Raw genomic sequence first — 144,179 nt, 5'->3', positions numbered from 1 at the left:
AAGAACGGTTAAATCAGAAGGTTCAGGGATGGTGGGAGAGGAATACTCATCTTTGTCAATGAAGAAGTCCATTCATCCCTCAAGATCCAAATGAAGAGCGCAATTTTGACATTTTTGAAGAGGCAGGATAATTGCCTTTAAAGACTGAAGGGGGGATAAGAGAGAAAAGATGAAAGATTAAAGGTTAGAACTTAATAAGAGAACATTAGGGTGGTGAGCTGGAAAGCAAAGTGTGCAGAACAGACACAGAAAATAGACACCAAATGAGAACTTTTTGCTTTATGTTGAAGTAAAGACAGAGGAATTAAGACAGGGGCAAGCAGGCCAGACTAAATAATCCTTGACTGAGCCTTGCATTCTGAATCCCATATTAACTCCAGGACTTTAATGTAAATATGCCATTACACTGTCATTACAGTGATCAGACTGAATGGCTTACAGGTCGACTCGGCTGCTGTTAATTTTAAGCAAAAGCTTTTTTTTTGTCTTTTGAAATGTTAATAACTTTCTATTAGTTAATGTACTGTGTCTAAAATTCAAATTAGACGTAATTTATTTTAATATCTGTGACTAGCTCGTCTGACCGTTTAGCAATGGTTTTCTGGCTGAATATAACATTCCGAACTGCTGTAATTTGCATTGTCTGGTGCAGGCACGCCTTGCTTCAATGTTGCAGGCGTGTGAAGTCAAGGATGATTCATTATTTGCTCTTTGAGGTACAAAAATGTGGAATTAAATAATGCCATGACACTTGTGAAATTAAAAGGGCCATTTAAGAAATTACAATACAGTTTGTTTTAGGTTTTGACGCCACTGACCATCAAATGTACCATGAATACTTGATCTGTTTTTGTTATGTGTGTTTGGTTGAATTAACCGGCGAGGCAATGAGATTCTTACACCCAACTTAACAAGAGCAATCAAAATTAAACTCTCCTAATGGCTGCTTTGTACTTTCCCATATTTAACTAACACCTTGCAACCAGGAGAGTATTTGGTGATGTACATCCTAATTATCTGTCATTAGAACGCAGAAGGATTTCTCTCTGAGACAAAAGGCAAAGGATTTCAAAATAAAAGGGGTGGGAAAAAGCCATCGTCTTACTCTATCTGTGCTCCAAAAACGTCACATCTTCATACCACGTGTAACTGTCACAAAGGTAATATTACACAACTGAAACATGTTCAAAATTGCTTCTCAGAAGGTCAGACTGGGTGAAGGGTTATATTGCACAGCTGAGTGTCATGGCAAAGAGCTGAGCTTGAGCCCCAACCCTTTGTTGTCAAAGGACTTATCTTTTTGGGGGGGATTCATGGTCATTCCAAGGTGGTCCAGCTGAAACACAAGAAATGCATGGTTACTGAAATGTATTCACAGGTAAAAGGCAACATTTTGGCCTTACCTGTCCTTTAGAAATGTGGTACTTTCTTCTAACTCTGTCTGGGATGTGTTGATGCTGTTTTTTGGGGGGGTTTTTTGTTTTGTTTTTTGTTAACATTACACACGCAAACAAGCAATGATGGATTATATAAACCCAAAGATATAAGATTTGTTTCACAGAAAGCCAATTTTTAGATTTTTTATTTAATGTTTGTCTCACATCATTGGTCAAAAGATGTAAAAAAAAGGAAGGATTTGGCAGAACAAGGTACATTTTGTCTCAATCGTAGCTGTTCCAATTGTAGCTGTTCCAATGACCACAAATCATCACACTTCCACCTCCATGCCTGTAAGCTTTTTTTTTAGGTTAGTTTGCTCATGAGCAGGGCTTTGCTTATCTTTCTGTGGTTTTGATTTCCTTTTAACCCTTTGTTAAATGTTCTAAGTATTCGTCAGAGAACATTTAGAAAAGTTTGATGAATGCTATGTTCCTCTTTGCCGTTTAATTTAATAGACACTTACCAGAAGACTTTTGACTTACAGTCCCAATGCTGAAATGGGTGCATTTAGTTTTTCCACACAATATTTCAGTGATTTTTGCATTGTTCTCTCCAACAAACAACAGCCTCATATATACTGTGTAATGTAATGTTTTTTATATTTATATTTTTACTTTTGGAAGTCGCGAACAACACAGTCTTTTTGTTGTATTCCAACCTGTTTTTAAATTTATATCTCTGGTCTTGTTTGTTTTTTTTCATTCACTCAATTAAAAAAAAATCTATTTGGTAAGTTCTCTCTTTTATACTTGATACAAATGTATATATTTTTTGTTAATTTATAATGTAGGTAAATATGCAAGGTTACATATTGTATTGTTTCCTATATAGAAACCCACTGTGGGTTATTAGACTATCATTCAGACCAGGGTTTAAGATTAAAAAAAATTGAGACAACTTGACAAAAACATGCTTAGCTGCACAGAATTAGCATGGTGTGTGCCGTTTATTATCCTGTTCACTAAAACAGTCAAAAGTCCACTTCAGACTCAGCATATAAAGTGAGTGTGGAAGGCAGAAGAAGTCCAGCTGATTGGAAACATCTGGATGATTGTGGGGAGCACTCCCACATCATCCTGCTTTGGCTGAGATTTGACAGTGCCCTCTGAAGTGACAGCTTTGACCTCGGCCAGTGTGCATGCGTGCAGCTGCCAGAAACACAGTCTGGTTGAAAAAAAGAGTACAGAGCCAGACGCTCTAGGCGCTGGATGGTACCGCTGCTTTTGATGGGAGCTCTGTTGACAGCCAATGTTTCAGCGGGGGTAAAATACAACCAGCTTGTTGATGCATTTGGTACTAAAATAAGCGTGAGAGCTTCAGAACATTTGAGGCACGCTGATCAGATTAATTACATTTCCTCCATAATTGCTTTCTCTTTGTTTTTATCTCACAGAAAAAAAATCATTGAATTATCAGATGATACTATTATTATCCCAAGCAACACATAGTGCGTCTGTTTTGTTTTTTTCTTCAACAAATGTCATCTCATTTTTAACGTGTGTTGTTCTTAGTGATTTTTCTGCAGATGCAGATCGAAATAAGTACAACTAAATACAATTCAGACCTTCGCTACACAGAGTTTAGTCTGCAGTTGACACTCATATGCCCAAAAGATTCCACTTTTCAGAAATTACTGTTTATTTTAAGAAACAATTAGACTTGTTTTGGCATTCTTGTTTCTGCAACATTGAGACATGTCACCAAATGTTTAAGCTCAACAACACCACATAATGACATTAATATTAATGTTTATGATAATTACCTTTCCTGAAGAGGAACACTTATTCATATTAGATTCATTAATGTAATGAATGCAAAGAATGATCAGATAATATGTTCTTGTGTCCTTGATATGCAACGCATGTATTAGCTTGTCTTAAATTCCAGATAGGTGTGCCTAAGCTGCATTAATCGGTCCGAGAATATAGACGCTATGAACTTGGAGGAAAAAAGGCTGCAGAAAATCTACGACGTTATAGATTAAACAAAACAGAGTAAAGTGGAGTTCATTTGGTTTTTCCTGATCTTTCAGAGGAGGGCAAAACAGCTTACCATTATTCAGAAGATATCTTTTAAATAAGGCCCAAATATACGGGTGAAACCAATTTAACGAGTGGCCGCCAAAGACGTTTGTCAAATGATCTATATTGAGATTTTGACTGTGTAAGCCTCTTATCATAACTTCTGTAAAACACACATCACTCTGTTTCAGGACTGAATTTCTGAGATATGAAAATACAATAAACGGGACATTTTAAAACTCGGCTTACTTGTTAATTACAGAAACCATTTAAATGTGAACTTGGGGGAAACTGGATGTATATGTATTTGTGTTGAGAAATCAGATGGGCTCAGACTTTCCACAAAAGATCATCAGAGAGTCTGGCATATCATGGAACTTGTTTTAAGCACTTCTTAATTTTTTTTTAATTCTTTTTTTATACTTGAGGTTTTGTCTTTTGCTTTCTATATCCTTTTGAAACTGTGTGCATTTGTTAAGAAATTGAACCAACTCCTACAAAGATTCAGAGTGAAATGAAATTTGCATGAAGTAGGGCACAGTAAGGACATCACCAGTCATGTGGAAGAGCTTAATTACCTCAAAGAAAAACAAATTAATTAGCTGTCAATATACAACACAAAAAAAGAAATCACTACATACTTTTTTTTTCAACAACAGCTGCACACATGAGGACATTACCCCGATACTCAACCTCAAAGCATTGCAAGCACTGACACTCAAGAATTTTTCTATACCTTCATTACAAATTTGTCATTGTCACAGATTAGTCAGACAAAACAAAACCAGTAGCAGTAAGCCATCTCTATCAGTGGAAAAGCGATAATCTGCATGTGCTTTACAGTGATTTCTGAAGGGATTAACATAAAATCAGTTGCTGACACAATGAAGGAAACGGCTTTCTTTGTATTCTGAACAAACACTCACTCTAAGGAGATCACAACACATTCTGCACTTTGTGTCTTTGCTCTTACAGTACTGTGTGGCTTATTAGACTCTATGTCTCCCTCAGTAAACACTGCACATGCCGCGCAGTAAGATGGATGAGCAACACCACTCGCTTACTACAGCCACATTTATTTAAAAGCAGTGGGGAGAGTTTTTGGAGGTGAGGAATAATTCCAGCCAGCGGTTGGTGCCCAGTTTGAGAAAAAGGAGGAGGACCACCATGGGGCACCTGACAGTGATGAAGAGCACAGGCACATGCTGGCAGATCCATCTTGCGCCACAGTGAGGGAAAGAGAAGAGAGATGGAGCTCAGAAATGAGGGCAGACAATGGCAGAACACGGGTTTAACAATAAAAGCAGCACACCGTAGTGTTTTCTTTGAGGTTCCCTCTTCAACGGCGAGTGCTGTAACTCTCTGCAACCTGCAGGTAAGAGAGGAGTAGAGAGGCGGAGGGGAGGAGACACAAAGAACTCAAGATTTGATGTGATTCACAAATTGACACTGGGCTTTCAAAACATTACCTGCTTCTTGGTCTGTGCTGGTCAATCACCTGTCACTTTGCAGTTCTTTTATTCCCCACTTCCTCCCCAGTGTGCAGCTGTGATAGGGTTGTTGCTGATCACAGTCCCCCCAGCTAGCTGTCAAAAAGGAGATGAGCTGTGTGTTGCAAACTAAGCGATGTAAACCAGTGCATGTCTTTGATGACCAAGAGATTCACACCTCTAGTATGTATTTATGTATTCAAGCTGCCCTCTGCTGTTCGCATTTCCAATGACAGGAATTTGGAACAAAAGAAAAGTACAAAACCAGGGCCCTTCTGTCTTATCTTCTGACAAATTAAGCCTTTGCCTGTCGTTCTTTGGAGGAGTAGCCACTTTAAGGTCACATGTAAAGTATGTTCTGTGTTGCATCCCATCAGGAAGGTTGATTTTCACAATATTTCAGAAATAAAGGATTCTCTGTTTCTTTTGTCTATGATTAGTACTTGTTACCAACAGGTAAAAGATGCAACATACTTCTACAAGGACTCTGCATAATTTCTAAACTTGATTTCTGTCTTTTAATTATCTCTTCAACAATAACCAGTTTAGCAACCTCATTTACATACATTTGATTAACAAAGAAACGTATCTCTCCTTTTTCAAGCACATTTATCTTTGACCTCACTGCCTTTAAAATGAAACACTTTTTTCCTACTTGACAATTTGATTATTACAGTTATTCTAAGAATAATGCAGGCAGAATGATAATAAGTTTCTAAAATGCAAGTGGCCCATATGCTAACGAGGGCAGCATATTTCCCTTTCCCATTAACATATCATCTGAATTCAGTTACCTAACACAATTGCAGAGATCAACAGTGTTGATGTGTCAGCTCCATGTATGTGTTGGCTTGTAAAATTGCCTGCACCGGGAGTCAAGTGGATGTTAATGCCCCGCAGACCCGTCAGTTTGATTTCCTTCATAAAGCAGTAGTGCATTTGTGCAAAAGCTCTCCTTACATCTTTTAAAAGAAAATTGTAGAGTTTAACCTCCCAATATTATCTCTCCCTCCTTCTTTGTGCGGGGAACTGGCACATATCCACAAGGAATTTGGCACATTCCACACAGTCAAAAAGCTGATAATCCAAAGTCTTTTTCTGCTGATAAGAAGGCCAATTTAACATAATTATAAACGAGTAGAACGAATAGTAATGATGCATTAATTTAGTGCATAATGGAAGATGATAATTCAGATCTTGCATTCAACCTCCGTGATCGGTGGCGATAATGATTTCATTATAAACTGCTCAGTTTTTGATCTTCTATAGATAATTCTTGTTGTATAAAAACAGTTTTGCGTTGTACAGTTCAAAACTCTTTTAAAAATATATTAAAAAGGTGGTGCTGATAAATCCTAGTGCCGTAAATCCATTTTAAGAAAATCTCTACATATTTAGTCTTATGTAAATGAACTAATGAATAAAAGAGAATTTTATAATTTTATGTGTTCACCCTGAATGTACAGGCTACCTTGGCCGCACATTAATATTTCCAATAAATTTTATAGTTGACAAAACCACATGCGGTTCTTATTTTTTTTCTTGTCAAGCTACCACTAAAGAATTAGGAAAAGAAAATAGAAGTGAAGTTAGTGAATTCTTCACACATTGCACTTTTTTAAAATTTTCTTGTGTTTTTAAATTAAGTTTTAAGCAATTAAGTCCTTCGAAGCAGGTGAAGCAGTTCAGTAAAGGGTTGTTTATGAGCAGCTGTCACACAGAAAATGATGATATTTTGCTCTGTTTTTTTTACTTTAACCCATCATTGTTATGTATATTTTTCTTATGGACTTTTGTGTAAGTGCTAATTATTAACCATAGAACATGGAAAACACTTTGTTTTAATTAGTTACTCAGAGCTGCAATTATTTGACTCTTGGTTCTTATTTGTGATTTATAGATTCTGTTTAGGAAACAACAAGTATCATAAATAGTTTAAAAAATAGCCCATTGTATGTTTGGGTATAAAAAAAATCAGAGTATAAATGTGTGTATGTTCCTAGCTGGGTCTGTACACATTCATTGGCTTCCCTTCCCCCCACTGGTTGACTACAGGCTGCCCCTTCTTTTGTATGGGTGGCCTTGTCAGCCCTCATCCAGTTCCCAACAGCGACAGACTCCATAATTCCTCCAGCTCTTACCATCGGGTTAACAGCAGACACAGACTAGAAAACATTCCTTCCAAGAAATAACACACACAAAAAACAGACATACTGTGACAAAGATACACTATTATGTTTTTAAACTAGATGTATACAGATATGCTGCAGTGATCTGTTAACCCAAAGCATGCAGGCACATGTACAGCAATTACAGGATAAATGAATTCACACTTATATCCAAACTGCTTTGTTTTATTACAAAGATAATAGTGTTCTGATCGGTGACTTTATGCTTTAAAAATGAGAAAAAATGTTGCAATAAAACATGAACTAATTGCAAACACTGTTTAAAAACATGTTCAAAGCCAACTTTAAAAGCCATCTGAAGCTGAAATGTAAAGCCTCAAAGCAGACACTGTATCACCCCCTGAATCTGTGAGTGGGGAGCAGTGGGAAAGCCTTGGGACAGAGGGCCTTCTTCAGGCTGCCTTGCCAGAGAGCTGCCCAAAGCATGGACAATTAGAGGGGTCCCTGGTGCCTCTTTGCTCTCTGTGCGCCTGGTGGGCTGCTCTGGAAGGCACCGAGGGGGCTCGGGGAACTGACTGGGTTGGCTCGACCGGCTGGGCCAAAGGCATGGAGCAGGGGGGGAGGCCTGATCTCAATAATCCCTTTACCTCAAGAGGCTGTCACACCACTCACACTGCTGGAAGCTAGAATGGAAATGGGCCGAGGGCTTTCTGAAGCTTTTACCTGCTTGAAGAGCTCATCATTGAGAGACAGAGACACAGTGAGAACTCAGCATGCTTCAAACACAGACAAGCTGTTTTTATTTAAGCTGAACCAGAGCCACTGGTTTGACATACAGAAATGAAATATCATTTTTTTATTAAAGAAATTGCTTATTAAATGACTATGTTTTAGTAGCTTGAAACTTTGTTGACTTGGAAAAACACACAAAAAAAATCACAACATTGTGTGGCTCTCTGGAGATGTTCGACTTCTTTACTTAAAGGATGGGAAGTAAAAGAGCAATAACCTGTCTCCATTTTTCACCGCAGCCATTCTCTGCTTTCATTAATGGACAATTTCTTCTTGAAATTCCCTAGACCATGTCATAATCTACTGGCCTGGCGGAGTATACGTGCTGTGGAAATACCTTGTTGTACAACTTAAAGTGAGCTGTCCCATATGAATATGGCCACAGTCAAAACCATTGGCTTAATTAGACCGACATGCCTCTGAATGTGAGCAGAAACTTAGCGCAAATGGATAAAGGTCTTTCAGCACTGTGCCACTGGCTGTCTCAGTCCCTTAATGTATTACCACCTGCACCCACAATCAGCACAGGAACATTTAAATGACGGCGATTCAGAGGAGACAGAGCTTCAAACTGCTGGGTAGTGCATGAGAGGTGATTTAAGATATTGGCTGTAATGAAGCTGACCGTTGGCAGGTCTGCTCTGAATGTGATGGGGAAAATTAGGGGCAGGAACAGGTCAAAGACATACATATACCGAGGGCATGGCGGCAAATGAAATGCAGAGTCCAAGTCTGCGCTCCAATATACTGTTTATTTTGTGTCATGTAAACATCAGCCACAGTGAGCTTCGGGTGTCTGTACAGATGATAAAAATCAATGTTTTCTGTTTGTTTTCCAATAGTCTGAGTATATTGTGTCGTTCCCTTCTTATCACCTTTGACTGCTCTCTCAGCCCTCCCCCTTATGGACTCCCGCAAACAGAAGCAAACACCCTCCCTTGAGTTTCAACATAAAACTTCTATTCTGAGAAATGACCAGTAGGAAAAAAAGAAGACGCGTGATTTATAAAAGCAGAAAGATCAAACATCAAATAATGAAAAGAAGGGTCCGTTTGTGGAGGGGAGGTAAAGAAGATGGAAGACAGGCAAACACCTGGGCACGGCTTCTCAGACTGATGGCTGCTAACTGATCCTTGTGATTGTGATTGACGGACACTGACCATCCCTCTGCTGGCCCCGGCTTCTCCACACTGCTGAGCACAGCAGGCAGTGTGAAGGCTCGGTGAGATTCCCAATAAAATGGACATTACTGGGATAAACAACAGTCCAGCCTCACAGAGGTGAATGCTGGGCATGTGGCTCTCCTCCATCACATATTGTAGCAGGGTTCACTGACTCTGCTCTGTTTCAGGACTGCAGAATATGGAGCTGCACTCAGACAAACATCTTTTTGAGAAACCTTCAAATGACTTTGTTTTGTTCTTTGTTTGAAAAGTAACTCCCCCAGACAAAAGGATGGGGTTCGGATACTCTCTTATGGTTAAGATCGGGGGGAAATACTGAAGGGAGTGCAGATAAAATGATTGGATAGATACTGTTGTTAAAAATGTGCTTTGAATGAGTGTTAGGTGTTTGTCCTCGAAAACCGAAGGCTACCATTTGTGTCTGGGAAAATGAAAGCGTAAGTACAACGTGGGCTGCAAGTGTTGTCTTTATTGGGTAAATATTCCCAAGAGAAATAAAAATTGAGGCTCAAAGCCATTTATATCCCTAATTTTCACATCTATTAAATAGATTAATGCTTTGATTCTATTGTTGTGTTTATCCAAGATCCCAGGGGATCCATTAAAGTGAACGACTCTTTCAAAATATTATCTATTGCTTAATTAAACTTCCCAAACATAAAATGGGAACTGAAATACTAGGAGATGAGCTGCTTCTCTGTCATTGGAACATTTAAGTTGGCTTTTAACGGCCGATCAGCTGAGATAAATCTCCATTTATCTGTAAACAAAGCTCCACCTCCAGCTCTTAGCAGCTTTGATTTGTGCTCTTTTTGTTTCTAAGCTTCTGCTCCTGAAGCACGTCGTTACAATGTGTGAAATTCTAATCAGAGATGTTGTGAAGAATCAGAGATCAGCCAGTGAACATAATTAATGTCCTCTGTCATACAGATTATGATGGTAAATTTGAATGTGCGAGTATTCTTAAAGAGCAAGGGGAAACGCATGATGGCTCATTTGCATAGCATGACACGAATGAGCCATCATGCTTTTCTGTCAGTTTTCGTTCGCACCGATATCCCCCATTATATAGAATGCCATTACTTCCCTTTTAATTGAACAGTGTTTTGTTTGGCACAAGCCTACTGAACTTTGCCTCAGTCATGCATAAATTTTATGCATGGCTTCCTTGTGCATGTCTCCATCAAAGCAAATTTGCAAAAAGCAAGTGGCAACACATTCCTTTGATAACAAACAGTAAATAAGATCAAAACAAATATGAACTAATTGTGAATTCACTTGAAATGTGCTCAAAAAAACCTCAGCACCTGCTTTGGCAATGTATGAATTCTCTCTTATTAAATAATTGTTATTACAAGCCTAAGTGTTACTGTAGGAGTTGCCTTTGCCTGGACAATTTGCTGTATGACACTCACCTGCTCATTAAAATGCAAATTGTGCATATGCTTTCATTTTGGTTTGTTCAAAGTGTTTGTTCAGTAATCAACCTCACCATCAAGAAAAGATGAAGGTTTTGCAGCTAAAAACAGATACATGTATAAACCCATTTATAGTCTTATGCATAATTTTAAAGCTATAACTTGCTTGAATATTTAAATTCATGAATAGGCAGGGGCGGGGCTACGCCCCCCTCAGCAATTTTTGAATCAATATTAGTACTATTATTGACAAAATTAAAAGAAAATCAATTCAAGCTTCTTTAAGGATTGGAAAAATTACAAAAGCAATATTTTAAATGAAAAATGTTGTATTTTACTTTTTTAAACATATTTTTTATCTTTTTATTTGTGATGGCCTTCCACTCTGCTGTTCTCATTTGCCACCCTTCCAAAGTGTTCTGCCCCCCCCACTTTCTCCACTACTTTGAATGGTTAAAAATAGAGGGAAAGAATTGGAATAGTTTTGATTACTCTGTAATTCTGGAGTAATCTGTGAAAATACTCCCCGAGTGAAGGACATGGAGGTTATGGTGGTAAATAATCCAGCGGTCACAGTGCTGCTGTTGTGTACTCGAGAGAGATGGAGTGAGTGTGTGATAATGCACAGGGAGAGCAGGCACCTGGCATCCTGCCCAACAGTTGCCAGGCCATACTCTTGTTTCTGTCACCAGGGTTTGTTTCACAAGCCGCCTAATCATTCGGAATGCAGGCTCTGAAATAGAACTTGGCACCAGACTCGGCTCCTCTGCTGCGCCTGCTGGTCAGCGCTCAAGGAAAGCCACCAGTCAGTCATGTCACTTTCCAATTTCCCTCTTTAACGTGGCAAAGGCATTAAACAAATTTTACATTATTGGCTTGCCAGCTTGTATAAAGAATCTTGTACTGCGACGATTTACTCGTGTGCTGTCAACTTGAGTGTTATGGCAGCTGTGTGTCCTTTGTGTGTTCAATTATCAAGCAGTGAAAACCGAGCCAACTGCAGGGAGAATAAAGAGAACTGGCTAGGCTGGGTATAGCAAATAAGTGGATGTGAATTCATTCCAGGTTATTTAGGAGTAAATAGAATTAACAACATCCTTTAGACATTTAAATTGCCTTTTGTCACACAAAGACAAAACAGCGGATAAACAATCCTCTGCGGGGAAACTTGAAGACTGATGGGTCATTGCCTCTGTGACATGCCACTGCATCAGCCTCTGCATGTCGCCACGTGTTCCCCAACTAATCAAGGGCAACCCGCTTCCCATCGCTTCATTCTTGGAGTGCCAACAAATTCATCACAGGCTGGGTTAAACAGGAATAAAAACACATTAGTGTCATGTCAGACAGACAGATAGAGCAGAGCGAGTAGATTGGCACGGCACAATGGTTAAAGTCTGAATGAGTACGGATTTGCACAACATAAATCTTGTTTTCTGTCTGTGCGAGTGAATCGGCGGTGACCCTAAGGGTTAGCAAACATTTCTGGGGCTTTTAGCCAGCATGCAAGCCAACAACACCCATGCATCGCAATAACTACTTCCTATTTGCCTGGCTTTACTAATTGCTGGCAATCAGGAGACAATATGATGGGAAAGAAAGAGGTGGTGGGGTTCTTGCGGTTTTTGGCTCTAACAAGGAGGACTGAGGCTCCTGCAGCCAAAAACCATCAACAATAGATGTAAATTGGTCAGCAGGAGTCTGTGAGTTACAACCTGGATTAATTGGCATAAGGGGATCCAGCATGGCAAGTGCCAGATCATATTAGGCCGTTGAGATTTGACTCAGTAAACTTTCACAAAGGCAAACCCTGGGTTAAACTGACTAATGACACCATACCATAGAAATTCATATATTTCTTTTACTCTGCTGCTGTTGAGCCCTTCATCTGCCGCGGTGAATGCAGCACAGCTTCAAATTATATTGGAAAATAGGGCATAACAATTATGTTATAGTGGGCTATAACAACAGTGTGCTGAGCTGGAAGCAAAGAATATGTAGGTTGAACAATATGAGTGAGGACTGTTGAATTTTACCACCATGGCTCCCCTATGGCCCTTTTTTTACCTTTTGTTTGTTTGTTTCAATAAATCATAGAGACATCAGGTGTTAAATTGTTTAATATTTCAGTAGTATATGAAATCCATTTGTTTGTGGGTCTGGAAGATTACCATTGAAAAAGTAATTATGTTATCACAGGTGCTATCATCATCATTTATCTTTCTGACATTTAAAGACTTGCTAAATGCCAAACTGCTCCTCGGAGATGGGAGCTTGATCCTTTATGATCTCTGAACACTTTTAATTACAGATTCTTAAAACTCAAATGAGATAAATCTGCAAACTTCCGAAAATTAGCAGAGGCTTATGACAAAACACGGGAATAACTTCAGGAGTTATGCAGACGAGAGAAGTCATATGCTGCGTGTCTGGAATAATTTTGCCATTTATTGGTTTTATCTGCCGGTGCAGGTGCAACAGCTTTTTCCACAGGTCCGGCTACAAGTGCTCCAGAAGCCACAAATATTCATGTACTGACAAACATTAATTAGTTCTCCTCCTGAGGACGATACCTGTCTGTGTGCTGTGCAGGGATGTGGAACAGAGGATGTTTAAAGAAAGGAGGAACAGAATTCAATGACCAGACTTTTAAAAAGGGGGATGACTCTTCTTTAGAGGGCTTCCCCACCAGTGCTCACCCTGCTGCCAGGCACACTGCACACACCAGAGACCTTATTTACCCATCAGCTCTGAAAGGCCTGGGCCCCCACATCATATTTACTCAAAGTCTGGGTAGCCATCAGGTGCTGAGGGGATCTGGCCAGCAGCAAAAGCAAATACCCAAGATCAAAACCAACTATGGAGGGAAAAGAGGCAGTTCAACCAAAGCCTTGGTCAAGTGCTTATGTTTACTCTTTGGTTTGAAGGGCTGTGAATGGACTCCATTTGAAAAACTTTGAACCGACACCCTTAGTCCAACTTCCCAACCCCCAACCTGACAAAAAAACAACAAAACAGAAAAAGAAAAAAATCTTCCACCGTCTTATATCACCCCTAGAGCACCTGCGGTAAAATGGACTTTTTGTCTTTAAAAGCAGCCCTGCCACCAGTCTTCCGGATCCGACATGGTGTCGGGGGGAAAAGAGATGAAGACGGAAAAAAAGCCTAGCTAATGACTAGCTCTTATGCATCAATGCACTTACTAATGAGCTTCCAGGGAGAGGTTGGCAAAGCCGGAGCGAAGGCTGAGCCGGGATGTGAGAGGCCTGGGCCTTCACTTCCCTGCTGTGATCCCTGCCTTTCCACTCACATGGAGCCCCAGCTTCCAGCCACTAATGAGTGTTAGAGGGAGAATCCAAGCTCGCGTCCACCTGCCAGCCTTCAGAGCCCAGCCTGCTGCAAGACAGTAGGGGTCAGACGCATTCCTGAGCTCTTAATAATTTACATCATATTGATTTCCTCACTGTTCGACACTCTCACCTGCTTGGGCTCTAATTCCCTCTTTCTCTGTCTTCCTCTTTCCTGAAAGAAGCTCAGTCCACCACAGAGAGAGGTTTAAATGACACAACGGTGTGTAACTTTGCCCCGGCTCAACTACCTAAATAAAATATTCCCATCAATAGACGTCTGTGTCTCTAAAGGGGGTCTAGGAACACTGACTGGCAAAGAGTTATTATTTAAATACACAGAAACAACAGTAAAGTAAATTTGAAATGCTACATATAGGTGCAAATCTGCACTTTTTGCTTTTCCTTATGTTACCATAGCCTCCACCTTGTTCAAAGATGAAGAAAAAAGTTATCAGGGCTACTTAAATGAGTGCAAAAATGAGACAATGAAAATAAATGACACCGTTTGAGCTCTACTGACATTCTAATCAGACTTGGAAAAGAGGATATTAGTATTCCTCCTATGTCAATATGATGATCTGTGAAGTCAAAGCTTTAAATATTCAGCAGCTTAGAACACAGAGTTTTCCTTACTGTGATTCATAATTCAAATCATATAAATGTTGGATAGGTATGGGGCCAGCCCCGCCCCCCTCGCAAGACAACTTTTAGTCTTCAGAGGTGCAACTTAATGACTTTTAATACTCACCACCTTCTTATTTGAAGGGTCTCATAATCCATTTATTTTGCTCATTCTTCCCATAAATACATATATGTTCATGAAAATTTCTTCCTGTTTGTCTATCTATGCCACTGGCAGCCAAGCATAGTTGAGAATATCCAAACCAAAGAACCAAGGGTTTGGCTGCTCCAGGGAGCCTTCCCCTAACTATCCAGGATAATATCCTCAAGCTTTACATCAGTCTCTTGCTACCTTAAGATGCTTGTTTGCATACATGAGTCATAATCCACTGCGTCTTTCAAAATATTAGGGTTCACTTGTTCTGAACTCTGCACACAAGGGGGAAAACAAAGGTGAGCTCTGAAAGCGAAATACCTTTTGTTTTTCCCAGAAAAATGCTTCAAAACTTTCTGGATTCATGAACTTTGCAATCTATACTTTGTTGTATAGACAAGCACGCTTTCTTCCCTTTAAAGTTGTTTACAATAAACTTTTGCCCAGAGAGGACATACTGTAGTGGTGAAGGTTTATGACCACCAGCAGCTCATCTGGCGCGTCTTCAGGCTGCTGTGAATTCAGAATGTCTGGATGTATTTTCAGAGGATGTTTAGAGGATGGATGAGGTTTGTCACTTTTTTTTTTTCCTCACAGGGCGTTTTACTGTTAGCGTAATAAGTGTGTTCACTAAAAAATGCAATAATAATCTGATATTAAAACATTACTTTACACAATTTGCCAAAGTGACTGCTTTTGAAAAGCTGTCTACTATAAATGCCCACTAAATTAATTCCAACAGATAACAGATTTTTTGCATGAATAAAACTATAAATTCACGTTGAAGCACATTTTATATAAAAATAACACAAAAAAAATTCCTGCTGTTTGCTTGCTTTCTTAATCAATACTGCCCTCTGCTGGTAGATCATGTTATTCCAATCTACCACATTTCAGGTCACAAATGTGACTCTTCTAAAAATGTTCAAGTAGATATTAAACCAGAGGGCAAATGAAGAAACTTATTTTTCTTGGTAAAATGTCACAGTTAAACTGTGGATTAAACATGGTGATGACATGTTAATAAAATGGCTAATTTGTCTTCTTAGAGAAATTAACCTCATTTTGCACTCAAACGTCAGAAATAAGTTCATCGTGTTTATTGTTCTTATTGTGAATTGTCTGAGGATTAAAAAAAATAGATTTCCAGGTGAAAGATGATGACTAAAAAAAACACATTTATATGGATGTCTGTGATTAAGGCATAAAAAAAGTCAAAAAGCATAATAAAGAGCACGTTTTATGATTCATTGAAAGTTTAGTGACAGAAGATGAGAGGAACATCAAGTTTCAGAGCCCATGAATAAAATAACCCCAATGACGACACGCAATTTTGTAAATAGAGAGATGGTTTGAGAGATCAACTGGTTGAAGATGTTTTTAGAATCAGGTTTTGGTGTCATTGACCCCTGATGGGTCCCGCTCAACTTTGAGTTCATAGAGGAGCAAATACATCCACTCATATTTTCTATTATGTAAAGTTATTTGCGACATAGCAGCAGCAATTTTTCAAGTCCTTAATAGTTCTTTCTTACATTCAGTAAACCTATTACATCATCAACACCTCTTACATTTAAGATAAACAAACTGCAACTCCAAGAGGTGACCACATGATGACAGCACAGTCATACCTGAGTGCAGAAAACCACAGCTTCAAATGTGTTGTCTTTTGCTTTTTTACAACCACAGCAAGATGGACCACAAACTGGCTGGACTGGACACGGTAGTTCAGCTACATTCTAAAGTAGACTAATAGGTTTTAAATAATCAAACAAATGATATAATTTGTAGCTTTAAATACATTTGTATAAATAGATAAATCAAAAAACATCTGCTTGGCAAATCAAATGTAAACCCAGATGAAAAAGTTGTTTATAAATTACATTCTCTAAAAGTTTCATAAAATACTCCCCCTTGTACTTTTTTTGTACTTAAAGGGCTTTGATTTCCAAACTATAAGTAAAAAAATGCGCGATTTTTATTCAAACTTAAACACTCTGTAATACCATATTGTGTGTTTTTAGGCGAGATGCATCAGATTATAATTATTTGGTGTTTAAAACCTTTTGTTTATGCAGTCAGGCACTATTAAAAAAATACGAAAATAAAATTAAAAAAAGCAATGTCATATAAGTTGGATGGTTAGGTTTTCAAAATTACACACACACAAAAAACCACACCACGGCAATATCTACTCCAGAATACCTGACTTAACCCTTGTGCTATCCTAGGCACTTTAACATTGGGAGTTGGGTCATCTAGCCTCCTGAGACCCGGCCCAGTCATTTATGTCCTCTATAATGGACATTTTGTTTACCTGTAAATTTTTAAGGAATTAAGAGATACCTACTCTACTCTGTAGAGAACATCCTGGGCTTTCCAGTGATGTGTCATGTGATGAGTTTGCATGCTGGGAACTTTAAGTTTTACCTCCACCAAGATAGCTACCAGACCATTTACCTATTTTTATGGAAAGGTGAAAGCCAAGTCAAATATTCTGTATCTATTCCTTTTTTTACCATGATAATTACATATATTCTTGGTCATAAACACATTAGGAACAATTTTTTTAGATCTGAAAACAGTTTCATGGTTTCTGTTTTAAAAAAGCAGGCATTTAATGAATGTCCACTGTAGAGGACACCGAGACCATTTTAATGTATTTAATGACTGCACATTATGTTTGTAGAAAGAAGTGAAGCAGGGAGGATTCTATGCCAGATAGTTGAGAGAGATTCAGATTTGGAGCTTTCGGATGATGTAAAGGATGAGGAAGATGAGATTCAGGATTGTTTTTATAATTAACTTGATTTTTTTGTGTTTTTAAATGTCCATCCAAACAGGTTTACACCTGTGCTAGCAGGGTGTCCTGCCTATCAAGATGACGCCAAAGTTTGTGAATACCGGAGTCCAATCTCGTACTTTTCACAGTACATTGATAACAACATTTTCAAGGATGTGTTTTTGATCTAGTTGTGTTCCAACTACCGGGGAATCACACTCCTCAGCCTCCCTGGGAAAGTCTATGCCAGGGTACTGGAGAAGAGAGTCCGTCCTATAGTCGAAACTCAGATCCAGGAACAACAGTTAGGTTTCCGTCCTGGTCATGGAACAATGGACCAGCTCTATACCCTATCTAGGGTGCTGGAGGGATTGCGGGAGTTCGCTCATCCAGTCCATATGTGTTTTGTGGATTTGGAGAAGGTGTTCGACCATGTCCCCCATATCCTGTGGAGGGTGCTATGGGATTATGAGGTCCGGGGAGCCTTACTGAGGGCTGTCCGGTCTCTGCATGACCGAAACAAGAGCTTGGTTCGCATAGCCGGCAGTAAGTCAAACCTGTTCCCGGTGCATGTTGGACTCTGGCAGGGATGCTCTTTATCATAGTTCTCTTCATAGTTTTTATGGACAGAATTTCTAGGGCACAGGCAGGTGCCGTAGGGGGTCTGGTTTGGGGACCACAGGATTTCATCTCTGCTTTTTGCAGATGATGTTGTCCTGTTGGCTTCGTTAAGCCGGGACCTCCAGCGTGCATTGGGGTGGTTTGTGGTAGAGTGTGAAGCAGCTGGGATGAGGGTCAGCACCGCTGAATCTGAGCCCATGGTTCTCAACCGAAGAAAGGTAGTTTGCCATCTCTCGGTGGGTAGATTGTCCCTGCCCCAGGTGGAGAAGTTTAAATATCTTGGGGTATTGTCCATTATTGGGGGAAGACAGGAGCAAGAGATTGACAGGCTGATCAGAGCAGTGCTCGTAGTTATGTGGTTGCTGTTCCGGTCCGTTGTGGTGAGGAGAGAGCTGAGCCAATAAGCAAAGCTCTCAATTTACTGGTCAATCTTCCTCTGTAGCAGATGGTCCAACAAGTGACAATAGAGTGATATAGAGTTTTATTGTTTTAGAACAAAATGTAATGTTTTTTGGGTGAATATCACTCTAAAGATTTAATCTGCTCCCTTTTTCTGATTTTCCTAATTGAGTTCTATTTTCACAGAAATATGGTCCTGTTGTCCTCTACAGTGGACATGTTGGGAAATTCAAATAAAAATATTTAAAAAAAATATAAAATTGTAAGGTGTTTTTTTAGGCCCACATAGATAGGAAATCACACAAAAACAAAAATTGGAAGACACTTTTTTTCCTCGGTTCTCAGGAGGCTCGACCCACTAGACAGTGCCCTGAACTTTTTTCTTAAATAATTTGTGATCTTCACTGGTGTCCATGGATTACATGAAATCATCTCCACCTTTATCCACCTTTTGTCATGGTATAGATAATACGTCAATGGTCATGTTGACCCCATAGGATAGCACTAGGGTTAAACCAGCAGAAAATGAAAAAGCCTCTTATGTGCTGAGCAGGTGCTCCTTTCAACTTCAACTTTCAACTTTAAAACAGGATCACCTAAAAAAAGAGAATCCTTATCTTCTGCGTGAGGAAAATGGTCAACTGGGGTCTTGGTGATCGTTACCTCTTTACTTTTGACAGGAACTTTTTTCTAACATGCTAAAAAAAATATCTGTAACCTGCACAATATTTTTTATTATTTAAGAGATTGTTTTTTTCATATGCTGTCCTCCAAAAATGTGAGACAGAAAAAGTTTCTTTGTGCTGTGTGCCAACCAGCAAGCCTATGACATTTGATTTCCTTGAGATCTACAGTGTTGGAGGTGAAAAGCTCAACGGCCTGTCAATTTTTCTTGTACCTATTAGAAAAGCAGATTCATAATTAACATCCTAAATTATCAATACACAACAATCACGACGAGTTTATTTCTTACAGTGCATCATATTGTTGCAGAACTATTATTAATAGTATTTTTTTTCTTTCTTTCTTTTATTTGGTATCATAGTTAACAACCTCCAAACTGTTTTTGCTCTTTAAGCTCTTTAAGACAACAAATATAACAAAAAAATGGAAGTATAAACTCAAAAAAAGCATTTTAGTAGCCAAAATTCCTGTAGTCTAATTATATAATAATCTTAAAGTAAACGTCAAAGCCTGTCAGCCAGCCTTAACGAAAAAGAAAAAAGTCTTAGATAAGTTTTCAAACATCATCATTATGGAACAGAAGCACAAAGAGTGGCCAGCATTGCAGGGGAAGCAGGGCAGTGACTTATCTACAGGGGCACACCAGTTTCCATGGCAACTTTTGATGGGAGAGGGGATAACAGAATGAGGTAATCACTCCATTGAGCTTTGCCAGCGATTTCAAAACATGGTAATAAATTGCTTCATTTAAAACTTGGTTGGAAAAAAAGTCACATGGACAACCTTATTGAATTTGATGATACTTGGATATGTCTAATGTTTGAAGTTCCACATTACATTTTTTGTCCTCAGGGGAATAGACTAGACTTGAAAAAAAACGTGTTTTGTGTCACCTGTCAAGCATCAGTGTCTCAGTATTATCTGGCTAAACATTACAATTCAAGTGTTTATGTTATTTCTCTAAAAATAAAGGATTTTAAAATGGATTTTGATCCCATTCTTGGTAATATTTAAATATGATTTTACAGCATTTTTTTCTAGTTTGAATTTAAACCAATGCATGGAAAAACAGTCGATTAGTATGCTTATATTTAGGTATTTTCTTTTTAAAAGAACAAGTAAGTTACTCTTTGTATTGATTGCTTTTGATGTTATCATCAATGTCAGGGTAAATGATGTTTATATTTCCTGTTTGGTCCCAGAGAACCAGTTCCACCGGCATGCTGCTGATGCTGGTGACCTTCGCTGAAAAACCTCATCATTAGGAGGCGATGAAAGGCTTTTATGTCACTTTATGTTTTTTCATCTTCCTCATTATTTTAAACTATGAATGATGACATATACTGTCATGGATATACACATGCCCTCCTCTTTATTTGAATATTATTACCACAAAATCAATTAAAACATGCCCATGGATGACTGAAGTGAACACAAAATCTATGTGTTCAATTCAATTCAAAACAACCAAACAGTGCTGCCCTGTTTGCTTCTTAATTATCAGTGAATTAGAATTTTAAAGAGTTTCTTTGTTTGTTTATTTTACCATTTTAAGTATGATTAATGTCAAAATTTGTAAATCAAGACATCACTTACTTTTAGTTAAATCAAATTCCCAATCAAAAAAACGTAACTAAAAGATTTACAGTAGGCATTGTGTTACATGACCATCTGAAATTTGGAGGCACAAAACATTGATGTGTGTCAGTTTGAAAACGGTAACAACACCATTTCTAAAGTTTTGGGAGAAATGCATGCAAGTTAGGACAGTGGCCTCAGACTTGCCAGCACTGAACCTTATTCGAGATTCAAGATTTAAGATTTGTTTTATTGTTATTCCACACGTAGTATTTGCAGGGAAATACACAGGTGAGACGAGATGTTGTTTCTCACTACCATGACAGTGCAAAGAAGCAAGCGATAAAATAACAATCAAAGAATAAAATTAGCATTTAAATAAGATAAAGATAAAATAAAATAAAAATAAAATTGAGACCAGTGTTCAGTGTGACTAAAATGTGCGTTGAGCAGCAGTCTTGTTTATTGGGGGGGTTGTGTTGATGGGGTTGGGGGGTAATCCTTTGGGTCTTATTTCAGTGTGGAGTTTGTGAGTGCATGAATGGATGAGGAGGACAGTCCGTTCAGCTTATCCCAACTTCTTTATTCTTGGCTTCGAACCACCCAAGCGCTCGCTGGAAGTCCTGGCTTGATGAAGCCAACAGGACAACCTTGTCTGCAAAAAGCAGAGATGAAATCCTGAGGTCCCAAGACCAAACCCCCTCTGGCCCCTGACTGTGTCTAGAAATTCTGTTCATTCAGATTATGAACAGAACTAGTAAGAGAGGGCATCCCTGCTAAAGTCCAGCATGCATCCAGATCAGGTCCGATTTGCTGCCAGCTACAAGGATCAAGCTCCTGATGGATGGCTGCGAATTGCCCCCAGGGAGGCTCCTTGAACCCCATACTCAAAGAGCACTCTCCACAGGATGCCACGGGGGACGCGGTTGCACATCTTCTTCAATCCACAAAACACATATGGACTGGATGAATGAATTCCCTCACCCCCTCTCCATGGAGAAGGTAGCTGGTCCACAGTTCCACGCACGACCAGGATGGAAACCACATTGTTGTTTCTGAATCTGATTAACTACTGGATCAAGTGTCCTCTCCCGTACTCAGAAATAAACTGACCTGTGGAGGTTGAGTGAGGACTGTGACTCCCCGGAATTTCAAACACCTTCTCCATATTCTCCATAATTATAAGGGTAACAACCACCCCAGTCCACTAATTCTGTGGTACTTTCACCTACTGCCATGCAATGCTGCAAAGACATGACAGTCCTCCCGTAATCAGAGAATTGAGGTACTTGGAGCAGAGTTTCTCCACCACAATAAATACTACTAAGCAAAGCCTGCATTTGAATATAATACAGATGTGGCATGACCTTAAATGTGCAAATAACATTTAAAAAATTATCCACTCAACGTCTTTTCAAATAAAGAGTGGGTAAAAGACTAAACAGTCTACTTTTGTTTCAAACAAAATCTTGGTGCTTCTAGTTCACAGTCTTATTTGTGTTTTATTGCTTTTAACATGTTCTTGTGACCTTTTTTTTCATGATGGAGGACATATATAAAGAAAATCAAGTTAAAAATTGTGAGTATCAAATCGTTATGAATCAGGACAAAAGAGGACGTTGGAAAAAGCTTGTAGGTGGGATGTGGAAGCTACTACGGCAAGCTGCGAGCTCCCTGCTCTGCTCTATTCTGATGCATTCACTTGCAAACAAATTGATCTTCTTTTTCCTCACCTGGGGTGCAGTCTGGCCCAAAACTACACTACTGGATAGCTTCAATATTGCTCTCTGTTTTGTTGCACCAGTAATGTTAGGTTGGGCTTGTTGGGCTGTAAGCTAGCGAGAGTGCATGTAAATAGATAGATGACAGGAAATGAGGCAGGCTTACTCAATGAAAACAATTCCACCCACAACTCAGAAGCGGATTTTGTAATGAACTCCTGACACTTTGTAGTTACTGTGTCACAGAAAATTAGAGGTTTTTCTGATTTTGGCCAAAAACAGCATATTGGTAATTCAAAGACCACTGGGAATGCTTTTAAAATAGGTTAAAAGATGACTGGAGTGGGATTTTGACATCATACCTCGACCGATACATTTTTATTACATAGCCGGTAATTCAAGAATAATTTTAAACTTCTTGGAAAGAACCTTTCTGCATTTTTTGAGCCATGATGCCCCACTGGATACTTATTGAGTTTGTTTATTTGAACTTTTTTTTTTAATCCTGTTTCATTATGATAACAAAAAATTGATTGGGAAAATGTCAAACAGCAGTTTGGTGTCCGATGATGTCTGTGGGAACATATGGTGCATGTGCCTCGAGACATGCAGGGCCAAGCAGCAATGACACTGGGGACAAATGCTGCAGTATCTCTGACCCTGCAAAGTAATGACATCATGTGATGCAGAACACTTTAGAGCAACCCCAGTGTGCAAAACCACTGTTCACAGCTGGGTTTACAACCCTCAGTTTCGTTGTGTTTTGGCAGAAAAATATTTATGAACACAATTTCTTTCTGACCATGTGACTGGTCTAACATATGCAGGCCAAAGGGAGAGAGAGTGCTGACCTCTAGCAGATTAAATGATATTGTGAAGTCTCACACTAAGCCACAAGTTGGGTGGCCTTTTTTTTTTTTTTTCATTGGGAGCAGATGGTGAGAGCGCATGCAACAGTACATGGGCTAAGGCACAGCGGCAGTGTTTTGCAGTGGTGGATTATTCTGAGAGACAGGGCTGTAATGGTTCATACAAATGATGAGTAAGCCTTGTGACTTGTTCTCTGGGTGTAAGCATATGGGCGGCAGTGCCAGAGAGAGTGAAGGAGAGAAAGACGAACTGAGAGAGCACTTCTGTCGTGAGACCTGGATTAGGCTCTTGGACACTGCATGCTGCTGTAGCGGCTGCTGTTTTGCAGATTGCTCTAGATTCTCAGAGATTATGGGCCATGAATGAATGTCACACTGAATGAATGAATGGCGGTGTGATGTTCAAAACAACACAGCATGATATCCACACGCCGCTGTCCTTTGAAAAGGGAAAAAGGGTCAGGGAGATGGTTCATGATTTATTCAATCCAAGTGGCTGACATTGCGGAAATCATATTTTATTATTACTGAAATGAACTCGTCTGTGAAAGAGTGATCTCTGCTTGAGCAGATTGACATTCACTTTATCAGTCAAATGATGCATGCAAAGGTCAAGTGAAAGTACCCTTTATCAACATTTTCTTCCACCTTGACAAAAATATATATTTAAATAGAGTACAAAGATAAAATATAGCTCATAATTACATACAGGACGCTCTTTTCTGGTTAACCTCAAATAGCGCATGTATGTTTTCACCCAAGGCGTCCAGCTTTGCATGGGAACACTGTTTCCCATGTGTGCAGCCCTGAGACATACCCCCCACCCCCAACCCACGCACACAAGCACACAGACATCTGCATCACTAGCCTTTGTTTTCACCAGTCAGCACATATGCCAGCCCAGATCAAGAGTGTTTGTGAAAGTGACATGAATAGAACAATGATATTTCTCACGTGTGAGTTTCTGAACTGAATAAAAATAACTTTTAAACAAAAAATAATCAATTAATCCACAAAAGGAAAAAGAAAGGAAACTTTTTCATCCTGATTAAGGCAATATAATCAAAGCTCCATCTGTAGCAGTGTTAAAAGGACTATGAGCCACAGGCTTCTCTAATGGAACTGTGATTTGATAAAACAACAAGCACTGCAGCCGGAGGAGGCTACAGCTTTTACTGGAGGAAATGCACATCACGATTATCTTTCCATGATATTTGCTGAGCAGAACCATTGCTCCCCAAACTCAAACTTAATGTTATTTAGTTTACTTATTTTTCAAAGTGAGCTCATGTCAAAGAGAAGTCCAATAGAAGAAGACTCAACTAATGTCAAACTGTGCATTAACAGTATAATGCAAATACTCCCAATAGGTACAGAGTAAAAATGTGAAAAATTAATTAGGGGATATCCCCAATTAATTCAATTAATAAGAAAAGTTATTCTATTTCTGCTCCTATTTTCAAAATTTGTTATACATTTTTAATACTTTTGCATTTATTACAAGCAAACAGTGTTGGCAAGAAAAAAAATTAAAGAAATACTTCTAACACACTTTTGTAAATAATGTTAATGTAACTACAATTTCTGCTAAAATAGTTATAAGCTAAAAGTTACATCATTTTACTGATACTTTTTATTGTTGTTAGCCTAATTTTTTTATCATTTTCATTCTTTGTTGGAATTTTAACCACTTCATGCCTGAATTTCTTTTGTAATTACATTAAGACTTTTTTAATGTTTTTTTTTTTCTCATTCAGGGTTAGGTTAGATTAAGGGGAATCCTGGATTATATGGTACGTTGCAAATTGGTGATACACGGCATGAAGGGGTTAATTCTTCTTTCTCTTTCGGCTTTTCCCATCAGGGGTCGCCACAGCGAATCATCCTTTTCCACCTCACTCTATCATAGACTTCTTCTACCCTAACATTAGCCAACTTCATGTCCTCTGTTAAGACATCCATGTATCTCCTCTTTGGCCGTCCTCTTGCCCTCCTGCCAGGCAGCTCCATCTCCAACATCCTTCTACCAATATATCCACTATCCCTCCTCTGAACATGTCCAAACCATCTCAGTCTGGCTTCTCTGACTTTGTCGCTAACACAGGCAACATGAGCCGTCCCTCTGATGTACTCGTTCCTTATCCTGTCTAACCTGGTCACTCCTAAGGAGAACCTCAACATCTTCATCTCCGCTACCTCCATCTCAGCCTCTTGTCTCTGTCTCACTGCTACCGTCTCTAACCCATAGAGCAGAGCTGGTCTCACCACTGTCTTGTACACCTTTCCTTTGAGTCTTGCTGGCACTCTTCTGTCACACAACACTCCTGACACTTTCCTCCACCCGCTCCAACCTGCCTGCACTCGCCTCTTCACCTCTTTTCCACACTCCCCATCACACTGAACTGTTGACCCCAAGTACTTAAACTCCTGCACCTTCTTCACCTCAGCCCCCTGTAACCTAACGCTTCTACCTTGATCCCTCTCGTTCAGACACATGTATTCTGTCTTACTACGACTGACCTTCATGCCTCTTCTTTCCAGAGCAAACCTCCACCTCTCTAGCTGTTCCTCCACCTGCTCTCTACTCTCACTGCAAATTACAATGTCATCCGCAAACATCATTGTCCAGGGAGATTCCTGTCTTACCTCGTCTGTCAGCCTGTCCATCAGCATAGCAAACAAAAAAGGACTCAAAGCTGATCCTTGGTGTAGTCCCACCTCCACCTTGAACTCCTCTGTCTGACCTACAGCACATCTCACCACCGTCATACTTCTCTCATACATGTCCTGAACTACTCTGACATACTTCTCTGCCACTCCAGACGACCTCATACAGTACCACAGCTCCTCCCTCGGCACCCTGTCATACGCCTTCTCTAAATCTACGAACACACAATGCAGCTCCTTCTGATCTTCTCTGTACTTTTCCATCAACATTCTCAAAGCAAAAATGGCATCAGTGGTGCTCTTACGGGGCATGAAACCATACTGCTGCTCACAGATCTCCACCTTCTTCCTAAGCCTGGCTTCCACTACTCTTTCCCACAGCTTCATTGTGTGGCTCATCAACTTTATTCCTCTATAGTTGCTGCAGTACTGCGTGTCACCCTTGTTCTTAAAGATCGGAACCAGAACGCTTCTCCTCCATTCCTCAGGCATCTTCTCACTCTCTAAAATCCTATTGAACAACCTCGTTAGAAATTCCACTGCTGTCTCTCCTAAGCACTTCCATACCTCCACAGGTAGGTCATCAGGACCAACGGCCTTTCCGCTTTTCATCCTTTTCAGAGCCTTCCTAACCTCATCCTTTCCAATCTCTGCTACTTCCTGCTCCACAACAACCACATCTTCCTCCCTTCTTTCCCTGTCATTTTCCACGTTCATCAGCTCCTCAAAATACTCCTTCCATCTTTTCTGTACACTCTCCTGAGTTGTTAGCACCTTTCCATCTCTGTCCTTAATCACCCTTATCTGTTGCACGTCCTTCCCATCTCTGTCTCTCTGTCTGGCTAGCCTGTACAAGTCCTTTTCTCCTTCCTTTGTGTCTAACCTGTCATATAGCTCATCGTAAGCTTTCTGTTTGGCCTTTGCCACCTCTCTTTTCACTCTACGCTGCGCTTCCTTGTACTCCTGTCTACCTTCCTCAGTCCTTTCTACATCCCACTTCCTTTTAGCCAACCTCTTCCTCTGGACGCAGTCCTGTACTTCCTCATTCCACCACCAAGTGTCTTTACCGTCTTTCCTCTTTCCAGATGACACACCTAGCACCTTCCTACCTGTTTCCCTGATAATTTCTGCTGTAGTTTCCCAGTCATCTGGAAGCTCATCCTGACCACTCAGGACCTGTCTCAACTTCTGCCTAAATTCCTCACAAGTTTCTTCATTCTGTAGCTTCCACCACCTGGTCTTCTTTTCTGTTTTCCCTCTCTTCTTCTTCCTGACCTCCAGAGTCATCTTACACACCACCATGCGGTGCTGTCTGGCTACACTCTCTCCTACCACCACTTTGCAGTCAATAACCTCTCTCAAATGACCTCGTCTGCATAGGATGTAGTCCACCTGAGTACTCCTACCTCCACTTCTGTATGTCACTCTATGTTCCTCTCTCTTCTGGAAGTAAGTGTTGACTACAGCCATTTCCATCCTTTTCGCAAAGTCCACCACCATCTGTCCCTCCAGATTCCTTTCCTTCACACCAAACCTGCCCATCACCTCCTCATCACCTCTGTTGCCCTCACCAACATGTCCATTAAAGTCTGCTCCAATAACAACTCTCTCTCCTCTGGGAAAACTCTCTATGACCTCATCCAACTCACTCCAGAATCTCTCCTTCACTTCAAACTCACAGCCAACCTGTGGCGCATACCCACTGACTACATTCACCATCACCCCTTCAATTTCTAACTTTAGGCTCATCATCCTGTCTGAGACTCTTTTCACCTCTAGAACACTGTTTACAAACTCCCCCTTCAGAATCACACCTACCCCGTTTCTCTTCCTATCAACACCATGATAGAACAGTTTGTATCCTCCTCCAATACTACGTGCCTTGCTGCCCTTCCACCTTGTCTCCTGCACACACAGTACATCTACCTTCCTTCTCTCCATCATGTCTGCCAGCTCTCTGCCTTTCCCTGTCATTGTGCCAACGTTAAGAGTCCCTATTCTCAAACCTATGTTCCTGCCTTTTCCCTTCTCTCTCTGGCCACGGACCCTTCTGCCTCCCCTCTTTCTTCGACCAACAGTAGTCAAATTTCCACCGACACCCTGTAGGTTAACAGCATCGGTGGCGGTCGTTGTTAACCCGGGCCTCGACCGATCCGGTATGTCTAAAGTGTTGTGGATGATTCGCATGGTTATTTTGGCAATTTTTACGCCGGATGCCTTTCCTGACGCAACCCTCTCTATTTATCCGGGCTTGGGACCGGCACAGAGGCAACTGGCTTGCAACCCCTGTGGCTAGATTCTTTTCGCGCAGTGTAATGTGTCCAATGTTGGTTCTACTTCAGGTTGTCCACCCAGACAGTCGTTTGAGGGAGCCAGAACAGCGAAGCTTTAATCCTTTCCTAAACCACTTCCAGAACCTGAGTAGGGAGCTTATTTGTTAGGGATTGGCAGTGGGATTTGGTCAGGGACTTCCATTTATTCAGTAGAAGTACTAAGTGACCCACTTACCTGACATATTCCCAACAACCGAAAAGTCCATCACGACATCCCTAAAACTGCAAATGCATTCTACAGAGGCAGTTAAATGACCCTCGACTTGTATTTTAAATGCATATATTTTCTAGTAAATTTGCTTGCTTTTATTTACTGAAGAGACAGGGATTGGAGAACCAAAAATACAAACAGATGAATGTTATTTATGAAATATGTATGATCTTTGTATTAGATTTTGATTTATGTGCATTAATTGTTCACACTCTTGGTTGGCCAGATGCTGCTCGATAAGTTTAGGCTAAAGCACTGGAGCTGTTTCAAAACTGTTAGTGCGGTTTTACACTCTGCATACACTTTTATTTGTTCACCACATGGCTGCAGTCTGCATAGATTAGATGCACTTGAGCTGGTTTGTGCAACCATTCTTGAAAATCAGGAAGAATTTGTGTGTGTGTGTGTGTGTGTATGTGCACATATGTGTGCATAAGTGTGAAAAAGGCTGCAGGGATTCAACTGCACATTATTAAGGTGGATGTCTCTTCTCCAACAGCCAAAGAATAAAAAAGTGGTGCTGAAACTGCAGCACCATGGACAGTTTCTTTGTCAAAGTAACCTCTGGCTTGACAAAAAGCTTGCTTCCCTCAGCACTAAGACCACACAACAATTTTTTGTGCAGCCTTTTTGATGGTCAAAACGTAAAACACAAAGGTTATAAATATGAGTTGAAATGACGGCAGAGCTGACATGTTGTATCAGATTAAAAGAAAAGTTGGTTGATTTAAAATCTTTATAGGTGACTATTAGCTCAGGGATGCAACCAAGTCATGTTAGTGCAAAGCTTAAAAGATAGCCCAAATTATCACTCCTCCCACTCTGTGCTTGACAATAAACAACGTAGTGGTGGATGTTACTGGCAGAATCACCCTACACTTCATTGGATTTTGTGTCAATTAGGCCTTCTTCCAAAGTTCTTCAGTTCACATACAAAGTTGTAAACAGTGGGTTTGCCCTCATGGTTTCATTTAGATAGATAATGTTTCTTCGTATTTTTTCTGTCAGGGAAGTCAAGATTTACCACACACAGCTGTGACATTTGTTTAATGCTTGACCTCCTTTAATATAGTTTTTCAATTATGTTGTCCTTGTCAGTAAAGCTAGTTAGAATTAGTGATGTCATGTCCTGTGACAACATCCTGCTACTGTTACTGGTCAACAGTAGCCACATGTGAAATGTTTCCTTGTGAAAAGATAATATAAAATCAATCCTTATTTATATAACCCTTTTCATATTGAATAGCAGTATGTTTTATGTTGCTGTATTGTTGCCTATTTCATGGAAGTTGTTTGTACGTTAACTTTGGGTTTTTTGGAATGTAGCTTTCACTCCATGTCTGGTGAAAAAGTCTCACTTAAAAAAAAACAGAAACTATTTTGTTGACTCATCTCATTGATATAAAGTCGTGGAACTTTGGTTAAGTTCATTCGTTTTTTTACGCCCCAATGAGCACCATATAGTGAAGCCTGTGTGGTTTATTGTTGTTGTTGTTACGTGTCTGAGCTTTGAATTAGTTAAAGATTATTCTGTAAATTCCAATTACAAGAAAAATGGCAATGGTTCTAAACGCTTTCATCATTAATGCAAACACCATAAAATCTTTTCAGATGTTTTTTGACTAAAAATGTTACGTTTTACTAAGTCAAAACTTTAAACCATCTTTCTTAGAACCCATGCAAATATGTATTTGGTTAGTAGTAAGATGCTATAACTTACCTCCGTAAGTCCTTCTGAGTTTTTACAACTTTGTTTTGTTTTACTTGTTACAATGGTAAATTATTTAAACCTTTCTTTATTAGAGATCCAGCAGTGAAAAAACAAGATACACTCAATTTCACTAAGACAACCTCCAGCTAACCTGAAAAAGAAAGTTACATCAGAAAATTGGCATATAAATAGAATTTACAAATTGAACATTCACAGAAGTATGTCTCAAAAATAAGGTCCAGCACATAACCCTGGGTTAAACAAGGATGTTTGACAGCTGTTTTGAAATGTTGGTCCACTGATGTATGTTAATTAGTGAAGTACTCAACAAAGCAGAAAGCCTTTTGCACATTCTACATACCGTAGATAAATGCACAGCTCCTCCAAATGGGCTGTTTTACTTACAATAAAGTTTCTAAGTCTGTAGAAAAGCACTTAAATTAGCACCAATAAACCAATTTTAAACAAAGTTTTTTTCATCTTAGCATACATATTGGTGATCACTCACGACTAGGCAAACAACATTGGGACATTAAGGACCATCCTTTGTCATCTGGGCAGAATAAATGGCAGAACTTAAATGCAAAATGAATCAAAAGTGGTTTGGATACCTTTCCCTACAAAATAACACATGTTTATGACTTTGTGATTTAAAAAACTGTTTCTGTCAAAAAAATGAAAAGCGATCCAACTCATTACATTCCCAGAATGTGATACTGGCCATCAATAGTTAATGCTGTGTTTTTAATCTTTAAAAACTGCTTACATATCCAATGAAGTGCTTCAAAATCCTTGAAAAAAAAAATTGATGGAGAAAAGAAAAAATTCTGAGAGCTGAAACAAGAAAAAAAAAAACTTCCCACGGAAAGACTAAACCAAGAGACTGCACCTTACTCTTCGACAAATCTACTACTAACACTAATTTCCGTTGATTAAAATGTAGAACCTCTTTGGACATTTGAAAAATAACTTTTCTTTTACATTTTCACACCAATAAAGGTAAGGTCAGGGGGTTGACAAATCAGGTATTGAAAGTATTTACATACTAATTTCAGTATAAACAGTTTCAGTAGTTATATCTCAATCTGTTCTAGCATCATTTAGATTTAGATCAATTACCTTCCTCAAAGAAATAAAGTTTACACTTTGTGAACATGGGGATTCTTGGACAAAAAGTCATCAGCTGCATGAAAACTGCATTTAGTCCTACTCCAATCATTTTTGATATATTAGTCTTTTAACTGTGATCATGCTAAGGCAAAATTTTAAAAACCTGTGTTGTGTTCTGGGACATAGTATCTGCAAAGCAGCAGGAGTTTATCGGAAATATGCCTCTGAGATGGAGTGTTAAAAACACCAAAGAAAAAACACAAATTTAATTGGAGTGGGTCTTGGTCCAATAAAGTTTACAGTCTATGTATTTTTACTGTTTTAGCAATTCCATAAATTTAAAACAAAATTGAGAAGACAGGAAACACAGTTTGTCAGATTTTGACAGAAGCTAAATTAAATTAATTAAATAAATAAAAACACTTCAGTAAATATCATCCTTTGGTCCCTAAAATGAATATTTGAATCATACATTTTTGTTGTTTTGTTTCACAGCAGCTTCAGGCATGGAGGCAGTGCACTGATGATATGGGCTTCTTTTGAGGCCACTGGACCAGTCCAACTTGGATTTTATTGAGCAAACGGTGAACTCATCTGTACACCAAAGCCCTGTTGACTCTGACATGAAGCCATCTGTCTGTCAGCTAAAGCTCGACTGAAATTGGGTCATATCACAAGACAATGATCCCAGCACACCATATCTACAGGAGAAAGCCGAATAAAGAAGAACCCAAATGTTCCAATGATCCTGACTAACTTCCAGCCCATCCCTGTTTGTGTTTTAGAGGGAAACCCATGAAGAGCTTACAGATGACAACGGAGTGAAGCAGTGTTGACTATGAGTAAAACTACATAAATCCACTCCAAAGTCAAAAAGATGACGCTTTAATGTACCTTTTTCGGTTGTGATAATCTGCTTTGGCTCTCCAGTTAAAGAAGTCTGTCTCCCTGGAGGAGGAGAAGGAGGAGGGGTGTTTTCACACGGGGGCATTGGAAGAGCTGCAGCAGCAGTGACACAGGAGGGGGGTACCCGAGGTAGAGCGCGCATAAGCCCGCTGGGAGCAACGTCACTCCCCTTGACATATTAACCGCTGCCCACTGCGAGCGCACAGCACAGCACAACCGCGCGCGTCTGGATCCCATCCATCCTCGACACGAAATGCGTTGCGAACTGAGCCACACAAACCTCCCCGGTTCCGTGCTACTCGGCGAGGAGGCATTTAAACGCACGGGCACCCAAGCGGGCTGAAGAAGTCCGCGACCAAGTGCGCAGGTTAGTCTGAGGAGGGAAAGTGCGCTGCGCGTCGAGCATGGTCAAGGAAACGGCACAAAGAGACAACATTGGCAACTTCGGGATTTACTTGTAAAGGCGCTTTTACTGGAGATCTGGAAATAATCTTTAAATAATCATGCCTGTAAGAAGAGGTCACGTTGCGCCACAAAACACGTTCCTTGGATTAATTATTCGGAAATTCGAGGGTCAAAGTAAGTATCTTGGGATTTATTTATTTAATTGTGCGCATGTGAATAAATATTACATTTTTTCATAATTCATCCAACTACATCAACTTATTTCAATATCAAATTAAAATCAGTTTTGTGTGATTTTGGTAGATATTTACTTTTTTTTAAAAAATAGTTTAAGAATGATTAGCGCCATAACCATCTTAATTTTTCATTTAAGAAACCTTCTCATATTTCTTCTTCTCCTGCAGACCGAAAATTTATAATAGCCAATGCCAGGGTGGAAAATTGTGCTATAATCTACTGCAACGATGGCTTCTGTGAGATGACAGGCTTCTCCAGGCCAGATATCATGCAGAGGCCCTGCACCTGTGACTTCCTTCATGGAGACCTGACAGACAAGGATGCCATCAAGCAGGTGACTCAGGCTGTGCTTGGGTCTGAGGAGCGCAAAGTGGAGATCACCTACCACCGGAAGGATGGTGAGTAACTGACATGGCACAATGGTGACTTTCACTCCAAGCCTCGACGGTGAGAGGAGTCTTTTGTTGACGACTGAGCTGCAAAGAGAGAGGATAGCCTTACCAGGCTGCTGCAGCTACTCTCACTCTCCGCTTCATGATGCGGCCTGTCACTTGCACACTAACGACCCAGAGTCAGTTACAAGCTGCAAACCCCACCTTTCCTACCCCAGGGTAGGAAAACATCTTGGGTAAAGAAATCCATTCCGTGGTTTTTGTTAGTTTTCTGAGGCATTATACTGATACACGTGATAATATTTTGCATCCTTACACCTGCAAAAGAGTTTGCACAGGATTTAAATTATTGGACTAAAATTAGTACAGGTAAACTCACAATTATAGTCTTTTAAATCTGTTTCTATTATTGTGACAGTACCTGTTAATGGAACCCAATGTGTTCATAAATGCCATAATGTGATTTACAGTCAACATCTTAATAAAAATAATTATTTTTTTGTCTTTAAACTATTATCATTTCAGGTCTTAAGCCCACTAAATAAGCATGCCTTTATTTACCCATGCAAGGGAAAATCCATTTGCATAAACTGTGCTTCTTGGTTTTTCTTTTTTACATATAAATGCATAATTTAGTGGAATGGAGAGAAAAAAAGCAATAAAAGCTGGGTCGGGTCATTCATTATGAACGGGGTTCTAAAGTTCGATTGGGTGTAGGAAGCGATGATCACAGTAAGAGACCATAAAAAAGACAGATGTTGAAATTGTGACATCAGCCGCTGGTTGATGTGCTCAGATTTTGAAGTCTTTTCTTCTTTGAATGAACAACAATCATGCTCATCTTTAAACCACTGATGCAAACAGTGAACATGAGAGAGCTGTGGAAATCACAATTTTGGGTTTAACCGTTAGGTCAATGAAATGATAAATATTTAATAGAGATATGAATTATTAGCGGAATTTTGCAAAAAATGAATTTTTATCAGTTAAATTACTTTAAAATAGAAATTTGCTATGTTTAGACCTACCAGTTTTCCTAGATTGTTTTGAGGTGCATTTACTTTTCTGTAATTATTTCGATTAGTTATTTCTAGTAAAGGTTCACATCTGCTGTACACAGTGATCACTTACTATTATCATTTCTATAAATGTGGTTTTTGAAAGCTTTGAAAAATGTACTGGGGTTTGTGGTTTAAAGGGTATGAATGTCTGGCCATGAATGATGCACAGCAGAGAAAGCAATCCGGAGTCAGAGAAATTTAATATAATGTTTCCACTCAGTGGCTTAAATCCCCGGATTGACCACCTCCTGCTGTGGTCTCACAGGAGCACGGCTCTGCACAGAGAAAAGCTGAAATCACACCTTACACCCCTGGATCACTTTTCCTCTTCACTCATTGGGACTTATTGGTACAATAGCACCAGTTTGAGGGGATTTAGATCAAATCTGACGCGTGCAAATAAAGTATTATTATAATTACCACGCCCATAACATGCTAAAGTTATCTGAAGTGACACATACGTGTATTTACAATGGCATGATTAATTGTGTTGGTTTAAAAAGTCATAGACTGATATTTTTGCTTCTTTTTTGGTCTGCCCCCGTGTAAAACCAACAATTTTGGGTGCTGTAATTGAAGCCAGCTCTTTATAATTGGTTTGTTTAAAAAATAAAAAGCTGCAACCTAATCTTTTACTAAGTGGCTATGAAGTGGAAGCCATTGTCCTGTACCGAAAACAGAAAATGGTACAGGGAGATGTCTTAACAAAAACTGGAGATTTGAATTGTTCTGCAGCTTCATGCTAAACTGTTTCACTAGCTCTTCTAACACATTACATGTAAAATTGTCCTCATTATCTAAGGCTTACCTTTAGTTTAACCCTTGTGCTATCTTAGATGACCCCACCCTTACTTTGACGTGTTCTCCCTACCATGACAAAGGTGGATAAAGGTGGAAAGATTTCATGTAATCCATGGACACCAGTGAAGATCACAAATCATTGAAGAAAAAAGGTTTAGAGCACTGTCTAGTGGGTCTAGATGACCCAAATCCCAACGTTAAAGTGCCTAGGATAGCACAAGGGTTAAAGGTACACCAACTGTGAAACGAAGCACATTTATCATCCCTACAGAAATGTGCACGCACAGATTATTCAAAAACAAACAGAACACTACTTTTTCAGGAGACTCCAGTTTAAACACTCCTTAACCCTTTACACTACTCATCCAAGATAAAATCAATTTAAATATGTTTCCTTGGGCTGCCTATCGTCTTAGGGGAGTTACTCACAGAATCAATGTTTAAAAATATTTTTTTGTAAATCTGGGCTGCACAGTTATTGCTCTCGCTTCACAGTGAAAAGGCCCTGCTTTGAATCTAGGCCTGGACCTTTGTGTGTGGAGTTTGCATTTTCTCCCCGTGCGTTCATTGGTTTCCTCTGGGCACTCCTGCTCCCACCAGCAATTCAAAAACATGCTTCATAGGTTAATTTGTTACTCTGTTAAAGTGTCCCATGTGCATGTGTGAGTGGGAGTGATTGTGTGACTTTCAATGGACTGGCGACCTGTCCAGGGTGAACTCTGACTTTGCCCAACAGTAGCAGGGACAGGATATAGTGGGTTAGGAAAATGGATGGATGTTTTCTAAATGTGGTCTACTGTTTGGTTAAGCTGGCAGTTAAAGGGTTAAAAAAAAGTTTACATAGCTGCTCTTCATAAAGTAGCATTAACAAACTAAATATCTATAGTTGCATCGCTATACAGGTAAAATGCTCAACGTCCATTGAAGCCTGATCTAAATATCCTTAAGTTTCTGTGTTTTAAAGACCCACTTCAATGAAAATCATGTTTTTGGTGTTTTAAAATGTTCTTTTAACATTTTCCCAAAATTTATATCTGTGTATTTCTTTATTCAAATCACTGTGAATCGTTAGAAAACCCTTTTTTATTTTGGCTTAAAGGGGCATAATTATTATTAAAACCCAGGGAACGCTTTTACAATAGATTAATATATGATTGGAGTGGGACCTAAAACAGACACGTATGCGAGTTTTACTTGCTGGTTGCAAAGATAACTTTTCTTGAGCCATTTTTGGCATGAACTGCTTGACTTCTCATAGTTCCAGACTTCTTGATATTGAATCTGGAATGTCCTTTAGAAGACATGGATCCAACTGAAACATGTGCATTTTGAAATGGTGGGGAGGGAGAATAAGTTGCAAAATTCTTTTCCAAATCATGGTGAACTTTTATTTTGACCCCAAAACCGTGTTTATTGGTAATGCAACACTAAGGCAAAATACAAGCACAAAAGTCCTTTAAGGAGTGAAAGCAGAAGGCAGGAAGTAATATTTTATTCAAAAATTCTGAGCCGAGGTCTTAATTTTTAATTGTGAGTTTGGTGAAAATCCAAGCAATGGATACAAGTTTAATCTATTATTAGCATTCAGGTCACTTTCCTCTTATACTTTTTTATTTATTTATTGTTTGCTTTGCTAATGGCACACAAGCCAGGAGCCAACTGCTTAACAGGGATTTTTTGCAAAAACCTGCAAAAATAAAAAATAAAATTGAGAGCAGAACAGCTTAGTTTATGATAAAAGGATATTTTTAAGCAGCTTCCTTTCATTCCCCATCCTTCCATGATGTTTGCATCTCCCTTACTGCAAATCTACGCTGTCACGTGCCTGTAATGTTTGAGGAGTTGTGAATGAGAGACCATCTTACATTATCTCTGCCTACAGTCTCAACAATCCTCCCTGGGGTGCATCACAGCTTTGAGACACAACTCTTAATACTTCTCAGATGTATTTGCAGCGAGTGTGTGTGCTCATGAATAAAGATGTCAGGGCTGACAGTGCAGCGATTGGGAATGAGCAGCTTACAGAGTAAATGCATTTAACTGGTATGGAGGACACAATTCATGCTTTCCAAGTGCTGTAGGGGAATGAAAAATTCATGCCATCCTTGTGAGCAATGAACCTATTGATTCTAGTCGGCCAACAAATTGAAGTTGATGGCTGGAAATTGAAAGTATTCAATGTATATCCTCCTCACACCATTTAAGTGACCATTTAAAAAAAAAATCAAACAATCCTTTGCATAAAACGCTCCTTTGTTGTGTGAGCCAAAAATAATCAAATAAACCGATTACTTGTGTCCTTTTACTATCTTTATTGAATCCAAAACAACTGAAGGCCTTGTTTGAAGAAAAAAAAAACTAGGATTTTATGAAAACCTTAATCTGCTGACTAAAACCTTTTAACTTCTCTATCCTTGAGAGCGTAAAGCGTATGCTTTTGCTGTATGTTACTATCTCCTCATCTTCATCAATATTTTCAGGTGTAAACTAAATCAATAATTTCTTGTGTTCTGGGGGTAATGTTTTTTATCAGTATTTTAGTAAGTACATGGAAGTTTTGATGGTAGAATTTGTATTTTTATATAATCTGAGACTCAAAAGTCTTGCTTTTGTTCCCCCATTCACAACGACCATGAGAAGATTTTTAAAAAGTAAGATTTGGATTTGATGACGGCACGTGGCATCAAAAGCAACAAAGCTTTGGCCTTTTTTTTTCACTGAAAAGGCAAAAAAAAGTTAAGCAGCTTATGTGTATTCTTAGAAATTAAAAGTATTGGAACAACGTGAGAGCACACCAAAGTCTTCTGCTATTCGAGGACTGCAACTATTTATTCCCCCTCATTTCTTCATCTCAACGTGCAGAACCAAAGGCAGTTTTGGAGAAGATGCCACTTATACAATTGTCTTCCAACAGGGATGCATTATCAATGAGATAAATGCTTTCAGTCAGTAGTTTTCTAAAGCTATCTCATTCCACAGGGTGTAATAATACTTTGTACCTCAATGAGTCTTGACAAAAGGAAGCTGAAACCATGAAGCAGGCAGAAGCTAAATGGATAATAGCTACATAACAGTGAGAGCCTAGCTGACTGTTCTGGAACATTTGGTGCGCGTGGGTGCAGGGTTTCATAGGTGCCTCCCCACCAAGGGGACCGAAGGGCCAAGTGCTCCAGCTGAGGGTCCAGTGACAGAAGAGTGAGTCCTTGCAGTACACAAGGTGTGTGGCAGAACACTTGGATGACTAAAGTCTAAAAGAGCATATTCATTTTTAATCATGGTAAACCGTCTTTGGTGTCTTGCACTTCAATTTTCCTCATCTAGTGTCATATCAATTCATCCATGCATCCATGCTTCATTATGTTCAGGGTTGTGGAGAGGCTAGCATGAATCCCAGCTGTCACTGGGCAAGAGGCAGGGTACCAGTCCAGCAAAGCCTTCAATCCCCAGGCAGCCTCCTGTCTAAACACTAACAGCTTAGCTCCTGAGATCAGGTGTGCCACTCTATCATTGGGCCTCTCAGGGGCAAATCAGACAAATAGCCCTTTTCCACTTGGACCTACTCTGCATTGCTCTACCTAGTTTTTTTATGTCATGGATTGGGCCTACTACTTCTTTGTGTGGTCAAACTGTGCCAAGCTCTTTATCTGTGCAATTTCATGAATCACCAATTAGTTAAGACTTATACTTTGTACTTGTGCTACTACTTGTACTGGTGCATTTGCAATTTTAAACACTTGGCACTTCTGTTTTAAAAAAGACGCTACAAAAGCAGAGTCCCTGATTGGTCGAAGTTTAACTGGTTTAACTTTTGTCATGTGTTTAATGGCAATGCGTTTTGTATGTAGAGCCCGAAAACAGACTTATAACTATGAGAGTTTTGAATGTGGTAGCCCGCACAAGCATACATAGGGTTTTTAATTGGGAGTGGTCGCTCGAATGTGTGTTTCTGAGCCCGGTCTGAACATAGCAATGGATATAAACTCAACTTATCCCTTCTGGATGACTCTTTTAGTGAAATGGGATTTCCAGCAGCCTAAATAAAGCAGAGAACGCAAAAATTCAGAGAGCACAAATTTGCACAAAAAAACCCCCTCAATTTCCACCTCTCTCTTAAGTGAGGGGTTGTAAAGTTTAATGGAGTCTCTCCCATGCACATAAAATACACATTTAAACACAAAATATTAATTTGCAGTTATAGGGTTTTTGTAAAACATTTATATTTTGGTCTCCATCAAATCATTTTTTTCTGAGCAGGAGTGTGAGCAAAAGGTGCTGAGCATTCAGAGCACACACACAAAAAAGGAAAAGAATGAAAATAAATGCAGAGCAGATCTAAAGTGCACATAATGAAAAAGTCATCTTTCTTCTTCTTAATTCTGCTGCATGAATCTCCTGTAATTTTCAAGAGTGTTTCAGTTCTGCTCTCAGGATTAAATGTGATCAAAAAATACTCAGGCAGAGATGTGTGGTCAGGAAAGGCAGGTGAAGCTGTGCCTCACCTAAATCCTCCTCACCTGCCATCATAGGATGAATTAGAGAGATGCAATCATATTTCCCCACCAATCTGAGCTACAAATGCAATTTCTGTGTGATTTAAATAATTTTAATAATTTTTATGATCAAAATCATTGTATTTTGGGTACTTCCTGTTCAATTACAGCGTGGGCTGTGAGACTACACAATTGAGCTCTGCCTCACAATGGATGGCGCAATCCCAGGCAAACTGAGTTAAGCCCTTTTGTTGTTTCAGTGTGTGATACCATACAAGATTTCCATACAACAGTTAATGTATTTCACTATCACTTATTTAATGTTAGGATCAGATGTAAAGTTGCACTGAAAAGACATGAGATGAGGCAGGCGGGAGCTCTCTAAAGACCCAAATAACTCAATTTAAAATACCTTTTTGGCTAAAAAAGCATGCAAGATGAACTCAATTACCCAGAGATTGCTAACCACCAAACCATGCTGCTCATATGAGTTCTTTCACTAAGCAGTTGTAGAAAGCTAAGCAGAATTTAAGATTATGAAGCAGAGAATGATTGGATGAATTTAAACAGAAGTGAAGCAATGTCTGAGCTGCAGGAGCTGCTAGTTATTCCTAATGGCTCTGAGGATGATGATTGAAGATGAAATTAGGCCAGGCTATCTAGCTTCAAGAAGATATTAAGATATGGCCACAAGCCTCAAGGGTTCCAACAAAGGGTTAGATTGCATGGTTTCTCCCTGAGTATCCAAGTCCTGATAGGTTATGCCCCAGTTATGTTATGCACTGGCTTAAACAGAATAGCCTGCAAGCAGAAAAACGTCAGATAACATTAGGAAAGCTTTTTTGTACCAGACAGTTGTTCAATGCCTGTGTTTAATGGCTGCAGTGATGGAGAGTGCACTGAAAGACGGATACAAATCCTAAAATCACCCTTTCCTAGTTTTACTTAAAGCAGATACGGTTTTACTGAATATTGTAAACTCCAAATAAACCACAAAATGTTTTAGCCTTTTGTACAGAAATGATCAGATAATGAAAAAAATATTTCTTATTTCCTACAACCATATGTGTGTATGAATCTTTAATACATAATCAGCACATTTCTGCTTGGCCTTTGAGAGGTCATTGTAATTGAGTCCAGAGAATCACTTGATAAAGCAGCAATGTTTTAATAATTGATTATGGAAATGGGATAATGTAGTATAATTTCCATTATGAAAAAAGGATCTTGCCCTCACATGCTGATTATTTATTCAGACATCTGTAAAAACATTTCTTGGCTGTCAGGAAAACAGAAGACACATTTTTAAGAAAATAATAGACATTCCTACCCCCATAACCAGTAGGAACTGCAGAAATTCTCAGAGATGTTCATTTTAAATAGTGTTGGTTAAAATACTTCAAAAAAGTAATTAATTACTTTACTTAGTTACTGGATCAAAATTGTAATTAATTTACTTGACTCTAACTATTCTAAAAAATAATTCACTACTCGTTACTTTACTATTTTTCCTCTTGTATACAAACTCTCGAGGGCAAAACAGTTTGCTCAAACTTGACCCCTTGTCTTTAACTTAACTTTTTTTTAAAGCAATGACCTTGTGAAAAATATGAATCCGGTTCAAGACATAACCCTACTTTTATTAGAATTCAGACAACAGTGTGAAAAATGACACAAAAACACATGTAGTCTATGCCACTGTTCAAAGTAAAATGTGGGGGGAAAACCTGTGATGCCTATATTCATATCTATCAAATTTAAAATAAAGCCACTCTTTTGAGAACACAAAGAACTATTTAATGCCTCCATGTTCATTTTCACTGACTCTAGGTATTCCATAACAATGAGTTTCACCTGTTTCTCTCTCCACGTCTGCCTTTTGTGCAGAGTTCTTAGCTGCGCTAACTCATATTGACCAGAGACGCAGTCACAGGCAACTTAGATAGAAAAATAAAATAAGAAAAGATGAAATATTATAGAAAAAAATGTCTTTTTCCTGGGAGTCCGCTCTTGTCCTTCATACCAAAGAGCCGGTTTAGAGTTGTTTCATTCGCAACCAACTGATCACTACACTGGGCGGGTCTTTGCTCTGCTGCTCACCTGCTGTTCCTCTGGGAGGAGAAGACTCCTTGCAGCATCTCTTTTGTCTCATCTTTGAGCCAGGTTGGAAAGCAATGTGACTGCAGCAATGAGGGCATATCTGTACTTTGACCGATCCCATCTTTGTTTTTCTTTTTTAATTTACCTCCGTCTCGTTTCATTTGACCAAGAGAAAATGTCAGAACCTATAAAACCTAAGTAGTGAAGGAAGTCGGGTTTCTGTAGTCCAGTAATTGTAATTAATTACCGAAATATGAAGTGTAATTTGGTACGTTCCTCTGTTACTGACAAAAGTAATTAAATTGCTTTGTAATCCGTAACCCCAACACTGATTATAAATGGCAGCTGTAACAATGGCTGGTCTTAGCATGAGGTTTTGAGGTTAAGAAAGAGATAAAGATGATGAATTAGATTTAAACTCTAAATGGACACTAACCCACACTTCTGCAGTTCATTTATAAAAGCCAAGGTTAATGGGGGGAATATAAAAATGGAAATATGAAGAAGCAAAAAATGCAAACGCAAGGTACTTCAATGTAATTTAACATAACACACAGACTTAAAATTAAATTTACAATATAAAAGTCTTAAAAAAAGGGAATTGAACTTACCTTAGAATATAAATATACACACAATGCATATTACTTTCACATTTTAACAATTTAAAACTTTTTTTAATTTTTGAGACAAAAATGACAAACTTGATACGCTTTCTGAGGTAAAGGGACAAAAAAAAAAGAGTGTTAACCACGACAAAGTTTTCAAAAGTAATAATAAGGGTAGCGTTCCTTTGAATAACACGGCTCCTTCATTTCCTATCATTAGAGAAGTAACTCATTTTCCTTGTCTTTATTGGTTTTGTGATGATTGTTCAACATTCAGCTACAGTACACGGCAATGTAAAGCAATCATTAAATACATTTTTGCATTGAGTAAGGAAGACGAAAAACTCGTATATAATTTGATTTTGCATATTGAGCTGTGTTTGCACAGCTGGGTTTGTTTTCACCAAACTGATGTCCTGCAGTGTGTTACAACAGTTCAACAGTACCTGCAGTGTTGTTTCACCTCAGAAAATGTTGCATGTATAAATACTACGCACACAAATAACTGCACAAACGTCTTTGCAGAGCCACACATACATAAATACATATGCACACTGATTTACATGCACATATGTACACATACACACGCCAAACATGTATCCAAATTGCACAAATACAAATATCTGTGTTGGTCCAATGGTGAGGCACCTGTGCTCAAATGAGTGTGTTTTTTTGAAAAGGTACAACAATGTCACGGAATATGTTTAAAAGTCCAGAACGCCCTGCACAGAATCCACAGCAGATAGCACAGTACCAGTGACAGCCGAGGGTCCTCAGATACCTCCCCCTCAAAGGGACATTCAACCCCAGAAAACTCAACAACAGCTACCTAAAATCAGGACCAAAGGAGTCCCAGCTCCCAGAGAGCAGGAGAGCCCAGGGAGTGCAAGCCCCAGCCTAAACAGAAACTGGTCCCTGTGCTCCACCAATCCTAGATGAGGGGCCTGCCATTGCCCAGGAGTCTTGAGCAACATGCCCACAAACCCCATAGAATAATTAGCCTCTCAAAAGATTCCCGCATGAATCTCCAGATGGGTCATTAACTGGACCTCAATTAAATCCAGCACAGGGCAGCGAGAAGGACCACCCTTCCCCGACCACGTGGCGACGAGGGCCAGAGGTGTTCTACAGGACAGAAAATAAAAATAGGAAGATAGGTCTGACCAAGCTCCAAGACATGGCCAGAAATTCCAGGGATCTCCCACTCCATGAGGACATGGGGCCACCAGGGAAACAACCATTGTATGAGCTGCTGGTCTTTGAGTAATGTGTGAGTGGGTTATGTTTTTAACAAAGCGTGTTAGTATTAAAAAGGATAGTTACAATTTAGTGAATGGGGTGGATGGTGTCCAATCACCCTGCAATCAAAAATCAAGAATGGATCAAATTGTACTGTCGGCGTTAACAACTTAACGCAGCAAACCAAAGGTAGGCGGTAAAACAACACTAAACTGAAGTTTGTCTATGCAGGACAAGCAGAAAAGGGGAAGTAATCATATCAGGGCGGTTTAGTATCTAGCAAACTGAAAGCCACCAGACCACATGAACTGATGCAGAAATTCAATTAAAAATACTTCATTAGTTCCCAATGGAAATTAAGAAATGTCAAAAGAGCAATTACAATTTCCAACAGGAAAATAACTTTATTAATGAAACCTTGAAAATGGTACCACGGACATGATTTAACCACTTTTCCTCTATGCTGACAGAGAACAAAATGGTCTTTTTCGATAAAGAATATCGGCTTTAAGTAGTAATCCATTCCATTCTTTACTACTCTCTGACTTTCTTCTTCTAAGATGCATCTAGTGAGCATTTGAACTGTAAATATTCCAGCAGCCATTAATTCTGTCCTGTCTTGCATGTCAGTAGTATTTTTAAGTGAGAACAGGCTTAGACCTTTGATTTGATAACCCCCCATGTGACGTTGATGGTTTGTGTCAGTGATGCTTGATATATTCAAGCCTACAAATGTTTCTAATGGAAGAGTATGATGCAGTGAGATAAGGAAGACTACTGAGTTTACCGTGATGCCAATTACTTAGCCTGGTTTAGATAACAGTTTAGACAACAGCAATAGAGTCAATTGAAAGCAGTTTTGTTCCATCATATAATGAGGATCATGTAAGGTTCTAGCTGTTGTGGTTTTGACAAAATTGATACCAATGCTAATTTCTTAACATCCAAATCCAAAAATACACTGAGTTTTCATGTGAAGATTGTTGCTAAAGGTCCAACAAAAGATCGATAGGATAGTAACAGGAACACCTTCATAAATAAGTTAAAAACATCTCTTGAAAATGAAGGATAAAGGCTAATTGCCACTAAACCCTAAACAATAAGGACACAAAAGGCTACAAGACAGAGGATCTGATCAACAGCAACTGTAAACCATAGACTTAAGTACTGAATGGAAGTAATTAACCCAAACGGAAACAGTTGAGATGATTGGAAACTCAAACAGGTGTAATTGTGACACACTGAAGAAGAGCAAAAGAAAACGTCACAGACCATCTAAACATCACATGACTCAAATAACATAAAAGGGGGGAAAAACAGGAAGAGCTAAGAGGAACAAGTTTCACACTAAAGAAACACAAATTTTGGCTTTGAGAGATAGATTACATACAGTAATATATATGTATATATATAATATTTATATATATTTTTATACATTTATATATTTAAATATTTATATATTCATATATTTATATATTGATACAACCCGGTATATACCGTACGCAAAAATAAATAAACACAAGCAACACATTACATCAAAGCAAAGACCCAAATAGCACCTGAACCAAATTTATAAACTATTTACTGATGCATGACTTAGCATGTTACTTTTTCAGTAAGTGCAGTAGCAAATTACTATTCTGATCTGTTCATTGCAATGTTCCAGTAAAGTCAAGATAAGGCCAATTAGGGGGGGCTGTTTAATTACCATAATACTAATTCCTGGGAGATTGCTCGACATGTTATGCCTGGTTTTCGTCTTGAAACGCACATTTCAACTGATGATCTAATTTGCTCAGATGTGTGTAACCACCCAAGTCAATGACAAGACATCACATCCAATATTACAACTACTGACTGTTCTGGTTGGGTTCATCTGGTTGATCAGTAATCTCTGTTTTACCCTGACTTGATTATTTGACCTTTTTCTGAAGACAAACACCAAATGTGTAACCTTTTGAAAACACGTAAAGGCCTAATTTTATGTGTAAATAGAAAAGAAGTGCCTTTAACCCAGTGATTTTACATATTGCTCCTAGGCTTTTGGTCCATTGCACCTTATGCATGTCTCCTCAGCCTCCAAAACTCCAAGATGACAGTGTGTAAAGGCCAAATGCATGTTTAAAACATTACTTCTTGCACTAATAGGTGATGTCAAGTTCAATTTGTTATTTCATTGTACTGAAAATAATGGTGGTTTTTATTGCAGACTGTGAATGTCCTTTTTAATCAGTCTTGATGATATGTTCTGCATTTATATGTTTAAGCTTTTAGGATGTTTTTAAAAATACTAATGAATACCTGGAATAACTAAAAATGTAGCAGTATACCTCATAAGCAACTGTTTTTCTTTAAGTTTTGTATGCAATAGAGTGAGATATTTAAAACAAATCCAGTGTTAATAGATATCAAATGACTTCATTATCAAAAGGTATATTAACCACTAAAAGCCTCATCCTCTTTAGGGTCGGGGTATTGTGGCCTATACCAGCTGTCATTTAGCAGGAGGCTTGGCACACCTTGACTAAATCAAGATAATAAACTCAGCAGAAACATTTCTGGACCAAGGTTTACCTTAACAGATTGGGAAACAACGATCATGCCTAAAGGCTAAGCTATGGGGGTCCTTCTCATCTGCCCCCCTGCTGAATGTCACCTCTACCAAAACAGATCAAGAAAAGCTTCCTGGAAGTGTGACGCCACAGGAACACAACTGTGCAGTCTTTACTTTGAGCTCCAAATACAGCTTTTTCACCACTTATCTAAACTAGCATGTGATCTTGTATTCTGGCCAACTTGTTATCTGAGAGAAGATCAGGGAGGTTTTTTCTGCCCCTCACGCTTGAAATGTGCCATGTGATCAGCAAAGTTATTAACAGTTTATAGAAAGGTGGCTAATCACACATAAATGTGTTAAATGTGTCTTTTTTGTGACTTTCAGTTTCCACTTTGAACAATATCTCTTATATAATAACATTTCAAATTTACCCGCACTTAATATTCTTTTAGGAAAACAAATATAAAGCCTTCAATTAAATAATCTTAATAAAGTCAATCCTCAAAGGAAAGTTTAATTTTATGAACAGTGACAACACAGAAGACACGCAGTCAGATTGGGGCATTATTTCACTTTTTATGGTTAAAATACAAAAGTCATCACTAAATTTGGATTTTTTAAAGTGATTTTCATTCCATGAAAGACACTTTATCATGGTAATGATTTTGACAATAGATTCTGTTATAGAAATACAGGAGGTTTTTTGCAGCAGAAATCTGTCCAACAACTCTGGCATGTTAAGACAGACCAAGCTTGTTATATTTAGTCAGACAGCAAGTCCGCTGCTAATGAATGCTGCTGGCAGGGTGTCTGTGAGCCCGGAGGACATTACAGGGAACACTGGTAATAATTGTCCTCTGTGAATATGAATAACACAACAACTCTTGAGTGAATGTCAGACAAAGGGCCAGTTCTGCCACTGGATAGAATTTTCACGTGGTGGAAATTATTATGTTTGATAGAAGTAAAAAAGACAGAACACTAAGGGAGTCTCTGATATGGGTTTCAGTGGTACATTGTGGGGTGAAAATACTATTTTCAAAAATAAGAGTATTATGTTTGGAGTTTACTAACTCAACTAAAACTAAAGCTGTAATTTGCTATTTACCACAGTTTTCTTTTTAATTGTTTGTTGTTTTATATTTATTTTAGTTTACTGTTATCATTGTATTATGGCTCTGATGTTTTATTGACTTAACCAAACTTTTGTTTGCTCATCAACAAATACACACAAAGTACATTTCTAATTATTGTGCATTGACACTGTGTCATTACTTTAAAGTCCCACTCCAATCATCTTATGATACTGTAAAAGTGTTCCCAGTGGTCTTTTAATTATGATTATACTGCTTTTAGGCAAAATCAAAAAGCCAGCATCGTTTTCTAGGACATAGTTTCTGCAAAGCGGCAGTAGTTTCTTAAATTCACCTCTGAGTTGGGGGTGGGACTGTCAGCATGAAGTAAGCTCCCCAGTTTTTAATCATCCCTTTGTTTACATTCTCTCCAGCTAGTTTACAGCCCCACACAACCCCAACTTGAGATTACCAGTGCAATAAAAATGGCGAGCAAAATTGGAGCTATTCAGCCATAACCTATAGTTTTGAGCGAGTTCAGACGAGGAAAACGAAGACGTACATGGATGCATCAGAAAGAAGCGGAGCAAGGAACTTGCCGACTGTATCACATTCATCACCGCTATAGACTTTTTGCAACAGCATTTTTTCGGCTGCTCCTGATTCACAATGATTTGAACTCAATTTTCTTTAAATATGTTTGGGAAAAAACACCAAAAACACATTTCATTGGAGTGGGTCTTTATTAATTTCCTTCACAAAGACCACAAACCCTTCCACAGATGGAAGCATAAAGTGACTCTGCGTGTCTTTCAGGGTCTGATTTTCAGTGCAGCACTCACATAATCCCAGTGAAGAACGAAGAAGGCGTGGTGATGATGTTTATCATGAATTTTGAACATGTCGTGGACGAGGGAAGTGACAACTCAACCGAGAATATAAGCCCCACATCCCCTACAAGGTCAGATCTACGTAAGTATTAGTTGTACCGGTTCATTGATTCATGCTTTTGTCGTTTTGCAAGTATCTTGACATAAAATACCGTCATAACCATTTTCCTTCTTGTTGTTCCACTTAAAGTTTGTAATCCCTTACTGAAATTGTATCACTTTAAGGAGTGACTATTTTACTCTTGTCTGTGTCATGCATATTTTAGTTAACCAGCACGTTTCAGTTTACACACATTAAAGGAACAAGCATCGTGTCAAGAGAGGGTAACATGCTTATCTGGTCATGTCATTTATGAAGGATCTGTCTTTCTCAAGAAAACAGTGATTCTTTGTGATTCTTCATATTAAAGTCTGTCTTATTATTTCTTGCTAAAACTACAAAAAAATAGTCAATGGCCTCTCATAACTTAAAATATTAGTATTCTGTGAAGTGTCAGTTATTTGTATTCATAAAGCACCAATTTACACTCAAGCTGGTCTCGAGAAGCTTCATAAAGAAAAACTAGACTGATCAGAAAGTTTACATATTTATAAATTCAAATAATTTCAAACTGTCATAATACAACTCAATCTAGATCATACTAATACGGCAAATATTTAAAAAATCTCAACTGTATTAAATGCCAATTTAAATAACCAACAAATTACAGTGAGAGATTTCACAAAAAATAAAAACAACTGATTGGTTAATGCCTGTTTTAAAAAATTTGGGTTCACAAATATTTCAGCATTAAATGGGACAAAACTGTGAGGATTCTGCCCTTGGATGTTTGGTAAATTGTAGTTTTAGTCATGTTCTGTTTTCCTTGTCACTCTCACCAGGTTTGTGTTGATGATCATTCACAGTTGTCTTCATTTAGTTATTTACCCCCAGTGTATGGAAATGTCTGCATTGTCAGGTTTGCTTTGACACTTTTGGTTTCTCAATGGTTTTTTTTCATGTTTATGTTTATTTCTTAAATGTTTCTGCCACTAAGCACTAACCCTTACCGTGGATTGGGAGGGGCTTGTGCTCAGACTGCAGGTTTTTAGGGGAATACTCAGAAACTTGTGAATGAATCAAAATATCCCTTTGAGGTTGTTTATAGTGAGGACTTTACATTGTACTACACTAAAAAGCTCAAAAAGTGGATTTTGCATGATATAGGCAAAATCAACTTTAACTCAATTGTGACTTCTGTGGAGAACAATATTGACTTCCTCTGTGACCAGGATTGAGCAGAATTTGCAAACAGACCAGTGTCTGGATTATAGTGGTTTACAGACAACTTCTAATGTTCACCACTGAAGAAAACGTCTCCACTGATCTGTGCTCCTTTTTATATCATTGCTCTAAATATTGTTAAAAATCTTTCTTACTAATGTAATGGGAATCTAACTTATCCAAATTCCACCACATCTCAACATAGTATATTTTAATTAAATATTATTTTTTAAAAGTTTTTTCCTAAATGTTACAGCTGTTAGTGCTGTGGCATCATTTTAACTTTTTAGAGGAAAAGAAATATTTATGAAAAAAAAATCACTTCTCAATTATAGCTAAAATGTTGCCTCATTAAAACTGTAAAAACTAAGACATATAAACTTGAAACAGACTTTTCAACCAATGACTCTGTGAAATACTACGACTGAAACTGATGTTTTTATAACTTAGAGACCAATTTTTTTTTGAAGTCAGTTATGACTGGGATTGTGGCTAATATTAAAACAACGGTGCTGCCTCTGTTTTGTCTTATTTTGCCTGTATGGGCTTGGAGTAGATACTTCCTGCAGATGACATTACAAAAAAAACATTACATTACATTACAAAAACATCTGCAAACATCTGAAGGCTTTAAAAAAGATCCAACAGTTGTGTGACATTTCCACTTCCGCAACTACATTGCCGGAGAAGTGGTAGATTTACAGTGCGGCAAAAAATGAAGTTCAAACTTGCTGCATTATTTAAAAAAAATTTACCTTTTAACAGCGAAGATGATACTTTAATTAACACACGCTCCTTAACATTCCATAACTCTTATGCTTTGCACAGATGTGCATGACTTTACTTTACTGTATCTTTAATTGTGAAACCCTTTGAAATAAAATCATCAAATAGAAAGATGGACAACAAGATAAAATTTGCTACCCAAGTAACTTTTTATTTGTTAGTGTTAAATAAGAAAAAAAAGAGTAAAATCAAGACAATGCAATTTTTCATATAATGTAATATATCGCAGTAAGGAATTATCTGAATGCAAGTGTTTGTGCCGTCTTGTACAAGTTACCTTTTTTTTTTCAGGAAGAAGTAGATTCTTCCGCTTCCGTCAGGCTGCTTTGAGCTTAATGAATACCAACAAGCAGTCTCTTCCGCAAGAAGACCCAGATGCTGTGATGGTGGACTCTCCCAAAGAAGATGAGGACTCAGTGGCTTTGGACAGCTTTCCTTCACCCACAAAGAGCGTTTGCAGTCCTACTGAGGTCAATGACACGCATGCCCTCATAAGCTCAAGTCACCACTGCTCCCAGACCAGCATCGGCCCAGAACCACTCGATCATTCGTCTCTCAAACTCCCCTGGGAAAAGCTGTACCAGACAGAGTCACACCAGTCCTCCACATCGCTTTCAAACACCTTTCCCAGAGGAAGCACCAGCAGCATGAGGAGAGCCTCATCCATCCATGAAATTGAAGGTTATAGCTCCAACTCCAAAAGCGTATTTGGAGATCGGCAAACAGGTGAAGGTACGTTGAGAGAGTAGCAATTTCGAATCAATGATAGAAGCACCGCTGAGATTGACGCGTTTGATAACTCTAAAGTGCCCGTTTAACTAATTAGACTTGATTAGACTAAAGACATTTTGGCTGAACAGTTTATTAAAGATGTGAAAAAGAATACATTAAGTAGTGGTGCAATCTTTTAATTCATATAAAATTAAGAATAAGGCTTCATGATTTGGGGATTTTTGTTGGGATTTTCATATTTGGGATGTTTAGGATTTCCAAACAACTTAGAATAAACTATTATTTAAGTGTCAAGGCTTCCATTTTATTTTATGCATTGCATCCAGAGGTCATTATAGATTTTTCTGCACGATTTTATGGCGTTGTTACATTTTACAGCAAGACTTTCAAAGAACACAATAAGGAATAACACCCTTCAGACTTTCTCTTTTAATCGGTGGGATTATTGTGTTGGAAATATTTGGGGGGGCGTCAGATGACTTGCCGAGGCAGAGGATGGTCTGAGATTTCCTCTGTGCTTCACACTCAAACTGGCACAAAATGGAAATTTTGACAGCAAATGTCATTGTGGAGTGTTTGCATGTAAACACCTCACAAAATCCTTGTCAGGTACCTGAAGGAAGAAGGACAGGATGAGTGAGCATTCAATACTTTAGAGCAACCACTTGCTTTTATTTATGCATGCTGTAAGATTCATTTTAATCTTTAACTTCATACTAGGATTTTTAGGAACAGACTGCCTCATTTGGGCAGGTGGAAAGCCATGTCTGAACTCTGGAATAGATTAAGAAATAACTCTGGTCCACTTTAATATACAGTAAACCCTTTTTTTTCGCGGGGGTTACGTTCCATAAAGAACCCGTGATAGGCAAAATCCGTGAAGTAGAAACATTTATTTTACAAATAAAGGTACTTTAGAAGCTTTTTTTCAACAAATAACTTCTGTTCTGTACTGTCAAATAAGAATTTTAATCATCGATGTGAACAGAAGGCTTCAAAGTGCGGAGATTAGCACCGCCCACCGCGACCCGTGTAATTGGATTAAACTGGAGAAAATTTAAAAGGATTATGAAAAAAACACAAAGTACAGTCGGACAAATAGTTACTCAGGTGTATTTCACTGCTCTTCAGTCTGAGCTGCTGCATCCTGACTCCGCTCTGCAGTGTTTTCTTCTTTTGAAGCCCGCGGTGCAGGTGTGTTTGTTCGGGAGAAGAACATAGTGATAGGCAGTTGTTGTCGCTGTTTTTTCTTCTTTGCAAAAAGATCCTTATACACCAACATGCCACCATCGATTATGTTGGAGAACTGTAATGAACGGCTCATCAAAGGGTCCCATTCTTGAGCTACTCGCTGAAGTTCAGTGGCCATTCTCACCATGGTTGCTAAGCAACCAAGTGTTAGTCCTTCTTCGTCATCTTTAGCCACACTTGTGTCCTCTTCTTCCTCTTCTCTTTCATCGTCGCTTTGTGGCTTTGTCATTTCTGCCAGGTCTGCATCGGTCAGCGGATGTGCGTCTGCATCAATCAGGGCATTTACGTCATCCGGACTCATGTCATCCTCCTCCGGGATGAAGCAGTTTTTGAACCAATCCAGATTGAGTGCTTTTGTCATCCAAGCCTTTGCATTGTACATCCAGTAAACGGGTTGTTTAAATTTAAATTTGGCAAGCTGTTTTACGTCCGTGTAAAATATTAAACTGCAACGTTATTGACGCACAGGTAGAGAAGAAGCGGAGTGACTTTTTAGCCCATCAGAATGCAGAACACAATGCACAATGCAAATCCATGAAGTAGCGAAACTGTGAAAAGTAAACCGCGTTATAGCGAGGGATCACTGTAGTTCATTTAATTTGATTTTCATTTATTTATTTGTTCCTTTCATGAAAATGATTGAATGTCCAATATTTTTACATGTTTGTCGTACCTTATTGAAAATTTTCATGATTGGAAAGGAGCAGAATTGAAGAATACAAATCTTATAATTGTCTGCTTCCTTTTAAACATTGCATCATATTTACATTTCTCACACCATCACCTGTGCTCAGATTTCACCATATACAGTTCAAATAAACACAGTAAATACATTCAACTCATTTAGTATATACATTCCAAACATTCCATTCAACAGTCAATTTTGTACAGTCTACCGGTAATTTGTTTAGCTTTATACATCTGTTTAAATTGAATAATGATAATGACAACTTTTTTTAACTGATTCTCCTGGGAATTCCACATTTTTACCCCTGCTATAAACCTACACTTTTGCTTTAGTTCGACCAAAATGTTGTTTGAAATCAAATCTTTTCCTATGATTTTCATCTCCTCTGGTAAAAATAAAAAAGCTTTTTCTGAGCTGTTTCTGGCTTTAAACATAACTAATAAGGTCTGCAATTCGATTACATTTTTAAGTTTTAATGAACCTGACTTAATGAAAAGTTCATTTGTATGATCTCTAAATTTAGCTTTGTGAATAATTCGAATAGCTCTTTTTTGTAATAAAATTAAGGGCATTATATTAGTTTCATATGTATTTACCCACACTTCAATACAATATGTAAAATAAGGTAAAACCAAAGAGCAATATAACATGTGCATAATGTGACATTGCAAAATATATTTAGATTTGGTCAGAACAAAGGGCTCTTGGCTACTTTATTTTTTAAATAAAATATATGAGATTTCCATGTTAATTTGTCATCCAACATAACCCCTAAAAATTTAAATGCAGACATCTGTTTTATGTTTTGGTTGTCAATAGACAAAATAACTTCTGTGTTATCTTTATTACCAAACACCATAGAATATTGGTGACAGTTTGCTTGCCAGGGAACCCTGGAGTTTGATACATGCTCTTGGGGGGTTTGGGCAAAAAATTAATGCCATATACAGTGTGAATGTAGATGTATAAGCCATTAAAACCAAGGAGCAGCAGGAAAGTTGGATTAAGTTGTTTCTGAAAAAGTGCAGAAGCCCTTTAACATGTCGTTCTTCTTCTTTTTTACACTTTATCATCGTCAAAGAGAATTTCATGTAATACTGCCACCCAATTCAGCCTCCCTTCAAAAGTACAAAATGAAACCAAATCAAATCATTTGAAGGTCCAACTTTGTTGACATTCTTTGTTCAATCATCTTAAGTAGGATTATCCTGGTCAAAATTATTCTTATTGTTTGTGTACCTTTAGCCTACAGAGTTACCTTTTTTTGTAGTAAAATATGCTAAAGTTAAGAATTATAATATTTTTTGATAATAGATATTTATAAGATGGTCAAAAAATTTACTTTTTTGCAAAACAAAATGTAGTTGAAGATCATGAATGCAGACTTTTAGAAAGAAATCATTTTGCAATGATTTATCTATGAAATGTTAAAACGAGCTGTTAGATTGTGGTATTTGTTGCCAAATTGAAATGAACTGTGTTTGGTTTCTCAGTGGTTGTGCTCTTGAGTTTAATTTGCACTTGGTTGTGTTTCAGTTTGTTATTTTTGCTTTGGAAAGACTCTTTTCAATTTAAAGCCTTATACCTTAGTCACAACTGCCCTTCAGGTGAGATTTTATGATTGCGGAGCACTCTGTGAGTCCGCGGGAGCGAACGTTTTCACACTTACTACACGTACAAGTAAGTAAGGGTGAGACGCAGGTGTGTCGTACATATTTTTTATTATTTCAACCCCCCTTAGCCTGCGCTCTGTGAAAGGTTCCTGTTAGTGCTGTTCAAGTGATAAGTGTGAGACCCGTGCTTGCAGCCTGACTGTTAGAAATAAGAAAATTAGACAATCAGGGTAGTTTGTGTGGGCATCTTACAGACACTTACCTACTAGAGTGGAGATGGGCAAACTACAGCCTGCCAAACTGGAATAAATTATATTAATAATCCTTATTAGTGTTTTGTTTTCCCTATAATTCTGGTGTCTCCCCATACATGGTGCACTAAAACTCAAATTAACCTTTGTTTAGATGCAAAAAGTTATTCTGCATTCATGTGGTGTTGAAAGATTTGTTGCAGTTCTTACTTTAATGTATGTTTTGCAAGTCGTGTATTCATTTTTCCAATAATTCCAACACCACATGTTTGTGTTTTTCCCCATTGGCACTAAAATGAGCACAAAAATCACAGTTAAAAAAACAATATTATTTTTCTCTGAAATATTGTATTTTCAATCAAAATTAAATCATCTTTTCGTCCAGATTCTATGTTTTTTCTTTCTTTTATGAGGAGGATTACCAAAACACTCCAAGCATCTGCTTCTGGTCCACCACTTCTTTCAAAATTTGGAACCCATTGTGGCCCACGAGTCAAAAAGTTTGCCCACCACCTGGACTAGAATGTGGCATATGGACATAGTGTGATAGCATCACACGTGCATCATAAGTTCGTGTAACTTACATTGTCCTTACAAATACTCCACATTACACTTACCACATACACAACACTGGTGTCTTCTATTTCATGACGTTCCTTGGGGTGGGCGCAAAAGCCTCAAGGGAACTGCAAGACACACTTGCCCACCCTTTAAGATGTCGTCCACGATTCTCCATGGGTCCAAACAACCATGTGACTAAGCCATGTGTTTTCAGTCTACAACATATAAGCACAACAAATTAAATGAGAACACATTTTAATCTAAATTTTGTTTTAATTTTTTGTTTTTGTAGAATTTGAAAGTGGTAAAAATAAATATTTTTTTCTTTATTCATTGATATGAACATACTTTACTTCAGTGTTTCTGTGTAGATTAAGATGACTGCTTCCATAACTTGCTATAAATAAATCTACAGTTTATAGATTTATCTTTATCACTGTTATATCATGCTAATACTTTTCATGTGGAGGTTGAAACTCATCAGTTCCATTAATCTTAGATAAATCCTTGCTAAAAGTAACTTATTCAGATAAATAGATAACATAGACTCTCTGCCTACTTTCAGGTCTAAACTCAAAACCCATCTGTTCATTTCTGCCTTCCCATCCTGATTCACTTTTTATTTTTTCTACTATTTTTATTGTGCTTTTAATGTCTATTTTTAACCTCTGTTTTGTAAAGTGTCCTTGGGTTTCTTGAAAGGCGCTTTAAATAAAATGGATTATTATTATTTATTATTATAAAAATAATGCAGCATCTTTTAATCTTTTCTCGCAGTTTGCAAACTGAGATAAGTTTACCAGGGAAATTAATGAGTTTTTTTTCCCTCTAACTCTTCAGGCCCGTTTAACCATGTGAAGTCCAGTTTGCTTGGCTCTACCTCCGATTCGAACATCAACAAATATAGCACTATCAGTAAGATTCCACTGATTGCACTCAACTTCTCCGAGGTGACTGATAAAAAGACTCATTCTCCTCAGACATCTGAGAAGACCATTATAGCCCCAAAGGTCAAAGACAGAACGCACAATGTCACAGAAAAGGTCACACAGGTGAGTCCAAAAGTTTCTTTTGTTGATAACGGAGGATTGTGTGGAATTTATTGTGCGAAAATGTCACATTTTTTCCCCAGGTCATGTTTAAAACTATCTGTTTCTGCATTTTAAGGTGTGCAGGTTACAGTGGTGGATTCAGTGTAACCAGAGGGACAATGTTATTCTGACCACATTGTTTAGATTTAGGAATGTGTTGCAATATCTGTCATGTGACATAACATCAAGTCTGGCAAACGCCTCCATTTATGTCAAACAATATCTAAAGCCTTTCAAGAGACTTGGAAAAGCATTTCTCACATTTGTTTTTACTTTAAAACACTACCCTTATGTGAGACATTGCTAGGACGGGTGCAAGTTGTAACCATAGCAACCACCAAGAAAGGAAATTGTCAACCTGTAGTAAACTCTAAAATATGACCGTGAGGTGTGACTTCATGTAGCATTCCCAGACTCACATGTGCTCACAGTATCTGTTATGAAAGCTTTCATACCCACATAGAAATAATGCCATGTCAATAAAAAGAATGGAAAATCAATAGAAAAATTTGATCAACTGCTTGTTTGTACAGGATTTTTTTTCTTTTAATCCGATAAAAATATGCCACTTTTTATTCTGTCTGAAACAGACAATTACTGATTTCAAAGGGAATTAGTGGCTTGGCTGCCTCCAAGGAGGATTTAGGATTTTGTGATAACCTGATAGACTGCTGTTACTTTGCAGATTACAATTTTTTGTCCCCACCAGGTGAAAAAAAGCAGTTTATAATCCTATGGCTTACAAAAGTAGCATATGTCACATTTCATTCTCATCTTCCTCATTAAGGGGAAAGTGGTATTTCTAGAATAAAAACATTGTTTAGTGGCTGAGGTGTGGATTACATGTAGTAGTACAAAATAGAGTTTTATATAGGTGTATATAAACGCTTAACTGTTTCTGCTTAAACGTGAAAATCTAAATACACTTGTGTGTGTAATCATGAGTGGAAACATCAATAGATTTTAAAAATATTTCACCGCATGGAAATGGAACATGTTCATATAATAAAAATAAAGTTTATTAGTCGCTTGCTGCTTGTGATCGCATAGGCTGTTTAAAAACACAGATACATCCAGGCTTCTCCTGGATCTTGTAATTATTAATTACTATAATACAGGCATGCAAATTTTATGAATACATGTTTGAGCATACTACAAAATGAACACAAAACATAAACTAAAACAAGCATCTCTATCCTGTTTCAAAGTCAGAGAGATTTAGAGCACATGGCTAAAAACAGTGCGATAAGCCGAGAAAGCGGCCAAAAAAGGGAGGGGATTTGTTTCCCCCCAAAAAACTGTTATTATCTGCCCCTTTATGATGCAATGTGCCAAAAGTTCTGCAGATGTTGCTGTGATGCCATTCTGTTCCCTGTTGTCACTGCTGTTTGTTTTCACACTGGTAGATAGCTGCCTTCTTTATGAAAAGAAGATAGAGATAAGCCTTCTGTGCCTGCTGGTTCAGTGCTTCTTCTCTAAGATACATCATCTAGGCAGCATGTGACCAACTTAATTCACAGAGTGTCTCTTCTTTTTCCTATAAGAAGTCATCCAAACTCTAAATCAAAGCAAAATTGGTGTTAACAAAGTATATTGTATGTCAAGAGAAAATATTCCACTGATTATGATAATGCCTTTGGTTTAGAAGAGAAAAAGTGCACATCTTGTTGCCACCCACCTTCCTTTCTTTTACTGGGGTATTTTGTAACTTGTTAAAGTCCACACACTTGCAAAATATTGGTTGGTTACATAACCACAAATATAATGGCTGTTACTCCTAACAGATACCAGCAACAGCCAAGCCAAAAACCATCCTAGAAATGAATTAACTGAAGTCTTCATGAAGTCAAATCATCTCTGTAAAAGCCTCTGTACTGTAGACCTCCATGTCTGGACTCACTGCAGACAAATAACTGCTGTATTTGCTGTCTGACTGCATTCATGGTGGGTCTATGATTCATGCACTGAACATAAGGCAATGTACTGAAAAGACCAATTACAATCATCTTCACTCCAACTCTTTTTTCTGCAGTAAGTTACCCTTCTCTCTGTCTGTTCTGAGTCATTAAGCCAAGATAGGACAAGACTTTGACTTTCAGGGCAGTTAATATGTTCAGAACTCAGCCACAGTTTATTCATAAAAAAATGTTTATTAATGACAAACAAAGACTGCATGAAATGTTAGCCATCTGGATAAAAACTAAATAGGGAATATAACTTTTTTTTTTTAAATAAACTTTTAAATGTTTTGAATGAATTCCCTCATTGTCATTTAATAGTAGTGAAATGCTGGTTTTCTCAGCTGTTTTCTATTTCTATTTTTATATATCGGTATTTGTTTCAAAATGATAAAATAAACATCATTAACAGAAGTAAAAGAATAAATGACTGTGTGCAAAGTTTAAAAAAGGCATTGGGATAAATTTGGCATCTCATCGAGTCCAAGTCTCCTTTTTTCCATTTAGTTCAAACTTAAATTTAGACAAACAGTAATTGTACAGAATTACAAGAAATGAAAACATAGACTGAAAACACTTAATTCTAGTAAAAACGAAAATATATATTTTTTTTTAAATCCCTACATGGTTCCCTTCTTTTACTTGATTTTCCAGGTCTTGTCTCTCGGAGCTGATGTGCTGCCGGAGTACAAACTCCAGACACCTCGCATTGATAAGTTCACCATCCTCCACTACAGCCCTTTCAAAGCTGTCTGGGATTGGCTGATCCTGTTGCTGGTCATCTACACGGCGATCCTCACTCCATACTCTGCTGCATTTCTCCTGAATGACCAAGAAGAGCAGAAGAGGCGGGAATGTGGATACTCTTGCAGCCCTCTTAATGTTGTAGATTTAATGGTGGACATCATGTTTATTATTGACATCCTCATAAACTTCAGAACCACTTACGTCAACCAGAATGAGGAGGTTGTCAGCCACCCAGCTAAGATAGCGATCCATTATTTTAAAGGATGGTTCCTCATAGATATGGTTGCAGCAATCCCATTTGACCTTCTAATCTTTGGCTCAGGATCAGATGAGGTATGTTTTTGCTTCCTTTATCTTTCACTGGCCTTTTATTCCTCCCTTTTACATTATTTTTTTTTCTGAATGGTTCCCATACTTATCCATTAACAAAAAAAAGAAAAAAATGGACGGCTCACCAAATGGCTGTAAATGATGCATCCATGTGAAGAGCAGACCCAGAGCACTGTTTGCTCAGCTTAGATGTAGATGTGAGAAGACCATTGGCAGGCCGGCTGCCAGGCCTGTCAGCTTGTTTGTGTGCGAGGATTTTCTCCCTAAAGATCTGGATCCACTTCAGGGCTTTATCGTGCTTTGTAGGCACTCCATTACACCGGAAAATCTCCTGATTATGGAGCATAATCATCTTTCCCATCATAGCTGCTGCTGCTGTCACTGCTGAGTAAGTTCACTAAATCACAACAAATGGAAAAAAAACACAACAAATCTGCCACAAATCATGTATTTTCTATTTCTAGTAAGACTTTGTTTTTTTGACTACATTTTTTTAAACAACAATTTTTGCTTTAAATTATAAATAGACTTGCACACGCTCTGATGACAGGGTGATTCATAAGTTCTATTTTTAGCCCCTTAAGCTGATGTTTGCAATATATACTGAACAAGACCCACTCAGCTTCATTTTCATTCAGAGAATGAGAGCATTATAGTCGGCTGCAGATGACTTTCACTAGGCTCATTTCATTTGGCAGCTTAAAAAGACAATTTCACTCTCCAAGCACTCAAGCAAACCTTAGGATTGAGGCAGGTAATATATGTGACATGAATTTTATTGTCTTTGCAAAGAGGGAAATCTATTGTGAAAGCTCTGGGCAAAGCAGGCACCACGCAGGGAGGATTAAGTATGACAGAAGTGAAAACAAAAGGACTTATTTCAGATTTGAGTGGTAGAAAATTTTGTGGGTTTTTTATATGTTTATTTTACTATCATTATCTCAGGGTTTTTTTTTTCTTGAAGAATTGAATTATTAACAACCCTCTGTGCCAAATATGACTTTTTCTGAAATATTAATCCAGGGGATTTTTGTGTTAGGAACTATGAAATGAGATAAATATACTATGAGGTCCACAGTTGACAAATTCTGCCATCGACAACAAAGAGTTAGCTCTGTGTTCTGGAATCCTATTGATATCAGCTACCAAAATGTTACTTTTTAAATATTTTTGTAAGGTTTATTAAAGGTTTAAAATTAAACTCTAAACACCTCAACAAACAAACAAACATTTTATCAGTTTTAGCGATTCTCTTTTTATTCTTCACAAACTAATTAAAGACCCACTTTGATGAAAATCTTGTTCAAGTGTCCATGGATTATAGTTTTTGTACTAAAAAGTACATATCTTCTTTTTCCCACACCATTTTTCTCTCCTTGGTGCATCAATATTTTAGAGACGCTATAAAAATCAATTAAACATGTTTTAAGTGCTCATGTCTTATTGAAAGGAGCCACATCTCCTGAAATGGAGACTTGGCAAGTCCCAATCATTTCAGATTAAAAGCTGGGTTAGACAGTTTCCTTCTTGCATGTGTATCGTTTGCAGAAATGAGATGAAATGTGCAAATGCAACAATGAAAACCAGACAATAAGCTGTTCATGCTGCATGTCTGATGTATTCTTTGTATGAGCACAGTATGAATTCTCTGATTATTATTTTTTTCCTGGGGAGCATTTTGTAATAAATAAACTCAATTAGAGATTGTGTTCAAATCTTGAAAAGTGTTTTGCCTCTAAGATTTTCCATGGTTTTTTGCAACAACAAAAACAGTTTTCCATTTTTTGTACATGAGATTTTAGAGTTCAACAAGTCCTTCCCACTGATTGTGTATGAGAACTGGACAGAGTGACCCTTTCCCCCTTTTATTCCAACGAGGAAGTACTCGCTTGACTCCAAGAAGCCAAAAACTCATAGACTTCTATTGAGAAATAAACAGATATTACTCCACCATTCTATTTGTCAGAATAATCATTCTTGATCTGCTACTTTTTTTTAAAAATGTTCTTGCTGATCCCATTTTTTTCTTGGTATTTTTCTTGTACTGCAAGTTATTCAAGTCATAAACTGACCAATTAAATGCTTCAATAAAAGTAGGTGGTCCCATGTCGAATGTAGTTGACAGATTCTCCTGAGCTCACTCCTGATTGGCAAGAGTGCTTGCCATAGAAATGTTGACTCAGACTGACTTGGACTGATCACTGCTTGCTGACGTTGTCTGGCTTTAACTATGTTTATATTGTGAAAAAATGCAGACTGAATTGACTTTATTTGGTTGGAAGTAAGTCATTTTCTATGGGTGATGTCACACTCACTTGGTTCAGTTCTCATATACAGTCAATGGTTCTTCCTAACAGATAGCTAGCTGTTGTAAGTTCAATTTTTGAACTAATGTGTTGGAAAAGAGAGTTGAGTCTACTCTCTTGAAGTCCGAAGCACAGCTTCTGTGCATCTGTGATGAGTAAGGTTGAGGTAGCTGCTGTTGAGGTTCAGTGCCTCTTTAACACCCCTAGCTCCCCTACAAAATTCACTGATGCAGGATTTTGCCTTTGCCGCTACTACTGAAGCTGCACTTACCCTCACAGCTAGAAAAACCCAGCAGCAGTCAACCATAAAATGATGCTGTATTATTTAACAGTTCTGCCTTTCTCCATGGGTGAGGGAGAAAATGACCTGCTATGTGTGGATATTTTTTAAGAATAATAGACATTTTTCCCTCTATGTTCATTTTAGACAACCACACTGATCGGTCTATTGAAGACAGCGCGGCTCCTGCGATTGGTGCGTGTGGCGAGGAAGCTGGACCGATACTCTGAGTATGGAGCCGCAGTGCTGATGCTGCTCATGTGCATCTTTGCTTTGATTGCCCACTGGTTGGCCTGTATCTGGTATGCCATTGGTAACGTGGAGAAGCCATACTTGGACCACAAGATTGGCTGGCTAGACAACCTGGGTGTGTCCATAGGAAAAAGATACAACTACAGTGATCCTAACTCAGGTCCCTCCATCAAGGACAAGTACGTGACAGCTCTTTACTTCACCTTCAGCAGTCTGACAAGCGTTGGCTTTGGAAATGTTTCTCCAAACACCAACTCAGAGAAGATCTTCTCCATATGCGTCATGTTAATTGGTTGTGAGTATTCCATGTTATGCTTTAAGGCATTCATTTTTGATTAAGTCTAGATTGACGGCATGTTTTTTAACTTTCAAAAAGATTCAGCTTCACTGACCACCGTCTTTATTTCAGCCCTCATGTATGCCAGTATTTTTGGAAACGTCTCTGCAATCATTCAGAGATTGTACTCAGGGACCGCCCGCTATCACGCTCAAATGTTACGGGTCAAGGAGTTCATCCGCTTTCATCAGATTCCCAACCCTCTGAGGCAACGGCTGGAGGAGTACTTTCAGCACTCATGGACCTACACTAACGGCATTGATTTGAACACGGTAAATAAAACAAATGAATCTATCACATTCTCTCATGTAACTGTAAAGGATTAAAAATCAAACAAATCAATCCTACTAAATTATTTTCTTGAAGGTTTTTTACTAAAAAAAAAACTTTCTACTTTCTCTTTCTTGTCTGCCTGACATTTGGATTGACATATCTTGATTGGTAAGAGCAGGAGGTACATGCATTTTATTCTTTCTCTTTTTAAGTTCTCTCATTGGGTACAGAGAAGCTTTAATATGCATAACTTTATTTAAAACATCACTGCTAAACAACTCAAATTGTGAGTAAGAAAGCTGTTGTGTTGGTTTTACTTTCAAGCTTAGAGTGTATCTCACAAATTCACGAGCCAGTTGTTCTCAGCATGATGTAACAATGTCCTCAGGATTTCTGGTGATCCCAGAGCTTCCAGCAAAAAACTACTTTTTCCCAGTTAGTTGAGATTGAAGTTCAAGAAAGTTTTGCTTTTGGCTGAAATTTGATTTGAGATGGGTCTCATTATCCAGCTCTTCACAAAGATGCATTCAGGGCATGTTTGTGAAAAAGGGTCAGGGGGAAAACAGCTGCATGTTGAAGGCTGCAGTGTAAACAGAACAGACCCAGATAGCAATCTAAGAATTCACAATTAAGATATTTATAGATATTTATGCAAACAATGACACAAATGTCTTAAAAGTGGATCTTGAATTGCCCTTTTTTTAAAGAACATTTTGTATTCTATTTTATTTATGGGGTTTTGGACATTTTTGGATGGTTGTACTCAGAGATTGTTTCCATATCACAGGTGTTAAAAGGTTTTCCTGAGTGTCTGCAGGCAGATATTTGCCTTCACCTCAACAGAAACCTGCTTAATGACTGCAACGCTTTCCAAGGAGCCACCAAGGGGTGTTTGAGGGCTTTGGCTATGCGCTTCAGGACCACTCATGCACCTCCTGGAGACACTCTGGTCCACAGCGGGGATGTTCTGACTGCTCTCTACTTCCTGTCTCGCGGCTCCATTGAGATCCTGAAAGATGACATTGTTGTGGCCATCTTAGGTAAATATACTACACTGTGGATGACTTTACACTTCAAAGTTTCCCCCTCCTAATTTGGATATGCAATGAACATCACAAATGTATTCGCTTAAATAAAAGAAACAGACCAAGATAAAATTAAAATAAATAAATAAATTAGTTTTGATATTTAAAAAAAAAAACAGAAAATGATGCCATAGAGTAAATTTCTGTAGTGATTGAAATGCATAACTTAGAGAATTTAGATTTAGAGTCAGCAAAGCCAGGTTTCAAACTGAATACAAGGAGATTTAAATTGTGATTGTGATGCCTTCAATAAAACTTTATTCTTCAAAGACAGACCTCTTAGAAAAGGTCAAAAATGCTTGCCCTATTGGCAGATTTTGTTTTTAAAAAACAAAAAAAACTGCCATTCGGGTAAGAAAGTAGTCTTACGGAGAATTCTTATTTTAAGAGGAACATTCTAGATTAATTTGCTTTTGAAAAACTTCTTAAAAATTATTAATTTTCTTTCAAGACAGAAATTACGACATTTTTCTTGAATCAAGGGTCTTTTTATTTTCTTAAGATATGGTTTTTGCACCGTAGGAAAGTATATTTTACTTTTTGATGTGGTTTTATATTCCATTTTTGTACAAATATAAAGATTTTAGGGGTTAAAGCCAAAGCTGACTGAATACGTAAAAGCTTGCAGCAAAAACTGTGGCTCGATATGAAAAATAACATTTTAATTTGTCTATCTTTATTGAAAAATCTTAATGCCGTAGAATTTGCTGCAAGTCATTTGTTCCTCAGAGCACTTAACATTTAAGAAAGAAGTGATGAATGTATGAAAGCGTAAGGATAAAAGAAAAAAAGTAAGAAAAAAGAAAATCATCAAAGCTGAACCAGTTGTTACTCAGTTATATGGAATTTTTCAGCATCCTGATTTCATACACAGAATTTCTGCAGCCTGAGGCGTAGATGTTTCAAAGGTGTTCATGCTTTTGTTCTCACACAACTCCTGCCTTCCTTTTGGCACTGAAGCAGATGTGTTGTTATGTAACCCCTCACCTAAACTGACAGCTTAAGGCTTTTGTGATTTTGTTAAAAGAAACATCCACTAAGTCCTGCCTATATGACAAAATTGACAAATGCAAAAATAATCAACTAATTTATCCACGATGACCAATGTTCAGCACAGTTTTAATTAAAACAGCAATGTTAAAAATGAAAAAAATAAAAATAAAAAAGGAAAAACAGCATATAAGAGCGCCTACTCATGTCTGATGTTTATCTGGATATGAGCTAATGATGCTACATTAAAAATAGTGTCTTCTTCAAGCAGTGGTTAGACTTTGTTTTTTCTTCAAAATCAGGGGCTGATCTTGTTCTTCAGGGCAGAACAGTTACACCCTCTGACGGGGTTTTGTGTAACATTATCCATAAATAAGCTGATGCTAAAACTAATGCTACTGATGGATTTTGTCTGGCAAAAGCTTCTGCACCACATGAATGAGGGAAATGATATTGTAAATGCATCAGCTCAACTCACAGTCTGAAGTGCAATTAAAAGTGGTCAGTGTGCATTAAACCTTGTTTGTTCTAAATCTATATAAAAAAAGCTGCACTTAAAACACTCTTTGAGACAGTTAAAAAAAAAATAATTATCCACTAAATTGTTATGATTCAATTTGTTGCCATGCAGCTATGCACAGAGGGTTGCAGAGTTGAAAATGTAAAAATTTAACAGCACAGATTTTGTACCTATCCCTGTGAAACTAGAGACTTTGTTCAAGTCAGAGTCCGTGTGTTTCGCAGATTTAATAAGTCTAGTTTAGTGTGACATTTCTTTAATAGTCTGTTGGTCATAGGGTTGAAACTCTCGCTGTATTGTACCGTGGAGTTCCGGAGACATAAGAAAAGGGGATAAGGTCTTTAATGAAGCTAGTGGCATTTCACACGCAGAGCTGCTGGTCCACATGTTTAAAAAAGGGCAGTATATAAGGAAACATCTTATTTTGCCAAAGCACAAGAGGAATTAGCTTTATCTAGCTTTATCTTTTGGTTTTGACTATGAAAAAGACACATGGATTAAGGAAGCATGCAAACTGAAAAGTGAAAGTTAAGACAGAAATGAAACTGTGGTGTGACCAATTATAAGTTTGTAGCGTGTTGGGAAGTATATAAACAGATTTTATTTTTACATTGCATCTCTTTTTAATCAGAATATTGAGTTTTTGAAGCACACATCTTGTTTTTTTAATTTATTTGTCTGATAACATAAATATGGATTTATGACAACTAGAAACTTTGTTCACCTATAAGAAAAGGAAGAAATGATTTTCTTATCTTGTATTTTCAGAGAAAACAAGAAGGTAATTGATAAATAAGACATTTTCAATTAACTAAGCCCACAGCTTCGACCAAAACAGTAAAATAAAAATTTGGAATAATATCGTATACCTTTTAAAGACCCACTGGGATGAAAATAGTAGTGTTGGTGTTTATTATTTATGTTCTTGTGGCATTTTTCTGCTGATGGAGGACACATATAAAGAAAATTATGCTCAAAATTGTATTTCTGGGTACTTGTTAATTCAAATCGTTGTCAATTAGGAGCAGCCAAAAATGCTGTTTGAAAAAGATCATGTTTGTTGTGACGAAAATACAATGGTCGGGCCACAAGCTCTCTTATGATGCATCCACTTGTTGACGACTAGATCCATGTACGTCTTTGTCTTCCTTGTTTGAGCTACCGTCTGGCTCAAATCAGTTTAGCTGGATAGCTCCAATATTGCTCACCATTTTCTTAGTTTTAGTTTGGGATTGTGAGGGCTTTTAAGCTAGCAGGGGAGTATGTAAACAGAGAGCTCTCAGCATCAGGGAGGGGAAGAGTGGGCTGGGTTGCTGAGCGCCAACCGTCCTGCCCACAACATAGTTCTAAAAAATTACTGCCAACTTTGTCCTAGAAAACAACAGTTTTTTTTTTTTTTTTTTTTTTTTTTTTTAAATATAAACAACAATCATAATTAAGAAACCAGAGGGAGCGCTCTTACAAAAACTCAAAAATGATCGGAGTGGATCTTTAGGTTGTTTACAGTCACAAATAACTTTATTTATTTTATTGTCAATACTAAAATATTGGTTCATGAATGAGTCATTCCTTTCATTTTGTAATTTATTTGGATTATAAAGTTTTGGCCCTCGGTATTTGTCCACTCAAAGTGCTAAAGCATGATGTGGACACATTCAAAGCCATTCCATTACATCACTCCGCAGGAATTAGTCTACACTTCCAACAGGGTTTTAAATCCTTGCAATGAAAGCTGCATGTGAGAGAGGTGCACACCTCAGTGAGAAGCTCTCCTCTGAGGTGTGCAGCGTGAAAGGCACACAGCAGACAGTCTATCATATCTCTGTGCCAAACCCCTGCTTTCAGTGTTGACATTTCATGAACCCCACACGTCAACAAAGGGATTTTTCATGATGCCCTTTAAACCAGACCTCTTGACCTTTGAAAAGTGGATCCACCCTCATTCAGTGGAGGAAACTCTTTTATTCCCAAAATAAACCTATGATGGACTGGATTTTTAAAGCATTGTGGATGTTTGATCAAAAACTGGCCTCAATTGACACAAATACTTCCTTTGAAGTAAAAGAAAAAGGGTTTCAGTCATTATTAACCTCTATTTTGGTCTCACATCAAAGTGTTACCGTTATTTTTGAGGATGAAAAAGCGATCAAAGATGGAAAGGAAAATGATTCAAAGGATTTGGAAAAACTTAACAGAAAGGAAGGATGTTTGATTTAGAGCTGAGGATTGGGAAGACACTTCCAAACAAGTTCGCATTATCTGCAAATGTTCACTTTCAAAGCCATTGCAGGAAAAGATGCAGTTAACGTAACTTTCTACTTAGCAATATGATGAATAATTGAATAGTTGATGGGAATGTGTCTTTGTTTGTGACCAGGAAAAAATGACATTTTTGGAGAAATGTTTCATCTTTATGCCAAGCCGGGGAAGTCTAACGCGGATGTGCGAGCTCTGAGTTACTGTGACCTGTGCACCATTCAGAGGGAGGATCTGCTGGAAGTGCTGGATATGTACCCAGAATTTGCAGACTATTTCTTCAACAACCTGGAGCTTACATTCAACCTCAGAGATGAACCCACAAAGGTAGACATAACTTGATCTCAGTTAATAATCACTATATTTAATGAAACAAATGAGACTGAAGTGTGTCTTTGTTTCTGTTTGTTTTTCAATCAATGTATTTCATTATTTCTGTAATAAGTTTGATAAATCTGTGTGATTTTTTTCTTGTATTGTCTACAATTAATGATAAGATAAACCAAATCAATCAATCAATGATGGGATGAGATCAGTTTAAGTTGCTGCTACAATTGCATGGACTTTTTTTTTGGATTTCAACTTGAAGAATGACACCACTTTCATTCAGACATAAATTCTAACTTCTGCAGCCCTGTGATGATGAAGAATGTGAACCAGATGGCGAGGCCAATAAACCCATAAAAAGAAGAATCTCTTTCACGCCAGGTTTACCCAAAGGTCAGTGGAGACTTTCCTGCTGTACTGCTCTGTTGAGAAAGTAAACACAGAAAAGTGTTTTGTTCTTACTTTAATGCTAATATATGTATATGATATTTTTTTTACGTGTAACAGAAATGGATGAAGGTGATCAAAAAAGAAGAGGCTCTAGCTCATGTTTAAAGAGAAGTTCAGTGGTCCTGGGTTCTTCATCACTCAGTGTTCCAGCCCTGGACACAGAGCTTACTCACAGAGATGGCTTGGAGGTAACACCATCTGTTGAAGGTAATTATTCTTAATAATGATTGTAAAAAGAAAAAAACAAATTAACACACTTTCAGCTATCCTGATGCAGTAACAGAGATTTGGGCTTGATACTAAAGTCTGACTCAAACCCTAGAACCTAAAACTTTAGATATTAACTTTGTGGCAATAAAATATTCACCTGAAGAATGAGACTTGCAAAAGTGACTTTCTAGCTTCTACATGAACAGAAGAAAAGCAGCATTATAACATATAGTATTGTCATTGACTCAAGGTGCTACAAAAAATAAATTCAACCAAAACCAGTATTAACAATTGTTTTCAATTGTTATCTCCAAAACCTGCTGTCAGTTTATTATATGGGATTTTTGTTCTTGTATATTTGTGTCTTTTTGTGTTTACGTCTTGTTACATTTAAAGTATGTGGCTTTAGGGCAGCATTTCTGTCTCTCATATTTATTAAATGCAAACACTTTCAACTTGTAAGAGCACTTTGTTGCACATTTAAACTATAACCAACTTGCTGTATTCAGAAAGGAGACTAAAAATAAACTTATTTTGCTAAAGTCCCTTTTCAAAATCACAGATAAACATAGGTTCTACAAAGCAAGCCCACCCCCCTTCCCCCCTCCCATTGCTGCAAGCATTCTGTTTACAACCGTTCAACCTGATGTGCAACAAAAATGGCGAGCAATATTGGAGCTATCCAGCCGTACAGTTTAGAGCCAAATGCCACCTCGAATGAGGAAAACAGCGTATTTTCTTCATAACAAATTTTTCATCTGCTCCTGGTTCACAACAATTTCAATAATGAAAAACTCAGAAATGCAATTTTGTGTGCAATTTTCTTAATAAATGTCCTCCATCATCGGAAAAATGCCACAAGAAAATGTTAAAAACACGTACCCAAAAAAAAACATTTTTATCTTTGAAAAAACCCTAAAAATTTCGTAAAAAGAACTGGAAACTCCTCTCTGAAATGTTCCAAACAAGCTCCAACACAGACCTTCTTGCTGTGAACCAACAGCCATAACAACCACTTTCTGCTTGACTTATTGATTGATTTATATAGATAATCTATTGTGCTAGGGCCATTTGCACACAGCAGCCTGATATATATTTAAAATGTACAATTAAATGTTCAATTCCCTGTTTAAAAGCTCCACAGGGACCAATCACATATCACAGAAGAACAGGTGGAAAACAAAAGTGTGTCTAACAGAGATAACAGTGTAAACAATCCTGCAATAATCCCTGGTGCACCAAGGCTGATAAAGATACAGCAAGGAACCTTTTTCCCCACACATCCTGCTGAGATTAATTATGGTCTGTTTTTTATCATTGTGTTATGAAATGTTCAATAACTAACCCAGAGTCAGACTGAAAGGCACGTGTGTTGATCACGTTCTTCAGATCTGCAGAGTGATAAATGGGCCTGCAAGAAACCTGCAGACTATCTGGATGAGTCGGCACATTTCCAGGACCTCCGTGAGTATGAGAACTCTGCCAGTGAGGTCACATATGGAGAGGTGGAACAGCGCTTAGGTCAGCTTCAGGATCACTTAAACAGGTACGGCTTTTTAGAATCATCAACGTTAAGGCTGCCCTTCCTTTAATACATTTTGAATTACCATATTTTCTGCGCTATAGGGCACACCGGATTGTAAGGCACGCTGTCAATGAGTCGTCTATTTTCAAACTTGTGTCGAATGTAAAGCGCACCAAACTATAAGGCATATTAAGCGAGACAAAACAATCATAAATATTCGCTTATCATTCAAATGATCAGAATCAGGTGTACTAATCACTTGAACTGGTGTTTGAAATCAAACACTCAGGCAAGCACTCAGTGCAGAGACAGAAATGCAGTGGAGATGCATTCTCTGGAGTGATGAATCATATTTTTCTATCTGGCAATCTGATGGACGAGTCTGGATTTGGAAGTTTCCAGGAGAACAGTACATTTCGGGTTGCATTGTGCTGAGTGTGAAATTTGGTGGAGGAGAAATTATGGTGTGGGGTTGTTTTTTAGTACGTGGGCTTGGCTAAGTACAATTCCATGCTCCCAACAATTCCATGCTCCCAACCTTGTGGGAACAGTTTGAAGCGGCCCCTACCTCTTCCAATAATACTGTGCACAAAGCAAGGTCCATAAAGACACTGTTTATATGTGAGTCAAGGCAGGTTATCGAATACTTTTGATAAAATAGTGTATTTATAAAACACCCAACCCAGCTCGTAAAAAAAACTGACATTTAGACGGAGCGCAAAATCATTTTGAAAACCAGAATGAATCCATACATAAGGTGCTCCGGAGTTTTGAAAAAAAAAATAAGGCATTTAAATGTGCCTTATAGTGCGGAAAATATGGTTCTCCAGAAAGCAAACCCCAACCATTTGATGGGTTGTTATTGATAATATTTTAATCACGTGACTCATTTGGTTGTACAGTTTTTGAAAAGGCAGCAGTAAAACGCTCCTAAACTTTTTTATTTATTTCACAAACAAATAGGGAAAAAAATAGAATTGATATTAGGCACTTGCATGCTTGTGTGCAGAAACCTAAATGGTCAAATTTGAATTTGGATTACCACTGTTCCACCATGCAGCCTGGCACAGTGAAACAGTGGTTAGCGCTCCCCGGTTCAAGTCCTGCCTGGGGGACTTGAAACAGAACGTCATTGGGGGACCTTTCTGTGTAGAGTTTGTATGTTCTCCCCGGGGTCTCTGACTTCCTCCCACAGTCCAAAAAGATGTTCCATAGGTCAATTGGCAAATTGGTCTATTGTCAATTGTCCTTAGGTGTGAGTGTGAGTGTGAATGGATGTGTGATATGTGGCCCTGCGACAGACTGGCAACCTGTTTAGGGTGTCCCCTGCATTTGCCCACCAGTGGCTGGGATAGGCTCTGGCAGCCCTGTGACCCCAAAAGGGACAAAACGGAAGACGATGAACCATTTGATGGGTTGTTATTGATTATATTTTAATCACGTGACTCATTTGGTTGTACAGTTTTTGAAAAGGCAGCAGTAAAATGCAGCAGTAAAACGCTCCTAAACTAAGGACGATGAATGAATTTAGATTACATTTTTGATTTGCGTGCAGACTAAGAAAATGTAGGAACATTTAAAAAATAAAAATACCAGATTTGTGCTTGAACATGTGATAGAAACTATCACGTTTTTTTTTAATAGTTATTTATTTTTTGTTTACATGATAAGCACCAGTCAATCAACTAAAATAATAGTGCTTCTTTTCATTGGACTTTTTACTAAACTGTTCGAGCGACTTTTGTTAAATGGTCATGAGGTGCCATATTTTTATCATTGTCACCTCCCACACTTTTAAAAGTACATGGAAGTTATTCTGAATGTTCGTGAGTAGGTGGAGGAAGGCTATTAGTTGGCAGAAGCTGCTTAAAGACTCTGAATAAGACTGAATCCACCGTGCGCAAAATATACCGTTCTATGGAGGGACCGCTGCACCTCAAACTTGAGAATGAGCTGGAACTGATGTCTGTGCTATTTTGCAAGCGCCGGCAAGAACTATTTAGAAAACTGATGACCAAGTGTAAAGTCTGAATCAGCTTTTAATAATAGAAATAATGTGTGGTCTGCCAATTGCCAGAAGCTGACATTTTCTTCTCATTATTTTCTGAAGACATGCATTGGCCACGGTTTCAACGACGCATCAACAGGCACCTGACACAGACATTAAAAAGAGCAGGAAGGGTTATTTTTAGCAGGAATTATAACAGACAGCGAAAGATAGCATAAGAGTGCCTGAAAAGCTGGACTAGCACATTTTATTAAGCACTAACAAGACATTTTATCCAGTGCACTGTTTCTGACCTGTTTTTTTTTCTCATCTAATGCATGCTGGCTGCAGGATCAGCAGCACTTTTCTGTCATGCCGTGCGATTCTGCGGCTCGCTCGTCTTAAAGCATATGACACGAAAAATTCTTTAAAATATCTGTTTAAAATATAATAAATCCAGTTGAATGAAAACGGGACTTTATATGTCAAAAGTGAATGCTCGTGGCTACGTTTTCTAATGGTTCTGCCTGACACCTCCAAATATAGATCCTGGATGATGTCTACTTATAATTAGATTGACCAGAACAAGTATGATAAGTAATTCCCACCGTAAATGCTGGTGTCACACCTCCTACATGGAGCTCATTTTCACTCCAGGCTGCTGCGTTTTTCAGCTGCTTCTCCTGCAGAATCTGCTCTCTTCTTACCATTTTCCTCCTCTCAGGAACAGACCCTCCATCTACTGCTCAGTGAAGTCAGATAGAGGGTGCTTTTAGCCATTATCAGACCCAGTCAGAATCACACTCTTCAGAATTAAGCATCCGTGTCCCGTTGTCAGAGATTGAGCGTTGTCTCCGTCTAACTGTCCTCCCTGCTTTGATCTTTTTCAGGCTGGAGTCCCAATTGATATCAGATATCCAGTCCATCCTGCAGATGCTGCAGAGACAGTCGACTCCGGGACCCCCCGCCTACAGCACTGTGACTGCCAGTCTGGACTATCACAGACCTGCTGTAAAGGTTCAACCAGCTGTTCAGACGGCAAGCAGCTTTTTCAGCCATACAGCAACTCAAGTGTGTAAAAAATATATATTTTTTAACAAATAAATCTATTGTGTGTGACTTCCTGAGATGTTCTGGTAACATCTTTATTTTTAGTAAACTCTTATACTCACCCTGACATTCTTGTCAATAGGGCCCCAGCCAGAAACTGGAGAGCACAATTCAGGAATCCAAAGACTCTGTGTGCAGCTCAGCCGTCGTGAGCGCACCCCCTGATGGCAGCCTTGCAGCATTTTTTGAGCAGAGACATACAGATCCACAGCAACAAACTGCATTGATCCCTCTTCCAGCTGAAAGCTCATCTTCCTTCTTTTGCTCCGCGACACCCTCCGACCCCGACCACAACGTCATTGGCCAGCAGAGACCAGTGTCAGAGCCAGAATTTCCAAGGTTGTAGTCCAATCAATAGCGCCTTCCTCTAACTCTGAGGTTACTATACTGTTATTTCTGAGTAGCACCTTTTTGATATGTATGAGCATGCTGGTACAGCCATCTGTATTGCCTGTTTAAAGTGGCTTTGTTATGGAATAGAGATTTTCTTCTGGTGTACATGTTAAGAAAACAGACTTCACGGGGAGCCAAACAGCTGCAGCAAACTTCATACCTTATCTATGTTAAACCAAGATCCACTTTCATCATCAGTCGTTGTTAATACTGTATGTGCATGGAGATACCCATATGTGTAAGCTTTCTGAGAATATTACTATCAAGTTACAGTTTCTACTTAAATTCAGGGATGCTGGTAACAGGGCTTCACTTAGTTGTGCTAGGATTTGACAAACATAACTGACATCCTGTTTCGATTGGGCTTTGTGTCTATTCATTTATGTATTTGTCCGTTTGTTTTTAATATAACTAAGATGCAGCTTTTCAATGTCTTCAGAGTTCAGACTGGAGACAGCCATCAAGCCGGGTGGCTTGTCGTACAGTTAGATTTCCTCACTATATTCAGAAAAAAAAACCTCTGACAATCAGAAAGACGAGCCTCTGCTCTCCCTTCTCTGAACAAGACGAGCTGCATGCAGCTATACCTCACACAGAGAGAACCAGCTTCTTAGCAGCTGGGAGACGGGCTGCTTTTATCCAGCAGCGACCCAGGATCGGTTTCCTGTAGAACATGTGGAATTGGCTGAAAACAGTTGGAGACAGACTCATCCCGAAATGTGATTCTTGAGCTGGCTGACTCCCCAGCACGCAATTAACAGCATAATTGTCATCTGTCCAGGAAGATATAAAAAGATTTGTGGTCTTGCACGCTTAGCTGTGACGCTCGACCCATCTGATAGATAGAAAGGGTGAGAGTAACAGCAGTTTAACACGATAACTTTATTTGAGGACAAAATCTGGAAAAGAAAACTATTATTACCAGCTAGTCAGCAGTTAGGCTCTTTTGTTTAGAAAGAAAAAGAAAGCATCAGCAGAAGATCATAAATATAGGTTACCTATATAAAACCAGGTGCTGGTAGAAGAAAACGGGAGTAAACTATCCACAGTCGTACTCACTGTCAGATTGCTGGTTGATCACTCAGTGTGTTGAAGATCTGAGTCAGGCAAGAAAAGATGGAAGTTTGGACTGCAGATCATGAGCGCTGAATGGTGACAGTCTATCACTGTTTTCAAGGTCTGCTGGCAAGCCAGCGAGCACAGATGGTTGTTCCAGCTGCTGACCTGAGCAGCCTGAGACAACGGAACAAGGATGGGAGCCAAAAGTAGGGCCCCGCTCTGCTTTGTGTCCTCGTTGCCATCAGCTGAGTTATGAGAACCTGACTTTTTTACAACAGGAAAACAACCACAGACATTTTTCTTCCAGCTTATGTAACTGCTGCACAGCAATCAGGACTTTGGGAACCGTAAATTTGCTGCTCTGCTCACAGATGTAACTGATGTTGCAGTGCATTAAAGGTGTAGGTTACATGTGCAAACAATTCTCTGCAAGATCTGGAGTACACAATATTTTGACAAAAGGGTGAGGAGAGTTTTTTTATCTGTTTGCTTGCCTGTCTTCTCTGAAGTGTGACTCAGGGTTTATGGACAATTGGACTGCAATATACACTACGATATCAGTATAGTAATTGTCTTTCCATGATGTGCATTACTACTTCAACCCCTGATGTCCATCTACTGTACAGCATTCATCACACACATCATACATGCTTGTTTGTGCAAATGCAACATGCAGATTGCAGGACTTCTGCAGTTTTCCTAAAGTCGGACCTCTGACATTTTTCTCTTATATATAAAAATGGAGCAGACGAAATGCTTGTGTGTAAATATGCATCTAAAACAGATATGAGATTTACTTTTTTTACTGTAAAGATGTTTTTTTTGTTTGTTTTTTGTTTTTGCTTAAATGATCTAAAATGCAATTATTTCAATGGAGAATTTATTATTTATTTCCAGCGTTTAAGGGGGACTATTTAAAGATAATAGTGATGACCAAAACAATAAATCCAACTGACTATGACTCAACCACACCCTCAAAAATAAAGAAACTCAAGAATTATTCCCTTGTTTAAATGAAAAAATTAAGAATTATTCATAACATAATATATATCATTAATAATTCAAGTAAATTTATACTGTCTATGAGTCTTATATATAACAAGATGATACAAAATGATTTGATCTCTTTGTAAATAAGGATGAGGGAATAAATCACAAGTTTTTGTTAGGTCTTGTGCCTATACAATCCAAACATTTAATTTTAAGAAGTAAAATTTGACATGTATCAATAAATACTTTCCCTATGAAGTTTCACCGTGATGTACATAAAGGGTAAAAAAAATGGTGTGACTGTAAATACATCTCAATGCAAGATGTAAACAGTCTTTTTTGTTTTTTGAAAAAATGCGTTTTATGAGAGATTCTGTAATAATAAAGTTGTGCATAAACTTGTTTTGAAACTCCTGAAGCAATAAATGAAACCACAGTCATTTTGGGGTATTTTTCCAGTGGAGAATTTAAAAAAATATGTTTTTGAAAAGCTATTTTGTGTTTGAAAAACTTTTTAACCTACAAAATTTACATTATTACTGGTAAATGATGTATTAGTTTCTTTAATTATTAAATAATGGCACTTTCAGCCTGCCATACTTTTATAGGTCACTTGGGTTTTCAGAAGCTAAGGCTCACAATGATTTAATGTTGCAATAACTAATATCAATATTTTATAGCTAAGATTTTTAACAAACATTGCACTGGTGTCAACACTGATCTTGGACATATTTACATTTATTTTTTTATTTATAATATATAACTTTTTTTTCATTTTCAACTAGACTATTTTTAAATTTTATATTAGAAAAACCTGTCAAAACATTTTCAAAAACCACGTTTTAATCTTTGTAATAAATGTTTTAACCAAACTTGAACTATTCTGATCTTAAAACAGAATTATTACTGGAAGTCCAAATCTGAAAGTAGATCCCCAGATATACATGATGTACCCTAATGCACCTGCATTCAGTCTCAGATCCTGGCATTATGATTTGTGCCCTATAAACAAGCCAGGTACTCAATCTCTGCTTTACAGGAGGGACTTAAATCTACAAGAAAATTTAGACATTTTTTTTCTTTTTAAATCTTCATTAAAACATGTTATTTTATCACTTGTTTGAATGTGTCCTTTTCACACTTGAAGGTTCAAACATTCCAAAAACAAATTATTTAAGGCATAATATAAGCCGACCATACACTGCTTACTTTGAAAATATAACATTAGTTAATTAAGTTGCTAAAATTCTAATCTGCTTGTGTTTGTTATTATTATTAATATTGATGTTTTATTTTTTTAGGTGGTGTCCAGAATAATTTCATAGTTTCAGTTTCCAAATAACTTTTTAGATTGTACTTGAGTTCTTACAGAAGTGTGCCTTTACAGCCAACAACGACTAATTTCATTAATACCTTGTAGAAAATTAGGACACTAAAAATCCAAAATGTAGTCTCTCTATAATTGTGTTTTGTTTTTAGGTTTTTGTTTGTTTTACTTAGAACTACGTTGACAAAGTCAGATGTCTAGTTACGTGTGGCAGTAGTGCCATCTGGTGGTCTTTAAAGGTATTGCTTCTTCTTTTGGGAAAACGAAAGTGAAAGAAATGACGTTTCCTGGGATTTCCCAGCAGGGAGTCATTATTAAAACCTGCAGGTGAAGGAACTTTGACTCCAGTCGCTCAGAGGACCTCTCGGCCATCCAGGAGATCCGTCATGGCATCTGAAGCAGATGAAGGACACGAGCACCTTATTGACGGCGTCAGGTTCAAGCTGAAAGGCATAATAGCCGTGGACCAGGTTTTGCCTTATTTACACTTTCTCGACCAGGAGCCTAAAGATCAGATCAAGCAGAAGCTGATCACCGACGGTGACAGGGCAGCGGCAGATTTGCTCATAGACACTGTGATTAAAGGGCCTCATAATGAAGGATGGTTCCGGGCCTTCATTGACGCCTTGTCTCACGGAGGCTCGGAGCTCGCGGCCGATTACTTAACGAAACCTCCGAGGCCAGAAGAGGAGGCTGAGAATGACATGTACGTGGAGCTGATCCGGCTTCTGGCTCCCAGTCTGGCGGGGATGAAGACAACAGTCGTCTGTGAACTCTGTTTTTCTGATGAGCTGCTCACCGCCGACGATAAAGAGAGAGTAAGTCACTTTTACATCTGCTTCTATGGGTTTCAGATGTTGTTGTCACGTGATGACAGGTGGCCCCGTGACGTGCGCACTGAGGCTCACCTGCTGTTACTGTTTAGATTTTAGCGGAGACTAACAACTACGGAAACGGGAGGGGAGCCCAAGAACTTCTCAAAAGGATCATAAGACGACGACCGCCTTGGTTCTCGGAGTTCCTTCAGGTTCTGCTGAGAGCTGAGGAACGTGCAGTGTACTGCGAGTTGACTGGTAGACTACCAGGTGAGCTTCAGAGCAGGGCCGGATAAAGGCATGAGCAAGGGGGCCAATGCCCCCTAAATTTAGTGTGTGCCTCACACACACACACAAATGTGATGGCCCACAAAAAGCCACAACTTACTAAAGAAATAAAAACTACAAAAAATATAACCACAAAACACAACCGGCCAAAAATGACACAAAAAACGTACAAATAGAATAAAATACAGACTGGCGAACTCTCCAGGGTGTCTCCTGCCTTCGCCCACAAGTGGCTGGGATAGGCTCCGACAGCCCCGTTGTGGGTACCGAATGTTCTCGGGTTGCCGGATGTTCTCGGGGTCCTTCGGGGTCCTTCGACCAATGATGACGTCACACTATTTGATTGGCTGTAAGTTGCCACGACCAATGAGTTAACATCGCTAATTTTTTTAAAAAACTTTATTGACAATTGCGGTATCATACATTAACAATGACATTAACGTTCACAACGAACAATAACAATGTAATGAATATTGCGTCGAAGATCAGTCACCATTGCCAAACATAACATATTAACATAGAAAATAAAGAATAGAGGGGAAAAAAAGAAACAATGAACATAACACACAAATAAATAAAAACATAAGTAAAATAAAATAAAGGAACATAGAAAAAATCTAAATAGTCTAATACTAGTTAAGTTAGGGGTACTCGTGAAGTTTGTATTTCTGAACAAAACTAAGCAATTTCAAGCCATTCTTCTTTTTCATATAATGAAGTGATTGAAAGTAAAAACAGAGCTCTTTATTAAATGTTATAAAAAGTGGTTTGGTCTTCAAACCTTGACCTCACCAAGATGGCGGTGCTCTCCTCCCATGAGGAACCACGTGATGTCTCCTCTAGTGATATAACTCATTGGAAGGACCCCGAAGGACCCTGAGAACATCCGGCAACCCGAGAACATCCGGTACCCACACCGTTACCCCGAAAGGGAAAAACGGTTTAGAAGATGAATGAATAAAAGACCAAAAAAAATGCTAAGGATGGACAAACAGAGAGAGACAAATAGTCAGACCGACATAAAAGGGGGAAAAAACTAAAAATTCAGCCGCAACAGGGCACAAACCAGTGTCCTGCTTGTACATGTCCCAAGTCTGGCAAATGCAGAGGGTAGTGTCACTTGTAAGACTTGTAAGACATTTTAAATATATCAAAAGAGAAAATCTATAGTTGTATAAATTAATTGATATGATGGTAGAATGATTTTCTATGCATTTTACAGGCTTGAAAGGATATTGCACCTCAAACTCCCACCACACCCATCCCTAACACCCCCACCCTACCCCCAGATACAGTACTTTCATCCCAAAGTGGGCTGGCTAAATCTGGGCCTTTTTTTAAACTGGAAGTAAACCACTTTCAGTCCAGAGCTCATACAGTCAATGGTTGAGGAGCATGGAATCTCTAAGAATACTCTCTGATTGAAAATATACGGACTGAGTCCATTTCCTGATAAACAACCCACACCATGATCCTCCCTTCACCAAATTTCCTACTTTAAACATTTAAACGGAGGGTTATGCAGACAGGTGTCTTTCTCCTCCATCAGACTGATGGAGAAGTGATATGTGTCACTCCAGAGAGCACATGTTCCTTTCAAAACCCCCGACAGTTGACTGTGGAATAGGTGAAAACTTCCTACTGCACTTGTTACATTGATCCTGTCCCACTGTAATTCACCAAGCCCCAAGCTCATGAGAGAAACTCATTCTTTCACAAATTAGAATGCTCAAAAGCAATCATATGGATCTGTGAGGGATTTTTTTTTTCTGGATAGAGGAACGTTGTCCGTGTCTGCAATTTTCCGTGTGTTTGAATTTACAATCTTATCAATGAATTATAAAATCACTGGTCAAGTTGCCATAGCTTTTATCTTTTTTTTTAGGAAAAGATGAGGAGCCTCCTTCACCGAAACATGAGCCTGCACAGAGTGAACCTGCAGGAGAAGAGAGTCCTCAAGCAAAAGAAAGTAATGGAATCCAGGAGATTCAGGAAGAATCTGCAGGTTTTGATGTGCTATTCTATTTTTAAGTACCACTGAAAAACATCATGACAAAGCAGTCAAAGTCCAACAGAGCCACACCCACATTTACATAACATTATATATTTAATGGGTGTGTCTGCAGCTAAATACTTTGATTCATTCTGTTATTTAGAAAACAGAACAAACAGCTTCTTGTAAGGACTGATGACCTATGACCCCTGATATCATTTGTTTCCAGATCTCTATTCAGATCCTGACCTGCTGCAGAATGAGGAGCGTTCCCAGCCAGGTGAGACTCATTTACCTACAGTCATCCTGCAGAATAGTTTTAGATCTAAAAAGATCAGTGCAGACACAAACCAGGTGTGATCTTGTCTTAAATCTCTGGAACGTATCAGCCAGAGGATGATGCCGGCAAAATCTATAAAAACTTTGATTACTGTGAGGATTTTCTCCTTATCATTAAACAACACGCCCGCCCCCATCGTATTGCAGTGGGTTCAGTTCAAGTTAATGTGCTAGTTTCCAGTATAGGGATGACCTAAAAAATCAGTTACACAAATGAGGTACACGTTTGTGTCTTTTAGACAGGAAATGGCATTTAAATTTATACCAAGCGCATTTCCACTAATTAAACCAACCACAGATGTTACTGGGAAAAATACATGTTTTTCTCATGTTTGAGAGCTGCTGGTACAAGTTCAGGGGGCCACCCGGACCACTGTTTACTTCCACTCCGCTGGATCGCTCCATCAACACTGACTTGTATTTCCTCACATGAGGTTGACTTGAAGCATCAGTATAACCTCTGCCACGTCAAGTCTGGGAGGAAAATTAAGCCGTCTGCTAAGAGCAAATAATAACTTTCTGGGGGGTTTCAACTCATAATGTAGAGGAAATGCCAAACTCGAAGAGGAAATCACAGCGTGGGGGGGCGACAAATGTTCACAACACAGTTATAACTCATTTTAACGTCCACTCAGCTTTGCAGAGTCTCTATAAACAGTCGCAAAAATGATGCTGCACTTATGCGTTCACTATAAGGCCTTTAAAGTTAGACTGCATGAGTCCCGGCCTCTGTTGATTATATATAGGGCCTTTAAGAGTTTAGAGAGGACGAATGAGTCATAGCCTGCTGGCAGTTTCAACTTTGACTAAGGTGGATCATGTTACATGTGCTGTAAAAGAAAACCTAAACTGTTGCTTCAGAAAGGAAAAAGAAACTGAAGTGATTTGCTATGACAATGTAGATTTCAGTTTATCGGAAACATTTTAGTTTTCTTTTATATAATCTATCTAAGACACTTCTTTGTATTTCATCTAGTTTAGGACTTGGATGTTTATTTAGTGAATTTCTGCTCTGTAGTTTTCAAAAACTGGTTTTACACTTATAGTTTGGAGCTGTTAATGGATTGCATGTGTGCTATTTTGCAGCTTTAAGACATTCCATCAAAACTTTAAAACCACAATGTGAAGGTTTTTTGTTTTATTCTACCAGAATTTCTTTAAAAATATGTTCTCTCCCCCACAGATGGAAGCGCCTCTGCTGCTGCAGGAGAGCCCAGCTCCCCAGAAAAAGCTGAGATCTCTCTTTGGGATTATCAGATGGAAGTCGCAAAACCTGCCTTGGAGGGAAAAAACATCATCATATGCCTCCCGACAGGAAGTGGTAAAACCAGAGTCGCGGTCTACATTACCAAAGAACATCTGGACCTCAGGAGGGCGGAGGGGAAATTAGGGAAGGTGGTTGTCCTGGTGAACAAGGTACTGATTTCTGATTTAAGGGGTTTTACATTTCAGTCCCAAAGAATATACTGGATTTACACACAAGGGTCAGCCTGCTGTGAATTCCATTTCTTTAAGTTTGCACACACCCCTGCACTTCGTATACCACACGTAAGGAATCTGCTGTGAGCTGGAAGACAAAAAAAAACAAATGACTCCCATCTGAATAAAAAGTTTTCCAGCTGTAAAACTGTCTCCTTTCTCTTAAAAGAATTATAGTAGAGACGGTATTGTACTAGAATAATTTACATAGGAGCTTAAAAGGGCAAACCCATACGTTTTAATTGTTGTTTTGCAGTTGAGCATGGCTGCTCTGTTCTCTAAACAACAAGCCTCAAAATCCCTTTCATCATTGCTGAACTAATTAGAAGCCCTGTCTTAAAGCAAAGAAAGCAACATGCATTTATAGCTAAGGCTGGGCTAGAAATAAATAGAGTTTCTTTAAAAACAATGCAGTTGCTGTGTCAGCTTCATAACCTTGCGTGCATAATGTGTCCCTTAGGTTCCCCTGGTTGAGCAGCATTACACCAAAGAGTTCACTCCCTATCTGAAGCATTCGTACAAAGTGGAAAGAGTCAGTGGAGACTCCCAGCTGAAGATCTCTTTTGCCAAGATTGTGCAAAGAAATGACATCATCATTTGCACAGCCCAGATTCTGGAAAACTACTTGGAAAGAGCAACCAGTGGAGTGGATGAAGGAGTGAAGCTGAGCGGTATGAAGATTTGTCCTGCTCTCCAGGAGATGTTTATTCAGCTCTCAGATTGTTGTTTCATCTTTTATCTTTATTAACATACTTGTTCAGCCCCAAAGCCTTCAGTGAAATCCAATGATGGACAGTGGGTCAAAAGACAGAGACCGTGTCCAAATTCGAGGGGTGCGTTCTTCCCGGGCTGCATTTGCAGGGTGTTTATGTAACAGCGCCGCGACAAGTGCTTTCCAAATTCAACGACTCCTTTAAATGCGGCCAACAAATACATCCTTCTTTTACCTGATTTCAAGGATTGGTTTAGTGTATCGTTTTACAGTACGCTGTCCATATCCCAAGAGGCATTGCGACCAAACCTGGCGGACTTTAAAGCAGGACCCGGAGTTGGAAATAATTACTCCTTTTTATAATTACACCTCCAAGATTAAAAGTTAGATCAAATAAACCAGGGAAATTTTGAGCTCCATGCCTGGTTCACTACTCCTCTCTGTTCGGGACTCACGGTTGCTAGGCGACAGGACATTCGTCAATGTAGCAGCTGGAATTATCTAAAGGAATTATCGTCCAAATTCACAGCCGTTACCATCCGGCCTACCCGCTCGACGAAGGACCTGGCCATTGAAGGATGCAACCCTTGAATTTGGACACACCCTGAGTTTTCATTCCCAGTTGACTTAGTGCTCACAAATAAGCTCTTTTTTTTGTTCATCTAAATATTCAAATATAAAAGAAGTCTTTCTTTTCGAGAGTCATGTCAAAAATAATCTATACCATAAACAAAAATAATTGAACCCGCAAATCTATTACAGAAGCGGCTGAGTAGAGTGTAATGCAACCACAAGGGGGCACAATCCAGTGCTTATGTGAGCCGGTCCAAAGTCAGAGGAAATGCAGTGGGTCATGTCAGGAAGGGCATTAGAACCAAAGCCGGTCCTGCAAATAAACCAACATCTTTCATGGCAGATCAGTCATGGCGCAGGTTAACAATGATGACCATTGCTGACCTACAGGAATCCAGTGGAGAGGAGGGAGGTATGTTTGTAGGCAAGAAGAGAAAAGGAAAGACAAGAGTTTCTGACCTACAGGAACTTATACTGGGAAATCTAAAGACTTGGCCAACATGATGGGAAGAAGAAAGATGAATATCCTATGTGTTCAAGAGACCAGATGGAGAAGTAGCAAAGCTTGTAGATTGCGAGCAGGTTCGAGCTGTTTTGTTGTGGTGTGGATGGAAAGAGAAGAGTAGGAGAGAAGGAGTGATCCCAATGGAGAAATTAGCTGAAAATGGTCTGAAAAGATAAGTTGAGTCTGAAACTGAAAGTTGAAGGTGTGGTGGTGAATGTTGGCAGTGGTTGTGCCTCCCAGGTAGAATGTGAGCAAGAAGAGAAGGAGATATTTTGGAGGAAGATGGATGAGAGGATCCAGAGCAAGTGGTGAAAGCTGAAAAAGAAAAGAGAGCTTTGTTGCTTTGTTGGAGTGTGGGAGATCAAGAGGTTCTCAGGTGATTGGAAAGCTACAGCTAAAGTGAAGATAAAGTATGATAAAATATATCTTCTTTTTCAGGTTAGAGGTTTAAAAAGTAGTTTAAAAGATTTGTATAATGTTGATGCGAATGTTGCAAACCCAGCTAAAGAAAGAGTTTAGAGACCTGAGATTTTCTGACTGAAATGTTGAAAATCCCTTTAGTGATTATTGGGAAAAGCAAGTATTGAGAAAACAACCCTACTTAGTGTTTTTTAACCTTAAGCTCCAATTTGTCCTGATCTTAACTTCCAACTTTGACGTATTCTGGAAAGTAAAGCTGCCCAGATGAATCAAGGCTGCTTTTCCCCTGACAGGATCTTGTCACTCTTCCGACTCTGCTGTTGGCATGCACAAGTCTAAGGTGGAATATCCATCACAGAGGAGCATATGCTGTTTGTTGAAACGCCTGAAAGCATGCACCTTTTCTTTTTTTGTACTACTGGTGTCCAGGCTGTCTGCCTGTTTGAGCAATCAGTGTGCGAATGATCAAATTCACAAGAGAGCTTTTATCACCCTCAATACATCAAGCTGCCACTCAATGCTTTTGTCCCCTTTCTGGGGATAAACTACAAAAAAAATTGTAGTTCACCCAATCTGCTTTCAACATTTATGATGTGTATCTTTTTAAGTGGATATTGTTTTGCCATGTGTGCACGCAGATCTGTCACTAATGATAATTGACGAGTGCCACCACACTCAGAAGGGAGAGGCCTACAACCACATAATGATGCGATATCTGAAGCAGAAACACAAGAACAAAAAACTCAAAAAGGAACAGAAGGAGATTGTGCCCCTCCCTCAGATCCTGGGTCTGACCGCCTCGCCAGGGGTTGGACGAGCCGCAAGGTTGGAGAAAGCCAAGGAGCACATACTCCAAGTAATACTGTCAGCTTTTTTTGCATATATAAATGTCCGTATGTGCACTATTGTGGGAGAAAAAAATACTAAATCAATTCTTAAAGCAAAATAGCAAAAACATGTTTCGACTCTTTCTTAATGTGATTAAAGATTCATACAAAAGCGAGAATTTATAATCAGAAAATAACTTTTCCTTATGTTGTTAGTTAGTGGCTTAAAGTTCCTTTTGCTGCCTGATTTTTCTCTTAATCGCTTTGGAACTCGCTATTTGGGCCAAGCTCTAAAGTTTCCCATTGCCACAGAGTTTAAAAAAAGGACCAATGTGGTTTTAACTCAGTTAGACTCAAACCTCGGGCAGTAATAGCCTGCTCCACTTTTAACTTTGCCAATGCTTGGTTCTTTTCTAGATTTGTGCAAACCTAGATGCTTCCCAAATCATGACAAGGAGCCTCAGGGATTTCAAAAGGGAACCAAGAAAATCTATTCAGACTGTTGAAGACAAAAAACAAGTATGTTTGTATCAAAGCCCGGATTTTCAGGATGGCTGTCATTTTTGATATAGAAACGCAGATTACCAGTTGTTTTTAGTGAAGTGCTTTTCTGCCTACAACCACATGTGACTTTCAGGATCCCTTTGGTGATGTGATCAAAAGAATCATGCATGAAATTCATCGTCACGCCGAACTGAACCCCACTGGCGACCTGGGCACTCAGGTGTATGAACAGTGGTCTGTTCAGAAAGAAAGACAGGGTGAGTTCATGTTTATTTCTCTGTCTTTTAATTGTTATTAAAACATTTCAAAAACACCTTTTTTTATTAGTTCAATAAGGCAAGTTTAATTAATATGGAAAAACTGTTTCTAAATGCTAGAAATTATTTATATTTACATTTTTTATCGGTGCAAAATGTACACAGTTTTCATAATTCAATATCTTAATAATATATATATATATCTTGCAAAATTTGTCAATGTAAAAATAAATTGACAAAACTCCTTTTTTAACCATTTTAGCTGCTAGAGAGGGAGATCAGAAAGTGCGAGTTTGTGCTGAATACCTTCGTCAGTACAATAACGGCCTGATTCTCCGCAACACCATTCGAATGCACGACGCCCTCAGCCTCCTGAACAATTACTATGAAGAGCAGTATAAGAAGAAAAGTGCTCCAGATGAGGAGCAAAACATACAAATAACAGACACAGAGAGATTTCTGTTCAATCTGTTTAAAGGTACTGTTGACTTCTTTTTTTTTGCTCATTTCATTTATCAGCAATACATTGCACTCTTTGATTGCACTCTTTTCTTTTTTACAGTTAAAAAAGCACTTTTATTTTGTTTTTAAGATTAAAAAACAATATTGTTAGTACAGTATATTTCAGATTGTACAGTAAATTGCTCCAGAGTATAAGTTGCAGCAGCCAAAAATGCATAATAAAGAAGAAAAAAATCATATAAGTGTCATGTCTGGGAGAAATTTATAAGATTTTAACTTCACACTTTTGAAAACCTTATTTTTTTAGAAAATAAGAAAGAGCTGGAAAGTCTGGCAAAGAATCCAGAGTATGAAAATGAAAGCCTGTCCAAGCTGAGAACTGAAATCCTGAAGGAGTTCAGCAGCAGGAAGCAGGCCAGAGGAATCATTTTCACCAAAACGCGCCACAGCGCCATTACTCTAAATCAGTGGATTCAAGAAAATCCAAAGTTTGATGACATTGGAATCAAACCAGCATATGTGATTGGAGGAGGAGACCAGAGCGATGTTAAACCAATGACTGCGGTGAGTGTACACAAAGTACTATACCAACACCTTTTTAGATAGTACTTGTTTTTAAACTCCCTCCTAAAAGTAACAATAATTGTGTTTTTACAGGCAGAGCAAAAGGACGTGTTGAAGAAATTCAGTACTGGTGAAGTAAACTTGTTGGTTGCAACAACTGTGGCAGAAGAAGGTTTGGACATACCAGCGTGCAATTTTGTCATCCGATATGGACACGTCACCAATGAGATTGCTATGATCCAGGTGATGTCAACTCTGTTTAATGACACTTCTATGTCATTTTTTTAAATGTATGTAGATTTTTTGGGCAGTTTTTCCTCTAGCTTTTAAAACAGACAGTTTGTTTTTCTCTGAATGGAAGCTTGTTACTTCACTTTAGTACGTTTCCAGTACAAGTAAAAACATGATAATGTCTTAAGACTGGAGCTAATATTTGTGCTAACCCTCTACACAAAGTCACAGGGCCTCAGTTAAGCAGAATTAACTACTGTGGTAATATAACCCAAAATGTAATAACCCTGCTTGTTGATGCAAGGTCTGTAGAGATTAAAGATAGCAACGACAATTTAAAAAGTAATTTTAAAAATGTTAGAAATCAAAAACAATTTCAGAATCCATAACTTTAAAAAGAACCTCATAATAATTTCCAGAAATTGATAGGAAATGTTAACAAAATAAGAAATCGGAAAGGTTGATTTGATGATGACGTTTGAGTTTTGAAGAAGAGGGATAGCTGAAGGGTGTTTTACTCGAACTGTGGTAAAGAGTTGAGCTAGCAATCACTGAACTTTTGCTGTGGCTGTGGCCAGAAGCTTAAAGACAGACATTGCCATGCCACAGGCTCGTCTGTGCTCCTGTCTTTGCTGTGGACCTCACCTCTGGCTCGTCTCATGGCCCCGGCTGTCCCCCAGTTCCATCTGGATAAAGCCCATCTGCTACACTATTCAAATATGTAGTTGTAGAGTTAGATAAGCTAATTCTTCTCTAAGAGTTCTGGTACATTGCCTGTCCGTCCTGGGAGAGGATCCCCTTCTTCATGTGGACATTTCTAAAGTTTTTTCTTCAGGGATGCCCAGTTTAGCTTAGTCTGTTTTGTTTAGTTTACCAATCAGCTATTGTATTTTATAACTGATTTGATTTTTTTCACAATAAGTGAAGCCTGTTAAGACAACTGTGTTGTAATATTGCGTTGAGTGATTTGTTGATGTGATTTGCACTTTAGGGCCACTGTTTAAAACCCCAACAATTCTCATGGATTGAAACAAATCCATTTTATTGCAGTTTTAACCAATCTTTAAATAAAAATGTTAATAACATTCAAAAAATGTATTTCTTGAATGTGAAATCTAACAGTGGATGGTTGCTTTGTTGTTGGCATAGTCCCAAGGCAGAGGAAGAGCTGAGGACAGCACTTACACTGTGGTCGATGTCAAGAACTCCGGAGTAGCTGAGAAGGAGTGCGTCAACGAGCATCGCGAGGATATGATGCATAAAGCTATTGAGAAAATCAAAGCTTTAAGTCAAGCAGACTATGACAAGCAGGTTTGTCCAAACAATAAAGCATTTTCAGTGGGAGGGAAACTCGTATTGCGGTAAGAAAAGTGTTTTATTCTTCTGTTATTCAGATTACAGACTATCAGCTGCAGGCTATAATGGAAAACAGAGTGAGACAAAACCGACAGAACAAAAAAGTCATGAAGAATGTGAACCCAGCTGCAGTGAAGTTCAGCTGTAGGCACTGCAACAAACAAGTCTGCACTGGAGAAGACATCAGTATCATTGAAGACATGCACAGAGTCAACGCCACAGTGGACTTTAGGTAATGAAAGCAATTTGAAGTATTGATTTGGTTTGTTTCTTTTTACTAACTAGATTTAATGTGAATTATAATTGTTTTGAACAGGAAATTATTCATACAGAGAGAAAATTCTTCTCTGCAAGAACGACTTGTGGATTATGAGACCAATGGCATTATAGCCTGCAAGGACTGTGGTCAGGTGAGCAAACATCCCTGGCATCACTTTTTAAAGTCCCACTCCGACCATCTTTTCATCTATTGTGAAAGTGTTTCCAGTGGTCTTTTAATTATCATTATGCCATTTTTAGCCAAACGTCAAGCCAACCTGTGGCATTTTCGAGGACATAGTTTCTGCAGAGCAGCAGTAATTCATTAAAAATTCACCTCTGAGGCTTACTGTTGGCGTGGAGTAACCTTGCCTCCACATCCCATCATCCATCTGTTTACATGCTCTCCCGCTAGCTACATAACATTAATGGTGCAGCACAAATGGCGAACAATATTGTAGTTATTCAGCCGTATTAAGCCAGATGCCTGCCAAGACGAGGAACACAAAGACGTTGATGGATCTAGAGGCCATGCATCAGAATGGAGTGAGGCAGGGAGGTTGTGGCTAACCGTAATAGCTTTTACACCACACCTACAAGCTTTTTCCAACAGCATTTTTGAGCCTATTTATTCTAATCGATTTGAATGAAAAAATGCAATTTTAATCCTAATTGTCTATATATTTCCTCCACCATAAAAAAAAATGCTACAAGAACATCTTAAAAACACCAAAAACATCATTTTCATTAGAGTGGGACTTTAAAGCTGATTTGTTTATAATCAATTGGTAACTCTTATCATTTTTAACGTAATTGGGTTGGCTTTTTTTAAACGTCACTTCTTTTCCCCTCCCCTCGTTGCAGCCCTGGGGTTCGATGATGATGTTCCGAGGGATTGAACTGCCTTGTCTTTTGGTGAAAAACTTTGTGGTTAATATAAATACGGAAAATATCAGCAAATGCAGCAAGTGGAGTGACATCCCTGTCAAGTTCCCTGCCTTTGACTACAATGAATATGCCATTCGGGTGATTGAGATTGATAGTGACGATGAAGAAACAAACTGATTTAAAAAGAAATGTAAAATATACAAATGCACTAATTTTTTTTTAAATGTTTTTTTGGTCTTCAAAATGTTTGCAAATCATTAACCCATATGGTTGATGCTAAAGAAAACTGTATTTTACTGCCCAACTGTCTTATCTGCTTTATTTCTGATTGAAACTCCATTAAATATCAACTAATTTATCTAAAATTAATTGATAAACTTTTTAATTGGTTAAAAAAACTGTTATCAATAACTATTGATTTACGGAACTGAACACACAAACTATTAGTATTGCAGTTATTATTTTTTACATTAAAAAGTTATAGGAAAGTTAACTACTTTAAAAAAGAAAATTATTCAGTGGATTTGATGAGTTGGTGTAGCATTTTCTAAGCACATACAGTACTTACATGGGAAATGTTTAAAACCCAGCTCTGATGCAAATGTCTGCATTTGTTAATATATTGTGCCTTTTTTTTTCTTTTTTGGTTTAAAGAAAGGCTGTACACAAATTTACATATGATGCGTGCAAAGGTCAAATGAGACGTGGTATCTTTGGGAATGAAATGAACTGGAAAGTAATCAATAAAAGAAGAAAATGTTTCTCTCAAAGGTCTATTTTGTCATTAGACAGGAGCCAGTGAGCATGTGATTTCCCCTCAGAGTTTACCTGTCAGCTCACTCCCCTCAAACAGGTGCTGCAGATATTGTGTGTGTGTGTTTGTCAGCTGCAAGTATTTGCTGTTGAGATTGTTGGTGCTGCTATTTCAGATATTGTGATTAGACTTTTGTTAACATGTTTTGCAGATTTTATAAGCCTTTCAACAAAATAAACCAGGCTGCTGTACGAAATAACATTTCATTTAGAAAAAAATTACATTTTGCAGTAAAGCAATATCATGCTGCCTTTTTAAGGGAGTGTTTCAATATAGTTGAAACAGATGTATGTCGCTACATGTTTTATTTTTTGCATAAAGACCCCAAAAGTTTTTTCCTAATACTCCAGCAGCAGAATTGTACATCCTCATCAACAAACTAAGGTAATTTTTACATTTTTCATCTCCTAAAACGTTTTGTAAGCACTTAAAAAAAAAGTATTTAACATAACTTTTTAAATAAGCGGCTTACTAAACTCAAAGATTGCTTCATTTGAGCTCAGATCTGTTCATATTAGCAGATGAACAGAAAGGCAAAGAGTTGGGCAGAAGTTTCTGAACCCGTCTTGTTGTGTAAACTTTCTAACAGGTTAAAAAGTCTTACTTGTATTAAAAACCAAACAAAAAAAGCTTTAAAGAGGTGGCAAACAGACAAAAAAAAAACACAGAAAGCCATTTACCAAATTAGCCAATATTTAAAGAACACTCAAACTGCCACTTTTTAATTAAAGTGTATGTATTAGTAATGAAAAAGGTCAAAAAAAATTGTTTTGTTTTGTTTTTGTAAATTTGAATTGTCACATGCAGCAAAACCTTCTATTTTTTGTACAAAAAATCTGAAAATGTGAAGTACTTTAAAATTTATTTTTAAAAAATGGTTCAAGCTGTTTTTTCTTGTAAGAGCTGAACAATATCTCTGAGGGGGAAATGTGATACACAAAAAGTCATGTGCCAAACAAAATAAATGCTTCCAAGCTTTACTTCACTTTTTTTAAAGTTATAAAATGCCAACCTACTTAATTCATACAGGCGATATTTTTAAAATAGGGATTTTATTATAACGTTGATCTTAAATAAACACGAGATGGAAGAAAAAATTAAATTTTCTGGATCAAAATTAAATCATGCGACAGAACAATTAAAATTGATTGAAACCATTTTTACAATAGGAGAGGAGGAAAGAATGCTTTCACAAAAGTATTATACATTTTGCAAAATCAATTTCAGATTAAAGGAAATAATAAAAATACAATTTGACTTTTTTTTTCAAAGTATCTTTAGACTCAATAAGTTCACGTGTTTTTGTAGAATCCCAAATGTTACCTTTAGATGACAGATGTGAGCTGCTGCACCAAAGCTCCAAAGTTTCCCCATCCCCACTGTGCCCCACTGCTTCACCCTCACATAACCAACAAACTCCACAGAAATGCATCCACTTTACCTGCCATAGCCTTGCTAAAGCGTGCAGTGGAGTCCAGCGTCGGCGGGGTCTGGAGGAAGGCTGACTCCGGCTTTTCCTGCTTTCCTCTTCTCTGTGCACTGAGGAGCCACTTCCCAAAAGTGCGCGCAGCGCTCCTGCAAGTTTGGAACTGCTCCGCGGAACGGACTGGATCTGCAAGTTCAGGAAACTTGGACAAAAGGACAGCCGGAGGAGCTTCGGTCTCTTTTCCCTCTGCGGTTCTTGGTTCAAAGTTGCGGGGTTTTGTGCGTTTTCAGCTTTTATGTTGAAGGAGCGAAACGCGGTCAGGGATTGTTGGACGGAGACCCTCACTGGGACTTTACTATCATCATCATCATTATTATCATGGTCAGTAAACGATTAACCAGCTGCTCTTTGAGAATGAATAGTTAAAAATAATGATGTAAGAGGCTCAGACCATCATCAAAAATGGAGAAATGCAAACTTCAGCTGTTGTTTTAGAGAAGTTGGTAACTTTTTCCTTTTTTTTTTTTTTTGCCAGGGTTGCAACAAGGTGATATGGATATTGGCAGGAGTGGCTGTCACTGTCACTATGATAACAATCCTAGCTGTTTTCTATAGCAGTAAGAACTTCACCTCTTCCTGTCCCACTTTTCTATCTGATCCAGTTTCATGTAGACATAAAATAATCCAAAAACCTTCTCCCCAATATGGTCGATGCATGAATTATATGTATGGAAAAGTACTTTTTGCTTTTCTGTTCAGAGTCTGATGGCACCAAAAGGCCTTTCACACTGGGTGATTACTTCAACAATACCTTTCGAAAGAAATCCTACAACTTGTACTGGATATCAGGTATCATGCTCATAAAAGTCATTTCTGCAGTAATGCCTGTCCTGTCTGAGTAACTGCAACTTCCTGCAATCTGATACTCCCTTCTGTTGCAGACAAGGAGTATTTGCATAAAACAACTGACGGGAACATCTTCCTCTACAACGCTGAAACAATGAAGGAGACACTTTTCTTGAGCAACTCAACTTTTGTAATATACATGTAGAAGCTTTTTCATCTAAATACAAAAAAATTTTTGGTTTATACTAATAATATTCTGTATTTTAGGACAAAGTAGGGGCCACTGGGTATTTACTGTCTGGGGATCGTAAGTACATTGCTTTAGAAAGCAATTACACAAAGGTGAGAAGCCTCAGCTGGATGATCTGTGTTGACACTGCAGATAAACTTTAAATATTGACAATTAGATATGTTGTAATTGTGCTTAAAATGCTACAGAATTGGAGACATTCATACACAGCCTCATACTCCATCTATGATAAGGAGAATTCGTAAGTAGCCCTGGTCTTTTGTGTGTATTAGTGTACCAATATTACGAGATTAATACATTTTTGTGTTTGCAAAACTCAAAATGCTGAATAATGCATTGCCATGTTTTCTTACTTAAAAAATTATATATATAGATAGATATAGATACAGACAGACAGACAGACAGACAGACAGACAGACAGACAGACAGACAGACAGATGACAATTATTGTGTAAATGACACGCCACTTTTCTATCTAGAGGTCTGATGTTATAAGATATTTTCAAGAAATAAAAAGTCTGTTTAATTTTAGAACATACAAATGTTAAAAATAAAAAAAATGAAATGTATGTTATCAGTTTTTACCCAAACTGAAATCCAGAAATGAATTTTAAAAAAAAGCAAAAATTTGATTTGTCAAGAAATGTAAAAACTGAAAAACGGTACAAACCTAACTTACTGAAGAAAATGTAAACTTCAAGGAAAGTAGAATTGGTTTTCCTTTGTTCTGCTGTGAAATAGTGACGGTCTACTGACTGCTTCAGTAGCAAGTTTACCAGCGAAGCCCTGCGGTGAAAGCGCAAACTGTTGTGATGCAACACCAACACGGAACACTGACTGTGCACCCAGCTGTAAACACATGGGTGTAAACATGTGTTTACACTTAGTCCATTTTATGGTTGAGCCGACTGAAAAATGAACTTGAATTTGACCAAATAAAAAGGAATAATAAAGCAAAAAAACAATCATTGTGGCTAAAATGATGAGGGAATTTGATGAATACTACACTTTGTTTGTTTATTTAATTGTGCAATTGTTATATTGGCAAATTAAAGTCTGTTCTCTCTTTTTTTATCTTGATTATCGCTATTTTTCACCTCAGTCATTTTCTGGTCACGTGTATTTTCCAGTGAAGGAAAAGGGTCAAAAGATGAATCCGATGCTCTTTTTAGCACCAATGCTGTTAGCCTGTATTTACAGGCAGCTTCTCTGTAAAAGTAAAAATCTGAATTTTTCCTGTTTAACCACCATTTTATTGTTGATTTTTCTCTAGTTTTTTTTTACTTCTTTTTTTTACCATTTTATTGCAGAACATTTGTTACAACAGTCAGTCTTCCTTCTGAAGTGCAGTACTTTACCTGGGCGTCCACAGGAAGCCAATTTGTAAGCATTATACCGTGTTTTGTTGCACTGTGGTGTGTTTTCCTAACTTGAGAACTGTCTAAAATGTAAATAAAATAGTTTAATTTTCTATTTCTACAGCCAGTTTTTTCACAAACATCTAAATCTTGTGTTCACAGGCCTATGTGTCAAACTACAATATTTATTTAAACTCTGACATGAACACTAAAGCTGTTCAGGTTACTCAGAACGGCAAGAAGAATGAGATTCTTAATGGCATCCCTGACTGGGTGTATGAGGGTGAGTGATGTTTCACGTCTGGTGGTTTCTGCTTTGCATGTGTGTAACCTCTGTTTCTGATTCTTCCAGAGGAAGTGTTCGCATCCAATGGTGCAATATGGTGGTCCTCAACGGGAAAATTCTTGGCCTACGGAGAATTTAATGACACGAAAGTTCAGAAAATTGAATACACTTGGTACGGATCCGAGCAATACCCTGAAACAGTGGCTGTTCCTTATCCAAAGGTGGGATCATAAACGACAGTTATTCATGATGTGGCAAATCTCCTGAAACTTGGTATGAATGTTAAAACACGTGTTATTGAAGAAATTAATCAAATGACATCCGAACACATACTGTTTTTAAGTGTGGACAACCTTGAGCTCCTCCGTTTGGTGTGTCTCAGGCATAGGACGACTAAATAAAGGTTTTTCTCAAAGCACGAAGTGTCTGTACCAGTAGACTCAAGGATAGGTTAGCTGTCTTACCCAAAACAGGTCATTCTGCCTGCTGTGTGTCTTAAAGCCCAAACAAAAAGTTAAAATAGTCTCACAGCTGAACTCTCACAGCTCAATCGTGGGAAAAATGGCAGAGGAGAAGGTCATTGCAAACACTAAATCATCACATATCTGTTTACATCCAGAAGCTTGTGGCCATTTTCTGTCTTCTTACTCCAACTTCGTAAAACTTAATGAATTTGCTTGTTTTTTAGGCTGGATCCAATCTTACCAAAGTGAAACTGTTTGTGGTCAATGTCACAAATCCATCCTCCTCCATGCAGGTGGCTCCTCCTACTTCCATTGCATCCAGGTCTGTATTTTTCATTCAAGCACTGTATTTTTCAAAATAAGAGCTTTAAGGACTGCTTCATGTGACGGCCTTGTCACTATCTGTCCCCCTTTGCTGTAGTGATCACATTTTGTGCTCAGTGACCTGGGTTACAGACGAGCGCATTGCTGTGCAGTGGCTCACAAGGAAACAGAATCATGTGGTTGTACAGATCTATGACTTTGATGGAAGTAGCTGGAGAGAAAAGCGGGTAAGTGTAAGTTCTACCTGTCCAGTACGGAAATCCCTTCTGCTTTGGATTTTGTTCAACTTGAAGACCCACTTTTTAGCATGTTCTTGGACCATTCTTCTGATGATGTATAACTCATATTAAGAAAATTAAACTCAAAATTTAATTTCTGGGTATTTCTTTATTCCAATCATTGAGAATCACTACTAGAGTTGCAGACAATAAAATGCCCTTTGGAAGTCAATGTCAATGGCCCCGCCCACAATGCAGAGGCAAATTTCTAAAGAACTCCTGCCACTCTGCAGAAACTATGTCCTAGAAAACCACACAGGTTTTTTTATTATTATTTTGGCCAAAAACTGATAATCATACTTAAAAAACCATGGGGAACACTCTTAAAATACATCAAAAGATGATCGGAGTGGGTCTCTAAAGGATTATATATTTCATAGCTAATAAATATTTTTGCCTTCTGCAGGAATTTGAGCAAACTAGCAGGACGGGCTGGGTGGGGCGTGTAAGTTTTATACAAATAAAATCTAAGCTATCAGTACCAAGTCAACGTACCAACACGTGAGAACGTTTTGGATTTTATTTGTAGTATGGACCCCTGCCCCTCTTCTTTGCTGAAGATAAGATCAGCTTCTACAAAGTCATGAGCGATGATAAGGGCTACAAACATATTCATCTTGTGAAAGATGTAAGTATTCTCTATACCAGTTGCAAAATTTAACTATTTGTTTCTTTTGTTCTTAATAACTCAAGGTGTTTTTTTTCTGAAGGGCAAAACAACAGCCATCACCTCTGGGAAATGGGAGGTTATTTACATATGCAAGCTAACAAATGATGCCATGTAAGTGACGAAACCATGCAGTTATGAAATATTAAGAAAATTAGATCGTTGAACTTTTTTGGTTTACAGATACTTTGTGAGTAATCAGCACCAAGGAGTGCCAGTCAAGAGAAATCTCTACAAGTAAGTTTGAGTATTTTGGTTGATGCGTAGTGCTCAGAAAGACTCACAAACACATTAGCAAAAGCTTATAATAATCAAATTTACCTCAGAGGTCATTTTGCTCCTCAGAGTTTTGATTGGAAGCAGCCATTCAGACACCCAGTGCCTCACCTGTGACTTGGATGAGGACAGGTGTCAGCACAACTCAGCTTACTTCAGCTTTGATGCCTCTTTCTACCGGATGGACTGCTACGGTCAGTTAACCTTCTTCTTGTTCTCCTAAGCAATAACTCACCCATGTAAGGGGGAACATCTGTGCACAAGAATAGGAGCTTGAACAGCCCTGTCTAATTTCATGCAGAAGAGATGAAGTGGAATCAACTTGTATTTGCGAGTGTTGGTTTGTTTTTTCTTTTCTGTCAGGACCTGGACCGCCTTTATATACACTCGTGGACAACAGGGGCTCAGGTGCACCTAGAGGTACACACTTGGCTTTCTGTTTTTCTCACATGAATTAAAGGTTTGGAATCTTGATCCCCACCATCGGTCCCGCCCACACCTCAGAGGCAAATTTCTAATGAACTCTTCCCGCTCTGCAGAAACTATGTCCTAGAAAATGACAGTGTTGTGGTTTTGGCTAAAAACGGTATAATCTTAATTAAAAGACCACTGGGGTCACTTTCACAATATATCAAAAGGTGACAAGTATTAGTTACATAAATCAAAAGGACATATGCTTATATTTAACAGCAGATTGTAGAAAAATATGGTAAATGTTTTTGTGAAAACTTAATGATCAACCTTTAGAGAGAAACGTCTGTTTTGTCTTAAATTAATTGTAATATACTTCTTTATTTTTGATTCAGAGCTGTCTATTCTTGAAGACAACACGGATTTGAAAAACCTTCTCTCTGGATTCCACATGCCAACCATGAAATATGGAACTCTAAAAGTGTCAGGATTTGGTGAGAAGACAACAGTTGAGCATGGAACTAAAAATCCAAATCTGTCAGATCTTTGTCTCTTTTTTTATACTTCACCATTTTAGGATTAAACTGAAAACATTTGCTTACATTTTCTAAACAATCTGTAAAAATATACAAATAACAGTTTGTGTGCAAAAGACAGCATATAGACTGTGTAATAACACAGCTGGTTCCTGGAGATGTTGTTACTTTACATTCATGCTAATTATATATGACCTTTATCCTCACTTTTATTATATTACATTCCATGTTTATACACACGATGTAAACTGAATTAAACCTTAGAATAGAATGCTTTTTTTTACTTTTACCAACAGATCTTTGGTACCAAATGATGCTACCCCCAGGTTTCAAGAAGTCCAAAAAATATCCACTTCTTATAGACGTGTAAGTGAACTTTGTCCCAGCATGTGAAGTAGAAACTAGTAGTGGAAACCCTTCGCGCTCAATGATCTTGTACCTTTCAGTTACGGTGGCCCAAGCAGTCAGAGTGTTAGCTACAATTTCAAGCTTAACTGGGGCTCGTACCTGTCCTCTTCTCATGGGATCATCGTTGCAAGTTTCGATGGAAGGGGAAGCGGTTACCAAGGTGATGAAATAATGCATGCAATCTACAGGCGGCTCGGCACATATGAAGTTGAAGATCAGATAGCAGCTATAAGGTAAGGCGTTTGGACTTTTGGGATTTATAAGATCTTAGATGACTCAGATCTCCAAGTGTTTTTGGGGGTGTTTGTCAAATAATTGTTAACTTCTGCGTTGCAGGAAATTCATTGACATGGGTTTTATTGACACAAAAAGAATTGCAATTTGGGGCTGGGTAGGTTTCTCTTGCCCTGCTATTTTATGTCTTTGTTTATAGCTTTTAAACAGTTTTCTTACATCTGCTAATGTAATTCATTAGTCTTACGGTGGATACGTTGCCTCATTGGCCTTGGGTGCTGGAACTGGGCTCTTCAAGTGTGGGATTGCAGTTGCACCAGTGGCCAACTGGCAATATTATGGTGAGTGGAGAATTATCCTTATAATGTAAAGAACTGATTTAAAGTCTGAAGACATTTTAATAGGTCATCAGATTTAGCAGCTTTTGTGTTATTTGTGGCATTTTTCTTGATGCTTCAAAGGTCAATTCCTGTGAACAAAACCTGAAGATCTGTGGAAATGATTGAAAAAAAAAATTGGTTGACTTAAAATAAGAGCCTGGAGAATCTTCAAAAGGCTTTTGGGAAGGTTTTGAAAAGGGCTGAACATTTTCTTAAAAAACGATACTTTGGACTTTTGTAACCTTTATGTTTATACTTGATTTCCTCACAAATACCTGTAACAGCGTGTTGCTGCCTAGCTGCAGCATAAAGGCTCTAAGGTGTGTTAAAGGTTAGGGGTGTGAAGGGCTGTAAGCTAGTAGGAGAACGTGTAAACAAAGAGCTCTCAGCAACTGGAAGGGAAAGGGAGGTGGGGTTGCTCTACGCCAACAGTCTCACCCACAACTCAGAGATGAATTTCTTTTTTTTTTTTTTTTACTTGTCCTGTCCAACAGCTGGGCAAACAGATGAGAGCTGAAGGCCTCTTGCGTTGGACATATTTTACTTTAAAAAAAAGGGGTTATGAATCTTCTGACAAACCATAGGTATGTCTGAATAAACCCCTTTTGTAATCGAGGCCAAACTTTATTCATTTTAGTCATACTTGAAAATCTTTTGTGTGGGACCGGAAAGAAAAGGAAAGGAGGGAAGGAGAGAGAGGGATAGTAGAGAGGGGGGGATAGAAGGGTGATTATAAAAAGGGGGGGGGGGGGGGTAAAACCATAAGGCAGCATAAAGCAACAAGTTTCTAGATGGTTATACTTAGTATAGTGAGGTTCAGATGTAATACAACTCTATAAGGGCGGGGCCTGTCCACATACACACTCAAATGTTATAAACACACCTTTTGGCTCCCAAAATGTTCACATTTCAACATGTACACAACACAAATACTGTTTCCACATGCATACTTATGCCTTCAAGCCAACTAGTGTGAAACAATTCATTCAATCACACAAAATATTTGTGCAAAGGTGAGCTAACACCTGTGCTCAAGTGAGTGTTTATGTTCTTCTAAAATGGATGATGGAATGTAAAAAGAAGGAGGGAGAGTGTCCAGCCATCCAAATCCGTACGCCAGCAAATAGAGAACAACCGCCCCCCCGGGTGATCACATCCACCACCCAGGCCAGGGCCGACAGGGTTTGTGTATTAAGGGGTGCAGTTAAAATTGCCGGGTAGGGCACTGAGAGGACATGTCCTGGTCACTCCCCCTCAATCACCCTCCCCACCAAGGGCCCTACATGTCTAAGGTGCAAATAATACCAAGAGGGGGGACAACCATGGGAGGGGGACCACTCCAAAGTAACTCCTACCCCCAAGGTGCATTGCAGGCTGACCCCCCCCCCCCCCCCCCCCCCCCCCCCCCCATCACCCTAATAAGAGATTATATGAGGAAGATGGTAAGTCGAAACAGCTGGTAGACTGTCCCCCGGTGGTCAAACAGCCCCCCCCCAGCATAGGTCCCCTCAGCCCAGGGGTCCCAGCCCAGGGGTCCCATCCCCCAAAGCGCCGACCCCCCAGGCCCCACACCACCCACCCCACACAGAGAGAGAGGAGAAAGCGCTGCCCCCCGGAGCAAGCCCAGGCCCCAGCCCCCAGGCGCTGCCCCTGGGAGAGTTCTGGTCAGGCCTCGACGGGACCAAGGCAGCAAACAAGCCGGGGCTACCGCCGATTGCCTCAGCGGAGAACTCGACCCATCAAACCCCCAGGGTCCCGTGCCGATAGTGATCCCAGCCCCGGGTGCAGATGGGCAGCCCATCCAGCGCCGCTGAACCCCCCCCCCGAGCAGGGCTCCCCACCAACCCCCCACCCCCCAGCACAGGCAAAAAGACCACCCCCCCAAGCCAAGCCAGACACCCACTCAACCCCCCCCATCACACACACCCGAGCCCGGAAGACCGCGCAGCACCCCAGCCTGCCGCACCCAGGCACCGGACCCGACCCCCTGACTAACGGAGTGAAATATTATTACCTAAGTTGCATAATAGTTTGTATATTTTGGAGAGAATTTTATTCATTGAAAAATTAATCATAGAGGTAACTACCTCTGGTGGCTTCATTGTCTTTGTATTTAAACGTTTTAGTGATAATAGACTTAAGCTGCTGATATTCCAAGAAGTTATTTATTCCATGTTTGTCTTGAAGTTCCTGGGGTGTTATGAATCTTCTTTCAATAATTGCGTGCTCTAGTAGTGTTACACCCCCTGCTTTTTTTTTTTTTAGAAGGATGTCCGGGTTGTTCCAGATGGCTGTTATTTTGCACGGTTGAGTTGAAGAGTTTGATATTTTGGGAAATTCCCACCAGGCTTTTAAAGTGGTGTTTATATTAATACTTTGGAAACAGTCCTGGTTTTTAAATGTTTGGTATAAGCGGTAGATCTGACAGGTTGATCTTTCCACACAATGCCTGTTCCAAGTCCAACCATGAGTTGGTTTCTGGATTATTTTTTAACCATTTTAAGATGTATTGTAATCTATTGGCAAGAAAGTACTTGTAGACGTTATGTAATTCTAAGCCTTCACAGCTTGTTACAGATTTTTAAAATTTTTAGACTAATTTTTGCGTGTTTATTGTTCCATAAAAAGCTTGATATGGATGAGTCTAAAGTTTTGAACCATTTTAATGGCGGTTTTAGTGGGGATCATTGAGAAGAGATAATTAACTTTGGGTAAGATTTTCATTTTAACCGTGGCCACCTTGCCCATGAGGGACAGAGGCAATTTGACCCAGCGGGTTAGATCGTCCTGTATGCGTTTCAGTAATGGGATGTGATTTAGCAGCACCAATTCTGATAATTTAGGGGAAAAATAAATACCTAGATATTTGATATTCCCTGACTTGACTGGTATTGTGAGTCTTTGCTCCACATTACTGTTCAGTGATAATAAAACAGATTTATTACATTTAATTGAGTTGTCTGATATGGAGGAGAATTCATTAATAATTGTTGCTGTTTCATTTACAGAACGTGAATTATTTAACCCTTGTGCTATCTTAGATGACCCCAACCTTACATTGACGTGTTATCCCTACCATGACAAAGGTGAATAAAGGTGGAAAGATTTCATGTAATCTATGGACACCAGTAAAGATCACAAATCATTGAAGAAAAAAGGTTCACCGCACTGTCTAGTGCAGGGGTCGGCAACCTTTTTTACTCAAAGAGCCATTTGGGACCGCCCCTAATGAAAAGAAAGCACCCGGAGCCACAACCCGTTTGACATCATTATATATATTGTGCATGTATATATTATATCAAGGGTGCTCATTACGTCGATTTTCAAGGACATGAGTGTAGATCACGGGCCAGAAAAGATAAAAAAAGTACTTCTTAAAAATCCACCAGCCAATCAAAATCCCCACTGAGAAGTACAGGACTTGATTGACATGTAGATTGGCCAATCGGACATCCTCTGAAACATACATCACTGCAAATGCACATTGTGTTCTTAAAAGGATGATACCGCGGTCGCGTTGTGAGGAACTATTAGTTCTGGTCTGATCGCTGCATGGAGCGATGTGTTTTTCAATGCATGGTAGACACGGAGAATGTGGAGATCAGGTTTATTATTTTGAAGAGTTCTACTTGGTAATCATGTTTCCATGTTTGAGTTCATAAAATCATTTCAGAGAAAGTCTCTGCTTCAACTCCCGCAGGGAAAGCTGCGTCTCAATCTGACGCCCGTGTTTTCATCTCTCTGACAGAGTTTAAAGCCAAAGCCCCTCCTCTGCCTCTTTACCTGCTTTTCCTCTCTACCTGTTCACCTGTTCAAATCCTCTGCAGCTGAGAGTTGGTTTCCCCGTGCTCCTCAGTGTGTCCCACACAGAGAGCGCAAAATACGATAGTCGGGGCGCTCCAGCGCCGCACAAGGATGAAAGAGCCGGACGCAGGTTATAGCGGGGATAGAGCGGGTTAAGCAAATGAATGGAAGAAGGCGGCCTGCTAAAGAAACATTCAATATTGTACACATTTTATTATTAGTCTGAACTTTCTTTTATTTAGAAAAATCTTTTATTTTGCTAAATCAGTCCAGTACGGAAAAAAAACATCAACAAAAGCTGTGTTGGGCGGTTTTTGACTGGGTCTCGCGGTTTTCAGATGACTTTTGGGCTGGAACTGGCGCAAACTCTCAGTCATCAGAAAGTTTCTCTCTGCCCCACGGCACATCAAGTTCCCGGCAGAAGATCACTCCGGACCGCGTGTGTCCTCCTGCTATCAGCTCTGCAGTTCTCGCCTGATAAATACGAGCTCATTTAGGAAGCTGGTTTTGATGTGGTACGCGCTTCGTACAGAGCCAGAAGATGAACAAACTAAAATTAAATTTAATTATTATAAAATACTCATTATTTTCCGAAGTCACAGGGAGCCACAACAGAAGGATGAAAGAGCCACATGTGGCTCCGGAGCCATGGGTTGCCGACCCCTGGTCTAGTGGGTCTAGATGACCCAACTCCCAATGGTAAAGTGCCTAGGATAGCACAAGGGTTAAAAACAGTAATATGTCATCTGCATATAGACTAATTTTATGATGGCTGTGTTTGGTTTTAATTGCTTTAATGCTCTCATTCTGTCTTATTGATGCAGCTAGAGGCTCCATAAATATAGCAAAAAGAGAGGGAGAGAGTGGGTTACCCTGCCTGCTTCCTCTTTCAAGAAAAAAACTGTTAGAAGTCTGTCTATTAGTTCTGACTGATGCATTGGGGTTGTGATGTAATATTTTAATCCAATTGAGGAATGATTCTCCAAACCCAAACTTATGGAGGGCAGCGATGAGGAACTTCCAATTTACTCTGTCAAAAGCTTTTTCAGCATCCAGCGACAGTATAGTCATTTCCTGGTTTTTAATAGTGATAAAGTCTATTATTTTAACAAGTCTGCGCACATTGTCATCCAAGTGTCTGTCTTTGATGAATACAGTTTGATCAAGGTTAAATATGTAAGGAGTGATTTTTTTCTATTCTCTGTGCTAGTGCTTTGCAGACAATTGTTACATCTGCATTGATTAAAGAAATGGGGCGATAGCTTGAAGGACTAGTGAGATCTTTGTCTGATTTTAGAAGAAGAATTATGTTGGCTGAGTTCATATTAGGTGGTAGTGATTGGCTTTCATTGATAAATGTGACCGTTTTATAAAACGTTGGTGCCAGCTGTTCCCAAAATTTTTTATAAAACTCAGCAGGAAAGCTGTCAGGCCCTGGTGCTTTGCCATTAGGCATAAGTAACAGAGCTCCATGGAGTTCAGACAATGAGTGTGGTGAGTCTAAGTTTGTGATTTGATCCTCATTTAACCTGGGTAGGTTTACATTATTAAGAAATGAGTCAATACTTCGCTCTGATGGATTGATCTGTGATGTGTATACGTTTTTACAAAAGTCTTTAAACACATTATTAATTTTGACCGGGTGGTGAGTGACATTTCCTGTTTGGTCCATAATAGATGTGATTGTTGATTTTTCTGTATTAATTTTAAGCTAGAAATTTGCCGATCTATTTGAGTTTTCAAATCTTTCAAGTCTTTGTATTGGAAATTGTGTTTGTTTATTAATGATGTCATTTAACTGCAATTTTAATGTTTTCAGATCTCCCAGAATGTGTTCCTGTGCAGAAGCAGCACAAGCAGCCTCCAGAGTTTTGATTTTATTTTCTAATTCTAATAAATCTGCTTTCTCTTTGCGTTTTTATGAGTTGAGTAAGAAATGATTTCCCCTCTCATTACTGCTTTTGCTGTTTCCCAAAGAACGCACGGTGGGATGTCTGGAGTATTGTTGAAGTCTAAGAAGGTTGCCCACTCTTTTTTACAGAATTGAATAAATTCTTGGTGTTTTAGCAGAGATGTATTAAACCTCCAGGATGTACCTGAGGGTGTGGATAGTTCCCTAGAAATATTAACAGAAACTGGTGCATCATCACTGATAATGATTGGATGAATGCTGGAACTTTTAATATCTTTTAAAAGAGATTAACTGACTAATAAATAGTCTAAACGAGGGTGTGAGTGGTGAAACGGAGAAAAAAAGGTGAACCTTTAGTGTTTGGATGACATGAGCGCCAAGCGTTGCAGAGACCCAGATCATTCATGTACTGCTTTAGAATACTTGTAGACCGCCATGTGCGTTGGTGTGCTGCTGTGCTGAGTCTGTCAAGTTCAGGATCCAGAATCAGATTGACATCTCCTCCTATAATGATTGTGGAGTCAGAGTGAACCAATAGTGAGGTGAAGAATCTGTGAAAAAAGGAAGAGTTGTCAACATTCGGGCCATGCAAAGGTCCTTATTCTGAATGGATATATTAATAATTACAAATCTGCCTTCTGGGTCAGTAACTTTATCCTTATGAGTAAATTCACCACCAGGGGGACAGAGATGAATTTCTATTGAGCTACTGCTGCTCTGTAAGAAACTATGTCCTAGAAAAAGACACAGATTTCTTGATTTTGCCTAAACATGTTACAATCATAATTCAAAGACTACTGGGGACACTTTTACAAAAGAACAAAAGATGATCTTAGTGGCTTAGGGATTTAAAGTTACGTAAATTAAACTTTTAAATCTCTGTATGAAGAATCTCTTCATTGAAAAAAAAAGATCTAGTTTCTCTTTCTGTAAGTAACACACCACACAACTACTTTATTAACCTTTGTTTTTTAGATGCTGTTTACACTGAACGCTACATGGGCAAGCCAGAGGAGAATCCTGACAATTATAAAGTGAGTGTCGATCCAAACACAGTTGTCAAAAACACAGAAAAATTCTAAAACAGTCTGCAGACTTTATGGATATTTATTTATTTATTTTTGGCTTGGAAGAATTCCACTGTTACATCCAGAGCCAAGAACTTCACAAAGGTTGACTTCCTGTTGGTTCATGGCACAGCAGATGGTACGTTTCATCATTTCTTCCACTCATTTAGGTTTTTTGATTGAAACAAGTGTCTGCTTCATTTCCCACCATGCTACCTGGTTATTCTCTAAATGTGTCCATAAATGAACCATGTTTGCTTTGAGAGAAACCTGAGCTTTAGCGTTCAGTCACGTAGTCTAAAGCGCTGTCCTTCCTGTAGACAACGTCCATTTCCAGCAGGCCGCACAAATCTCCAAAGCCCTGGTGGATGAGCAAGTGGACTTTGAGGCGATGGTAAATATTGGCTCTGGGAAGTGGGATTAATATTGACCTTGAGGGTGTTGATTTATTTCAAATGGAAAAAACCTTTCATGCAAGAAATGTGTGATTTCAAATGTGGACAGTTGTTCACGTATCAGGCAATCTGATCACGCCATCAACAAGCTGAACTTGTTGTCTTGTTCATTTCAGTGGTACACTGACAGGGACCATTCTCTCTCAGGATCTGCCCGCTATCACGCATTCAACCACATGAGTCACTTTTTGCAGAAATGCCTTGTAAATGTCAACTGAAATGGGAAAGAAAATGTCAGCATTTATAGTAAATATTCCCAACATTTTTTTTATTTTTGTAAAAAGAAATTTCAGTGTATTTTACATGCCACACAGACGTTACTGTTGATATAGGCATACAGTTGCAGTTTATGTGGAATTACATCTAAATTTGTGGTTTTTAGAAATAAAGCCATTGCATGCATCTGTAGGTAACATATTTTGTACAAAAAAGTGGAAGTTTTTGGTGGATGAATAACACTGCACTGATTTGTTTTGTCGTGGTGTCATTTGTACTGCAGCTACATTAAAGATTGTTAAAATTGTTCTTTAACTGAAATTTTCATATCTGCTAAATAGCAAAAATTCTTAGTAAAAAAACAATAAACGAAAATGATCAAAATAAACAAAGGGAAATTTTTCTTGCCAAAAAAAAAAAAATTAGTAAATACTTTGAGGAGTGAGGTTTTTTTTTTTTTTTAAATAATCCATCTCTAAAACTAGTTTCAGGTAGAAAGATGGCCAAAAAATTGAGCAAATGTCATTAAAAATAAATGAAAAGAGCAGTTAGGCTGCTTTTTTTAAGCAAGGTTAAATACGATCAGGAGAACCAGCCAGATGCTGACTAATATGTTGAGTGTAGCCAAGGATCTGCTGAGGTTTTGGTAAAGGGGGAGTCACCTGGGAGACCACTCTTCAGCTCTGCTATATAAGACTGAGCAGATCACTGAGAGACCATGAAACAGCTTCAGAAGCCACAGGGAAGAGGAAGAGCACCAATCAGCACGCAGCAAATTCTTGTGTCAAACACTCGACTCAAAAGGAGCACAGGTAAGATTTTTGTTTCTAAAAAACATGTATTTAAACATAGAAACGTACTTATCCTCAAGGTCTGTGTTTATCCAAAGAGGCTCAAACAATGAAAACAGCTCAGTCTCTTGCTGGACTTCTGCTCCTCATCCTCATCCAAAGCAGCTGGCAGGTGCCTGATCAGGACGCGGATGGAAATTCTGTGTAAGCTCAACTTTTATATATTTTTTCTGTCTTTCCTCTGATGTCATTTTTCTTGGAGGATTACTACATTATAACTTGTGAAATAAACGTTTTGATTGTTTTGATTTTTAAAACAGATGTTAGCTGCAGAAAGTGTGTTCAGAGGGGATTTGATGTTTCGCTGAAACTTGTTGATTGACAACTGATACTTTTAACCTTCTTAACAGCTTAAGTTTTTGTTTGAAATACTTTTTTTCTATTTTGTTTTTATTTTCTTTATACGTCTTATAATTGTGTATTGATCGGCTTAACATTTATGTCCAGAGAAAGTAAAAATGAATTATTTTTAATGTTTTTTGTTATTATTGTTACTAGACTTTAACAGCAGATTGTGAAGCTTAGACTCAAAGGTTATTTTTCCAAGTGTACTCAGTTGTTTTCATATTGTGTGATTTTAGGTTAATGAATGAAAATTCGATGTTCAGTGATCTCAGCGAGCCCCCAAACATGAAGAGGCACTCGGAGGGGACGTTTTCCAACGACTACAGCAAATACCTGGAGACAAGAAGAGCCCACGACTTTGTTCAGTGGCTGAAAAATTCTAAAAGGAATGGGTGAGTGTCTATTTTCTCTTAGGTTACTCTAACTTTGAAGTGTTTTACACTAATAGGCTTTGTTTGACGTAAATGTAATGCTGAAGCATAGAGGGTATCAACGCTTAATGTAGGATTTAACCCCTCCACGCCGTATGTTTGATAATATGGCCCATTTAATCCAGAACTCCACTTAATTTAGCATCACCTTGAATGGAAAAAACATTGAAGAATATATTTTTTTATACAATCGGAGATGAATTCAGGCATGAAGTGGTTAAGAGATTGGTTTGACGTCAACTGTTGACATATATTCTGGGTGTTTCTTCAGCAGTTTATTCAGGCGTCATGCGGACGGCACCTACACCAGCGATGTCAGCTCCTACTTGCAGGACCAGGCAGCAAAGGAGTTTGTGTCCTGGCTGAAGGCCGGCCGGGGCAGAAGAGACTAAACTCAAACTCGACTTCCTCGTAACTTTTTCCATCCCCAAATATGGCACATCTATTTTTTTTCAACGACTTTGTGCCATTAGCTCAGTTTTTCAATCTGTATTAATCTCTTTCTTCTGGTAATAAATCCCACTGATGAAATACCCTGTTGGCCTTTAGTGTTCAAAAGAAACCAATTTGAAGTCTTTTTTTTTTTTTTTTTTTTTTTTTATTGTGTCTAAATCATAAATGTTGTAGGAAACTTCAATCACTTTTTTCTCACACATGTTTCATCTTCTTGGTTTCGCTGCATTTCTGTGTCTTTCAAAGCATCGTATGTGACTTTAGGGTTAACCTTCTCGGACATTCAGATGCAGTTTCGATTTTTCCTTCAACTGTGCCTGTGGGCTTCATTTATCACGATTTATTTTCTTTTTGAATTGTTTAGGTCTAGATAGAGAAATGTGTACAATTCCAGAGTTTCCTCCTGAAGACAAATAAAAAATAAGCGTTTAAACAAAAATGTGTGTGTGATGGTTTGTTTTTTTCAGAAATGCCAACATTTTTATGAAAGCATTCACTCATTGTCATAAACTGTTGTAGAGACATGCGGTTTGATGGACCAATATCAAACCAATACTCTCCACAGACCAGCACTTATTTTTCCTGTCATGTTCCTCTAATCCAACTTTAAAAGGGAGAAAAAAAATCAATAAACACATGAATCCACTGGGAACTGCGCTGTGGAATTTACACACGCTAACACAGACGTGTGTGTCACCTGTCAACTGCTCACTGCCGATGCTCAGACTGCACACCGAGGACACTTATGCTAAATCAAAGCAAAGGAAACCATGCCAATCAACTGGCTGTCAGACTCGTTAGGAACGACTGGGTCGACACATTTGATTTTCTCCTGGCGCTGAGACTAAACAGTGATTCACATGAGCCAGCAGCCTGACACTCTCTTGGGTGTGCCACACGTCTGAGCTGTCATCCGCAGCACATCAAACCATCTGCTTATTGCAGGAAGGAACCTCTGCCCACTGCTGTCTGCTCGCAGGACAAACCCATGAGGGCTAGGAATTGGCAAACATGTGGAGCGGCACTGACACCACATTTTCTCCTCATGTCATTGTAGGCTTTAGTGTAGCTGCCTTTTCAGTTAACAGTTAATGTTCTGGGCGCTTTGAGCTTCAGCAAGCCATAAATGTTCAAAACACTGGTAAAAGTTCTCAGCAATCACATAATTTCAATGATATACTATGTGTATGGGAATGTTATCACTTTTAAAGGTTTAATTTTTGCCAATAATAGTTAATATCTTAGTTAATTGGCTTTAATCCAGCTGCAGTTCCAACCTGTGGTGATTAAACTCAAACAGATGGTGAAGATTTACACCTGCATGAATCACAAAGCAATTAAGCAGTGTTTAATTTTTCTCTTTACAGCTTTAATATTTTAAAGTTACCTCTTTATGCGTTCAATGGGTTTTTGTCATTTAATGTGTTATCTCACTACATGGTCTCAAATAAATGAAACCATTTTAACTAGGGGTGTTATGATTCATTTTAACAACAACAGTGTCAGCATTTTGAGCAATCCGATTGGATCTGATTCACTGACGGAAAATTAATCCAGAACAGTGGCAGAGCAAGAAGGTTTTATTTGAGGGGGCGTGAGGGGGTCTTCAGGGGATCTTCAGCCAAAAATCCAACCAGTGTGACTGAGATAAACACCTGGGTACTGAACAGTGCAGGTGATGTTTTCCGGATTCCTTGTATTTTTTGCAAAATAATCAAAATAAAATATGTGTACGTGTAAATAAGAATTTATGACAAATCCTTTCACATGTCTGTTGTCCACTGTGATGGAACGTTTTTACGTTTTAGTAAAATAAACCTGCTATGCCTCAGTCCAAATGATATTTCCCAATATTAAAATAAATCATTTAACTTCGGTTTATCTGTTGATTTTGTTCAGCATCTTGTCTTCAACAGCATGCTAATGAAAAGTACTATATACATAAATGGATTGATTGGTTGATTGTTACACCACTACTTTTAGCCTTTGTAACATCACTACTGTAACATTCTCAGTAAAATCTGTCACATATATACGGTATGTACAGTACAGACCAAAAGTTTGGACACACCTTCTTATTCGAAGTGTTTTCTTTATTTTCATGACTATGGAAATTGTAGATTCACACATATATACATACATACATATATGTACATATACATATATATATATACACATACATACATATATATATATATATATATATATATATATATATATATATATGTGTGTGTGTGGGTGTGTGTGTGTGGGTGTGTGTGTGTGTGTGTGTGTGTGTGTGTGTATATGTATGTATGTATATATATATTTATATGTAGATAGATAGATAGATAGATAGATAGATAGATAGATAGATAGATAGATAGATAGATAGATAGATAGATAGATAGATAGATAGATAGATAGATAGATAGATAGATAGATAGATAGATAGATAGATAGATAGATAGATAGATAGATAGATAGATAGATAGATAGATAGATAGATAGATAGATAGATAGATAGATAGATAGATAGATAGATAGATAGATAGATAGATAGATAGATAGATAGATGACTTTACTAATCCCACAATGGGGAGATTTCATTTATTTGTGGCAGCAAAAACGACATTCTGAAATAATCTATATAATATAACATCAAAAAAGGACATCAAAAATGACATTCATTTGAAATTATTAAAAATTATAATTAAAATTATTAATACCATTGTTATGAAAATTATTATCAAAATTGAGATTCGTATTAAATAAATAAATATTAAATAAATAAATACAGCTACAAAAGTGTAAAAAAAATATGTGGTGAACTGCAAAACATGTGATCAACTGCACAAAACATGTAAAAACTTTTTTTTTTTTTTAAATACAGAAATAAGTAATAAAGTTTGCACCAAAACAAACGACTGTTCAGGAACAAAAACAATTGAAAATTAAAAAAACAACAACTACAACAAAAATAAATAAATTAATGAGTGAAAGAAAAACAGCCCTGGGACCGTGGAGTGTCACTGTAACACGGTGTTGTACAGTCTGATGGCTGTGGGGAGGAATGACCTGCGGTAACGCTCCTTCTTGCACTGTGGGTGTAACAGTCTGGTGCTGAAGGAGCTGGTCAGCGCCTCTACAGTTTGGTGCAGGGGGTGGGAGGGGTTATTATCTATGATGGATGTTCGCTTAGGTAACATCCTCCTGTCCGCCACCTCCTCAATGGACTCAAGTGTGCAGCCCAGGACAGAGCCGGCCTTCCTAACCAGTTTGTTAAGCCTCTTCAAGTCACTGCCTGTACTGCCACCCGCCCAGCACACAGCTCCATAAAGGACCACTGAGGCCACAACAGTGTCGTAAAAGGTCCTCACCAGCTGTATGCACACGCCGAATGACCTCAGTCTCCTCAGCAGGTGAAGGCGACTCTGACCCTTCCTGTACAGAGCATCCGTGTTGTTGGACCAGTCCAGTCTGTTGTTCAGGTGAACACCCAGATATTTAAATGTGTCCACAATCTCAATGTCTGAACCCTGGATGTTCACCGGTGAATGTGATGGTGAGGACCTCCTGAAGTCCAGGACCAGCTCCTTCGTCTTGCTGGTGTTAAGCAGCAGGTGGTTAATTTTACACCAGCCAACAAAGTCAGTGATGACCCCCCTGTACTCCTGCTCGTCCCCCCTGATACACAGCCCACAATGGCACTGTCATCTGAGAACTTCTGCAGATGACAGTGGTGGGAGTCGTAGGAGAAGTCCGATGTATTGGGTGAACAGGAATGGGGAGAGCACAGTCCCTTGAGGTGCCCCTGTGCTGCAGACCACCACATCAGACACACAGTCACGCAGCCTCACAAACTGTGGCCTGTCTGTGAGGTAGTTGATGGTCCAAGCAACCAGATTTTGGTCCACACCTGCAACTTCCAGCTTCCTCCTCAGCAGTATTGGCTGAATTGTGTTGAAAGCACTGGAGAAATAAAAAAACATGACTCTCACAGTGCTCCCAGGGGACTCCAGGTGTGACAGGGCCCAATGCTGCAGGTAGATGATGGCGTCATCCACCTCGATGCCTGGTCAATATGCAAACTGTAGCAGGTCCAGTGCTGAGCTCACCTGGGTGCGGAGATGGCTGAGGGTGATCCTCTCCATAGTCTTCATCAGGTGGGAGGTTAAGGCGACAGGTCTGAAGGGGTTCGGTTCCGTAGGACGAGGTACTTTTGGAACCAGAACCAGGCAGGAAGTCTTCCAGAGGACTGGTACCTTCTCCAGTCTGAGGCTCATATTAAATATGAACATCATCACCTCACAGAGCTGGTCTGCACACTCTCTGAGGAGCCTGGAGGTGATGTTGTCAGGGCCTTAAGCCTTCCTGGCCTTTGTTCGCCTCAACTCCATCCTAATCTGATTCAGGGTGAGGCAGGGGGTGGGGGGGTGGAGGGGGGGGCGGTTTTTGGTCTGGTGCTGTGAGTCGTTGGGGGGGGGGGGGGGGGGTCCCTTTGCTTCTGTTGGAAGAAGGGCAGAGTGGACCGCTTGGTGCTGAGGTGGTAGCAGCTGGAGCTGGGAGGAGACGCCTGAGCTTGAAAGGTGTGAAGAGGGGGCCATGTGGATGGAGACGGGGGGCTGGGCAGAATCAAATATCTTAAAGAACAGATTCAGTCCATTTCCAGCCTCACCGTGGCCCGAGATGTGTTTAAGATCTCTCCACACATCACGGATGTTGTTCTGTTCCAGGTGCTGCTCCAGCTTCTTCCTGTAGCAGTCCTTGCACCTTCTGATCTTGTACTTCAGATATATATACCGGTGTGTGTGTGTGTATATATATATATATATATATATATATATATATATATATATATATATATATATATATATATATATATATATATATATATATCACAAAAATGATCTAATTCTTTCTAATTTAAGTCATTTTGGATTGACTTACTAGACTTACAGATGTGTTTCTAAACTTGTTAATTCAGTTTTTCTTATACTAATAAAAATGGTCCAAAATTATACTTTAATACAAAATTAATCTGTGGACTTAACATATTTCTTATGTCATAGATAAAGATAAATATTTTTCTTATAAGTAAATGCAAAATCTGTGGGCATCTAGGGATATTAAGTCATTTGTTTCATTTACTTTCTGATATGTTTTAGGTTTTTTCTTAGGCCACCAGTTTGGGATGTTTTTGCTCACATTCACACATGGTTCAGGTTACCAATCACCACAGCTGTTTTTCTTTTCTAGTTAACAACATTTAGTTTACTTAAGTTTGTGGTTTCACTTTGAGCAAGTTTTCTGTTCAATTTCTGCTCTCTTGTTTTCCCTCATGTTTCTGTATGTGCTTTTTAGATTCTTTTGTTCGAGTATCATCATTATCACCAGATCTGACACTTGTATAGATTTAAAAAAACTCAGTTGTGTACAGTGAACATTCTTTCACAAATTAAGTCACAACCTGCCTACTTCTTTTTAACTGTTCTGTCTGCAATTTAGCTTTTTTCCCCCTTTCTGTTTAGATATAGGGGGGAAAAAAGCAACTACTTTATACTAATACTTTATACAAAAGTAGGAAGCACATGTACTGCACATAGAAATTTATTTAGGTTCACACAATTGCAATGTATAACAGGATAACGTTGCTTCATAGATGATTCCCTAACCAGTTCATCCCACTTCTTTTGACTTAGCAGTTTTGAGAGTGAAATGTTTGAATAAGAATACTTGTAAACAATGACTGAACAAACATCAGGCAGAAACAGCACTAAAACACATCTGAATAACCTTAAAGGACATCAACAGTTTAAGCAGTAAAGTTTAACTACAAAATACTAAGTCTGGTAAAAGATAAACACTCTGTAGCAAATACCAAATAGTACAAACACAACAAAATTACATTTAAAGTAATACCTTTATGAAGAATTATGGTGCCAATCTTTTAGCAAAAAGGGCTATTTCTTTATCAAAATATTGAATTATCAATGTAATGGTAAAACACAGAGTTCAGTTTATATTTATAAAGGTTTCTTTGTTCAAGCACCAATTGTCAAGTTGCACATTAATTTACACACACAGACTTCCAAAAATACCTCTGAAACAGTAATCGTCCAAAAGAAGGTAACCTGAAAGAGTTGCACAATATTCACTCTAATTATGGGGCTGTGGGCCTTATTTAATGCGAAACGGGTAACCTCCTCAACTGGAAAAGAACAAACTTTTAATTAATACAATTATTTTGTGTATAAATTATCTAAGGAAAACTTGAGTTTGGAAAAATTGCAAATAATTAAACATATTCTTAACTTTAACCCTTGCGCTATCTTAGATGACCCCACCCTTGCATTGACATGTTCTCCCTACCATGACAAAGGTGGATAAAGGTGGAAAGATTTCATGTAATCTATGGACACCAGTGAAGATCACAAACCATTGAAGAAAAAAGGTTCAGTGCACTGTCTAGTGGGTCTAGATCAGTGTTTTTCAACCTTTTTTGAGCCACGGCACACTTTAACCTTGACAAAAATCCCGCGGCACACCAGCATCCAAAAAAAAAAAAAAAGCAGAAACTCATAGTCTGTTTTGATGTACAGCCCCCCCCCCCCCCCCCCCCGGCAATCTGACGTGCATTTTTGTGATAATTGTGGCAGAAAAAGCAGGAAGTTGCAGATGTTTTTCTAAAAGATGTAATAAAAGTTAAGTTACATACAAACTGTATGTTCGTTGTGTTTTCAAGACGTGTAAGAAGGACGACTCATTGAGCCAATGCATCATGGGAGATGTAGTGTGAAAACTGCGAGAAAACGGCAGAAAGACTCGCGTCTCTGAGCTTCATGGTTTTGTTCACTTGTTCCACGGTCTGATACCGGATTCTGTGGAAAGCTACACTGCTAAAGACGAGCTTTAGCTGGTGTTTTTGTCGGAACTGAGTGAGTTATGAGCGAAATTGGAACAAGGAAGTGGAGACTTTAACCACTTCTGATTGGTCAGACTGATGACATGTGATTAAGCCTTCAAGAATGATTGGTGGAGTCGTGGAGACAGTAAAAGCTGCGGGACTTTTCCTTACACAGTTATAGCTGCAGCTATTTCGCGTTACCGTCATTCTTATTAAAATGTCTCTAATAGAATCAAATAAACACAAAGAAAAAAGTATTTTATGATCGTTTATATTCCTAACTACTCAGTGTTTTATCAGGACCTGTTTGGATGAACAAAGAGCTGATTTCCTGGAGATGGGAAATGCTTTTAGATCAGTTAATGAGGGCAATTTTCCACGGCACACTTGACCATCTCCCACGGCACACTAGTGTGCCGCGGCACACTGGTTGAAAAACACTGGTCTAGATGACCCAACTCCCAATGTTAAAGTGCCTAGGATAGGACAAGGGATAAAGAAGCAAATGTACATTAAAATGTATAATAAAGACAAAGGAAATAACTGACAACTCCCTATAAAAAAAAGTGAAGCTTAGTGCTCCTAAAAATATTTCAGTTCATAAAATGTTTAAAAAAACAACGGAGTTGTCTTGGCAAAAATTAAACAACCAGCAGAGGGCAGTATAACACTTTTTTTTGCAAGTTTACGACATGAAAAAACAAAAATAACAGCCTCTTAAGTTTTAAAACACTTCTTAATTTGAACAAAACAAAAACATTGTCAAACTCTTTAAAAGTTAAGTTCAAGTGACTTTTACAGCTTTTTTGAGCGACTCAAGACACAAACAAAGACTGTGGTTGTGACTGGTTGAATGTGATCCAAGTAGCGTTGCAAAAAATATCCAGAAAAGTTTCTCAACCGTTGGCATCCCAAGTGTTTCCAAAAGAACCCTTTGACATCTCATCTGTGATGTTAATGACAGGAATTCCTCTGTAAAACAAGAGACAGCGAACAGTTCAAATTTCAACAACTCGAGATTGTTGTGACCCAAAAACCCAGAAGATGCAAAGTACGCCCCTTACTCTCCCCCTCTGCCCCTGCCGCCCTGGTCAGAAAAAACACTTTTTTCTTTTTAAATGGCAGATTTTCTATTTGTTTTTATCTCACAACCATTTTGTTTTTGGGTTGCCAGGGGGTGACAAACATGTTTATTTTTAGAAAAATCTCCAAAAGTAAACTTTGGATTTCCTTGGTAACAGAGGTTTTATTTTTTTGTTAACCACCCCAACATTCCTAGAATGGTTGTATTGTATATCACATCGTTTTGTTCAGCTTGACCCAAGGTTTCACGTATTACATTTTCACAAAATTCCGGTAGACAATTTACAAGCAATAAAGGAACGCCGCTTTTGCAAGCTTACAATGGTAACGCCATTAAAAAATTTACAACCTTTAAAATCAACATTTTTCCCAAGTTGCTTCTGAATGATGCTTGAGGAGTTGGGAGGCAATAGATTGCAATTTGTAGAAATTAGTAAAGGTGAGTTATTTTATTAATTAATTTTAATTCCAGATGGCAGCCTCTTTCCAAGGTCGAGGGTCAACGAAACTGTGGTTGTAGCCTCAAGCTAGTTAATTGTGTGTATAAAGTTTCGTGAAAATCGCTCAAACAAAAGTTGTCTTTTCCCATATGTTTTTTTTTTTTGCTTATTCAAAAATTGTCAAAAATACATTTTTACCGGATACATGATGGGGGCCAAAGTTTGCTCAAACATGCGGTAAGAAGAAGAATTGAAAAAACAATGTGGCTCCTGCAGTCCAGGACTGCTGCAGGGCATGATGGGATTTTTTATAAAAATTAATTGAACTAAAACATTTTTTGGGTATATTGTCAAAAATCATTTTGCATTAATAGTCACAATATTTTATTGTAACTTCCTGTTGGGACTGACTTGTTTTTGCTATTGCTTTTTTGCAAAGTAAAACTTTATGAACTGTATAGAAACTCACTTATATCCGCCTAATGGCACTTGCACAGCCCCTTCTTCCTCTGCTAATATACTCTGCTCTTCATCCTATGGATGAATAAAGACAGAAAGTTCAGTCTTCATGCACGAATGTTACCAAACACATTCAATTGACTGCTAACATAAACATAGCATACCTCCTCAGCGTCTTCCAGCTTCTTCTTTTTGCTTTCTGGCATGAGATCATCCAGCCAGCTCAGCTCCCTCTTGGTGAAGATGCAGTCCATCAACTTTCTGATGAACACCAGAGCCAACACCTGCACGGTTTACAGTGAAACAACGGAAAACACACAAAGGTTTCACAATGCACCATGCATGTAAAAAAAATTGAATTTTAATTTATTTCATGGAGTCTAAAATAGGAAAGGAATTTACAACGTATATTCTCACTCTAAAGCTCTTTTCTAAAGCATCTCCAATCGGAACTTCCTTTACTTCTTCAATTGCTGCGTTAGTTGTTGAGGAATAAAACAAAAAAGTGTAGCCTTAAATAATTACATGATATAATAATTACATAACTTTTAGCATACTGTGTTCACACACTGGACTGGCGCTACCCTACACAAGTGCATGCATCTACAGTTGGAAGTTGTGAACACAGTTGTTGCTAATTTATGTCAAAGTGAATTTGGCTCCAAGTCTTTTTCTTTCACAGCTCCTTTCTGATATATGAAAGACTTGTCGTCTAATTATGGCTGGTCACAAACTACAATTTCTCCAATTTAATTTCTCCTCCATGATCAAGTTTCAATATGGTTGGCACTTGCGTGAATTAAAATGATGCCATCCATGTATCACTACCGAATCAGAGTTCCTTGTTGATCAAAGTTCATTGGTTTAATTTTCACATACATCGACCCTGAAAGCGGACCTAAAGATTTGCGTAGCAACGCGCAAACGCAAGAGTTTTGAACGCGGAAGCCTAAAATGCGAATATGCACCCGCTTACATAGATTTTTCACTGGAAATGGTCGTTTGAACGTGCGTTTCCGAGTCTGCTGTGAACATAGCATGAGATCAAATGCGTTCAATGACTGAAACACCCTCACTTGCTTTAAAACATCAAAATGCAAAATTAAATGAGTCAAAAACTTGTATAAAAAAAAAGACCATAAATCAGATCTGTTTCTTTATGAAATGTTTGAATCCTCAAGCATCTTGGTGCTTGAGCTGCATTATGTGAAGATGACAAAATTCCACTAGAGGGGATTTGTGATCACTGAGAAAAAAAGTGGGATATACTTCAGGTCTCACATGTTTGTGCAAGCATAAACGTACTCGTGTCTATAGCGATCATAATAGCTGTCAGGTTTCGTTTTGAGCTGCATGCTCTGCTAGACAGAATCTCCTGTGAGCAGTGGACTGCTTCTGTGTGGAACTTAACTGTTTCTACAGCCACGTTTTGATGTAGCAGAAGCTTATGTAGAGTTTTTGACACCAACATCAGTGGACAGCACTGGATTCCCAGTGAAAAAGGGATAGTTGTGATGAACACAATCCCCATGAGCATCTGTTTTTGTTTTTTCTACATACCGGTACTCATCTGTTGGAAGTATTGCTTTCTGCAGTGCATTTTTGGGTTAAAGACCTTGAAGTCATAGCATTTTCATAAACTCCTTGATTAGCTTTCTTATCATCAACATTGACCAAGTCGCATCAATCTTTATGAGTTCAATCCAGTTCTCTAAAATTTGTAGCAAAAGCTTAATATCAACATTGCATTAACCTTGCTCATTTTTTTTCCAGTGATTATTTTCTTTATTTAGCCAGTCAGCTTCCCCTTCTTTCTCCCTTTTTCATACTTTAACTTCCTTTTTGTCTGCGTTGGCGCCCTCTTGCGACCGCAATGTGAACTGTCACTCCTGTTGGCAATGTTAGACTTGTGCGCAAACTGTTTACATTCCATGAAATGTACAGCTTCCTACTCTTCAGTGCGAGTGCAAAATCATTTTTAGACTTGTTTGGTGGCTCTTCACCAGAACTGACAGAAGCTCTTGAAGTTCTAGGTTTTTTTTTGTTATCATCAGCATTGTTGGCAGGCATGAGAATCAGGTGCAATCTGTTCACTGATTGAAATGTCCTGACTGATATATTAACAGCCAGATACAATGCGTCACACAAAGCCATGTTCTAGTACACTTGAGTGTCCAGATTTAATTATTTTTCATCAGGCAGACTTTTTGTTGACGTGGAGCTGAGATATTTAGGAAAGTCTATCTATTGTTAGCAGATCAATACATAGTTCTGGTGTTGAGCTTTATCTGGTTAACATGAGGATGTGAGTGGCACCCTTGTTCTGCTATGGCATGAGAGCTGTGGTGGAGCATCTCCTCTTTTTGATCTGGAAAAAGACAGACTTTTCTCGCTCATCAATTAAAGAAATAAAAAAAAAAAAACAATTAAGAATACCGGTATGTTTATTAGCTTATAAACCATAGTAGTAGGTTTAGGGGTTGTCATCTGGACTTAGTTTTTAAAGTTGGAAGACGTTTCACCTCTATCCAAAAGGCTTTTTCAATTCAAAGCTTTTAAAGTTCTGAACAAAACTATAGTAAAATTAAGCATTTTGTGGAGAGCATTTCTGCATTAAACATCATGCACCCCCTACTTTATCGGCCATTTGCTTTCCATTTGTAACCCTTGAATGTGAGAAACTCTGGGGTGCCAGACGTCTGTAGGTTTTACCAGCCTGCTGTCAACTAACCATCATGGGAAACACGATGGCAGCCCTGGAGGTTTTGATGATCCACAGCAGAACCAGACAGCTGAGCTGGATGATGGTGAAGAGGTGAATCTTCCTCAGGGGAACGTGTCGTAAGTAGATGAAGTCTGGCTGATGCTTGGGCGGCATGCCAAACAAAGTGAGACGATCGAAGAACTGCAGGAGACAAAAAAGAGAATAAGATGTAAAAAAAAAACTAAACCACAAAAACCTCCTCCCTGACAGATCTGCAGCCTCCCTGTCTTATTTATAGAAAGACCTGATTAGGAAAATCATTTCCAGGTTGGTTTATTCAGAGTGAAGTTACCAGACTCTGGAGAGCTTCACTGTCTCACTGAATATGTAGAGATGGAAGTTGGATCTCTGATCACAATTCCAGATAATACTTGGAAAATAGATGAATCGTTCAGGAAAAAATACAAATTTCTTTATTGTTCCAGAATATGTTGTTTTCAGTACGAAACCTGTAAGTATTTAAGTGATTTTTCCAGTAAATTGATGCATGCTGCACTTTCTCCCAACGTGAACCAAAGCCTTTTTCACAGTATTCATTACATTTTGAATCACAGATTTTTGCTTTTTTTATGAAATAACATTTTTAAATTAATGAAAATGTTTTACTTTAGACTTGGTCAGTCTTCATTGAATTAACAGAAAAAGAATGAAAGGAAAAAATTGTACTTTTAAGTTAATCCAAAAACAAATTTGTTTCTCTTCTTTTTAAAGCTCAAATTGAACAGAAATTTTGACATGACGTGTGTGTGAAACTCAAAAATAGTTTACCTGAATGCCTCTGAGAGAAGAAGCTCCCATATAAAGGAACACCCCATACAACACTGGCATGGGAATGAACTGAGAATAGAGTCAGAACGGATTTACAGTCACATGAGAACTTAAGAAAAAGACAAAATTGCAGGCTCACCTTAAGCACTGACGTCATGAAGACGGAGCAGCCCATGAGGGTGAAAATCATGAGACCCGTGAATCGCTGTTCTCTAATTCCCAGGAATTTTGGCTGCTCCCCGGGAGCTGAGCACTCAGACTCCAGCTTCAGGCTGTTCACATGTGTGATGGAGAGGACAGTGGCCGCTACAAACCACGGCAGGCCCATCAAAGAACACACGCCCAGCATCAGCCCGACCATGAACAGGTCAAGGTGGTATCCGCAGCCTTTCTAGAAGATAGGGAAAGTCCAGGTGAACACAGGTGCTCTGCAACAGGAAATCGAGCCTTCAGCCAGACGGAAAGTACCTTGAGTTTGTTTTCCTTCCTGTTGATGATCACAGCTGTGATCTGTTGGTCCATGAAGATGAGAATGGTACAGAGTAGAGCCGGAACCACAGTTATGATTACCGTCCACCAGGGATTGGGACCCAACGGGTTAATGAACCAACCTCGATCATCTCTGGTCGGCTAATGAGACATCACCAATTTTTAAAGACTTTGAAAAATTCTTTATTAATCTAATTTTATTTTGTGTCAGAGCTCACCTTAAATACACTTGGAACCTTTAGTTTTGGAGAGGGAACACCCAGGGCATAGTCTACTAAAACCATGGTGAGAATGGTGAAAAAAACTGCAAAGTCGCTGATGATGGATCGCACCTGCGAAAATAAAAAAAAAAACTTTAAAAAAAAGTTCTAAAAACACCTATTATGCAAACGTAAAACTTTACTTTTCCTCCCCATTTTGGTCATGCAATTTTCCTCTGTGGCCACTAGAGTTTGCTGATGTTCCATGCTATCATTTTCACAGCTTTCAATAACTGCTCCCAAGAAAATAAGAGGGGATATCAGTGCATTATACCTTTGTGGGAAAGTAATTGCTGAACTTGAACTCTTTGAGGAAGGCAGACATGAAGACGGTGGAAAAAAAGAGGATGACACACCAGAAGAGAACATCGGGAACATAAGGTCCATGAGGGCCACAGGCACTGCCCACAAACTCGCCCTGCTTTTCAATACAGTCCTGCAAAAAAAAAAAAAAAAAAAGGCAGCCTTAGTGAGCATACTAATATTGAACTATGTCTTTCCTTTCCGGTTTACCTTCAGGGGTTTGCAACAGGGAATCAGTTTCCTTCATATTACCCTGTCTTTTGCATCCTCTACTGCAGGGATGGCCAACCTTGGTCCTCAAGAGACCCTGCTTGTCTTCCAGTCCTTACTGACCAGCTTGCTGCTGATTAGCTGACTCAAGTGATTCCACATCCTAAATGACTGAAAACGCCTGATTTAGCATCAAACAGGACAGGGAGAGCTGGAAAATGGGCAAGGTGGAGGCTCTTGAGGACCAGGGTATGGCTCCGCTCTAGTCTAACACCAGCTCCCTTCATTTCTTCTTTTACAGCATCCATAAACCTTCTCGTTGATATTCCTCTAGATCTCTTACTTGGCAGCTCTAGTATGCTACTATTGAAAAAACTAAGTAAAGAAATTATCCTATATACAGTATATATATATATATATATATATATATATATATATATATATATATATATATATATATATATATATATATATATATATATATATATATATATATATATATATATATATATATATAAGCCACTCGTGTTCAAGTTTATCTGCAGATTAAATGCTTCAGAGAATACTCTCATCTTGGCTATAAGCAACATTAGATTTAGTGCCATACACTTCCAGTCATATTTATGGAAACACTGGAGGGACTGTCTTTTTATTTGTCATTGTAACTAATTTTTTTATGGTGTGGTATGTATAAGTAATGTTTTTGTCTTTGTATTTATTCATATCCTTTTAAATTCTTTTTTTTTTGTTAACTATATACTGTCCCTCAACTGGTGTATTCTTGACACACATTTTTAATGTAGTGGGTCTGTGTACTCCTTTTTACTGATTGGAGCATGAGTCTGGAATGAATTCGATCTATCTATCTATCTATCCATCTATCCATCTATCCATCCATTTATCTATTTGTCTCCCTAAAGTTACATCGTTATTAGGTGTAAAATAATCCAGTATAATCCAACCCACATGGCCTTAATCTCATCTACTCAGTATCCTTCATCTGGAAAGCAGGCCACTTAAAGACATGCAATCGGATTATTTTCTCTTTATAAATGACTTTTTGTAATTGTTGTGATTAAAGGCTAGTGTGAAGTCCTACCTTCGCCTCCATGGCTTCCCAGTAGATTTCTGAGGCGGTGACATTGTTAATCTCCCAAAACTTCAAGGTCTCATTGGTAGGATCTGAAGGCTCAATGCAAGTACATCTGCAGGACACGCATGAACATCCAGAGTCATTAATAATTCTTGATTGTGTGCTTGCTGCTCTGAAATTAAACATGTTTGATTTGATTGATTGATTCCAAGCATTAAAAATAATAGAATACTGCAATAAAAATACAATACACAGATATTAATGAATAAATTGATTAGAAAATAAAGAAGTTAATTACAAAAATGGTTAAATGCCGTCTTCTTGATAGTGTGTAAATACTCATAATCATAGACTGTTTTGCAGAGATGCATACATATATGCCACATTAGATTGATTAAACGTATTGATTATCAATCAAAGTCGAGTAGAGTTTTCTTGTAAGGGAGTGAGTAGAAGGGAATTTAAATGATCCCATCCTGTTTCAATTATTATTTATTTTTGCATAGTTACCATAATCTTGCCCTTAATAAATCAAGTGCAGATCATTTATCAAGAAACTAAATGGAGTGCTTATTGGTTATCCACAGACAACAATCTTACATCCTTTCATGTGAATCATGTTTACATACGAGTACGTGGTGAGTTTGTTCAGGTTGTTGTTCTTGTTAAAAGGAAAATGTTCGCCAAGGTGGGTCAGTTTCTCCAACGCTTCATATATGAAAATGATGCAGATGAGCGAGGCGAAAGCTTCCTCTGTAAAACGGGTGATGTAGCAAACCAGGGAACTGGCATCCGTGGCCACCAGCAGAAGGCAGAGGAAAGCTGTCCACAGGCCGATGCAGGTTCTCAGGGACAGGTAAGACAGCCCATACTCCCTGTGTGTGGATGCACAGGTGCACATGTGAGCAAATTATTTATAACAGGAAACTACAACAGATGCTGCAATAAATTAAATTTCTTTGTACTGTCAAACTGAAATGTGTATTTTTGCCGGCGCCGAGAAACCTACTTGCAGAATTTGAACAAAATCTTTTCAAACACAAGAACAGGGCCTGTGCTTCCCAGAATGGTGAGGGGCTGCCCCGCAAACAGGGAGTACGCTATTCCAGTCAGAGAGGCTCCGAACAGAGACTCAATGGCACTCTGGAACACAGCAGAGGAAGAAGTTAAAGCAAACAGAAGCGTGTGCAGTCAGGAGAGCAGAAAGGTTTGATGGGGAAACGAGGCTTACTATTCTTCCTTCTGTAGCCTCGCCCAAAAGCCCCCCAAAAGTGATAACAGGGGACATGCAGGCACAGTAGAGGAAGAGGAACGAGGCGATGCACTGCAAGTTAATGGCATCAGTGTAGTCAGACAGATAGTGGGGGACCTTCCGCTTGATGTCAAGAATGAGACCACCAAACAGCCTTAAAAAAAGAAAGACCACTCATCAGTTTTAGTAGCACTTCATGTTCCTTTCTTTTTAAAACAATTCATTAAAAATTCCTCTTTCCATTTTTCCCCTTGTTCCTACTTAATGTTCTGCTCCACGAGGAAGGTCCCTGGTATTGAAAAGTCTAGCTGCAAATAGAATACTGGAAGGAAACGGGTTTCTATGGAAACCACTTTGAACTACAGCTAAAGTTTCCTCACAAACATTGTAGATGTTCGGCATTATATTAAGCTTTTTGATTGACACCATCATATCAGGAAATGTTTGCTTTCATGACTTTATTCCACGCTTCACATCGGTGCGACATGGGAAATGAGTTAACTGGTGAGTTGAACCAGCAGTTGTTACTGCACCACAAATATCAGCTGGGTATGTTTTCTTTTTGTCTCTTTAATTACACAGCAGACCTGCTGTATTGCAAAGGACAACATATTTCATGATGACACTGCAGATTGAGAAGTATAAATGTTTATTAATGCATTTCCAGAGAAACCATTCTGTGCTCCGGCACACAATGTTTTCAGGTCTACAAAGATATTTCGAAGAAAAAAAGTAAAGAATATATCAACAATATTACCTTCCGGTTCGCTGCAGTTCTGGACCTCCATGGCCATGTGCTTCCTCCTCCTCCCCATCAACTAAACCATTCGATAATATGTTGCTTTTCTTCCTTTTTTCCTGTCACAGCAGTTCACAAACACTTGACCTTCACATCCTGCAACCATTGAGACCTAAAAGGATTAAACAAAACGTTCTTCTGACCTGAGAAGGGACATTTTTTGGTGGCTCTATACGAATGGTTGGATCCCACTCTCCTGGAGGCAGGACAGTCACTTGATCAAGGAATTCATCAATACCGGCGATCAGATCATTTCGGTCTTTGGCCTTATAGGCGACATCGTGAAAAACCTGCAGACAGAAGAAAGTGACAGACTGCCGTAGTTTTCTTTAAAAACATCTTATTTATTCATCATCTTTTGGCAAAAAAAAAAAAGTTTCTCTTTGTTTACGTGCAGAAGACTAGATTTTCCATCAAGCAAACAGACTATTTTTTTAAAAAACAAGTGTTTTCTACACCAGGGTTCAGATGAGCTTTCACACCTTTAGAAGCAAGTGAACAAATTGTGGTGTGAATGCAACCTTTTGTCATTCAGTAGTCTTAAGAGTAGACAAACAGAAACACATAATGTGGTTTTTTTTTAACTACAGACAAAAGAAGAAAATAAAAACCCATTTCAGTACAATGTGTATTAGGAGATTACAACTACTGTGCAGAAACATTAGGGACAAATGGCGGGATGAACAAAAAACATTTTCTTTCAAACACAGATCTGCTCCACACTAACAAATATTGAGCAAGAAATGTCAAACACTGTGGCAGAAATTTTGGCACTAAAGGTATTCACCCTCTTCAGAAAATATGGTTACATCTGGAAACATGTAACCATCAACATGAAAATTTAAAATACAGATTATGTAAAACATACTTTTTTTGTGGCACATAAAATTTTTAATGTCTCAATATTTATTTTACTCCGATGGCTCTTTGAGATGTTTAAATGCCCACTTTGTTCATCTTTTGATTATTTTTTAAAAGGTTGCAGTAGCCATTTAATTTTTAGCCGTATCCACAAAAAAAACCTGTGTCGTTTTCTGGGACATAGTTTCAGCAGAGCAACAGAGGTTGATTAGAAAAACGCCTCTGTGCTGTGGGCGGGACTGTTGACATGGACCCCCCCCCTGCAGAGAGCTTGGAGCAAGAAGCTCATTTTGTGTATTTTGTGTGTCACAATACAATCTTTTTTCAGCTGCTCCGGCTACACAATGGTTTGAATAAAGAAATACTCGGAAAAGCAAATCTGAGCTTAATTTTCTCTATCATCATCAGAAAAATACCACAAGAACGTGTTAAAAAACACCAAAAAACACAATTTTCATCAGAGTAGGTCTTTAAACAAAGCTTTTCAAGGCTTTAAATAAAAATGTCCTATCAACATGCACATGTATAAAAATGTCATATGTGTACATTATAGAATTTCGTGAAAAGCTGTTTTTTCTATGAACACATTTTATTTGATGAAAGGCCTAAAAACTTGTGGAAATTTTCTGTCCTGATGGATGACAATATAAACTGTGGGCAAAAGAGGAGCGCATGAGGGCTGACTAATCGCTAAAATCAAGTTATGAAAGCTCTGAGCTGTGCTTCACACTTTGAAATGTTCCACCACTTTGGGAATTTGCTCCGTTCTGCTGGTCTGTGAATTTATTCAAAGAGAAGAAAATCTGACAATGATATCTGGCTGAAACTCTGAGCAATCTGTACACTTTTTTTGGAATTCATTTAAGGGTGACAGCAGCACGGTGCAGATGTTCCTTGATCCATGCTTACCTCGTCTGTCATAAGTGTTGCAATGGACCTCCCAATTTCGTGATACTGAGCCGCCCTACCAAAGGGCCCTAATAGAATAAAGAGGAACCTGAAAGCAAAGTCAGAGCGTTTCCAGTGACCGTTTTACAGCAGCATGGAAGCATTTAGCATTAAGTCCTGCAGTCAGTCACCTTGTGGCAATTGGGACTTCGGCCAGCCCGTTGAGCAGCATGGCGGGGGACAGGCGCACAAACGCCACCACCGGCTTGTTCAGAAACTCTAGCTCTCCCACCAACACGTTGCATGCCTCTGCCCCCGGCGGGATCTTCTTCATAAAATGCAGGTCTATCTGAAAGAGGACACCGGGTGCAGGAACATGTGAAAGGTCTGACACGCCGTTTCAGATGGCTTAAGCAGCTTTGAGTATGGGGATTACTTAAATAATAGGGGGGGGATAACTCATGTGGCATGTTTTTTTTTAATGGTTTATCCTCACAATAATCCCAGGATGTAAGAGTCTAAATAGCTTTAAGTCTAAACATTACTCAACTTTGTGTTTGTAATTGTTTCACACTTATCTAAATTAAAGAGTAACACAATTTTTAAAAAGTAAATTTTATAAAACCCTGAAATAAGTTAAAAAAAAACTGTTTTTCTTTAGTTTTTAACTTGCATTTCACACTGAATGTGGCTGTAAAAAAGCAGTTTTTACGATAATTCAAGACTTCATAAGACAAATACATTACACTGTATTTATTTAGTACAAATACATCTCTAATTGGGGAAAAAAATATCTAGCATCCAACAGATTCATAATTTTCCATTAAACTCTTTAAAATAGCAGTCGAGCACATTTTAGTTATTTCAGAAACAAAATCTATATAGAGGTCTTCTGTCTTTTACTGTATATGTGAGGTCCGTAAATAGTTATTACTCAACATTTTTTTAATCCTAATCTCTCCCTACACCGCTTTTCAGCATAAAGTGACCACCTGTTTGCTTTTTAATTAACCTTTAATTTTCTATAGAACATTCTATACATGTAGATTGAATTTTTTTTGTTTCTATTATGATAAACTTGTGACACATTTGCTCTTGTATTATTCATAGATCCAGGTTTTAAATGTGTTTGCTCTTTTTACCCATAGAAAGGGATATTGGTCAATTTACCGAACCACCTCTTCATGCAAATTTAAAGAAATGCAATCAAATATACCTGTTTTAGGCATAAACGAGTGCAGTTAATAAATAAAAATGTGCAACCACAAAACTGACTACTAGTTTATGTTACAAGTTCTCAAATATGTAAAAAAAAAAAACTAGAAAACATTCAAACTGCCTTCTTATTTTAATCATTTTTTGGTCAATAGGGGCCCCTTGTACAAGAGCAGCAATTAACAGCATTGAGAAGATGCTGAACCAAAACTGGGCTGTTAACAAATTATTTGCAACATCCAGCTGAAATACATATTAATGTGTGTATTTATACCTGAGAAAATGTGTTTATGCTAGGTTATTTCTCTGTTGCATCAATGCTTCTTGGCAATAAATCTTTTTATTGTTGGAAAACCCATTAGTTTGACATTTTAAACAAGGCCACATTAGTAAATACCATGCATTTGTGGGATAAACAGTAAATATTAGTTAGTGGCTTCACTTAATTACAGTTATGTCAGAAGAAACAAGCTCCAAAGCTCCTCCATTCTTATTATCAATATTGTGCTTTAATTTGAAATCAGAGGATCAACAGTCTTCATTTTATTCTGAATTATTCTCAAGCATAAATTAAGGAATCTGCATAGTAGTCAGCTTTAATTTTTTTTAAATAATTATAGATGTTTTTAGGGTTCAAACATCCTCAATACACCCTTTATACGCTTTTCTCATACATACATACATGGTTCAATTTTCTCTCTTGTTGAATTTCTCAAAGTTCAAACCTTTGTAGAGAAATAAATCCAGTATTCTAGATAAAAGCAAAGTGTAAGAAGTCAGAGCTCTGTCTCCCCTTCTGGTCACCGGCAGGAGCAGTCTGCAGAGTACTGAATTCACTTCATCTCTCAGCAACCCCAGTGTGCACTTCCTGGATGCCACACACCTGACACACATTCACTCAATCAATCACAGTCTACTTAAGCACTGTACTGAGCCTCACTCAGTGCAAAGTATTGTTTGTGCCTTATTTACTGAGCAGTATGTCATGACCAAGCGTCTGATTTCCTGATCCAGTTTCTGACGGTTTGCCTGCCCTGGATCCTGACTACCCCTGTCTCTTCTCTGATGCTCTCGTTCCTGTTATTGACTTCTCCCTGCCTGACCCTGATTTAGCTTTGGAATTTTAGCTGAGCTAATAAACCTGCTGCAATTGGAACCAGCCGTCTGGGGGTTCTTGTGACACTGAGATCCTCTCAGCAAGCTAAATGCATTCTGTACTGTCCAGGAGACACGACACAAAGGAGACTTATTGACAATGGTCTACAGCCAATCAGGACACAAAACACAAGGTACTGTGTTCTGTACACAAAAAAAATTAACAGACTCTTTGATATTGGCAGAGAAACCTGTATCTTGCATTTTCAGTTCTGCCACTCACTCCACAAATGCATCTTCCATACCAATATTTACATCTATTTCATACCTTGCTGAAGTCCACAGAGCTGTTCTCTCTGCTAACATCTGCTTTTCCATCTGGACATGCTAACTGGGATTGGGATGCCATCATCTGACCTGGACAAACAAAAGAGCCCAACATCAGGTCTAAAGATTTTTCTTTAAGAGCCATGAAACACAGTCTTTACATGATGCTAGGGGGGAAGAAATTATGAAAACCTCTTGGAAAAACAATCCAGTTATTGATACGCACCTTGCATCGCACAGAAGACAAAAGGTTAGTAGATAAGGGAATATTTTATTGGCCATATCCATGCACATTTCTCTCTTGTTAAAGTAAAACCTCACAAATTATCTGCTAAACTGCAGCATTAAAAAGAAAAAAATCAGGCTCATCATTAAAATCACTGCCAAGCTGGCTGACAGGTCTGGCCTAATTCCTGCAGCCGTTAAACTGTGTGGTCAGAAATTAGCACTCATTACGGCGCTAATGCGCTCACAGAGATAAAACAAAAATGCAACAACTAAGTATTCGCATCACAGAAAGACCTCTTCCGAATCCTTTTCTTAAACCTCTGGAAAGAGAAGATGCACATGATCAGAAATGATGCATAACTGCCATTTTAAACCTTTTTAAATTGACTTTATGTCAGATGAAAGCTCTGACAAACAAAGCAAACTACAAGCTTTTTAAAAAAATATTGATTCTTTATTCAATAATTTGATTAAAGAAATACTGCAATAATGCAATTTCAAACTTAATTTTTTATATATGTCCTCCATCATGAGAAAAATGCCTATAGAACATATTACAAACACAATTTTTATTGAATTTGATCTTTAAAAAACTAAGACTTTTCAATAAAACAGTAAAGTTGTTGCAGCCATAAAAGGAGACTGGGTTGCAGATCTATTCTAAGAATGCATTAAGGCCCAGAAAAATAGCACCGGTTTGCTTGTATACAGTATGCAAGCTGTGTTTCAGGTTCTCTTTATTTAATTATAACAGCATCTGCTTTACCTCCTGACACTTCAAAAGTTTCTCACCATGACAGAAGGTGCAACAGATACAGAGAGTCACAGATAATTATTGGCATGAAGTGGCCCCAGGGTTCTAAGAACCCAAAGGTTTTTGGTCGTTTTTGCTCTGTGACAAAGATGAAGCAGCATTTGGAGAGCAGGATATTTCCTGTAGTGTAATCCTACTCCTTTACAAAGTCTGAGATTGTTTTCCAGCAAGGCTCGGCCAGAAGTTCTACACAGTATAAAAGATCTAAAAAAAAAAAATGGTAAGCTGCTGTAGAAAAATAAATAAAATTTTAATTAATTGCAATAAAAAGTAAATTACAGCAACTAAAATGCTCAAAGTCTGACTGAGGGACAAAATAGCTGGAGACAAAAAATTCTCCAAGAACTAGACACCTGGAAAGGACAGAGGATAGAAAAGATGCAGAGTTTTAAATAAATAAATATGAAATTTTTTATCAAAAAAAAGTATTTAATATCTCTGAGAATTTTAGAGATGGAACATCCATTTAGCCTTTTTGGTTAAGTTTCTTCATCCACGTTTTTCATTTCTGCTTTAAAAATAACAAAAATGGATCAAATCTTCAAAACGTCTTTACTTGTCTTTTGAGCCTTCATGGGTAAATGGTATAACCAAACCTCAATGCAAAGACAAGTAGTACTCCATGATGTAGTTCCTAAAAGGACCACCTGAGGCTGGTTTCAGAAATCAGCAATTTCCCATTCACTTGCATGTTAAAAGCCCAAGCAAGCCCAAAATCAGCTATTTTGATTTTGTTGGAGCCTAAACCTTTGGATAATGAGAAGCATATAATTGGCATATGATTGGCACCAAAAAGGGCCATGTTTCCACTCAGTTGCCTATTTTTCAAACGGAGTTGTTATTGTGAATATATGCAGGAATGGAAAGTAGTGGATTACATTTACTGATGATACTGCAACTGAATAGCTTTTTTCAGTACCGGTATATTTAATTTCTTTGAGTATGACCATGAAACTCTACTTTTGCTTTTATCTGGAGTGCAAAATCTATTAAAATATATTACATTTAAACCTCCTCTCAATATCTGTCATTCAGCTTGAAATGTTGTTTTCTGTCATTTACGACCTCAAAACTGTTCACTTTATCAGAACAAAGATTGTATCTGAGTAAAGATGCTCCACTCTGCCATGACCACTAGTTATTCTGTTATTCTGTTGGCTGGTTGAACCAGTACTGCTTGCACAATAATGTTAAGCTTCTTTAAAACGTCTATCTTAATGTGGTAAAGATTTTTACATTCACAGCTTTAAGTGCAAGTTTAACTAGTAAGAACTAAATACAACAAAAAAAGCTACAATTTCTGCTGCAGCATCCTGAAATAATATTCAAATGAACTTAGACTAATTTTAAAAGGAAAAAGTTAAGAATGAAGCAGCTTTGGCTAATCCTATTTGCTAAAATCTCTGACATCTTTATCTAAACCAAAATAAATGTTACTTTAATATTGCTTTTAATATATAAACAATAATGTACTGTTAGGATGCAGGTCACCATTGTTAAGGAGGTTTTTTTCTCAAAAATAATCAGCTATTCAATACTTTGAGCATTTTTTGGGAGAAAACTTTACTTTTACTTAAGTAGCCTATTTTTTTCCAATAGTACTTTTACTTGTAATTTAGTATTTTGACAATGTAAATTTAGTCTTACTTAAGTAAATATTTCTGTACTCTTTCCTACTCAGTTGGCCACGCCACTTCAAGCATCCTTCACAACCCTAGAGGTTCACGCTGGAGATTATTTGTCAAGTAAGCATGTTTTTATAGGTACAACCTATTTTACGTATTTTCTTCCTTATAAATTATTTAAAAATTGCATTAAAATTTAATAAAAATTTAAGTTAGGTTTTTCCCTTTTCACTGGTTGCTCGCTGTTCCTAAGCATTCTTACCATTTTTGTCCAGATTGAAGTCAGACGCTCGTCGGCCCATGTCTGCAATCGAACGTACTATCGGCAGGCGGTTGGCCAGCTTCTTCTGGTTCTGGTGATGGTGCTTCTTGAGCAGTGTTTCACGCACTTTCTGTCTGAGCTCGTCTCCAAGTGGTGAGTATAACTCCTGGTGATCTAAAACCATATCTAAGGCAGAAAGGTAGGAGCTGTTATCCTTCATATTCTTTTGTTAAACTTTATGCAAACAGAGAATGAACCATTTTGAAGATCCTACAACCGACAGAGAGCAACTTCTATGCCCTTATTTCGGTAGTACATAACAAAAGTCACTCCAGTAGGCCTAAAAGACAGAGATGACCTGCAATCTCTTCAATAGTATTCGCCCTCATGTCCAGCAGCACCGTGCTGTTGATGATGCAGCTGCGCAGTTCAAACAGGCTGTGCAGAGACAGTGTGGCTACGTAGGGTTTACTCCATCTTTCTCCTCCATCCTCCACATCCTCTTCAAACTTCAACCACCTGTAAGAGAGGTTTGTGTTTCCATCAAGACAAGCGAGCAGACAGCAAACTAACCAGCCATCTGTTCCACTTTGATGCACTCTGAGGCCTCCACGTTGAGCATTCAAATCTTGTTTTCTTTATTTTTTTCCTTCCTTACTGGCCTCATCTGGAAAACTCTCTAAATAAAATATTCCTTGGTGACTACGTTTGTCAAGAGAAGATCTCATACAGAGCATTACGATTTCCTCCAATGACACAAAACAATTACTGGATTGCAATTACGTAATGTGGTGGAAATAAACATATGGGGCAAATATGTATTTTTCATTAGGATAAAAGGGATCGTGCTTGTGCCATCCAGTCTGAGCCGTCTGTAAAGACATCCTGGCTTTGTGTACATGTAACACCACCATGACTGACATCCCCACCTGGCACTTTCCCGCCACTCTGAATCCTCCCCATTCTTCACACAGATCTCATCCATTTCTGTGAAGAGGTCATGAGGGATGTGCTCCTCATCGTCATCTTCCGCCCCCAGTAGGAACTGCACTCTTTGGGAGGGCGTGTCTGGTAATACAAGGATTTGCAATGAACTGAAGCTAATAGAAAAAAAAGATTTACTTTGCTTCATACATAGTCAGCTAAAGCTTCCAGACTGCTTAGATCTGAATGTGCTGCCAGTGAGGAACTATTTATGCGACAAATTATATCACAGACAGTCTCCAAGAGATCAAAACTAAAGAATCCCTTTGATCAAAAGGATTAATAAACAGGAAAATCTTTCAATTCCGGTCTCAACTACACTGATCCCATCTATATCTATGCCCAGTACCATAAAGAGGTGACTCTCGACCCTCCACCAGAGGGGAGTTCCTGCTCCTCCTCCAATGTTTGTTGCCATAGTGACGGTGCTTGCGATGGCTCCGATGCCGAGTACTGCCCAAGGGGACATGGACCCCAATGTACAGAGTCCTGTGGCCTGTGGAAACAAATCTAAAAGGGTTTACACAAAAATCAGCAACAACAAACACGTTTCTTTATGCTGATGTGCTTCTGCTTTCTGTTCTTCCATTTTAATTGAGCTTTAATTGATTAAAAATAAAAAAAATTGTAATTTTTGAAGCAACAAGAGTTTATAAAAAATGTTTCTATTTTAGTAATAATGGAAAAATATATAGAATACATAAGATTATCTGTCATACAATTCCAAATATCTTCCATCTATTGATGACATGCCTGTCAAGCACTCATCTATTTTTTTTTACAGTCCCTGCCTTTGGCAGTTCATCTTTTATTACAAAGTTCTGCACTTTTGCTCCATAAGGCTTTAAAATCCACCTTGTAACACAATGAGAACAATTTAAATATTGGGGAAAGTGTTTTACAGTATAACCTAAGATATTTAAAACACTTGCAAAGGTTTACTGGGCCTTTGCATACAGAGGCGTTCCCAGGCCAGCTGAGAGACGCAGTCTCTCCATCGTGGCCTGGTTCTTCCCCGGGGCCCCCACCCTGTGGGACATGCCCAGAACACATCCCCACGGAGGCACCCGGACCAGATGCCTGAGCCACCTCAACTGGTATTGGGAAATCTCTTGGAAATTAATGTCAATAAGGATTTTTAAGGGCCTAGAAAGCTACAGAAAAGGTCGGCCTCTCAGCATTTTTTGTAAAAACTGGAAGTAAGGCAGGTGTGGGACATGGGTCTCCAGAGCTATGGAGTTTAGCTTAATTATCTTAAAGAACAACAAATGCATGTGGTGCATAACATACCATGTATTATGCACTTTTAACTTAAATAGGAATACACATGATAAATATCTTCCCACTCCTCATTTGCAATTTCTTATTGGAGGATTTCTTTCATTTCATTTCTCCGAAATTGCACTTATTTTTTTAAACTGTTTCTCACCATAGAATTTACTATAAACTGTACATTGTGGTTTGTTGAGATTTTTTCTAATCCGGAAAAGCCTGTACATATATTTTTAACTGAGTTTATATTTACTTTTTAACTCTTCAATTGGCATTGATCTCTTGATTTTTTTCTTATTATTATTTTCTGAGATATTACTGAAGCTTTGGCGCAATTTTATTAAAGATCTACCACACCTTCAGGTATGCTGGGTTGCTGATTCTTCACTCCACATGTCACTCATCAATTAGTCCGCACTCTGAGCCAATAGCTAAAGTGCTCACTTTATTTACAGCCAATCACAATCAAATTCCTGCCTCCAGACATTGCCGGCCCACCTCTGTCCTGTTCTCCTCCTGGCTCTTCGATTCAGCACTGATGGCCTTAACCACCATCAGTGCATGGGCTCAGGGGTCTCTTCACTTGTTCCGAGGTCATCCCAAGCAAGCAAGATGTCTCCAGCCGTCAAAGACTACTGACAATTCATGCTTCACTAATAAATCTTTCAATCACACTTACGAGATCTCTCCTTATTGAAATCACTTTTGTTCATCAGCTGTCAGATATAATCCCCAAAATTAAGAGAAATCCAATATTAGTCTATAAGTTTCCCTTAAAAACTAAATATTGATAAATACACTTTTGAGGTATTGCATTGGTCTTATGGTTTCGATATTTTTACTTGGTTATCATACGTAGGGTAGCTGGGTTGTGCATAGAAAACACTGCCATATACTGTTAAACCTACAAAGGATTACATTGCTGAGAGTGTAAAACACATCTGCTGTGATGCCAAAGAATACTAGTCAAAATACTAGAGGGTCCAGGGCTACTGTTGAAGTTCAATATCTAACAAAACATAAGCAAATTCTGCTCTTCTTATGTCAATATTTATGACATAACTGATCAGCAAAACTACTGCATGAATGCGTTTGTGCAGATATGAGTCAGCATGACTTAGAGAAGGGAGGGAAAATGGGCTTTTCTCTTTCACTTTGCTGCTTCTTCTGCTAGTAAGCTTTGGAATTAAAACTCAATAAAAATAGATTAAAACTGTCTGCGGCCTTAAAACCTTTTCTGCTCCAAATGATTTCTAATTCACATAAAGTTTGGTTAAGAGCTTTTGTTTTAAATCTCCTGTAATGCCAAAGGGAGACAGATTAAATCACAAGAGGAATGCTGTGTAAAATCGTTAGGACCATATTTTGTGCAAACTGCCAGCTAATTTACCATATTACAAATCCACAATTCTGTCATCAATTCTCCTTCTTTGTTTTTGTGTTGGCATTTAGTTCTTTGAATTAGTCATTCTCGCTGCCTGATCGTTTTTTTTTTTTAAGGCTTTCCTTGTGAACTGAAATTACTGATGCATCCTCAGCTCACCCACAGCTTCTGCCTCCTACTCTGCTCTCAACAACCATCAAGAGGAAAGCAGCAGTTGTGAGGACAGAGTGGGTGGACTCAGCAGCAGAAGCAATTCCCGGTCTCACGAATCTGATACCTTCAAAATCTTCCTGCTCAAAGTTGGCTTTTTGCTGGGTCCATGTTCCTCCTCTGTCCACCACTGCCTCGTCTTCACTCCTCTGTTAGACAAACAAAAAAACAACAAGCGTTTGACTGAAAAGTCTGGAGTACAATGATCACAGCACCGAATCAAAGCAGCTGGAATTAAACCTCTGCCTGAGCTGCCATCCGTCTGACATGAAGATATCACAAAATAAAATGTTTGCTGAGTTGGTCTTTCATGCCAGTGAAAGGCATTTAGAAAAAAACACATTATCCCCAATGAACGGCACAGTTGTCTTGGAAACTGATTGCAGGTCTTAATCCAGTAAAGAAAAGGTTTTCATCATAGTCCAGGCAGTTCTGTTCAGCGTAAACCTTTGCAGTGACCTGTTCTGCTCAGTTACGTAAATCTGAGCCACAATGATAAAACCATGTGAAGAGTGAGTCATTCCCAGTTATTCTGCTTTAAAAAATAAAACTTTCATCTGAAAAAAGTTACGGTGCTTTCCTTAACAACCTATGGAAGCGATTCTGTAGCATAATAAAATATAAAAGTCAAAACCAGAAAGGGTTTTTCATTTTCAAAATGAAGCTGCATTTTTTGACTCAAAATTAAAATTAAAAAGCAATCCGACAAAATGCTTTTTCATTTTTTTCTTCAACACTGCTAATTCTGTCAATTAAAATCATAAAGAAAATGGTATTTAACTTTTCATTTTCAAAAAGTTTTCTGGTACATGTACAGCAAAAATTCATTTAGAAATATTTAATTTGACAATTAAAATGGATTAACAGAAATGCTTTTTTATTTTCAAAATGTAACTCAAATGACTCAAAATTAAAATGAAAAATCAATCCTTCAAAATGCTTTTTCATTTTCTACAAAAAAAAACAGCTTATTCTGTGTCATAATTAAAACGAAAATGCAAAGAGGGGATTGCATTTTCATTTTCACATCCACCCTGCGAATAATGTCGCATAATTCAATTCGACTTAGCATTTCCAGAGGGGAGGCGGGGCGATGATGTCAGTGCTATCTACGTGTGTCCGTCTGCTAACAGACAAAGACTAATTTTCAGTCCAAAAATGCAGCTTCATTTTGAAAATGAAAAAGCATTTCTGGTTTTAACTTTTATTTTTAATTATGCCACTCAATCGCTTCCACAACAACCAACTCATAAACATTTTAACAATAAAATTCTATAGAAAAATTGTATCTGTTATAGTTTAACAATATAGTCAAACAAAAATTTGTCTTACAGTTCATCTATATATGTATATATATATATATATATATATATATATATATATATATATATATATATATATATATATATATGGCATGTTATTGCACAGAAAACATGCCACAAAAAAAACATCCCACCAAGCTTTGTGTCAAGAATAAAAACACTATCGTTGAAGTGTTTCACTCAGTGAGTCTTAGCACTAGTCCTTCTGTTTGACAACCATTTCTAATAAAAAGATTGATGGTAGATTGATGGTAGTTATAGGACAAAAAATAATTATCTTAACTGAGTAGGAAATTCAGGGCAGGGCATGAAGAAAATCTGCTGATGTTGGCAGAAACTAGTATTTAAAAAGCTGATTGATCCATCCATCCAGCCATCCATCCATCCATCCATCCATCCATCTTCTTTCACTCATCTGATTCCGTGTCATGGGATAGCAGTCTAAGCAAAAATCCCAAGACTTTCCTCGCCCCGGCCACTTCCTCCAGCTCCTCCGGGGGGACTTGAGACGTTCCCAGGACAGCCAAGAGCAGTGGCGGTTCTACACTAACTTACTCCCCGGCAAGTAACCCAACCAGCCCCCCTGCACACATACAAATTTGACAACATCCTTTTGTCTCTATCTTTATTTAACATTTTACACAAAAAGCATGAATTTGATGACTCGTGTTACAGGGTGTCAAACTCAGTCGCACAGGGGGCCTAAATTAAAAACACGCTTTAGGTTCTGGGTTGAACAAGATAAACAGTTATTGAACACACTAAAGCTAAACTTTTAAACCTTTAAAATCTTTAAAACTGAGCTTTTTGAACAAAAAATAGACATGAATATTAATCCAGAATAAATCCAGTTAAACCTTAAATAACGTATAATATTTTGCTCTCCGTAAAAATGTATTCTGTCAAAATTATACAAATATGAACATGCTGCAGAACAAAACAAACAAAGCCTGGAAATTTTAATAATAAGAAATAAATCAAATCATTCTGTTTTCTTTGCTCTTTGTCATTTTTTCAGTGCTGGACTCCTGGCATTACTTTTATCAAGTTCATTTCTTGGTGTGTGACGTCCTGTGTGTGTGTCTTTGTGAAATGGATCAGAGGGATTTGATTTTTTTTTTAAACTGTAATTGTAAATATAACTTTTAAGTCTTATAAAACATTAAAAACTACAGTACATCATGGAACTCATCAGTGGGATTACTCCAAAAATATTTGGCATTTTTCTAATTTTGTGCAACACCAATAGTAAAAATCCTCCAAATAACCTTAAAACATTAATAAACAAATGATGGATTGTTCATTTATGATCTCATGAAGCGCAGCTGTTTTACTGCATTACCTGCTGTCTTTGTCAAATACTGACACCAACTAAACGACAGAAAAGACAGGTAATAAACGTATCTACAAAAGTTAGTAAATAATGACATTATTAACATAGGCTGAGTGATCCAACGGCACCCGAGGATCCAGGTGTTGCGTTATCTAGGCTGCGCTCCTCGCAGCCTGTGCCCACTACCCCTCCCGTTTTCCTTCTCTAAGACAGGAGCGCGCGCAGCTGGGGGGGGCGCCAATTCGCTGGTTTTAGGCCGTTCCAAAGTCTGTGAAATAATGGATAATAGAAAACCGATAGTGGCGCCATTTTTATTTTCTTCCAAGCACAAGCCGTCCCCCATTGAAATTTGCGCCCCGGGCAATTGGCCGCTACTGGCCGAGAGACATAGTCTCTCCAGCGTGTCCTGGGTCTTCCACAGGGCCTCCGCCCAGTGGGTCATGCCCGGAACACCTCCCCAGAGAGGCGTCCAGGAGGTATCTGGACTAGATGCCTGAGCCACCTCAACTGGCTCCTCTAGATGTGGGAGAGAAGCAGTTCTACTCCAAGCACTCCGCTTATCACCCTATCTCTAAGAGAGCGCCCAGCCACCCTATAGAGAAAGTTCATTTTTTCAATTGACTCGATGTCCCCAGCCTCTCTTTGTACCTGTATGAAACTTTCCCAGATGTGGGAGTTAAAGACTTCCCTGACAGAGGGCTCAGCCAGACATTCCCAGCAGACCCTCACATTGAGTTTGGGTCTCCCGGCCTCCTTCCCCGCCAGCGAATCCAACTCACCACCAGGTAATGATGGGTGGACCCTCTCTTTACCCGAGTGTCCAAGACACCAGGTTGAAGGTCACCTGAAACAGCTACAAAGTTGATCATTGACCTTCTGCCTAGGGGGTCCTAGTGACACATGTATTGATGAATACCCTTGTGCTCGAAAATGGTATTCGTTATAGACGAGCTCAGAAATCCAATAACAAAACACCCCTCGGTTCAGATCAGAGAAGCCATTCATACCAATCACGCCACTTCAGGTGCCACTGTCATTGGCTGCGTGGGCATTGTAGTCCCCCAGGTGGACAATGGAGTCCCCCATTGGGGCACTTTCCAGTACCCCTTCGAGAGACACCAAGAAGGCCTGGGAGCCCCAACCTCAGGCCTGGCTCTGTGACACCAATCCAGTAACGGGATCATTGCTTGTTCTTCTCATAAGGGGCTTCTGGATTGCTCTTTGTCTAATTCGTCACCCTGGACCTGTCTACCATGGGAGACCCTACCACGGGTTTAAACCCAAGACAACTTAGCTCCAGGGATAACGCAAGCTCTAAAACTCCTCCACCACATTAAGGTGGCGGTTCACGGAGGAGCTGATTGAAGTTTTAAAAACTTCAGATATTTTAAATCAAATTTAGAATTAATAATATAAATATAAGAAAAAGTATGTGAATATGAAATTTGAAAGAACAATACGAAAGTCTAAGTGTGCTGATAATTTTTTTTTTTTTGTCAAATTGTGCAGTTTTACTCACATCACAATGCAAATTAGGGGTGTAAACAACAAATCTAACATCAATATGTTACATGAAGAGAAATGCTAAAATTTTAGAAATATTCAACAGTGAGATGCAGTCTTGTATACACGAATGATGGGAGAATCCAAAGAGAAAAACAAGTTTATGTTTTTTTTTTTCTGAAATGGAGATGGATGCAGAATTGGGATAGTCATAATTATGTATACACTTAACTTTTTTGGAGGAAAAAACCCTTAATCAAAAGGCTAGTATTGTTAGTATTGCTACACACCAGCTACAGTGGGCTGTATGTCTATTGTCTTTTTTAGGTAACATTTATACTATTTGTTATAAAGATGTAGAATAATATCAATAACAAATCAGGATCAGCATATAATTGAAACTGTCAATGTAAAAACCAGCCAAAGACTTCTGCCTTAGTGTCTGCAAATAATTTGTAGATGTTGGAATGATGGAAGTGTTTTGAGATCATAGATGACAAATGTAATGATTGCAACGCTTGTTAAAAAAAAAGAGAGAGACACCTGATATTAGATATTCAATAACCTTTATAAAAATCAAGTGTTTGTCAACATGTGTTAGATGATATTAGGCATTTGAATGATATTTCATAATATATATCACCAATTTATTTCTGTACACTATAGTGAAAACATTGCATCAAAAACGTAGCAAACAAAGGGACATTCCTTTTTTAGTTGAACATTTTTTTTAAATATAGTTGTACCTAAATTTGCATCTACATTTAATTTCCTTGATTTTTCAACTGTCTTCATGTTTTTTTTTAGTCCTTCCATCACAGTACCATTATTTTGAAGTAACATTACTCTTGTTTGAAGTCACATTTTGGATACCCTGTCCAATGGAAATATGCGAATTACTACACAGGAGACTTGTACATGTGTACCACTTTAAATGTTTAAAAAGAATCACATTTCCATCTATTGTTTTGCCACCAGCAAAATGCTTGCTATGTAGCTGATACAGCCAACTCTTTAGCTCACGAAAAGCTCAATGATTGCTCATAAGTTTTAGGATTGAAGAGTTAACGCACAAAGAACCTGCAAATTATTTCAAACTATTTAGAACATATGAAACTTAAGTTCATAGAAGGGAGCTTCTTATTTTTAGTCAAGGGTTAACTCACAAAGGAAATAAACGGCCTGTGTAAACCAAGTCCTTAAAAAGAAACTTTCCAAGCTTTGTGAAGAAAAGTTACATTTTTAATCAAATTAATGTAAATGCACTGTAAGCCCATTAGAAGCCGGGATCTATTTTTCAACCATGCAGCAGCTCACTTTTCCAAAGTTGTCAAAGCACTTAAAACCCGTCTTTTTTTTTTTTTTTTGGGTCAGAGCTAGCTTTATTCTTGCTTTGCTTGAGCCACCTTGACTGCCAATAGACCATCGAGGCATTATGATAATGAATGGAACTGCTGTTCACAGCTGCAGCGCCACATGGACTGCTCAGGCCGCAGAGCTGATGTTGATAATCTGTGTACAGGAAAGGGATCAGCATCCTCTCTCAGATTAAGCTGCCAGTGGTTGATACGCAACATACCAGCCAGGCTAGCCCATATGAATGTACACAGGGGTCACACGCAATTGACAAGACTGCATTACATTCACTGTAAATGTAATGAACTGTGCATTTGTGGGGGTTTCCAGGAAACGGCAGAATGCTCCATAATCACAAAATCTCTGTCATGATGCAGCAGACCAGGACATACATGTTTGTCATTATACAGGTCCTAACAGGCACCAACACTCAAGCAACGTCAAAAAAGTCAATTCTCTTAGTATTTCATTGGATTATGATTTTAAAAAAAGAAAAATGTGAGGTTTCAAAAGAAATCTTTTCAAAATAAAAGGTAGTTTCTACGCTTAAGAAAAACAGCCCACGACAGAGTCAAAGTGAAGGCACATGTGGATCTGATCCCCACAGATGGCTATTTCCAGACCATCAGCGAGCTGCACTCAGGCTTTTATGTGGCATAAAATGCACCATAATCCTTAAATGTTTCTGCCCAGAACTTGTACATGCCATTGGAAAGCACATTTAAAGTACCCTTTATCTCAAACTACTCTCAATGTGTTTGTTTGTTTTTTGTGTTGAGCTGTCATTTGACCAACCCTGCATCCATCCCCAAAGCTGCAAAATGTTTATTTTTCATCAGTGGTATCTGGACAAAAAGAGAGACACACCTTGACTCTCTCTTAACTCTTAAGATTTTACCCACTAACTTAAAGAAACATTGTTCACATATCAGTAAAGCAGAGTGAACAAAGAACAATCTGAAATGGTAAAAGTATCTTACCTGACCGCCGAAGCCCCAAGGAAGGACTAAGTTATCAGAATGCATGAGCAGTCTGTGTTTGTCTTCTCCGTCTGAACAGAATGTGACTGTTGAAAAGCTGAGCTCTGAGCAAACTCCTGCTGCCCTGCTTCACACCACGGCTGATAAAAGCTGATGCCCGTCTGTTGTGCCAAACAACTGGAATTTATGACTGGGCATTGGGCAGCAGCGCTCTCTGGTCATGAGATTTAGACCTCGCTGCTGCTGCACTGAATCAATATTATCTCCCATTCATGCATGACGAAAAAAACTGTAAATGAGTTTGTGTTGACTCTGGCAGTTTTATTATTTATTTGCAACAGTGATGAACTCACCAAACTTCTTCGGCTGACTGATGAAGCCAATGAAGAGTTGACCTGAAAGAAAATCGATGCTGGCTTGAGCCTATGAGTAAAACACCTAAAGATGGGTCTGTTTCAATGATGAGACTGATGGGTTTTCAAGGTTAGGTCATGTTAAAGCCAAAGCTTAAACATTTACTGGAAAAACATAAACTATATCCTGTCACTCAACGGAAAAATCTGCTTTAAAATAAACAGGAAGTGGATAATAAGTACAAATGCTCAAACACCCTGAGAGCCTAGACACTCATCTTTCAGAGGTCAGTGACTTTTTATCTGTTTTTCATCCGGAAGAGATCATTTCAGCAAAGGAGAGATTACGAATGATTTATTTTATAAGGATTATTTTTGCTACACATGACATAAATCACAATGGATTTGCATATGTCTGTCATAACAGTGTTAGTGTATATAAAAACATAGCTTCACCAAACTTATATTAATTTTTAAAAAAAAAGTTAATTCACAATTCATTAAAAATGCTTTTCTAGCAGCAATTAGGTAAGAAGTCTTTTGCGCATGTCTTGTAACTTCCATATTGAAACCTATATTATTAAATTCTGCAGGGTTGTAAACAGCTTCAGCACCACAGCATTCAGTCATGTTTCTGATCCTTGAAAGGAACATATGAGCTCATTTGGCTGTTCAGCACCGCAGTCCTCCTCAGCCAGGATTCAGTGAAAGAATGCCTGCCCATAAACCACCGCGTTCTCTGAAGGCTTTACCTGCACTCTCGGCTCCGCAGCGTCCATCCTGTCGTCCAGTCGGACTCAGAGTCTTGAGCTGCGTGTGGTCCTGCAGGTGAAGCGATGACTGAGCGGTGCGGCGTGGAGCGGAGCTGCCTGCGGTCACATGCTGCTGCTGAGCTCCTCCGTTTGACTCTTCATGGTGATTAGCGCCTCTTACGCGCTCAGGAAGAAGACATGCGCTCCTAGCTGACTGCATGTTTCTGTGTGAGTCTGTGAGGCAAGCACAGTGGCGGTTCTACCCTGAATTACTCCCCGGGCGAGACCCTCCCCAGGCGCCCCCCCAATAGTCACAACAGAACTTTGTTTGTCTTTGTCAACTGACATGTTTTATTGTCATTGAAATTAAGAAGTGGATACAAAAGATGTCAGAATTCTGAACAGCATTATAATAGTTATCAGAACACAAAAAATAAAAGACCATAAGCATGGCAAAAATACAGTTAGCTAAGAAAATATTGAATCAAACTCAATATTAAATAAATAATATAAAATAAATATTTTAAAAACATTTATGAATTGGAAATTTTAATTGTCATGTTCTATATCGATCTCTACTTCAGAGAAGAAAAATTAGCTCATGTTTTCCGTCTTCAATCCTTTGATTGGAACATTTTTAGTTATGACCTGTTACA

General features: G+C 38.4%; 5 protein-coding genes across 10 annotated transcripts; 4 read left to right on the top strand and 1 right to left on the bottom strand.

Annotated features, from left to right (window-relative positions):
- The first annotated feature begins 32,290 nt into the window (after nt 1–32,290).
- On the top strand, nt 32,291–76,103 carry LOC101175693 (potassium voltage-gated channel subfamily H member 7). Of its 2 annotated transcripts, XM_011489738.3 has the most exons (15): nt 32,294–32,770; nt 33,001–33,231; nt 47,968–48,123; nt 50,383–50,823; nt 56,028–56,239; nt 58,891–59,316; nt 62,047–62,446; nt 62,561–62,760; nt 63,549–63,801; nt 67,734–67,939; nt 68,245–68,332; nt 68,447–68,596; nt 69,989–70,145; nt 73,002–73,182; nt 73,304–76,103. In XM_011489738.3, exons 1-15 carry the CDS (start codon nt 32,695–32,697, stop codon nt 73,565–73,567), a joined length of 3,441 nt encoding a protein of 1,146 aa, XP_011488040.1. In that variant the 5' UTR covers nt 32,294–32,694; the 3' UTR covers nt 73,568–76,103. The 2 variants fall into 2 exon arrangements, with proteins under 2 accessions (XP_020568668.1, XP_011488040.1); XM_020713009.2 differs by lacking the exon at nt 73,304–76,103 and having other exon boundaries at nt 32,291–32,770; nt 62,561–62,761; nt 63,547–63,801; nt 69,989–70,063; nt 73,002–73,176.
- A 1,150-nt stretch (nt 76,104–77,253) lies between these two features.
- ifih1 (interferon induced with helicase C domain 1) lies at nt 77,254–90,231 on the top strand. 2 transcript variants are annotated; one of them, XM_020712909.2, is made up of 16 exons: nt 77,254–77,808; nt 77,916–78,075; nt 79,979–80,062; nt 80,316–80,366; nt 81,609–81,841; nt 82,365–82,575; nt 84,753–84,970; nt 85,359–85,460; nt 85,579–85,702; nt 85,965–86,180; nt 86,472–86,728; nt 86,822–86,971; nt 88,109–88,270; nt 88,354–88,547; nt 88,632–88,725; nt 89,438–90,231. In XM_020712909.2, exons 1-16 carry the CDS (start codon nt 77,377–77,379, stop codon nt 89,636–89,638), a joined length of 2,889 nt encoding a protein of 962 aa, XP_020568568.1. In that variant the 5' UTR covers nt 77,254–77,376; the 3' UTR covers nt 89,639–90,231. The 2 variants fall into 2 exon arrangements, with proteins under 2 accessions (XP_020568568.1, XP_004081944.1); XM_004081896.4 differs by having other exon boundaries at nt 77,255–77,808; nt 79,979–80,098.
- Nucleotides 90,232–91,687: 1,456 nt separating this feature from the next.
- On the top strand, nt 91,688–106,188 carry LOC101175205 (dipeptidyl peptidase 4). Its single transcript, XM_011489737.3, has 26 exons — nt 91,688–92,082; nt 92,237–92,318; nt 92,461–92,550; nt 92,643–92,737; nt 92,815–92,889; nt 92,986–93,038; nt 94,108–94,180; nt 94,318–94,438; nt 94,508–94,662; nt 95,130–95,227; nt 95,327–95,456; nt 95,914–95,952; nt 96,037–96,135; nt 96,218–96,288; nt 96,358–96,411; nt 96,520–96,644; nt 96,814–96,870; nt 97,257–97,355; nt 97,694–97,763; nt 97,844–98,038; nt 98,142–98,196; nt 98,281–98,380; nt 105,111–105,169; nt 105,269–105,341; nt 105,523–105,596; nt 105,774–106,188. The coding sequence occupies exons 1-26, from the start codon at nt 92,080–92,082 to the stop codon at nt 105,873–105,875; spliced, it is 2,247 nt and encodes a 748-aa protein (XP_011488039.1). The 5' UTR covers nt 91,688–92,079; the 3' UTR covers nt 105,876–106,188.
- A 163-nt stretch (nt 106,189–106,351) lies between these two features.
- LOC101155154 (glucagon-2) lies at nt 106,352–108,392 on the top strand. Of its 2 annotated transcripts, none has more exons than XM_011489734.3 (4): nt 106,352–106,685; nt 106,763–106,868; nt 107,306–107,461; nt 107,775–108,392. In XM_011489734.3, exons 1-4 carry the CDS (start codon nt 106,592–106,594, stop codon nt 107,890–107,892), a joined length of 474 nt encoding a protein of 157 aa, XP_011488036.1. In that variant the 5' UTR covers nt 106,352–106,591; the 3' UTR covers nt 107,893–108,392. The 2 variants fall into 2 exon arrangements, with proteins under 2 accessions (XP_011488036.1, XP_020568761.1); XM_020713102.2 differs by having other exon boundaries at nt 106,356–106,685; nt 107,772–108,392.
- A 7,164-nt stretch (nt 108,393–115,556) lies between these two features.
- Nucleotides 115,557–143,738, bottom strand: slc4a10 (solute carrier family 4 member 10). 3 transcript variants are annotated; one of them, XM_011489733.3, is made up of 25 exons: nt 143,524–143,738; nt 142,772–142,813; nt 135,992–136,073; nt 133,408–133,554; nt 133,004–133,142; nt 132,433–132,593; nt 132,075–132,260; nt 129,147–129,235; nt 126,700–126,857; nt 126,530–126,617; nt 124,903–125,049; nt 124,718–124,818; nt 123,940–124,114; nt 123,718–123,851; nt 123,338–123,583; nt 122,715–122,820; nt 121,377–121,538; nt 121,061–121,174; nt 120,822–120,983; nt 120,493–120,744; nt 120,354–120,422; nt 119,553–119,726; nt 116,986–117,105; nt 116,832–116,896; nt 115,557–115,811 (listed from the first exon to the last, which is right to left on the bottom strand). In XM_011489733.3, the coding sequence occupies exons 1-25, from the start codon at nt 143,548–143,550 to the stop codon at nt 115,736–115,738; spliced, it is 3,222 nt and encodes a 1,073-aa protein (XP_011488035.1). In that variant the 5' UTR covers nt 143,551–143,738; the 3' UTR covers nt 115,557–115,735. The 3 variants fall into 3 exon arrangements, with proteins under 3 accessions (XP_011488035.1, XP_020568760.1, XP_020568759.1); XM_020713101.2 differs by lacking the exon at nt 142,772–142,813; XM_020713100.2 differs by lacking the exons at nt 142,772–142,813; nt 143,524–143,738 and adding an exon at nt 142,419–142,660.
- Nucleotides 143,739–144,179: the final 441 nt, after the last annotated feature.

This window comes from Oryzias latipes, chromosome 21 (assembly GCF_002234675.1).
Source record: "Oryzias latipes chromosome 21, ASM223467v1".
Lineage (NCBI taxonomy): Eukaryota > Metazoa > Chordata > Actinopteri > Beloniformes > Adrianichthyidae > Oryzias > Oryzias latipes.
The sequence above is the reverse complement of the archived record's forward strand: the minus strand, read 5'-3'. Positions and strand labels throughout refer to the sequence as shown.

What these genes read in the sequence shown, in the direction of transcription:
- ifih1 (XM_004081896.4), top strand. Translation starts at nt 77,377, where the DNA reads ATGGCATCTGAAGCAGATGAAGGACACGAGCACCTTATTGACGGCGTC. An exon ending in TGGTTGTCCTGGTGAACAAG is followed by an intron (nt 81,842 to 82,364) that starts GTACTGATTTCT and finishes TGTGTCCCTTAG; the next exon opens with GTTCCCCTGGTTGAGCAGCA. An exon ending in TCTGTTCAATCTGTTTAAAG is followed by an intron (nt 86,181 to 86,471) that starts GTACTGTTGACT and finishes TTATTTTTTTAG; the next exon opens with AAAATAAGAAAGAGCTGGAA.
- LOC101175205 (XM_011489737.3), top strand. An exon ending in ATCTATGATAAGGAGAATTC is followed by an intron (nt 93,039 to 94,107) that starts GTAAGTAGCCCT and finishes ATTTTATTGCAG; the next exon opens with AACATTTGTTACAACAGTCA. An exon ending in TCTAAAAGTGTCAGGATTTG is followed by an intron (nt 97,356 to 97,693) that starts GTGAGAAGACAA and finishes TTTTACCAACAG; the next exon opens with ATCTTTGGTACCAAATGATG.
- LOC101155154 (XM_020713102.2), top strand. Translation starts at nt 106,592, where the DNA reads ATGAAACAGCTTCAGAAGCCACAGGGAAGAGGAAGAGCACCAATCAGC. An exon ending in TCGACTCAAAAGGAGCACAG is followed by an intron (nt 106,686 to 106,762) that starts GTAAGATTTTTG and finishes GTTTATCCAAAG; the next exon opens with AGGCTCAAACAATGAAAACA. An exon ending in GACGCGGATGGAAATTCTGT is followed by an intron (nt 106,869 to 107,305) that starts GTAAGCTCAACT and finishes GTGTGATTTTAG; the next exon opens with GTTAATGAATGAAAATTCGA.
- slc4a10 (XM_011489733.3), bottom strand. Translation starts at nt 143,550, where the DNA reads ATGGACGCTGCGGAGCCGAGAGTGCAG. An exon ending in GCTCTGTGGACTTCAGCAAG is followed by an intron (nt 126,858 to 129,146) that starts GTATGAAATAGA and finishes GTCCTCTTTCAG; the next exon opens with ATAGACCTGCATTTTATGAA. An exon ending in GGAAGGAAAACAAACTCAAG is followed by an intron (nt 120,745 to 120,821) that starts GTACTTTCCGTC and finishes CCTATCTTCTAG; the next exon opens with AAAGGCTGCGGATACCACCT.
- LOC101175693 (XM_011489738.3), top strand. Translation starts at nt 32,695, where the DNA reads ATGCCTGTAAGAAGAGGTCACGTTGCGCCACAAAACACGTTCCTTGGA. An exon ending in CCCTACAAGGTCAGATCTAC is followed by an intron (nt 48,124 to 50,382) that starts GTAAGTATTAGT and finishes TTTTTTTTTCAG; the next exon opens with GAAGAAGTAGATTCTTCCGC. An exon ending in TCAGAGATGAACCCACAAAG is followed by an intron (nt 67,940 to 68,244) that starts GTAGACATAACT and finishes TAACTTCTGCAG; the next exon opens with CCCTGTGATGATGAAGAATG.